This window comes from Phyllobates terribilis, unplaced genomic scaffold (genome assembly GCF_046119375.1).
Source record: "Phyllobates terribilis strain yellow unplaced genomic scaffold, ASM4611937v1 Scaffold_10__3_contigs__length_209671492, whole genome shotgun sequence".
Taxonomy (NCBI): Eukaryota; Metazoa; Chordata; class Amphibia; order Anura; family Dendrobatidae; genus Phyllobates; species Phyllobates terribilis.
The window spans coordinates 179,291,472-179,435,650 of NW_027362770.1; the positions used below are offsets into that span (position 1 = coordinate 179,291,472).

At 47.5% G+C, this 144,179-nt stretch overlaps 1 protein-coding gene across 1 annotated transcript; it reads right to left on the reverse strand.

Annotated features, from left to right (window-relative positions):
* Positions 1 to 20,336: 20,336 nt before the first annotated feature.
* On the reverse strand, positions 20,337 to 77,461 carry LOC141164740 (aldo-keto reductase family 1 member D1-like). Its single transcript, XM_073650252.1, has 9 exons — positions 77,305 to 77,461; positions 33,594 to 33,761; positions 32,869 to 32,985; positions 32,539 to 32,616; positions 32,222 to 32,344; positions 22,740 to 22,849; positions 21,861 to 22,026; positions 21,046 to 21,128; positions 20,337 to 20,590 (listed from the first exon to the last, which is right to left on the reverse strand). Exons 1-9 carry the CDS (start codon positions 77,395 to 77,397, stop codon positions 20,548 to 20,550), a joined length of 981 nt encoding a protein of 326 aa, XP_073506353.1. The 5' UTR covers positions 77,398 to 77,461; the 3' UTR covers positions 20,337 to 20,547.
* Positions 77,462 to 144,179: the final 66,718 nt, after the last annotated feature.

Consider the following 144,179-nt stretch of genomic DNA (forward strand, 5'->3'; position numbering starts at 1 on the left):
CAGGGATAATGCACACAGTGATGTCACAGTACAGGGATAATGCACACAGAAATGTCACAGTACAGGGATAATACACACAGTGATGTCACTGTACAGGGATAATGCACAGAGTAATGTCTCAGTACAGGGATAATACACACAGTGATGTCACAGTACAGGGATAATGCACATAGTGATGTCACAATACAGGGATAATGCACACAATGATGTCACATTACAGGGATAATACACACAGTGATGTCACAGTACAGAGATAATGCACACAGTGATGTCACAGTACAGAGATAATGCACACAGTGATGTCACAGTACAGGGATAATGCACACAGTGATGTCACAGTACAGGGATAATGCACACAGAAATGTCACAGTACAGGGATAATACACACAGTGATGTCACTGTACAGGGATAATGCACAGAGTAATGTCTCAGTACAGGGATAATACACACAGTGATGTCACAGTACAGGGATAATGCACATAGTGATGTCACAATACAGGGATAATGCACACAATGATGTCACATTACAGGGATAATACACACAGTGATGTCACAGTACAGAGATAATGCACACAGTGATGTCACAGTACAGGTATAATGCACACAGTGATGTCACAGTACACGGATAATGCACACAGTGATGTCACAGTACAGGGATAATACAGTGATGTCACAGTACAGAGATAATGCACACAGTGATGTCACAGTACAGGGATAATACACACAGTGATGTCACAGTACAGGGATAATACACACAGTGATGTCACAGTACAGAGATAATGCACACAGTGATGTCACAGTACAGGGATAATGCACACAGTGATGTCGCGGTACAGGGATAATACACACAGTGATGTCGCAGTACAGGGATAATGGACACAGTGATGTCACAGTACAGGGATAATGCACACAGTGATGTCGCAGTACAGGGATAATGCACACAGTGATGTCACAGTACAGGGATAATACACACAGTGATGTCACAGTACAGGGATAATACACACAGTGATGTCACAGTTCAGGGATAATACACACAGTGATGTCACAGTACAGGGATAATGCACACAGTGATGTCACAGTACAGGGATAATACACACAGTGATATCACAGTACAGGGATAATGGACACAGTGATGTCACAGTACAGGGATAATACACACAGTGATGTCGCAGTACAGGGATAATACACACAGTGATGTCACAGTACAGGGATAATACACACAGTGATGTCGCAGTACAGGGATAATACACACAGTGATGTCACAGTACAGGGATAATACACACAGTGATGTCACAGTACAGGGATAATACACACAGTCATGTCGCAGTACAGGGATAATGGACACAGTGATGTCACAGTACAGGGATAATGCAGGCAGTGATGTCACAGTACAGGGATAATGCACACAGTGATGTCACAGTACAGGGATAATGCACACAGTGATGTCACAGTACAGGGATAATGCACACAGTGATGTCACAGTACAGGGATAATACACACAGTGATTTCACAGTACAGAGATAATGCACACAGTGATGTCACAGTACAGGGATAATACACATAGTGATGTCACAGTACAGGGATAATGCACAGTGATGTCACAGTACAGGGATAATGCATGCAGTGATGTCACAGTACATGGATAATGCACACAGTGATGTCACAGTACAGGGATAATGCACACAGTGATGTCACAGTACAGGAATAATACACACAGTGATGTCACAGTACAGGAATAATACACACAGTGATTTCACAGTACAGGGATAATACACACAGTGATGTCACAGTACAGGGATAATGCACACAGTTATGTCGCAGTACAGGGATAATACACACAGTGATGTCACAGTACAGGGATAATACACACAGTGATGTCACAGTACAGGGATATTGGACACAGTGTTTGGTTTATACCTAGTCATGTCCATAAATGAGATATTGACTAATTTGACACCCCTTGATACAGTTCTAGTACCTCCATATTTTCCAGTCATTTTACTAATTATCCCATTATAAAACGCCCTCCTGGTCTTCACCTTCTTACTATTTTTGAATATTCTTTAATTTGCTTTTCTGCAAAGTAGTAAACATTTCACTAATTCTCCGTGTTTGTGCAAGGACGGATCCTTGGACGGATTTCTTGGTGGGATTCCATGTTCTATCTCACAATGTCACACACTCGGCCTCAGGCCATTATACTCATTGTATTTATATGTCACAATATATCCAAAATAAGAATCTAATCTTAGTGTGTGTGTTTTCAATTAGTTTACAGATGCGTATGTGGCTGCCTAATTACTCCTAGGGGGGCTCATGTTCCCCTTCTGGGGCTGTGGAGCAATGATGGTCAAATCTATCGCCAAGTTGAACCGCAGGCTGCTGGGGATGATCCTGAGGAGGAGACCTTTAGGTTTGACATGGCTGAAATGTTCAGACCAGTGGAGGTCAGAGACCCTACCTGTCCGCAAAAATGGATGGTGATTTGGTGCAATTTCAACCATTCAAACCTTTTTCTTTACACTGTGAATGTAATCTTCATTTCTACATTCATTCATTTTCTGATCCCCTGACATGCAATCTGCAGTCTGAGGCAACATTCAGATTTTTCTCTTGTGATAGGGTCTCTTCCTGTAATACAGGCTGGATGTGAGGTCTTGTGCCTCTTCCTGTAATACAGGCTGGATGTGAGGTCTGTGTGTCTTTTCCTGTAATACAGGCCGGATGTGAGGTCTGTGTGTCTTTTCCTGTAATACAGGCCGGATGTGAGGTCTGTGTGTCTCTTCCAGAAATACAGGCTGGATGTGAGGTCTGTGTGTCTCTTCCAGTAATACATTCTGGATGTGAGGTTTGTGTATCTCTTCCAGTAATATAGGCTGGATGTGAGATCTGTGTGTCTCTTTCAGTAATGCAGGCTGGATGTGAGGTCTGTGTATCTTTTCCAGTAGTACAGGCTGGATGTGAGGTCTGTGTGTCTCTTCCAGTAATACAGGCTGGATGTTAGGTCTGTATATATCTCCCAGTAATAGAGAGGATGGATGTGAGGGTTTGTGTGTCCTCCCAGTAATATAGGCTGAATGTGAGGTCTGTGTATCTTTTCCAGTAATACAAGGTGGAAGTGAGGTCTGTGTGTCTCTTCCAGTAATAGTCAAGATGTAAGGTCTGTGTGTCTCTTCCTGTAATACAGGCTGGATGTGAGGTTTGTGTGTTTCTTCCAGTAATACAGGCTGAATGTGAGGTCTGTGCGTCTCTTCCAGTAATATAGGCTGGATGTGAGGTTTGTGTGTCTCTTCCAGTAATACAGGCTGGATGTGAGGTTTGTGTGTCTCTTCCAGTAATACAGGCTGGATGTGAGGTCTGTGTGTCTCTTCCAGTAATATAGGCTGGATGTGAGGTTTGTGTGTCTCTTCCAGTAATACAGGCTGGATGTTAGGTCTGTATATATCTCCCAGTAATAGAGAGGATGGATGTGAGGGTCTGTGTGTCCTCCCAGTAATACAGGCTGGGTGTGAGGTCTGTGTGCCTCTTCCAGAAATACAAGCTGGATGTGAGGTCTGTGTGTCTCTTCCAGAAATACAGGCTGGATGTGAGGTCTGTGTGTCTCTTCCAGAAATACAGGCTGGATGTGAGGTCTGTGTGTCCTCCCAGTAATACAGGCTGGATGTGAGGTCTGTGTGTCTCTTCCAGTAATAGTCAGGATGTAAGGTCTGTGTATCTCTTCCAGTAATATAGGCTGGATGTGAGGTCTGTGTGTCTCTTGCAGTAATACAGGCTGGATGTGAGGTCTGTGTGTCTCTCCCAGTAATATAGGCTGGATGTGAGGTCTGTGTGTCTCTCCCAGTAATATAGGCTGGATGTGAGGTCTGTGTGTCTCTTCCAGTAACATAGGCTGGATGTGAGGTTTGTGTGTCTCTTCCAGTAATACAGGCTGGATGTGAGGTCTGTGTGTCTCCCCCAGTAATATAGGCTGGATGTGAGGTTTGTGTGTCTCCCCCAGTAATATAGGCTGGATGTGAGATTTGGAAGTCTCTTCCAGTAATATAGGCTAGATGTGAGGTCTGTGTGTCTCTCCAGTAATATAGGCTAGATGTGAGGTCTGTGTGTCTCTTCCAGTAATATAGGCTGGATGTGAGGTTTCTGTGTCTCTTCCAGTAATATAGGCTGGATGTGAGGTCTATGTGTCTCTTCCAGTAATATAGGCTGGATGTGAGGTTTCTGTGTCTCTTCCAGTAATATAGGCTGGATGTGAGGTCTGTGTGTCTCTTCCAGTAATATAGGCTGGATGTAAGGTCTGTGTGTCTCCCCCAGTAATATAGGTAGGTTTGGTTCCTGAGCCTGGGCCATCAAGGTATATTGTTTTGCCTAAAACCCTGCACATCCATGTTGTATACTTATGTCATGAAGTGGAAAAGGATTACCTGAAGCCATCACTAGGGGGAGGTTATGAGTTTACTGAAGACAGATTTATTGTTGGGCTCAATAGGAGCTTATCCTACATGTACTGCTGTCCATTGTGCCTAGTGTGTACAACACCCTTCACATCCAGAGGTGAGAGAAAGCAAATCCCATTTGGCAACATGGCAGGTAATAATTTTTTCAATATATAATTTATATAGCATCATTTATTTACTCTTTTTTTTAACACTGAATGGCGGTAGTATTTCTGCACTGTATGTACTGTATTATGGTATTTATGTACTGTATTATGGTATTTATGTACTGTATGTCAGTATTATCTATGTAGTGTATGGTGGTAATATGCACTATTATATTTCCGCACTCTATTGTGGCAATATATTGTATGCACTATAGGTCAGTATTATTTATTGTGGTGGTAATTATATACACTACATCAGTATTTTTTATGTACTGTATGGTAATAATTATGCTGTGTCTCAATATTATTCATGCACTGTATGGTGGTAATAGTTATGTATGTTATCAGTATGGTTTATGTACTGTGGTGGTAATTATGCTCAGTTTATCAGTATTATTCCTGCACTTAGTCGGCATTTATTTATTGTATAGTGATTATATTTATGTCCTGTATGTCAGTATTATGAAGTCATTGTACGGTGGAAATATTTATGCACTTTATGTCAGCATTATATATCGGTAATACACTGCTCAAAAAAATAAAGGTAACAGTGAAATAACCCATCCTAGATCTGAATGAATGAAATCTTCTCATTGAATACTTTGTTCTGTACAAAGCTGAATGTGCTGACAACAAAATCACACAAAAATCATCAATGGAAATCACATTTATTAACCAATGGAGGCCTGGATTTGGAGTCACCCCCAAAATTAAAGTGGAAAAACACACTACAGGCTGATCCAACTTTGATGTAATGTCCTTAAAACAAGTCAAAATGAGGCTCAGTATAGTGTGTGGCCTCCACGTGCCTGTATGACCTCCCTACAACGCCTGGGAATGCTCCTGATGAGGCTGAGTATTGTGTGTGGCCTCCACGTGGCTGTATGACCTCCCAACAATGCCTGGGCATGCTCCTGATGAGGCTCAGTATTGTGTGTGGCCTCCACGTGCCTGTATGGCCTCCCTACAACGCCTGGGCATGCTCCTGATGAGGCTGAGTATTGTGTGTGGCCTCCACGTGCCTGTATGACCTCCCTACAACGCCTGGGCATGCTCCTGATGAGGCTGAGTATTGTGTGTGCCCTCCACGTGCCTGTATGACCTCCCTACAACGCCTGGGCATGCTCCTGATGAGGCTGAGTATTGTGTGTGGCCTCCACGTGCCTGTATGACCTCCCTACAACGCCTGGGCATGCTCCTGATAAGGCTGAGTATTGTGTGTGGCCTCCACGTGCCTGTATGACCTCCCTACAACGCCTGGGCATGCTCCTGATGAGGCTGAGTATTGTGTGTGCCCTCCACGTGCCTGTATGACCTCCCTACAACGCCTGGGCATGCTCCTGATGAGGCTGAGTATTGTGTGTGCCCTCCACGTGCCTGTATGACCTCCCTACAACGCCTGGGCATGCTCCTGATGAGGCTGAGTATTGTGTGTGGCCTCCACGTGCCTGTATGACCTCCCTACAACGCCTGGACATGCTCCTGATGAGGCTCAGTATTGTGTGTGGCCTACACGTGCCTGTATGACCTCCCTACAACGCCTGGGCATGCTCCTGATGAGGATGAGTATTGTGTGTGGCCTCCACGTGCCTGTATGACCTCCCTACAACACCTGGGCATGCTCCTGATGAGGCTGAGTATTGTGTGTGGCCTCCACGTGCCTGTATGACCTCCCTACAATGCCTGGGCATGCTCCTGATAAGGCTCAGTATTGTGTGTGGCCTCCACGTGCCTGTATGACCTCCCTACAACGCCTGGGCATGCTCCTGATGAGGATGAGTATTGTGTGTGGCCTCCACGTGCCTGTATGACCTCCCTACAACGCCTGGGCATGCTCCTGATGAGGATGAGTATTGTGTGTGGCCTCCACGTGCCTGTATGACCTCCCTACAACGCCTGGGCATGCTCATGATGAGGCTGAGTATTGTGTGTGGCCTCCACGTGCCTGTATGACCTCCCTACAACGCCTGGGCATGCTCCTGATGAGGATGAGTATTGTGTGTGGCCTCCACGTGCCTGTATGACCTCCCTACAACGCCTGGGCATGCTCCTGATGAGGCTGAGTATTGTGTGTGGCCTCCACGTGCCTGTATGACCTCCCTACAACGCCTGGGCATGCTCCTGATGAGGCTCAGTATTGTGTGTGGCCTCCACGTGCCTGTATGACCTCCCTACAATGCCTGGGCATGCTCCTGATGAGGATGAGTATTGTGTGTGGCCTCCACGTGCCTGTATGACCTCCCTACAACACCTGGGCATGCTCCTGATGAGGCTCAGTATTGTGTGTGGCATCCACGTGCCTGTATGACCTCCCTACAACGCCTGGGCATGCTCCTGATGAGGCTGAGTATTGTGTGTGGCCTCCACGTGCCTGTATGACCTCCCTACAATGCCTGGGCATGCTCCTGATGAGGCTGAGTATTGTGTGTGGCCTCCACGTGCCTGTATGACCTCCCTACAATGCCTGGGCATGCTCCTGATGAGGCTCAGTATTGTGTGTGGCCTCCACGTGCCTGTATGACCTCCCTACAACGCCTGGACATGCTCCTGATGAGGCTCAGTATTGTGCGTGGCCTCCACGTGCCTGTATGACCTCCCTACAACGCCTGGGCATGCTCCTGATGAGGCTGAGTATTGTGTGTGGCCTCCACGTGGCTGTATGACCTCCCAACAATGCCTGGGCATGCTCCTGATGAGGCTCAGTATTGTGTGTGGCCTCCACGTGCCTGTATGGCCTCCCTACAACGCCTGGGCATGCTCCTGATGAGGCTGAGTATTGTGTGTGGCCTCCACGTGCCTGTATGACCTCCCTACAACGCCTGGGCATGCTCCTGATGAGGCTGAGTATTGTGTGTGCCCTCCACGTGCCTGTATGACCTCCCTACAACGCCTGGGCATGCTCCTGATGAGGCTGAGTATTGTGTGTGGCCTCCACGTGCCTGTATGACCTCCCTACAACGCCTGGGCATGCTCCTGATGAGGCTGAATATTGTGTGTGGCCTCCACGTGCCTGTATGACCTCCCTACAATGCCTGGGCATGCTACTGATGAGGCTGAGTATTGTGTGTGGCCTCCACGTGCCTGTATGACCTCCCTACAACGCCTGGGCATGCTCCTGATGAGGCTCAGTATTGTGTGTGGCCTCCACGTGCCTGTATGACCTCCCTACAACGCCTGGGCATACTCCTGATGAGGCCGAGTATTGTGTGTGGCCTCCACGTGCCTGTATGACCTCCCTACAACGCCTGGGCATACTCCTGATGAGGCTGAGTATTGTGTGTGGCCTCCGCGTGCCTGTATGACCTCCCTACAACGCCTGGGCATGCTCCTGCTGAGTCTCAGTATTGTGTGTGGCCTCCACGTGCCTGTATGACCTCCCTACATCGCCTGGGCATGCTCCTGATGAGGCTGAGTATTGTGTGTGGCCTCCACGTGCCGGTATGACCTCCCTACAATGCCTGGGCATGCTCCTGATGAGGCTGAGTATTGTGTGTGGCCTCCACGTGCCTGTATGACCTCCCTACAACGCCTGGGCATGCTACTGATGAGGCTGAGTATTGTGTGTGGCCTCCACGTGCCTGTATGACCTCCCTACATCGCCTGGGCATGCTCCTGATGAGGTTGCGGATGGTCTCCTGTGGGATCTCCTCCCAGAGATGGACTAAAGCATCCACCAATTCCTGGACAGTCAGTGGTGCAACGTGACGTTGGTGGATGGAGCGAGACATGATGTCCCAGATGTGCTCAATCGGATTCAGGTCTGGGGAACGGGCGGCCAGTCCATAGCTTCAATGCCTTCATCTTGCAGGAACTGCTGACACACTCCAGCCACATGAGGTCTGGCATTGTCCTGCATTAGGAGGAACCCAGGGCCAACTGCTCCAGCATATGGTCTCACAAGGGGTCTGAGGATCTCCTCTCAGGATCTACCAAACCGGTCATGCTGTAGGATGTTGCAGGCAGCAGATCACTCTCCATGGCATCTCCAGACTCTGTCACGTCTGTCACATGTGCTCAGTGTGATCCTGCTTTCATCTGTGAAGAGCACAGGGCGCCAGTGGCGACTTTGCCTATCCTGGTGTTCTGTGGCAAATGCCAAGCGTCCTGCACGGTGTTGGGCTGTGAGCACAACCCCCATCTGTGGACGTCGGGCCCTCATACCACCCTCATGGAGTCGGTTTCTAACCGTTTGTGCAGACACATGCACATTTGTGGCCTGCTGGAGGTCACTTTGCAGGGCTCTGGCTGTGCTCCTCCTGTTCCTCCTTGCACAAAGGCGGAGGTAGCGGTCCTGCTGCTGGGTTGTTGCCCTTCTACGGTCCCCTCCACGTCTCCTGGTAGCGCCTCCAGCCTCTGGACACTACGCTGACAGACACAGCAAACCTTCTTGCCACAGCTCATATTGATGTGCCATTCTGTATGAGCTGCACTACCTGAGCAACTTCTGTGGGTTGTAGAGTCCGTCTCATGCTACCACGAGTGTGAAAGCACAACCAACATTCAAAAGTGACCAAAACATCAGCCAGAAAGCATTGGTACTGAGATGTGGTCTGTGGTCCCCACCTGCAGAACCACTCCTTTATTGAGGGTGTCTTGATAATTGACAATAATTTCCATCTATTGTCTATTCCATTTGCAGAACAGCATGTGAAATTGATTGTCAATCTGTGTTGCTTCCTAAGTGGATAGTTTGATTTCACAGAAGTTTGAGTTACTTGGAGTTATATTCTGTTGTTTAAGTGTTCCCTTTATTTTTTTGAGCAGTGTATTTATGTGCCATAGGTCAGTGTTAGTACACTGTATAGCGATATTATTTAGGTACTCTACAGTAAGTTAATTGTAGCAATACTTTTTATAGCCATTATCTCTTATTTGATAGTGTACCGCCATAAAGCTTGGGGCGCTACCATAGTGCGGCAATCACAATAATAGGATCAGTGCAGCCGGCATTAATACTATGTGCTGCACTATTATACGAGGACCTCTGTTGGTGTTATTTGGACAGTGTATGGCACCATTAATGATACTATAGTTTTACAGTGAACCTCAAACTGGAAAAATATTATAGCACAGACACAGAGGCAAATATTTCACAATGTCCTCACAGGGTTTGTAGAAGAATCATAACTTTCTTGGATGGATTCCACATTACACAACGTTACACACTCAGCTCCAAGTCCTAAAATAAGAGCGTAACCCCTGCAGTGTGCACCGACACCACAATGTGTGTTTTCCATTAGTTGATTGGATTTTCTGGACATGGGTGAGATCCATATGTGGCCTCCTAATTACTCCTGGGGGGGGGAACTCATGTTCTTCTTCTGGACCAGTGTAAGGACGCAGTGCTGGTGAAATCTACTGGAGCGGCCAACTTTAACCGCGGGCCTCTGAGGATGACTGAAATATAAACCCGTCTGCAATCAGCTTGTAACAGAGCTGGAAAAGAAGCGTGCTTGTATTTGGTATCATAATCCCATTATTCTTGACCCAATCAAATCCTTTCTTCATTCTGCCCCTAAACCTTGTCCTCACTGACTAGGGCTTGTGACATCAAGGTCTAGCGCATTGTTTCCCAAACTCCAGTCCTCACGGGCTCCTACAGATTATGTTTCCTTAGTATTGGCACAGCCGACTCAATTATGATCAAGGCATCAGGAATGGCCACACGTTCTCCCACCTTTGTAAGGAAATCCTGAGCTGTTGGAGCCCGTGAGAACTGGAGTTTGGGAAACATTGATCTACAGCAGTGTTCCCTCAACTCCAGTCCTCAAGGCCCACCAACAGGTCCTGTTTTCAGGATTTCCTTATTATTACACAGGTGGTGGAATTTTTGCCTGTGTAGGTAATGCAGTTATCACCTGGGCAATACTAAGGAAATCCTGAAAACATGACCTGTTGGTGGGCCTTGAGGACTGGAGTTAGGGGACACTGGTCTAGAGCATGCATGCCAAACTCTGGCCCCCTGGGTGGTTTTGTTTGGGCCGCGACACCAGAACCACCACCCCTATGTGGGGCCATTATTCTGTATGGAGGACTATGTGGGACCCATTATACTGTATGGAGGACTATGTGGGGCCCATTATACTGTATGGAGGACTATGTGTGGCCCATTATACTGTATGGAGGGCTATGTGGGGACATTATACTGTATGGAGGACTATGTGGGGCCCATTATACTGTATGGAGGGCTATGTGGGGACATTATACTGTATGGAGGACTATGTGTGGCCCATTATACTGTATGGAGGACTATGTGGGGCCATTATTCTGTATGGAGGACTATGTGGGACCATTATGTATGGAGGGCTATGTGGTGCCCATAATATTGTATGGAGGACTATGTGGGGCCCATTATTCTGTATGGAGGACTATGTGGGGCCCATTATACCGTATGTAGGACTATGTGGGGCCCATTATACCGTATGGAGGACTATGTGGGGCCCATTATACTGTATGGAGGACTATGTGGAGCCATTATACTGTATGGAGGACCATATGGGGCCATTATACTGTATGGAGGACCATATGGGGCCATTATACTGTATGGAGGACCATGTGGGGCCATTATACTGTATGGAGGACTATGTGGTGCCATTATACTGTATGGAGGATTATGTGGAGCCATTATACTGTATGGAGGACCATATGGGGCCATTATACTGTATGGAGGACCATGTGGGGCCATTATACTGTATGGAGGATTATGTGGGGCCATTATTCTGTATGGAGGACTATGTGGGGCCATTATTCTGTATGGAGGACTATGTGGGGCCATTATTATGTATGGAGGACTATGTGGTGCCCATAATATTGTATGGAGGACTATGTGGGGCCATTATTCTGTATGGAGGACTATGTGGGACCATTATTATGTATGGAGGACTACGTGGTGCCCATAATATTGTATGGAGGACCATGTGGGGCCATTATTCTGTAGGGAGGACTATGTGGGGCCATTATTCTACATGGAGGACTATGTGGGGCCATTATTCTACATGGAGGACTATGTAGGACCCATTATACTGTATGGAAGACTTTGTGGGGCCCATTATTCTGTATGGAAGACTTTGTGGGGCCCATTATTCTGTATGGAAGACTTTGTGGGGCCCATTATTCTGTATGGAAGACTTTGTGGGGCCATTATTCTGTATGGAGGACTATGTGGGGCCCATTATACTGTATGGAGGACTATGTGAGGCCCATTATTCTGTATGGAGGACGTTGTGGGGCCCATTATTGTGTATGGAGGACTATGTGGGGCCCATTATTGTGTATAATGGTTGGCCCGCGACTTTGTCCAAGTTTTACATTTTGGCCCTCTGTGTGCTTAAGTTTGACATCCCTGGTCTAGAGCATGGTTTTCCAGACTCCAGTCCTCACAAACTCCCAACATGTCACGTTTTCAGGATTTCCTTAGTATTGCACAGGTGACAATTATCATCAAGGCATCAGACATTGCCACAGGTTCTCTTACCTGTGCAATACTTAGGAAATCCTGAAAACTTAATCTCTTGGAGCCCGTGAGAACTGGAGTTTGGGAAACATTGGTCTATTGCAGAGTTTCCCCAAACTCCAGTCCTCACGGCCCCCCAACATGTCATGTTTCCAGGATTTCCTTATGGAAGTATCAACACCGAAACTGTGAATGCCAGGTGGGGAGAGGTGAAAAATTGTTTATTTTTTTTAATCCCTTCCCAATCAAACAAAATTAGTTTCTGGTCTGCCACCATTTTACTAAGTTTGTGTAATGCAAAAAAATCACAAAAAGTTTAAATTTGCACAAATCCAATTTTTTGGGGGGAAATTTGAGGTAAACCTGATTCGTCTCCAATTTGTTAATCTCTCCCTGGAAGATACGGATTCTTCTTCCATTCAGCAGTGAATTAAGAGAAGACAATGAGGAAACATATCAAACTGTTTAGATGCCGTGATCAGTGGTGACTGCAGCCTCTTCGGGATAAACCGCCATCTCTGATCAAGGAGCTCGGCTTTCAATTATCAGTGAAGCGCCTCTTGTAGACGCTGGGGGGGCCCCAATAGAGAGGAGGCACTGAGCAATTGCCCAGTCTGCTTCTCCCCAATAATGGGCCCTGGTAATGAGGACTACAATGGACTGTCAACTATGCATTATGCTACCCCACATCAGAATCACAGTAGTAGAAGGGTTTCCCTGAGAAGGCATCTTCATAGCATTTCCCACATGGTCTTCAGAGCTACAATTATGTGCATAATAATTTCCATATACACAAAGGCACTGGGAGCTGTACATTACATTTTTTTAAACTGGAAATTAATTATCTACTCCGCCTTGGTCAGACCTCATCTGGAATACCGTGTCCAGTTCTGGGCACCACATTTAAAAAAATAAATAAAATAAAGACATTGAAAAACTGGAGCAAGTTCAGAGAAGAGCTACCAGGATGGTGAGCGGACTGTAAACTATGTCCTACGAGGAGCGGTTAGAGGATCTGGGAATGTTTAGCTTGCAAAAAAGAAGACTGAGAGGAGACTTAATAGCTGTGTACAAATATCGGATGGGCTGTCACACTGTAGAGGGATCATCCTTATTCTCATTCCACATGGAAACATGAGAAGCAACGGGATGAAACTGAAAGGGAGAAGATACAGATTAGATATTATAAAAAAACTTTAATAGTGAGGGTGATCAATGAGTGGAACAGGCGGCCACGAGAGGTGGTGAGTTCTCCTTCAATGTAAGTCTTCAAACACAGGCTGGACAGACATCTGTCTGAGATGGCTTAGTGAATCCTGCAATGAGCAGGGGGTTGCACACGAGGACCTTGGAGGTCCCCTCCAACTTTAACAATCTAGCTTGACTAAAGAACACTGATCAGATCTGTGACGATGCATTGATTGCATGGGTATTCAGAATTTTTTGTTAACCAACAGTAGTATGTCACCAGTACCAGAACCTGAGAAGGTAGCCAAGATCTCCAGAAGCCAAGAACTGGTGGGTAAAGTTATTAATGGTCACCACATTTCATGGATACTCCAATAGAAGATGGTGCAATCTGTATGAGGTCATTTCTTCTTCTGGATTCTGTAGCTGTCCTCCTCTGCTGGAGAAAGTGTGGGAACAATCCTTAGATTTCACCCTCCTCCCCAACTAAAAGATGAAGGTACCAGGAGTATTTAGAAGATTCCTGCAGATGGTATGAATTACTATTACCCCAGAAAAGGGAGAAACCTCCCAGGAGAGTCAACAAATCTCCTGGATGCGCGCGTAGGCCTCTCGATACCTTCCAGGAAAGCAGCACTTCTGGCAGGTACAATGATTGTCACCCAGTTTATCAAACTGTGCCCCCCATCGATTAGATACTAGTGTTGAGCATTCCGATACTGAAATATCGGCCGATATTCGCGGTATCGGAATTCCGATACTTTTAGAATATCGTATACCGGAATCGGAAGTTCCCATAATGCAATGAGCCAGTTTCATTTTATTCAGCCAATGAGGATCCTAAGAAGTGTGGGCACATCCTGTTAGGCATGTAGGCATGTTGACTAATGGCATGGCTGTGATTGGCTGCTGAAATTATGTCATGATGCACTATAAAAGCCGCCGCCGCCATTTTGAGCTCACTCTGCTGTGAATTCAGTTAGGGATAGGACGCTGTTGTTCTGAGGGACAGTTTTAGCTACCTATTTGGTCTATTCTGCTTTACCTAAGCTACTTTATAAATCGCTGTGCCTTGCAGTGCTAGTGCACAGTTCTCTGTGCTGTTCACCGCTTTCTGCAAGGTCTGTGTGTGTGAGTGCAGCTCACCCTGTAGTGTGTGCTTCAGCCACGTCTGGTTGTAGTGCACTCAGTGTGTGTCACTGCCTCATACATTGTCCTTTTTTGCCAATTCATAATTTTTCCTGATTTCTCCTATTAGTGTGGTGGTTCCATCCGTATTCAGCTAAATTGGTTCCAAACACACTATATAGGAGTAGATAGAGGAGCCTTTCTGCAGCATTGGGCCCTGCAGCCCCAGCCAGATTAGTATTAGCCTATTTTTTGCAGCCTAATCTATTGCATTGTAGGTTACCTTCCTACATTGTAATAGCTACAAAAAGTTTGTGATACTATCGTTATTACATCTTTAGGCACATCCAGTGTCTTTTTGTGACAAAAAAAACCTAAATAAAGTTCACCAAACACTCCACTTTACAGTTGTGTAGGCCACATTAGCTCATATTAAAGTCTAGTCCACACTTTATAAAATTAGTGTTTCTTATACCTGTTAGCAGCTGTTCAGGAATAAGCACACTAAGCCCTTAGTACTTTTCTGCCTATCTTTATCAGTCTACCAAGATGAAGAAGGCAGGGAGTAAGGCATGTGGTCGTGGGTGTGGAGTTTCTGCAGGGAGAGGACGTGAGGATTCTGTGCCTGCAGGGAGAGGACGTGGGGATTCTGTGCCTGCTGCGGGCACCAGTGACTCAGCATCCCCCAGTTTTACCAGGGAACAGTCCTTTATGCGCAGCTTTGTAGGAGCTAGCCGTACCCCACTGCTGCGGGAGGACCAAATTGAAGCCGTTGTCGGATGGATGGCAGCTAACGCATCGACTTCAATTAGTTCCAGATCCTCTCAGGTCCTGAGCACTGAAGAGCACCCATCTGTCTCTTCACCACCTGCCAAATTGCCCAGGCAGTCAGAGAGCCCTGGACAGGAGCCATCTCTACTTCTGTTCTCTGAATCTCTTGGCTTGGAAAGAGGGGGCCAGCCAAGCAGAATTCGAGAATTTGAAGAAGAGGTAGTATGCAGTGATGCGCAACCGTTTTGTCTCTCTGAATCTGAAGAGGCGGGTGGGCCAGTGCCTATGGTCAGCAGCACACCTCAGTACGCATCTGATGATGAGACTCAGGTGCCACTTTCTGGTGCGTACTGTGCTGTCGAGACTACCCAGGAGAAGCAGTTGTTTGAAGAGGGTGGTGTAGATGATGAGGTCCTTGACCCATCATGGCGTGAGGGACAGGAAGGTGGTGGGAGCAGCTCTGAGGAAGAAATTCCCCGAACGGCCCAAAAAGGAGGGAGAGGGAGGGGGCAGACGTGGTTGCCTGTAGCCTCCACTTCGGCACCCATTAGGAGCATGGCTCTTCCAAAATCCAAAGCGGGCGCTCCCAAGACTTGCAGTGCCTGGTCCTTTTTTGACACAGTTGCAGATGACATTTGCTTTGTCAAATGCAAGCTGTGTAATCAGAAGGTGAAAAGAGGGAAAAGTGTCAGCAACCTCAATACCACAAATATGTGGAAACATAAGCGGACCAAGCACGTGGTGGAGTTACAAAAACACACTGAAGACCTAGGCCAACCTACAGTGCCACCTACCACCTCTTCAGCTCGTGTTGTAGCCTCTTCCTCCAACTCACACACAGCTGGTTCGGCTTCCTCACAGGATCGCCATGGAAGAATCTCTGGCACTGTTGTACAGAGACACAGTGTAATTCCACCCACAGCACCACTTTCCCTGTCATCCTCACACTCCCAGGCCAGTCTACAGCCATCGTTAGCACAGGCATGGGAGAAAAGGCGCCCATACTCGGCAAACCACCCCCGAGCACAGGCTCTGAATGCTGGCATTGCTAAACTACTGGCCCTTGAAATGCTATCATTCAGGCTGGTGGAGACTGACACCTTCCGTAACTTTATGGCATTGGCAGTCCCACAATACAACGTGCCCAGCCGCTTTTATTTCAGCAGGCAAGCCGTCCCTGCCCTGCAACAGCATGTGGAGGGAAAAATTAAACATGCGCTACAAAACGCCGTCAGTAGCAAGGTCCACCTGACCACCGATGCGTGGACCAGTAAGCATGGACAGGGACGATACCTTTCCCTCACTGCCCATTGGGTAAATGTTGTGGAGCCGGGTACAGATCTTGAGAGTGGCGCTGTACGTGTTCTGCCAACTCCAAGGATTGCAGGAATCCAGTCTGTACAGATTGACTCCTCCTCATACTCCAGTTCCTCTGAATTAGCGCTGCAGGAGCCGTCACGGTCTACCTCCACATCGACCCGTGAACGGTTACCTGTTATGGTGACCAATATGAGCACAGCCGTGGCCAAACGTCAACAGGCCGTATTAAAATTAATTTCTTTGGGGAATCGAAGCCACACAGCGCAGGAGCTCTGGAATGCCATCAAGCAGCAGAGCGACGTGTGGTTTGTGCCAGCGAATCTCCAGCCAGGCATGGTAGTGTGTGACAATGGCCGAAATCTGGTGGCAGCTCTGGGCCTAGGCAACCTCACTCACATCCCATGTCTGGCACATGTGCTCAACTTGGTCATGCAGAGTTCTTTGAGGGACTATCCGGATCTTGATGCACTGCTTCACAAGGTCCACATAGAGTGCGCTCACTTGCGGCATTCCAGCAACGCAAGATCACGCATTGCAGCTCTGCAGCGCCGATTACGTCTTCCGGAACATCGCATCATATGTGACCTACCCACCAGGTGGAATTCAACGTTACATATGTTGGAGAGGTTGTGTGAGCAGCAGGCAGCAGTAATGGAGTACCAGCTGCAGCAGGCGCAAAGAAGTCGCAGTGAGCGCCGTTCACACTTCACCACCACTGAGTGGGCCTCTATGAAGGACATTTGCCACGTTTTGCGTGCCTTCGATTATTCCACGCGGATGGCGAGTGCAGATGATGCACTAGTCAGCATGACTATCCCCCTTATCTGCCGGCTTGAAAAAACACTGCAAGCACTAAGGGACGATGTTTTGGAAGAGGAGTCACAAATGCCATCAGCTTCTCTACAGTCTGCGCAACGTGGTTCCTCACAAAGGCCTAGGCAGGGGACACTTTGTGAGGAGGATGAGGAGGAGTCAATGGAGGAGGAAGACATCTGTCCAGAGGAGGGAGGTACACAATGCTCTAGTAGTCAGTATCTAGAGCGAGGGTGGGGTGATGCAGAGCAGGCAGAGATCACGCCTCAAGCAGGGGACAGCGTTTCTTGGCCAGTTGGCATTCTGCAGCACATGGTTGATTTCATGCTGCAGTGCCTGAGAAACGACCGCCGCATCGCCCACATTCTCAACACGGCTGATTATTGGGTGTCCACCCTCCTAGATCCTCGCTACCGGGACAACTTACAAAGCCTCATAACACCGTTGAACCGGGAGCGTAAAATGCGGGAGTACCAAGACGCACTGGTGCATTCCATCATGTTCTCCATTCCAACTGAGAGCAGTGCTGCTAGTGCTTTACAAAGCAGCTCAGTGCGTCGAGGCAGTGGAGGAAGCTCTGCACAAAGAGGGAGCAGAAGCAGCGCCTCAGCACAAGGCAAGACCAGTATGGCCCAAATGTGGCAAAGTTTTGTGTCCCCGCCGCCACAAATGTCTACACCATCACAGACGGCTCCAGTCAGCATGAGGCAACGTTTCCGTCAGATGGTGACAGACTACATGTCTTGCCCTCTCAGTGTACTCCCAGACGGCTCTTCCCCCTTCAAGTTTTGGGTCTGTAAGCTGGATACATGGCCAGAGCTTAGTCAGTATGCACTGGAGGTGCTAGCTTGCCCTGCTGCTAGTGTATTATCGGAACGCGTCTTTAGTGCCGCAGGTGGTGTACTCACAGACCGTCGCATGTGACTATCCTCCGATAACGTTGACCGGCTTACTTTTCTCAAAATGAACAAGGCCTGGATCTCGCATGAATTTGCCAGTCCTCTTCCAGAATAAATAATTGGTTGGCAAGAGTATCCAGGTCTCCTGTTGTGTTCATGTTTCTACCACCTGAACTGTAATCCCTGAGCTCCAACACCGCCAGTTGGCGCTCAGAAGTGCTGTCTGCACAGTCAACACTTGCTGCCATGTTATTGGGGTTCAGTAACGTCAGCTGTTCCCCTGCTGTGCGGACGGCAATTTCTCCTGCTCTGTCCACATTCACACTACTACACATTCTAAAGTTGCTCCAATTAGGCCTCTGGCTCCACTCTATTTTTAGTATTTACCCTGGGTTCCAGCACAGCCAGCTGTTTCCCAGCAGTGTCTTTGGCACGGGTACTCCCTCCTACCCAGCCTGGTTCCAGCTGTTTCCCAGCAGTGTCTTTGGCACGGGTACTCCCTCCTACCCAGCCTGGTTCCAGCACGCCAGCTGTTTCCGGGTAGTGTTGACGTCACTTAGCCTCCAATGCGTTGTCCTGTCGTGTTGCGGTCGGGTTAGCTGACTCTATGGTGCCTGCAGTTTAGGTGACTCCAATGTGGGCTGTGGGATCTGGCAATGAAGGCTGGTTCCATAGTGCCAATAAGACAAGCACCCCCTGTAGGTTTCGGTAACTCAGGCCGGCTCGCGGCCTTGCAACTTTTTTTTTTACATGGGTACCTTCTGCTACTCATCCGGTTTCTAGTACCGCCAGCTGGTTCTCAGCAGTGCCTTTGGCTTAGGTGCCTCCTTCTCGGTATCCAAGTTCCACCAACGTCTGCTGGTCCTTGGTAGTGCTTTCTGGCACAGGTACCTCCTGCTTAGTAACCGAGTTCCAGTACCGTCAGCTGGTCCTCGGTAGTTCCATTGGCTCTTGTACCTTCTGCTACCCATCCGGGTTCCAGTACCATCAGCTGGTTCTCGGCAGTTCCTCAGCCTTCTTTCACCTTCTGCTACATTTCCAAGTTCAAGCTTTTTGAAATGGTTGTTGGTAATCACTCTGGATCTCCCTGACGAGGACCCTGAAGAAGACGACCCTGAAGAAGACGACCCTGAAGAAGACGAGGACCCCGAAGACGAGGACCCTGAAGACCACCCCGAAGAAAACGAGGACCCTGAAGACCACCCCGAAGAAAACGAGGACCCTGAAGACCACCCCGAAGAAAAGGAGGCCCCCGAAGAAGTTGACCAAGAGGACAAAGAACAAGAAGACAACCACCAAGATACAGAAAACCAAGAAGCAGAAGTACAAGAAGCTGCAGAACAAAAAGCGGAAGAACATTAAGCATAAGACTAAAAATCAGAGCAAAAGATATTATCTAAATTATAAGCAGAAGATGACTAAGCAGTGTATGGGGGTGAGTCCGTTCCTCCTCGTGGTGCCCCTGGAAAGGACCTGCAGCTGCAGGCCAAACTGAACGCGGACAAATCCTGTTGTAAATCTTGTGTGACGGGCAGAACAAAAGGTGTAATGTTCAAACTTTTATAGATAACTACAGGAATGCCTGCCACAAATAAGAATATGATGAAGGAGAAGAATAAAAAAAAGAATACGAAGAAGGTGAAGAAGAAGATGAAGAAGGTGAAGAAGAAGTTGATGAAAAAGATTCTGATGCTGAGGATGATGAAGGAGAAAGTGTGGGAGAAGTAAAAAAGAAGGTGAAGAACATGGAAGTAGTGAAACATAAATATCTGACAAAATATAAAAATACTTAACATAGTCAATATTTCTGTAACTCAGAACGTCTTAAAAAAATATTAATTCCTGCTATTCCATTTGATTGGGCTAAACCTCTATGCCTTTATTGTCTCCCCCACCTCCCCCAATACATTCTACATTATTCTTAGTTGTTTTCCTTCATGTAGAATTAACCTACAAGGAAAGAAAGGGTTTATTTTTATTCCGATATTTCTGTCCCATTGACTTGCATTGGTTTCCGTTATCGGAATCGGCGATATCCGATACCCAAAAAGTATCGGTCCGATCCAATCCGATCTGATATTTCCCGATATCGGAAGGTATCGCTCAACACTATTAGATACCCATTGATGGCTGGATATAAATTTAGTGAGAAATCAATAACACAAACTTGTATAAATAAATGTTTATTAAAATTTGGTTACATTATACCACTGTGGACTGGAGGGGAGGAATGACAAGGATTATAGCTGCAGATGTTCCTCTCCGAGGCCGGTACTGGCTAGACAAAGATCTTGGCATTGATCCTCCTTACTGAATTTAAGCAGGGTCATGCTCATTACCAGAAAGCTGACTGGAGGAATAATCCTGTACGTCACACCTCAGTACTCATCATTGAAGGGATATTCGGGATGATCTCTCCACCTAGAGGAGACACAACGTGGTGATGAATCCTCCAACCGTTCTAATATGGCTGCTCATAAAGTCATTTCCTTTTTTTTCCATTTGCATTGCAAAACATAAGGTACCAGTTCATTACCACCTGTCAAAAGTGTCAAGTCTCCTGTCAGAGTTAATACCATCGGCTACATCTCTCTTTAGACAGGCGCCATCCCATGAGCACATGGCGCACTCACCGGGCAACAGCATCAGTTTCAGACTCAACGTGTGGACATATGTGCTCTACACCCAGAAGAGGACACTGATGCTGCCACCCAGATCAAAGCGAGCACTGCACTATTGAGGGGCCGCGCGGCACATGCGCAGAATTTTAGAGCTGAAGAACAAGATGTAGGAGACCAGTGATTCAGTTTGGTTCATGTTTCAGTCTCAGAGTCTCTACCTGAAAGGTGTAAAGGAGCGATCGGTTACACACTCACATTAACAGCTCCACGTAACGAATGTTTTTGTTCAGAGCTTCAATGTCTTTCATTTCCTGGTCAGTCAGTGAGAAGTCAAATATCTGGGAAAAAAAAAAAAAAAAAAATGAAATGAAAAGAACCTCTCAATATTTATCATCAACATATTACATGCACCCAAGTGCATTCATAATGAGTGTGTGTGAAACAAAGTTCCTACTAATTAAAACTTAAAAGAAGTGGAGGAGTTAATGTCACTAATTTTAATGCACTAGGGTAGAATAGGGAATAAACAGCACATAACTATCATTGTGTATACAGATCAGGAAGTACTGACAGTGCTTCCTCCTCCAGACCCTGAGGTCATGTGATCACTGGGTATTGAGAGGGAGCAGGAGGGCAGAGTCCCAGGAAACAAACGGCTCAGCTATGCAGCCAGAAGGCCAAAACTCCACTGTAATTGGGGCTGATATACCAGCCCCAGTTACAAGGGAATCCATAATAATATTATCAGACTTAGCTGCCCCCTAACCATAAGACACAGAAACATTTTTTTTTGTTTTTGCCAAAAAGTGCATGTTATAGTACAATTAAAATATGGTATATTATACAGAGGCACAGTTTCAGCTTTATTTTTGGTATAATTTGTGATGCTCACATACAGGGAGACAGACTCAGTCAGTGCCCTCGTTATAAAGTAAACACTGTAAATAATGCTGCCATACTGTACACATAACTAATGACATACTGCAGAGAACATAACACTGCCATACAGTACACACACGGTGCCACCACTAGGAGGAGCTCACTGCATACTGGTTTATGAAGTTTCTTACCTGAAAGTTCTCTCTGATCCTTTCTGGATTAAAGCTCTTTGGAATGACTACGACCCCTCTCTGAACGTTAAATCGTAATGCAACTTGAGCGGCCGTCTTGCTATACTTCTTGCCGATGCGATTTAAGGTTGGATCTTCCAGAAGAGGCGGAGAGGACACATTCACCCTACAACAATTGTACAATTTCTATCACATACTGGATGGTACTATATAGTCACACAATTATATCATCTGTATAATATAGGACTCCATGAGTCACAACAATAAGAGCAGGATGTTTTGAGTTCTGTATGCGACAGACATTTAAGGAGCCTGGACCTAGCAAAATTAAATACAATTAAATTATAATGTCTTCTTGCCCTTCATCATGCAAAACATTATAAAAAAACCCCTATATAAATTAAATGGCACTGAGGGTAAGCTACTAAAACCACTTAAGATCATCAGGGGGGGTTCAATTTTAACCCCTAACCCAACTAGACTTCCAGATAATGCATCACTGTTAGCCTTCATCACCCCTAGATCACCAGGGATTAAAGACACTGTGCTAACCACTAGACCACCAGGGATTATGGACACGGTGCTAACTGCTAGGTATTCAAGGTGTAGGCGCAAACCACTATACAACCAATAAATACACTGTATGTGATGTAGTACTTATAGAAGGTTGGCAAAGTCCATCTAATTAAGGGAGGAGAACGAAGGGCAATTTTGCTGTCTCCATCACACACTTTTGCTTCTGCGGTTTAGGACTGCAGTCAGGTTTCCAGCAGAGGGTTAGGATGATGTTAGGATCTTTACGACAGTAGTAAGGATCAACTGGCGATGTGGTTTACTGTACGCCAAAATGCAGTGAGGATATAACACACCACCACCTACCAGTCCTCGTCACGACATGTCCCAATTGGACTGTATCCCACAATGACAATTTCGTGCTGTCGGCAAAACTCCAGTAACTTTGGCTGAGTGAAGTAAGGATGGCATTCAACCTGGAACAACACAGATAGTAAGACCCCAAAACCATACCCAAAACCCAACCCCATAAAGTTGCCAATACACTACATTAGAATGAACGCTTGTCCAACAGCCGTTTCTCCCGATTCTTCCATACACAGGAGCGCTCGGTTGAGCGCTCCTATGTTCTCCACGGGAGAGCAGACCCCTATTGGCGGCTTCTCTACTAGAACAAAAGGCATTGAAATTCCAACTGCCGGATCCACTTCTCCAAAATCTTCCGAAAGGAAAGAAGGGGGCTGGAGGCAAGTGCAGCTAGAAGGAAACCCACATGACCGGGATTGGCCAGGAGGGTGCAATTTTAAGACAAAGGGATTAGGACAGGGTATAAGCGTTGAGGGGCGGGAGGGGGTAGGGGGAGTATATTAAGAAAAGTGCGGGAAAGAATAGTCAGTATGGCAAGGGGAGTCATGATAGAAAGTACCGTATATTCCGGCGTATAAGACGACTTTTGAAGACTGAAAAATCTTCTGTCTAGTCTGGGGTCGTCTTATACGCCGGTAATGCTTTTAAACTTTCAGAAATTGACATGCGGGGATACTCTGGGGGTGTTAATAAGCTGCCGTGGCCGTATCCCTGCCATGTCGGAGTTAATATAAGGTGGAGGGAGTTAAAATACGGCGGCGGTAGGTCCAGACAGTCAGCGCTTCTGTGCTGAAACGGACACATCGCTGCGTATTCCCAGCTCCGGACACAGCGCAGGGCTTCTGTGCCGACAGCTTTCACTTGTCACAGAAGCGCTGCGCTGTGTCCGGAGCAGGGAAGTTCGCATCGCTTCTGTGACAATATATGAAAAGCCGGCAATTCAGCAGCGGCATAAGCCGGCACCCGACAATTTAGAATAGAAAGAATAGAGCTTCACACATAGATTAGATAGATAGAAACATGTCAGTCACATATATATGAAGTACAGTGACAGTATTGCTTACTGTACTTGTCATTTAGTGTAAAGGATTTATTAAAACAAATAATAGTGTTTTCATGCACCGTCTCTTTAAAAAAGCCGGCCGGCAATTCAGCAGCGGTACCCGACAATTTATAACAGACAGAATAGAGCTTCACACATAGATTAGATAGATAGAAACATGTCAGTCACATATATATGAAGTACAGTGATAGTGTTGGTTACTGTACTTGTCATTTAGTATTAAAATAAAGGATTTATTATTAAAAAAATTGGCGTGGGGTTCCCCTTAATTTTAGGCTCTAGCGGAGGTTAAGCAGACGGCTGGGGCAGATGTTTGAAGCCTGGGAAGGGGGTAATACCCACGGAGCTTCCCAGGCTACTAATATCAGCCCCTAGCTGAATACATAGCCTTTACTAGCTATTAAAATGGGGGACCCCCCAAAAAAATGACGTGGGGTCCCCCCTAATTTAATAGCTAGCAAAGGCTAGGCAGACAGCTGGGGGCTGATATTAATAGCCCAGGAAGGGAGCCATGAATATTGGCCCCCTCCCAGGCTAGAAACACCAGCCGTCAGCCGCCCCAGAAATGGCGCATCCATAGGATGCGCCAATTCTGGCACTTAGCCTCGCTCTTCCACGCTGCCCTGGTGCGGTGGCAGGGGGTAATAGGGTTGGGGTTGATGTCAGCTTATAATGCCAGCTGACATCAAGCCCAGGTTAGTAATGGAGAGGCGTCTATAAGACACCCCCATTACTAACCCCATAGTCAAAGTTAAAAAAAACACAAACACCCAGAATAAAGTCCTTTAATTGAAATAAAGACACAATTCTTTATTGTTCTAAATTAAACCATACTTACCGTCACGCCCATTCCAGCTGAAGCCAACGATCTCCTGCAATAAAAGAAAAATAATAAAGCAACCTCATCCTTACCTTTCCATGGCTCCCAGGACCGGTCCAGCTCTGCTACATCGAGATGACAGGCTGCACCGCAGCAGAACGCTGCCATCCAGCCTGTCATCCCGCAGACACTGAGAAGCGCAGGCATGCTTGCGCTCTGCAGTGTCTGGCTGTGACGGCATCCAGATGAGCCGACAATGAACTCAGCTCACCTCCTGGACGTCCGTCACTGACAGCGTGGGAAACTTCTACTGCGCATGCGGGGAGCAGGAGAATTTTCCCACGCTGTCAGTGACGTGCATGAGGTGAGCCGAGTTCATTGGACATGATCTCGGCTCATCTGGATGCCGTCACAGTCAGACACTGAGGAGCACAAGCATGCCTGCGCTTCTCAGTGTCTGCCGCATGGCAAGCTGAACGGCAGCGTTCTGCTGCGGTGCAGCCTGTCATGTGAATGTAGCAGAGCTGGACCGGTCCTGGGAACCATGGAGAGGTAAGGATGAGGTTGCTTTATTATTTTACTTTTATTGCAGGAGATCGTTGGCTTCAGCTGGAATGGGCGTGACGGTAAGTATGGTTTAATTTAGAACATTAAAAAATTGTGTCTTTATTTCAATTAAAGGACTTTATTCTGGGTGTTGTGTTTTTTTTAATTACTTTACTAGAAATTCATGGTGGTCATGTCTAATATTGGCGTGACCCCATGAATTTCGGGCTTAGGGCCAGCTGATAATGCCAAGCTGGCCCTAACCCCTTTATTACCCAGTGAGCCACCGCACCAGGGCCCTGGATGAGTTGGGTACAGCGCCAGAAGATGGCGCTTCTATGAACGCGCCATTTTCCGGGGTGGCTGCGGACTGCAATTTGCAGCGGGGGGGGGCCCAGAAAGCTTGGGTCTCCCTGCGCTGCGGATTCCAGCCCCCAGCTGCCTAGTTGTACCTGGCTGGACACAAAAATAGGGCGAAGCCCCACGTCTTTTTTTTTTAATTATTTCATGAAATAATTAAAAAAAAAAGGGCTTCCCTATATTGTTGTGTCCGGCCAGGTACAAATAGGCAGCTGGTGGTTGGGGGCAGCCCGTTCCTGCCTGCTGTACCTGGCTGGACACAAAAATATGGCGAAGCCCACGTCAACATTTTTGGGAAAAATTAATTACAAAATTAATAATAATTTAGGGACTGCATCTTTATTAACCCCTCAATTGTCATTTAGTGTTAAAATAAAGGATTTTTTAAAAAGAAAATTGGCGTGGGATCCACCATCATTATAGTCTCTAGCGGAGGTTAAGCAGACGGCTGGGGCAGATGTTTGAAGTCTGGGAAGGGGGTAATACCCACGGAGCTTCCCAGGCTACTAATATCAGCCCCCAGCTGAATACCTAGCCTTTACTAGCTATTAGAATGGGGGACCCCCCCAAAAAATGACGTGGGGTCCCCCCTATTTTAATATGTTTATGAGTGACAGTTTTCCTGCTATATACCTGCATGTCATAAGAATTTAAATTAAAAAAGGACCATGTTAAATTCAAATCTGTTTTTTTTTTAATTTTTACCGGTGTTTGGTATGCGTTGGAAAAGGGGTAGTCTTATACGGTGAATATATCCTAAACTCTATATTTTAACAGGAAAGTAGGGGGGTCGTCTTATACACCAGGTCGTCTTATACGCCGGAATATACGGTACAGAGGAAAAATACACTAGAAAATTGTAAAAAAAAGAAAAAAAAACAAAAACAAACAAACACTCAACCATTAATTGTTGACGCTGACCGGGCGTAATGGACACCGTTGACTCCTTGATTAACAGGCTGCAGGACGCAGCTCGATCCAGGCTGGATCGCAGCTGGCAGAGTTGCTGGGCAGTGTCTCTGCAGAAGAACAACCGTCAGAGGGTGCAGGAAGGAGAGCGAGGAGAACGCGGCCCCCCAAGAGGCTCTCACCCCAGATGTCCGCGTGCAGCAGGTGCAGGCTGCGGAGCCCCTCAGAGGACCCCGAGTCAGGTGAGCATGGCGGCGGAATCCCCGCCACCACGGCAGGAATCCGCCCAGCCGGCCTGCGGGCGCTGTTGTCGGAGGGTCGCAGTCCGCGACTGAAGCGAGGGCCCCACCGGAAGTGCGGCCTGCTCCGGCGGTGCGCCGCAGTACCAGAGCCCGGGCCGTGCCGGAAGCAGGGCCCGCACTTCAGCCGCGTCACCAGTCTGGGGGCGGGGCTTCACCGGATGTTCGGCCCGCATCACTTCCTGTGCCTGGGTCACATGACCGGGCCGGACAGGAAGTGCCATGTGCACCATCAATGCCGTCCTCCGCAAATATCACCGGCAGCATTGCCCGGCGGCGGGCAGCACACAGAAATGGGGCCAGCAGGAGCAGCAGCACGGCAGGCACACCTGGCGACGTTCCAGTCGGGGTACCTGCTAGAACATCCAGCAGGGGAGGACAGCTCAGCACTTTTACGGGCAGGCAGCAGCAGTTTGAAGACCTGCTGCTTGGCCCTAGTCACCATACTCAGGACAACAGAGCGGCGGGCAGCAGCATGGAGTTGCCTGGCAGACACCCACGTTTCAGTACGGACCGGGCTGGTGAGTCCGGGTCCAGAGATCGGGCAGGGCCATGGACGGCAGGAAGGACCGGCGCAGTGACGGGCAGAGGACGAGCGGCGGATGCATCAGCATGTGCTCAGGTCCCCCCTGGTGACGAGGAGGCCGGGGGCGCGGGCCTTGAGCAGCAGCAAGATTTTGGAAGATCGGAATACGGAGAGGATCGGGGCGTCTCCAGGAGTCAATGGGATTCGGGACGTACGGCTGGCGGAGAGACAGCACCTGCGCAGCTCGGGGAGTATGTGTCTATGTCTGGTTTGTCGCCCGCAGGGTCATTATTGGAGGGAGCAGGGGATAGACAGTTGGCAGGGCCCAGCGGGGAAAACGTTAGGGGGTGGCGTAGGTCGGATGTCGTAGGGCTCAGGGATATTTTGGCTAGCATGTCGCAATTTCTGGCAAGAATGGATGGTGGTTGAGTCAACGAGGCAGGGTTATCTCCGGTGGGGGCTTGGTTACCTAGTCAACCTGTAGTGTCGCAGGTGGGGAGTGACTTGGCAAGGTCGGCGGTGTGTGTTGAGGGGGTACCTTCAGGAGTATCGGTTTCCGTGCAGTCAGAAAAGGGTACAGCAGATGCTGTAAAACTGGATGATGGGGCAAAAGTGGAGGTATACGTGTGCTTTGAGGGACTGTTGGGAGCACACTTGAAGAAAGAGGTTAAAGAAAAAATCTGGCGGGATGAATATGTTGAAGTTTTTTCCCTTCTTCCTATGGAAAAGTTTAATTTGGACAAGGGAAAAAAAGGACGACAGTAGAAAAGAGGAGGATGAGAAGCGCAGGTGGAAGTTGATTCCTCAGACGTTTGTTAATTGGTTGCAAGCTTTTGCAATAATGGCTAGCATCATCGGGGAAAAAGCTCCGGATAATTGCTCGGGTTTATTTTGTTACCTAGATGCTATCGGGGAGGATCATGGTACTTATGGGGGTTAGACATGGTTACGATACGACGAGCAATTTCGGCAGAGGAGGGCAGTCCTCCCGCAGATTAGATGGGATCAGAAGGACATAGGGCTGTGGCTGTAGGTTATGGCTCCGGTGAGGTATGGGCAGTCCTTTCACGGGAGCAGCAGTAGTGGGAACCAATCAGCAGGACACTGGGGAAGTAGTGAAGGGGCACAAAGCTATAAGAAGGAAAAGGGAACTTGTTGGCAATTTAATGATGGCCAATGTAAGTACGGGAACTCCTGTAAATTTAAACATGTGTGCTCCCATTGTAACGGAAGCTCACACGGAGCAGCTAAATGCTTTAAGAAGGGTAGGGGAAAGTTGCCAGTGGGTACCGGCCAAAGGGGTGACTCCGGTGAGGCTTCACGCGATGGAACCCTTTCTAAGTAGGTATCTGGATCAGCTGAAGGCTAAGGTCATTTCAGATGTTTTTTTTGGAGGGTTTTAGAATTCCTCCTGCTGGTCAAGAGGTCCCCTTTTCTGTTAAGAATTTGATGTCGGCTTTCCTTCATCCGGAAGTGGTTAGTGTGAAGTTGGCTAAAGAGGTTGAATTGGGCAGGATGGCTGGACCGTTTCAAGAATTACCTAGCAGCGAGGTTATTATTTCACTGTTGGGGGTTGTGCCCAAGAAAGAGCGGAATAAGTTTGTTTGATTCAGCATTTGTCGTACCCAAAGGGGCTTTCGGTGAATGATGGCATTGCGCAGGAATTGTGTTCGGTTGAGTATACATCATTTGATGCGGTGGTGCAATGATTACGGAGATATGGGCCAGGATCGTTGCTAGCTAAGACTGATATCGAGTCGGCTTTTAGGTTGCTGCCAGTTCACTCAGATAGCATCCCGTTGTTAGGTTGTTTTTGGAAAGGGAAATACTATGTGGATAGGTGTTTGCCAATGGGTTGCGCAATTTTGTGTTCCTTGTTTGAAACGTTTAGTACCTTTTCGGAATGGGTGGTGAGGGACTTGGCATCAGTTCAGTCGGTCATTCATTATTTGGATGACTTTTTGTTTATAGGTTCTCCGCAATCGTGGTTGTGCAGGAATTTGTTAGGTACTATGGTGTGGGTTGCAGAGCATTTTGGCGTATCATTGGCAGAAGAAAAAACGGAAGGACCTTGCACCATTTTAATTTTTTTGGCATATTAATTGATACAGAGAGGATGGAGTGTCGGTTACCTGATGATAAATTGAGTTTGCTCAAGAAAGAAGTGGATAGAGTCAAGAGGTTGCATAAGGTGACGCTGAAGGAGTTACAATCACTGTTAGGTCGCTTGAATTTTGCATGCAGGATTATGCCAATGGGTAGGATATTTTGTCGTAGGTTGTCCAGGGCGACAGTGGGTGTGCGTGCGCCGCATCATTTTATTCGCTTAAATAAGGACCACAAGGAGGATTTGAAGGTTTGGAAGTTGTCTTTGGAAAATTATAACGGCGGGTCGTTAATTCAGCATGAGTTTTTGAGCAGTTTTGATTGTGACATTTTTAAAGATGCTGCGGGAGGTGCTGGTTAAGGGGCGTTGGAGTGTTGGAAGTTTGGCCGAGTGTGTGGGAGGAGAGGGGTCTTACTAGGAACCTGGCGTTTTTGGAATGGTTTCCTATTGTTGTTGCGGTTTCAATTTGGGGGGGATGTTTTGCGAACAGAAGAATACGGTTTCTTTGCAAATACATTGGAGTGGTGTCTGTAATCAACAGCTTGTCGGCCTCGTCTCCTTCGGTGATTAGGCTGCTGAGGGAATTGGTTCTATGTTGTCTTAATTTGAACGCTTGGATTACGGCAGTCCATGTTCCAGGTGTAAAAAGTTCCATCGGGATAGTTTCCGGGCGCTAGCACCAGAGGCAGAGGACGTGGGACAGGAATGCCGTTCGCATCTGTGGCAGCTGGTTATGGAGGAGCGGGACGGTTGATACGGGAGTCCATTACAAGGCAGACCTGGTCATCATACGAGGCATCGTGGAGAGTATGGTAAAGTTGGATACTGCAGTGGGGTTTGGTGGAGAATGACGGCGATCGAGAGATGGTGGTGTTGTGTCTTGTGGGAAGGGCAGCGAAGATTGCGTGGTCTGTTTCAAAAGTTGGTAAATTCGTTGCAGGACTTGCATTTGGTTTCAAATTGCAGGGAAAAAAGATGTTACGAAGTCCTTTTTGGTGAAGCAAGCACTTAGGGGCTTTAGGAGAGGAGGTAACGTGTTAGATAAAAGAAGACCGGTGTCTTTTAGCATCTTGGAACGGTTGGGTTTAGTTTTGGATAAGATTTGTTGTTCAGTTTTTGAAGCTACACTGTTTAGGTTGGCTTTTTCATTGCCGTTTTTTGGTGCGCTGAGATTAGGCGAATTGGTGGCACCGAGCAGGAATAGGATTGGGGGGGTTTGTTTCCAGAGGATGTGAGCTGTTGGGATAGGGGCATTGAATTTTGGATTAAGCGTGGGAAGACAGATCAATTGGGCAGAGGCAAGCGGGTAGTATTGGGTGAGGTCAATGGATCTTTCATGAGCCCAAGGAAATGTTTAACGGCGTACTGGCAGGTTTGGCTTGGGCGAGTAGGTCCCTTATTGTACCATGAAAATGGGGAGTTTTTGTCACGTTTTCAATTCATAGCCGTATTTAAAAAAGGAGTTCGGGAGTTGGGCCTTTGCCCGGAGGTGTACGGCTCACACTCTTTCAGAATTGGCGCGGCGTCACAAGCGAATGGTTTGGGTTTAAGCAAGGACGTGATAACGATCAGAACTCCACCTCCCGATACATTTTATCTGTCTTCTGTCTTATGTACGGCATTAGGTAGGGGGGGGGGTTGGATTTGTTTTATCTTGATAAGTGTTGAATACCTTATGGTTGTTTGTTGCAGGTGGCGTTCCGTTCTTAGCATGGATTCTAGGACACTCTTTCGTCCACTGGGGGGCGCTGCGGGTGGACGTGAGGCCAGACTGTAGGCAAATGGGTTTTTGCAGAGGGCAATTAGTGGTTCGGTGGCTGGGCTTTAGAGGGATGGTATGGCGAAGAGTGCTTCCTGAATTTCAAAAGGCAGCCCGTTTGGACCATACGCCGGATGTTTTGGTGGTACATGCGGGTGGGAATGATTTGGGGGCTCGCCCAGTTAGCAAATTGATTAGGGACATTCGATTTGATTTTTTAAGGTTGTGGACATCCTTTCCTGAGGTGTTGACGGTTTGGTCTGATATTGTGCCAAGGAAAAAATGGAGGGAGGCCAGATCATCGAAGGGGATTATTAGGTGGCGAGTGAAGTTAAATAGAGCCATATCAGCTTTTGTGTCCAGGAACGGGGGAGTGAGCGTTCGACATTTTGAACTGGAGGGGGGGGTTGGAAATTTTTGGGCAAAGGATGGTGTGCATTTGAATGACATTGGGATTGATTTGTGGGCATTGACTATACAGGAGGGGATTGAGAGGGCGTTGGCGGTGTTGGGCCTGAGGTGTACGAGCCTGAGGTGGTCAGGGCTGTTCGTTTGTAGCGGGGGTGTGGGGTTCTTGGAGTTGGCACAGAAGTGTCGGTGGGAAGTATTTGGTAAAATTACAGGCAGTTGGTTAATTGGAGCGGGATCTGGCATTTGGTTTTTGGGCTCTGGACGGGGTTTTACCCTGGGAGCTTTTGGTGCCCTTGAGCTGGTGATGGACGGCTGAGGGTAACATGGGGGTTCGAGTTTTGGTTTAATTTATGCCAGATCTATTTTTAACTCCAAGAACCCTCCCTTCTTATTTATTTTTATAACATTGTTAAATATTTAATGTGGTTTGTTAATAAAATGGCCGCTGTGGCCAAATTTATCCAAAGAGTTACAGGTGTAGTGTTTTTTATTTGGTGGGAAAAGGTGAGTGCTGGAAGATGGGAGGGGTGATTTTAAAGGGTGGAACCCGGGTTGGCCGTACACGGTCAAGAATCAGGAAGCCCCAATATATATTAGAAGGTCAGAAGATAGTCAGGTTAGTCTGACTTTTCTCTAATTTATATAGGGGCTTTCACCTACTCTGAAATGTTGTGAATCTCACCTGGTTGGACGTTGGCTTGTGCTTCAAGCCCGGTTTATTGAGAATCAGTTCTAGCTGTCTACGGTTAAAGTTGGAGACCCCCAAGGATTTTACCAGCCCGGCATCTTTACACTCTTCTAAAGCCTGTGCAAAAAAAATACGATAATCTACAGTTACATTCTAGATAAAAACAGCAACAGAAAAGCCCATCTCTATTATGGTCCTTAAATGCACTAATATCCTGAATGATATGCGAATACTTGCACGCTCCTGTGTGTCCACAGGCTGCTCACCCTCTCGTGCAAGCTCCTGCAGGATACCACAGTATGTTTCCTTACCTCCCAAGTAGCACACAGATCCGTCTTGTGATACAAGTACTTTCCATTTTCATCTTTTGGATAAAACGAGTCACCAGGCTGCATATTAAAAAAAAAAAAAAAAAAAAAGAAGAAAACGGGAGGTAGACACCAGATTTGTTAGCTATTTTTAATTAGACAGTAAGAGTGGGCAACTGAAGATTGAGACCGTTTCTTAAAATTGCATTTAGCAAACAAATGGGAGAAAAAAAAAACTAAATGCCATAAGTGTGTATGGTTAGCATAATCCTTTAAAGAAAAAAAAAAAAAAAAAAAAACAGAATAAAACTACAGATAGTGTTAGATGTTTACCTTGAAAGCCATCGGCAGCTCGACTATATATAAATCCACATATTCCAAACCTAACGTCTTTAGTGTTTTCTCCAAAGTTGGTCGGACAAGTTCTGGAGGATGACAGGTATTCCAAAGCTAAAACATTAATATATGATATTTTTAAAGAAAAAAAAATATATATAAGAGGATTCTATTTTACAGAATGAAATAGAGAACATACATACAGCCCTTCTCACTCCGGGTGAAGAAAAGAATTTGGAAAACTCAAAAGTTTTAGAAGAAAATCATTTGTGTCTATGGACAAAGGCCATGAGGCCGAGCCAAAAATTAATTATCTAGCGGGTCATATAATTCCTGGAAATTAAAGGAGATCCTGAAATGGCCTTCTAGGACATGGAGTCCTTCCAACCAGAAAACCAATGATGGGGCCTCTCTTGCCTTGAGAGAGTGGTCATGGCAGTCAGTCACTCTTTAGCAGAAGACCTTCTAAAAAAAACTCCCCAAAAAAGACAAAACGAGAGCATCTGCCAGGAGAGTTTGATTACTCATCCATTTACTGAAAATTTTCCTTTCTTCGAAACAAGCTATCTTGGCCAAGACTAAATAGACTATTGGACAAAATATGGATTTCACTTTAAAAACTTAACTACTGGGAATTTAACTTTTACAGATTCATCGATGATGTCCAATCAATGGGTTAGAAGGACATCGATGTACAGTTATGTAAGAGTTGGCCCACATACCTTTCCACAGTAGAAGATGTCTTCTCTCTTCACCTTTCCTTCGGCTACTTTTGCTCTGATAGCCTCTCCGACCTCGTGTTCATTGTAATACACAAAGGCACCGTCAATGTGACGATATCCGATGTCTATGGCCAATTTGACAGAATTCAGACAGGTTCCTTTAGGGGTCTGCAAGAATCAAAGAAACTATTTGGGCAAGTGTCCTGCTGTGGTCTAAATTTATATTAAAAACTATGAAAGTCATGTCAGCTCAAGAACTGCTTAAATGTATTTTTAGGGATTGAGCATCAGTCAAAGATCACCATGCATGGTGCTACCATTATTGGACCTTGGAGCAAGAAACATTTATGTGCCAGACTATCAGCTTTGGTGAACAGTTGGAAAACATGTTCTATGACTACATAGTGCTGGGTAGGGTTTTAGATCTCTTTGTTCTTCTCGAGCAGTAAAAACCATGAAAATATATAAAGTACTGAGTTTTCACACAGTGTCAGCAGTTTGGAGATTGGTGGTGGCCCTTGTGTGACCTTGCTCAAATGTTCGATTGCATAGAGCCCGGTCCATAACAGGCATCTCAGGACAGACATTGTAGACACAGAATCAAAGGCCAATCATGTGCCTTCCTTCAGACAAAGCATGGCATTGTCTGATGCCAGATAGTCACTTCATTTCAGTCCTAGCAATATGCTATAGGTGTCTAGCCAGAGACAACCCCTTTGACACCTAATGCTAGTGACAAATCTCTAGTGGTCTTTGAGCCAACGATATGAAGAGGCATTTTCCAATTGGCGAAGCTATTGTGTTCTAGAGAATGATGGTGGCCACGATGGTCTTGGCAATATGTCATTCTTCTAAAGACATCATTTATGTGTCTCCCAGTTGTAATGTTCTCAGGGCCACATAGATCAATGGGTAAACAAATGAACCACCTTATTCTAGCAATTTGTGGATGTCACAATTGGCCTCACAATATGCCCCTAACGAGTACCTGGAAAAAACCTCTATAGTACCCAACATCAGTGCCAAACGTTTCGAATGTGAAAGGGGCCAAACAGGACTATATGGCATATCACTATCACCAATCCAACTTTATAGAGAACTGTGGGGGCCACAATGAGCCTAGCAATTTTCCATAATTCTGAGACCACCACCATCAGTACCCATCCTCTCTAATGAACTTGTGTACAAATGGGCCAACAGGGGAGGAAGTGGCACAACACTGTTGTATTAATGGTCCTACTTTATTCAGTGACAAGCAGATGTCAGAAAGGTCCTAGCAATACAACACCATACCCTCCATGAAGCTAATCTCAAGGTAAAATGCTATAAAAGGTCTACCCTTTAGCACCCAACATCCCGCAGCCATGTTTGTTAAAATCCTTCAAAAACCTTCCGGTAGGTAAAATGAGACCTTTATAGAAGGTGGTGACAGCTATATTGATCACAATGGTTTTAAAATGAGAAATCTGGTGTCAGATGCCCATAAGGTTTGGACTTTTTTTTTGTGTGCAGTGTAGGAATTGCTTCGTTCAGCTTTGAAACCATAACCCTAGTCCTCCAAGAAAACTACATGGCTGCTGTTGTAAAAAGAGTGGACATACCTAACCAACAAAGATTTCTTTTTATCACTGGGTTATTTTAGGGACCACAAGATATTTCACTGACAAGTACAGAAAGTGCTGCAGGGTGTACTGCACCGAGTTTTAGATGAACATCTTGATATTTCTTGATTCATAGTTCAGTGTGAAATCACGTGGAGGAAAGTCACCATGTTCGGTCAGCGTTCTGGTGTAGAGTTCTATAACACAAGGGTTGTACTATATGCCATTCACTGAGCTTTACCTCATTCCTATGGCTACCTTCCTTTGACCCCTTAATGGCCAAAGTGTTTCAGTCCTAAATTACCCGACACTTTCTACCAATTTTGCGTACGTGGTGGGTCAAGTGGACTTTTTTTTCATAAAAATAGAAGAACATTTGCTCTCTTTAAAATGTGCAAATTGATAAAAAAGTATATATTGTAATACACATACTCCTTAATGATAAAAAAAAAATTATGAATAAAGCCAGAGGTTTTGAAATGTTTCTGTCTGGAGTACGAGCTATGAACAGAAATCCCGGCACTTGCATCCTCGGCTGCTATCAGTGAGGTTATTAATGGTCGTCAGAGGGCGGTTCTGCCACTGAAAGCACTTGGGAAAATCATCAAGATCCGCTGCTGGCAGCTCCTGCCTAATCACCGACGAATGACATCCCAGATGTGCTCAAAGGGAGACAAGTCTGGAGACTCCGCATCCATGGGAGCATGTTTAGGCCACGCTGGCTGCTCAAAGTAAAACCATCAACATTGGCCTGGTGCAGTGTTGAAAAGCGACTAGACTAGAGGAACATTTTTAGAGAAGTTAACGCACCACTAAGTCTACCACCAAATCAATGTAATGTCGAGCTAGGTGAAACTAGAGGGGTCCGGCTAACATAGGTTAGGTTGCCTACATAATTCTACACAGACCACCGATGAAATGTTCCCTTGTGAAGGCTTCAATGCATTGCCCACATGCACTCGTCAGATTCGAAGAATAGTACGCAGTGATCCATACTTTACTGCAAGTGAAGCGTCTCTGGACTTGTCTCCCATTTGTCACATCTGGGACGTTAATGGTCCGCAATTGCACAGGAGCTGCCAGCAGTGGATCTTGATAAATTTGCCCAAGTGCATTCAGCTTGGCAGGACAGTCCTCAGATGACCATTAATGACCTCAGTAAATAGCAGCGAAGGCATGCAGGTGTGTGTATGTAAAGGAATGGTGTAAATACTTTTATGTCCAAAAATGACAAAAGTATACTCAGAGTGATACCTTTACTGGCTAAAGGAGTGGAAAAGCTGTAGATATCCTTTCCTTCAAGATTTTATGGTTTCATAATGCATGGCCTGACAGAAGCCTCTCCTCAGTGCAAGACATATGAAAGCCCACATAAAGTTTGCTCAGAAACACATGAAGGACTCCCAGACTATGAGAAATAAGATTATCTGGTCTGATGAGACGAAGATAGAACTTTATGGTTATAATTCTAAGCGATATGTGTGGAGAAAACCAGGCACTGCTCATCACCTGCCCAATACAATCCCAACAGTGAAACATGGTGGTGGCAGAATCATGCTATGGGGGTGTTTTTCAGCTGCAGGGACAGGACGACTGGTTGCAATTGAAGGAAACATGAATGCGGCCAAGTACAGAGATATCCTGGATGAAAACCTCTTCCAGAGTGCTCTGGACCTCAGACTTGGCCGAAGGTTCACCTTCCAACAAGACAATGACCCTAAGCACACAGCTAAAATAAAAAAGGAGTTGCTTCAGAACAACTCTGGGACCATTCTTGACTGGCCCAGCCAGAGCCCTGACCTAAACCCAATTGAGCATCTCGGGAGAGACCTGAAAATGGCTGTCCACCAAAGTTCACCATCCAACCTGACGGAACTGGAGAGGATCTGCAAGGAAGAATGGCAGACGATCCCCAAATCCAGGTGTGAAAAACTTGTTGCATCATTCCAAAGAAGACTCATGGCTGTACTAGCTCAAAATGGTGTCTGTACTCTATACTAAGCAAAGGGTCTGAATACTTATGAGCATGTGATATTTCAGTTTTTCTTTTTTAATAAATTTGCAAAAATTTCTACATTTCTGTTTTTTTTCAGTCAAGATGGGGTGCAGAGTACTTTAATGAGAAAAAAATAAATAAACTTTAGAATTTACCAAATGGCTGTAATGAAACAGTGAAAAATTTAAAAGGGGTCTGAATACTTTCTGTACCCACTGTATTCAAAGAATAAGGACCTACTGTCCTATTGCTCGCAGACCAGGATTAAAATAGGTACTTGTGTACGAAGAAGAGAGGCCATAACCAGATGGCATGTGACGCGCCCCCTGGGCCCGTGCTGTGCAGGGGATACCCGGAGCCGGATCGCTGGGGGTTGTAGTCTCAGTGTGGCGGTGACCCGGTCCGTGCCCAGGGTGGTCAAACCAGTGGCAGTCTATTTGTATTGTAATTGTCCGACTACGCCACCCGTGGATTGCGGTCAGTGGGGACCGCCGCTGCGCTGCAGACCGCTGAGGCTGATGTTATATGCGCAGCCAAAAATGGGATAACTCCCCACGGGAGAAGTATTGCCTCAGGGCAGCTAGAGTAGATGATGGTAGTGATGGTGTGAGCGTCCCAGTACTAATGGTGCGGCGATGAAACACAGACGTGTGGTTGCAGTTTCCAATGCTTTACTCACAGTTCTCATCCAGGTCACTTGTGCACATGAGGGACCGCCTGAGCCGTGAAACGTTCACCAGGCAAGGGGCTCGACCAACTCCTAGGCAATTCCAGAGCGTGGCACAGGGCTCCCTTCTCTTCCCTTCTCTGGCTGTCCCCACCAGTGACCCACCTTTGTCCAGCTTCCTCGGGCCTTCTGTCGGCGAAACCTCTCTCTGGTTTCCCTGACCCTATGCGGTATGCTTTCCTGGTGGATGTAGTGAGGGGTCGCACCAAGATGTGGTCACAACCTCCGGTTTTGGCTGAGGATTAGTCGCCTCCACCAATTTGGGTTCCGGTACCCTGCTCTGCCAACCCTTCACCCGTTATCTCGTTGGTTCTTAGGGTTCCTTCTGTCCTCGTGTCTCTGGGCCTCTCTCTGTGTTTCTGTTCCTCGCTTCCTTTCTTACTGTCCTTTCTGTTCCTTCTCCTTTCTCTCTCTCTCAGGCTCCAGCCTCCTGACCAGGCCTGCCTGCGGAGCAGAGCCCATGCAGAGGCTCTGCTTCCTGTCTTCCCCTCTGACTCAACACTGTTCTAAGATGGTGCCCACCTTATATACCTCCTTCTGACACCCGAGCCAAGGTGACTAGCAACCAATGGGCTCCTATCTATGCCCAGAGACCCACCCCTATCTGCTCCTACACCACTGGGTATTCCACCCCCTCCCCACTCCAGCCAGGGACAGATGCTGTCGTGCCTGTGTAGAACGAGCTAAAAAGCTTGTAACAGAACTTCAACATGACGTTTCAAGGATGGAGCGAGACTGCCATCTACTGGCCAGAGACAGTCAAGCGGAACCAAAATACACAAAGGAATTTGCAGGCAGGGGAGATTCAGAGGCTGGACCCGATCAGGTGACTTCCAGGAAGGAGTTCAGGGAGATGAGAGGCCAGCGCGCCAAACCTGAGGGGTCTTTGGCGCCAAGCAGCAGACGTGCTCCCTGCGTCCTGAGAAACCCCGTGTGACAGGCCAAATCCAGAGGCCTGAGAGGTGCTCCAGCCGGGCACCGGTAAAAGAGCTCCGGATCCCTCACAGTTGTGACTCGAGTGCTGTGCCTGCTGAGGATACTAGGAACCTGATCGCTGTGCTGAGTGAGTTCGCGGAACCCGACGTCGGTCGCCGACAGACGAGGCCTGGACCCCCCTATCCAAGGCTCGAGAGACTGCCCCCAACAGCCAAGCAGAGAGGAGCTGCATACGTGAGCAGGGCCGTCACTTCCACTGCTCACCCACGGTACCGGGGACAATTGGGTTTAAGTACTCAGGTTGGGAGGGGGACGGTTGGGGCTAAAGTAGCACAACGTGATTTAATTGAATTCATCCAGAAAGAGACTCACGGCCTAGCGGGAATAACCGGTGACCCCCGCTAGGGCCAAATTCACGGTTAAAGAACTTGTGTGGTGCTTCTCATGCTTGAGGGCATCACCTTACTTTAAGAGACTGCGCCTTACTTTAAGAGACTGCGCCTTACTTTAAGAGACTGCGCCTTATTTTGAGAAATTTCGTATTTTTCTGATATTTCAAACCACTGTTCATTACCCTTGTTGCTAATCCCTTGTTTCAGTATACCTGTTGTATAAAACTGTTTACAAACATTTCTGACTGTTCTCGCCTTGTGTCTCTGTGCGTTGCATTCCGGCACCTGCATTACATTTGCACTTCTGTCTAGTGGGAGCACCGTTGAGCTGTCCCTTGGAAATGGGGTGTGTGTGGTGCATGCAGCTAAACGAGTCCTGGTCCACACTCCATCCTTACCCGGGAGTGGAATATCACACCTCTGGTTTGAGGTGCAATACCCCTGTAGCAGCCGAGCCCTCGGGGTGCTACACATGCTCTGAAGGAAAAAAGGACTAAGTGGTAGAAGGATTTATCTCAGGCAAGAGGGTTTAAAGCAAATGTTAGAATTGGGCCACCATCTAGTATTAGATAAGAAGTTAGAGTGTAGCCAGACCTCAGGACCAGAGAAGATGGTCAGACTAGGACACTAGAGAGCTGGAGATGCAATGACCCAGTAAGGAGCATATGGCACTCATTCAATGGACTTTGAGAGTAGTCCTAGCCAGTGAGGGCCTCACGAATCAACTAGTTTAGTTTAACTGTGAGGGGCTGGCTAAACACCTCGACCCATACGGTCCTTATCAGGGAAAAAAAAAATAAATAAAGAAAAACAGAGATCCCCATAATGGTTTTCTAGACTTATGCAACATGTAATGGAAGCAATGTACCGCCACGTATAACCGTGAAGTTCCTGCCTCCGGATTGTGCAGAGGAAGTAATCGTAAAGTTTTGTGCCTGCTATCTGATATATATACTTCTTATCAAGACTCTGGTCTCCCTCATATGGTGCTGGCCTACCACCTCAAGCTTCAGTTTGCTGTCTGCAGGAGGCGTATCGCCAAGATAACAGCAGTACACAACCAGCCAAGACCCCCATTTTCCTGTAGCATGGTGGGGTGCAGAGGATGTGCACCTCGGTCATGGCTGCTCCTCCCGTTAATAAAAAAAAAAAAAAAATAGATATTTTTTTTTTATTTTTTTTTTTTTTAGAGTGAAGCGCTCATACTAGAGCCCGAATAACTAAAGTATTGAAAAAGTTCCCATATTTTCATCATTTGCAGATCATTAACATATCTATCCATCCTGTGATTTTCATAATTCAGTGACTTCTTGGTGTTGCAATTTCAACTCAGTTAAGCGGCATGGCAAGGATGATTCTTTGCTTAGAGGGGTATTTTAAAATTAACCTTTGGTTTTCAATTAACTCCAAGCAGCCACAATCATTTAACTATGGCTTTGCAAGATATTTTAGAAAGAATCAGTGCCGTGGCTTCGGGATACTGTTCTTAACCATTTGGAATAAAGTGGTTTCCCCAAGACTGAGTGAAAGCTAAGGTTTACACCTGTATAGCAAAAGCCCTTTACTGTGCAAGTTTTGAAAGCAATCTAGGAAAAAACACTTTATTATCGCAGCCACAATTGATCAATAAAAATTCTTACCCTGTGGCAGTATGTCACTCACACCGCTCTAAATGCATTTATTGCTGTTCTAGTAATGCGATAGTTCCTCTCTATAGTCGTCCAGGTTCTCAACGAGATACGGATGAACTGCTGTTACCCTGGCCTAAGTGTGCCAGCTGCACAGTACATCTCTTCAGGACTTTGAGGAATTCCTTGAACATGAATGAAGCGATGCCAGTTTCCACTAATATGAACATGAAAATAAACGGAGGACCGAGCATATTTTTGTTTCCAACCCCATTATCGGAAGGCCTGGAAATAGTTCAGTTTGTTCCTGGCTTAACAAAACGAACAGAATGTAAGAAAGACTCCTGACTCGCTCATTAATCCAACCAAAAAGTTCAGCCAATGAGTGTCCCCAAAAATTCATGCTGCTCATCTGGAGCTGTAGAAACAATATCATTAGAATAGACAACATAATGTCTACATCACTAAATGACCTATCTGCCACATAGACACATGGTGGTAGAACGACTAGAACTCCAAGGAATATACGTCTAACACACCAAAAAGCACGGAGCCAAAATAGTCAATCAATATAAGTAAATACTTCTTTATTTAGAATATAAATAAAAGGCAATCATATCATTCATAGAACAGACAAGTTAATTGATGGAAAAAAAAGAGGGGGGACTCCGGTAATCAAAATAAGGAATCAGTACATAATTGAAGGGGTGGGGGAGTAGGCCTATAAAAAGTGCCAGTGCAGGGACAGATTTTTTTATAGAACTACAACAGATCCTGGTAGGCGTGAAACGCGCGTTGGGGCTGTTGCTGTGGTATTGTAAAAGGGTGAATATGGGTAAGAGTTGCCTTTGGAGATAGAATCTGTATGCTATTCAGGCTGAGACTCGCCTAATATGGCATTATGCAGGATTCTCTGGTATATAGCTTATAATGATTGGTGGACTATTATCCATGGAGCAACAGTGTACTATACCAGGATCTGTTGTAGTTATATATAAAATCTGTTTCTGCACTGGCACTTTATAGGCCTACCTTACCCTACCCCTAAAATTATGTACCAATTCCCTTATTTTGATTACCCGAGTCCCCACTCTTTTTTCCCCATCAATTAACCTGTTATATGAGTTATAAAATGATTGCCTTTTATTTATATTATGATTGAATAAAGAAGTATTTACTTATTCTGATTGAATATTTTGGCTCGTCTGGAGCTATGTAATGATGGACTGCTCTGCTGCATTCCTACTCCTGAAGACAACAATCGCGCTGTGTATACGGTCATGCGGTTTTACATGTAATGTGAATAGTGATGTACGTCTTACATAATGTGCTATGGTAATGTACAGCATGTAAGTAATGTAAAGTGTTAATGCATAATGTGAGTACAGGATTAGATTAGGGATAAGATAAGTGCTGTTTATTTAGTAAGCGGTTTAGCAATGGTATATGACATAGGATATGAACAAAAAAGGTTTAGTCTATAGGCTAGGACATAGTTAAATAATAGAACTAGCCCAGTTTGTGGGGACTTCCTGATAGAGAAGGAGATAGAGAAGTGCAGTGACAAGTCCAAGTACAGTGGGCTGCTAGGGTCAGCATGTGTCTACTATTCGAGGCAGTGGGACGCTATACTGGAATCCCAAACAGACTCTCCTGTCACGCCTGGAGCTCAAGGTCTGACCTGGGGCTGCTGGGCATATCGGGTCCTTTGGCGTACAAGGGAAGATGGTCAGGGGCTCTTCCAAGACGGAAGGTAATGGATCACGGGTGCACTGCCGAACGGGAAGGGAGATCCCTGGGGCTAACAGAGCCAGTGGGTGAATGAATGTTCAAAGAGGAACGAATGGTGAGGTTGAAGATGTGTTGTACTAATAAAGTAAGGAATATGAAGTGCTGTGCGCTATCCCACGTGTTACCACTCAAACTGACTGGTAAACATTTGCTTGTTGTAATGAACTTAGTGTCCCCTGAATTGTGTGTGTCAGCTCCTGAGGGCGGAAGCCTGGAGACAGCCGAGTCCTGCAGCCTATAAATGCGTGTGATGCTCCCCACACATGACAGCACACTGGGACTGGGGCACAGTTTGTCTGTAGAGTGCAAGAGTATAACTGAATAGCAGCACTGCATATCCTATACAGCATGGGTTTTTTTTGCCTTCCCCCTGGATCAACGCTGCGAAATAGCTGCAGTGCACAAGAAATAGGCTGAACTGGATGGACGCTTGTCTTTTTTCGGCCTTATAAACTATGTAACTATATTGATAGTACAATTAGTATTCATCTCCAAGAAGCATCGGCTCTTCTCCATGGTATGGTTTCCACTTCTCCTCAATACCTTTCTTCTGTCACAGTCGCATAGGTTCTGACTGTAGCTCTATTGCGCACATATACAGGAGGATGATGGCTTTTCCTTTTGGACTTTGAATACCATGTCTGGTAATTGTAGTACTGCTCCTGGCTTTCCTGCCTTGCCTTCAGGATATTATCCCGAGTACATAGCTGACAAATCCCTCAAAGTCTTCAAGAAAGACATTCTAGGCGCAGAATTATGTGAAAGGCTATATGTGATACTGGGATGCTCCATCCACAGACAGAGCATCCACCAACTGCTAGACCAGACATCAAAAGGGCATAGCTTGTAAAACAGACATGACAAAAGTTATAAAATTCTCTTAGATCTTCCTGACTAAGCATGTGGTTTTTTGTTTGTTTTTTAAAAGGAGAGTCCGCCCTGAAAACTACAAAGAATCTTATTTCATAGTAAGGCTATGTGCACTCTTTCAGGTAAATTCCGCAATTCATCTTCCTGGAAAAAGTGCCCCTTAAAATGAGCATAATGCACATGTTCCATCTTATGTTACTTTTAACTGCTTCACGGTTCAGAAACTCTAAAGCGGTTAAAGCAAGTGACCTGCTCATCCTTAGGGCAGAAGGCACACACTCTTTATACTTCATAGAATACAGAAACAGGTGTCAGTGGCAGAGCAACTACAACAATAACGATGGCAAAGCCACTTTGGGAGAAAAAAAACAAGCTTTTCCTGAAGTGGTTTTGCCTGGAAAACTTGGTAGATGTAGCAGCATGTAAAAATCACTGTGTGCACATAACCGTCATCATTTGTGGGCTAATATGTTGAGGAGTTTGAGCATCTTTTAACCTATTCAGGTTTCCAAAAACACCAAAGTGGTTAAAGGAAGTGAGCCAACCATTCAATTTTTTTCCACTAAGAAGATTCTCCATATAGTTTAAGGGGTCCGAGAGGGACGTTTAGACTAGACTAAAATTCGGTCCAACCCGAACTTTCACGGGTCCGCTCATCCTTACGATTGGCACATTCTGATTGCTCTCCTGATATTGCCCTTAGACACCGTTCCTGACCACACTTGCTCCAATAGGGTTTCCACTGCCATCCCAAGACTGTTCTGGGGTATCACAAACTGACAAAAATGTCACGTAGCAAAGTCTATACCACCTTGCAGCGGTGAGGGTAATGAACATGCCATTTAAGACTGTCCTAAATTCTAGCCAAAATCAAACAAATCATTTCGAGAGTCCACATCCAGATACATCTTGCTAACACCTAGTTCACAATATTTTCCTTAAAATATCAGGCCCACTTAACTCACCCAAAAATAAAATGTAAATTATTCCTGAATTCAGCAATTCAAGAACATTGAGTGGGAGAGGAGCATTTACAAATTACTATACTCTACGATCATGTTTGTTGCCCTCAGATTGGCCACATGGAGGAAGGGACTGGCCTTTTAAATAGTCCTGTTTGCATTGTTTCATTATGATAGATAGATAGATATATATATATATCTATCTATATTATAATATATTTATTATATTTCCGTAGTTAGTCTCATACGACAACAGATCGATTGTACATTTCCCCCCAGAGTCATAAATGAATGAAATATTTATGTGGCATATCCCTCTATTGTGTGACAACTCCGAGGCCGAAGTGAGAACGTAAGAACTGAATGGGAGTAGTTGACCGTTCATAACGTGATTCCAGTAAACACTGACACTATTGTTGCGTTCATTACTGCAAATTAACTGAGGAGAAAATCAGATTGACAAGAGTACAAAAGGGGGAAAGGTGAATCCTTAGAAAGCTACGAATTTCGAAGCGAGAAGGACCAAGTGACACATGAATGGTGGTCACTAGGGTACATGTACTATTTTCAGAGGACAATGCCTTACTTACGGATAAGTTGGCTGCGCTCCCAACAGGAAGAAGAAACCAGCTTTATATTTACAGGAGTAGTCTACTACATCTGATTGCCCACCTCCAGCAGGCGTACACGCCCGAAAATGATGCGCAGCAGAGCGCACGTTCACTGTCGGCACCATTATAGTCTATGGCCCTGCTGATACACAAGTCCAAATCCAGTTTTGCAGGGGGTTTGGATGCAAGCCCCGACGTGAGCCACTGAACAGGTGCCTAAACGCAATGTGAAAGCACCCCAAATCACAAGGGTTTCCTACATCATCAAGTAGCGGGTGACAATCATAAGGGGGAAGGGGGTTCCAAGATTATTGATTGTAGCAGTTAAATGGTCCTTTCCTGGTAATAGCTTAGGAAATACAAGTAATAATGTAGGAGCCATCAATCATAGCAGAAGTGTCCTCTCTTGGCGGTGTCTTGGGAAACTTGACATCACCATTTTTGTAGATGTGTACCCATACAGTGTTGTGAAAAAGTGTTTTCCCCCCTTCCTGATTTCTTATTCTTTTGCATGGTTCGTCACACTTAATGTTTCAGATCACAAAACAAATTTAAAATATATTAGACAAAAGATAACACAGGTAAACATAAAATGCAGCTTTTAAAATGAAGGTATTTATTATTAAGGGAAAAAGAATCCAAACCTACAGGGCCCTGTGTGAAAAAAGTGATTGCCCCGTAAACCTAATAACTGTTTAGGCTACCCTTAGCAGCAACAACTGAAATCAAACGTTTGTGATAACTGGCAATGAGTCTTTTACAATGCTATGGAGGAATTCTGTCCCACTTATCTTTGCAAAATTGTTGTAATTCAACAACATTGGAGGGTTTTCGAGAATGAACCGCCTTTTTAATGGTCATGCCACAGCATCTTTAAATTATTAAGCCATTCTGAGGTGGACTTGCTGGGGTGTTTTGGATCATTGTCCTGCTGCATAACCCAAGTGCGCTTTAGCTTGAGGTCACGAGCAGATGGCCGGACCTTCTCCTTCAGGATTTTTTGGTAGACAGCAGAATTCATGGTTCCATTTACCACAGCAAGTCTTCCAGGTCCTGAAGTAGAAAAACAGCCCCAGACCATCACACTACCACCCCATTTTACTGTTGGTATGATGTTCCTCATCTGAAATGCTGTTACTTCTACGCCAGATATAAATCGGACATACACCTTCCAAAAAGTTCAACTTTTGTCTTAGCAGTCCACAGAGTATTCTCCCAAAAGTCTTAGCGATCATCAATACGTTTTCTGGCAAAACTGAGACAAGCCTTTATGTTCTTTTTGCTCAGCAGTGGTTTTCGTCTTGGAACTCTGATGCCTGCCATTTTTGCCCAGTCTCTTTCTTATGGTGGAGTCATGAACACTGACCTTAACTGAGGCAAGCGAGGCCTGCAGTTCTTTGGATGTTGCTGTGGGGTCTTTTGTGACCTCTTGGATGAGTCATCGCTGCGCTCTCGGGGTAATTTTGGTCGGCCGGCCACGCCTGGGAAGTTCACCACTGTTCATGTTTTCGCCATTTGTGGATAATGGCCCTCATTGTGGTTCGTTGGAGTACCAAAGCTTTTGAAATTGCTTTAAAACCTTTTCCAAACTGATAGAAACAAAGTAATTGATATCTCCTCTTAAAATTTCTTTGGATAGCAGCATGATGTCTAGATTTTGAGGACCTTTTAGGCTGTGTGCCCACTATGCGTTTTTTTAAGCATTTCAGCAGCGTAATTTCCGCCGCAGAAACGCTTAAAAAACGCATTTTAATATGTCTGCAATGGTCCCCAACGATAATCCGCATGTGCTGTGCACAAGCTGTGGAAATTTCCGCTGCGGATTATCATGGCGGAAAAATCCGCAGCACGTCCATTAATTTTGCGGAATCGCTGCATTTTAGCCACCATTGACTTGCATTGGACTGCATAACATCCGCATGACTACACGTGCACATGCGGATATTATGGGGTTCAATGCGCGGATGGTACCCAGGTCTGGAGAAGAGGAGACTCTCCTCCAGACCCAGGTACCATACTAGCCGTAGTTAAAAAAGAATTAAAATAAAAAATAAACATACTTACCTTCTGATGGCCCCCCTGTCTGCTCCCAGCAGTGCTGCTGGCTCTTCGGCTGCTCGTGGTGGTGTAAAAGGACCTTCCATGACGTCATTTAGTCATGTGATAGGTCGCGTGACCTGTCACATGACTAAATGACATCATGGAAAGTCCTTTTACACCACCATGAGCTGCCGAAGACACCGGGGGCCATCGGAAGGTGAGCATAATATAAAAAAATAAATTTATTTATATATATATATATATATATATATATATATATATATATATATATATATATATATATATATATATATATATATATATATATATATATATATATATATATATATATATATATATATATATATATATATATATATATATAATTGTCTTATCCTGTCCGTCTGTCTGTCTAGGAAATCCCGCGTCGCTCATTGGTCCGGCCGTGACCAATCAGCACAGCGGTGTTTAAATGTGGAGCCAAAAATCGGTGATTGGTCGCGGCCGATATTTAAATTTGGCGCCCAAATCGGTGATTGGTCGCGGGCAGCGCCTGCGACCAAGCAACGATTTTTAACACAAATGTCCGGACCTTTGTAACACCATGCGGATACTGTGGGGACATCAGCGGCTAGGGTGTGAAGGGAGGACCGGGGAGCGGCGCTGCGGGTCGGGATACTTCTGCTCCGAGCGCCCGCTCAAGTCCCGGGTTCTCGCAGCGGAAGTACCCGCACAGGCAGCGGCGCTTCCCGGTCCTCACTAATACGATTCCGCTCCCCGCTCCTCACCAATACGATTCGCTGATTGGTCGTGCTCTCCGCACGTGACCAATCAGTGATCTTGGCGCTTAAGTTAAACACCGCTCTGCTGATTGGTTGCGGCCACTGCCCGCGACCAATCACCGATTTGGGCGCCACATTTAAATAGCGGCCATGACCAATCACCGATCTTGCCGCCACATTTAAACACTGCTGTGCTAATTGGTCGCGGACGCCAGCCGCGACCAATCAGCGAGATTGGCGCCAAATTTAAGCAACGCTCTGCTGATTGGTCGCGGTCGCCGGCCGAGATCAATCAGCAGTATTGGTGCCAAATTTAAACACTGCTTTGCTGATTGGTCGCGGTGACCGGCCGCGACCAATCACCATTATTGGCGCAAAATTTAAACAGAGCTCTGCTGATTGCGTCCGGTCGGCTGCATACCTATTCTAGAATACCCGATGCATTAGAATCGGGCCACCATCTAGTGTGTGTATGTATGTATGTATATATATATATATATATATATATATATATATATATATATATATATATATATATATATATATATATATATATATATATATATATATATATATATATATATATATATATATATATATATATATATATATATATATTTTTCTTCATAATTTTTATTCTTTTTACTATTTTAGCATCGCAACTTGGTCACACTATATAAATTCACGCCAGTTGCATGGATTTATATAGTGTGACCAAGTTGCCAAGCACTTTTCCAAGTGATGCCAAAATCGCTTGGAAAAGGGCTTGACAGCCCACATGCGAAATCGCATGTTTAAAACGCTTCACTTACGTTTCTACCTGGCACAAAACGCATGTAAAATCCGCATGTGTTTTTTCTAGCAGGGAGATGCAGAAACGCTCCGCAGCATTTCTGCATCGTGGGCACTTAGCCTTAGTCTACTTCACTTTGTTAGGCAGGTCCTATTTAAGTGATTTCTTGATTGAGAACAGGTGTGGCAGTAATCAGGCCTGTGTGTGACTAGGGAAATTGAGCTCAGCTTCCCAAAGATGTGAAATTTTTATATATTTTGTGTTTACTTGTGTTATTTCTCTAATATTTCAATTTGTTTTGTTATCTGAAACATTTAAGTGTGACAAACATGCAAAAGAATAAGAAATCAGGAAGGGGCAAACACTTTCACACCACTGTATCTTATCTTGCTACACCTCCCTTAGTCCTGGCATTTGCTTAAATAGAAGGTAAAAGTGTAAAATAGTTTATTAAAAAATACATTTTATTATATAGAAGATGTTTAATGCATTTTATTAGATTGTTTTCAGCTGCATAAAAAAAAAAATCCAAATTTTCGTAATGTTTTTACTTAGCATTTTTTAACAACTTTTGTAGATTTATATATTTTCATATTGGACATTTTATATCCAAAAGACATTTCTTAAGTGTTTTATGGATGCGGGTTCCTTCTCCTGGACCTGAGCTAAATCTTCAAAATGGGGCCTCGTCTCACATCACTGAAGAGTTACAGGTCTCAAGGATGGGACCTGCATTAATGGAGTTTGCCATGAATGTGGGATGGAAATACCCTTCCTTACAAAAAAAAAAAAATAATATTTAAAGTTGAAATTAGCTGGGTTACTAAAAATAAAATAAATGATTGCTAGAGATTGGTGTTTACTGGCAAGGCCGCATGATATGAGGGTGCGTAGGTAGTAAGTAAATTTGTCTGCACTGTTCAAAGGTGCGACCAGTTAGCGGTTTTCTACTCATCCAGGTGAGACCATGGGGGAAATATCTGATTAGCAAGATTGAGCAAAGGTTCCACTACGACTATAAAAATGATTACACTTTATTTTGTACGTCTGACATATTACTCAGCTCCATACAGAGACTTTATTCATTAACCATAAGTCTTTTTTTGAGGGGGGTGGAGGAGAGCGTTTCAGGGGAGAGCAAGCAAAATAAATAATAATATTCACTCACAGGAGCTGTAGGCCTGTCTTCATTTTGAGCATAATACATACTGTACGTACAGTGGGGAAAATAAGTATTTGATACACTGCCGATTTTGCAAGTTTTCCCACGTACAAAGCATGTAGAGGTCTGCAATTTTTATCGTAGATAGACTTCAACTGAGACAGAACCCAAAAATAAAAACCACATAGGTATTATTGCATGAAATATGTAAAAAATCATATGTATACTCTTTCACATGTAAAACGCCATGGAATAAATGGCACTATAATAAGCAAATCAATATTTAATACAATAGAAAAACAACTTCGTATTGGTACAGAAACCTTTGCAATTACTGAGGTCAGACGTTTCCTGTAGTTGTTGACCAAGTTTTCAAACACTGCAGCAGGGATTTTACCCCACTCCTCCATACAGATCTTTCAGGTTTCGGGGCTGTCACTGGGCAACATTGAATTTCAGCCACCTCCAAAAGATTTTCTATTGGGTTCAGGTCTGGAGACTGGCTAGGCCACATCCGGGACCTTGAAATGCTTCTTACAGAGCCATTCCTTAGTTACACTGGCTATGTGTTTCGGGCCATTGTCATGCTGGAAGACCCAGCCATGACCCATCTTCAATGCTCTTACTGAGGGAATGAGATTGTTGGCCAAAATCTCACGATTCATGACCCCATCCATCCTCCCTTCAAAATGGTGCAGTCGTCCTGCCCCCTTTGCATAAAAGCACCCCAAAGCAGGGCTGTGGAGTGGAGTCGGTGTCCATTTTGGTGGAATCGGAGTCGGTATAAAATTTTTCTGAAGCCAACTCCTAAAATATATAATAAATTGAGTACAGTAGTTCAATGCAGTTTGTCGGGAATATTCTTTTTTCATAAGCGTTTGGGAAAGTTATGAAATGTCCTATAAATGTCTGTCCTATTCCTGATCTAAGGGTCTAGACTTTTAGCCGAGATGAATCTGTGCTACAGTAAATTTATCACTTAAACATGAGCCATGTAGGAGGGAGTCGTGGAGTCGGTGTCATGGAAATTGAGGAGTCGGAGAAATCATCCTTACCCCACGAGGAGAGATCGTGCATGGAGCCCCAGACCGAGGAAGATTGACAGTCATCTTGGGTTTCTTCCATTTTCTGATAATTGTGCCAACAGTTGTTGCCTTCTCAACAAGCTGCTGCCTATTGTACTGTAGCTCATCCCAGCCTTGTGCAGGTCTACAATTTCGTCCCTGGTATTCTTAGACAGTTCTTTGACATTGGACTGAGGATAAGCAGAGGAGAAATCCAGGGAGACATCCAGCAGCTTACACGTAGCTCTCCAGAAGCGCAAAGTGAACTGGACCCCGCGATCAGACACAATGTGGAGGGGTAGGCCATCGAGACGAAAGATGTTATGGATGAAATCCTTAGCCAGCACAGATGTAGACAGAAGACCAGGCAGGGGGAAGAGGGCCATTTTAGAAAAGCGGTCAGCGACCACCCAAATGACAGTACAACCGGCAGAAACAGGGAGATCCGTAATAAAGTCCATAGCAATGAGTTGCCACGGAGCAGAAGGTACGGGAAGAGGAAGGAAACGGCCAGCTGGAAGATGCCTGGGAACCTTGTTACGGGCACAGGAGGAACAAGCCGTGACGAAATCCGCAACATCCTAGCGTGGGGGAAGAAAGCCAGTAATGCCGGGCAATGAGCAGGAAGGACTGGCCAGCTAGTTTGGATGAATGGCCCCAGAGAAGAACCTTCTTACGATCCAGAACCGCTATAAAAGTCTTACCGGGTGGAAGGTGAGACAGGTCAAACGGAGCCACAGTCATTACTTTGGAGGGGGTCGATGATATGCAGAGGCTCCTCCTCTTGGTCGGAAGACCGGAATGAGCGGGATAGAGCGTCGGCATTAATGTTCTTGTCCGCAGGGCGGTAATGTAGAGTAAAGCAGAATCGGGCAAAGAACAGAGACCACCGGGCCTGATGCGGATTGAGTTTTTGGGCGTTTTGTAAATAGGCCAGTTTTTTGTGGTCAGTGTAGATGACCACCGGGTGCAGAACCCCTTCCAGCAGGTAGCGCCACTCCTCCAGCACCAATTTGATGGCAAGCAGCTCACGATCTCCTATGAAGTAGTTGCGCTCGGACGAGAAGAGCTTGGAGAAGCCGCAGGTTACCATTCTCCTAGACAGGGATTTCTGGGTGAGCACCGCTCCGGCGGAGGCTGCATCAACCTCCAGGAAGAACTGCTTTTTGAAATCCGGACGGTGCAGCACAGGGGCAGAGGAGAAAGCTTGTTTTAGGGAGAAGAAGGCCTCCTCAGCTTCGGAAGTCCATTCCTTGGGTTTGCTCCCTTACGGGTGAGAGCGGAGATTGGAGCGGTCCGGGAGGATAAATGAGGGATGAAGAGGCGGTAATAATTTGTGAAGCCCAGGAATCGCTGAATCGCCTTCAACCCCTCCAGTTGGGGATATTTTAAGACGGCAGAAACCTTCTCGGGATCCATCCGAAGACCAGTCTCGGAGATAATATATCCCAGGAACGGAAGGGAAGTCTGCTCAAAGAAACATTTCTCAAATTTTGCGTAGAGGCGATTCTGCTGGAGCCTTAGCAGAACATCCCTCCGGTGTGTGGGCAGATCCAGAGAGAAGACCAAGATATCGTCCAGGTACACCACCACGAAAGAATACAGGAGATCCCGGAAGATGTCGTTAACCAGCTCCTGGAAGACGGCTGTGGCATTACAGAGACCAAAGGGAATCACGCGATATTCATAGTGACCTTCCCGGGTGTTGAATGCAGTCTTCCACTCGTCTCCCTGGCGGCTCCAGACCAAATTGTACGCCCCACGAAGATCAAGCTTGGTGAAGATCTTCGCACCTTTAAGGCGGTCGAACAGCTCCGAGATGAGAGGCAGGGGGTACTTATTCTTGATGGTAATCTGGTTAACACCCCTGTAGTCGATGCACGGACGTAGCGAGCCGTCTTTCTTCTTAACGAAGAAGAATCCAACTCCAGCTGGGGAGGTAGATTTCTGGATGAATCCCCTAGCAAGATTATCTTCTATGTACTTAGGCATGGCCCGGGTCTCAGCCAGCGACAAGGGGTAGATACACCCGCGGGGAGGTGAAGCACCAGGTACCAGGTCGATTGGGCATATGGCCTATGAGGCGGTAGTGTCTCAGCTTCCTTCTTGTCGAAGACGTCTGCATAGGACCAGTAGGGTGCCGGCAGACCAGGTAGATTAGCCGGAGTAAAAGGGGGTCGAGCAGGACGAACCGGAACCAGGCAGGTTCCATGGCAATCCTGCCCCCAACGAAGCACCTCACCATATCGCCAATTCAGGACGGGTTCATGTCTCTGTAACCAGGGTAGACCAAGCAAGAGGGAGTGGGAGACCGGATAGCACATGAAAGGAGATCCTCTCCTAGTGCAGCATTCCCACCTGAAGGGTTAAAGGCTCTGACAAGCAAGATGGTCTCCAGAAGAAGTCTCCCATCCACGGAAGCGACTGCCAATGGTTCAGCCAGAAGTATGGTAGGAATCTGATACCGCTCCACAAGGGCCTGAGAAATGAGATTAGCAGCGGCACCAGAATCCAGGTGGGCGGTCTCAAAGAAGCGGGTCTCACCACTGAAAATAGAAACAGATAGAGTCAAGGATGGAGAGGATTTACTCTAGCCTAGGACGACCTCTCCGAGCGGTCCTAGACACTGGAGTTTCCAGTCTTCACCAGGCAGGAACGGATCAGATGTTCCTTACTGCTACAGTAGAAGCAACTCCCTTCGGCTCGGCGCGTCTCCTGGCGAGACTTAACCATCTTGATTTGGTCAATTTGCATGGGTTCAGGCGAGCGTGCTCGGGGAATTGCTGGTTGGGAGGCAAGCTTTTGGAATACAGGAGGGAGACGCGGAAATCTTCTCTCCAGGGTAGTCTCCTAAGCTTGTTCCAAAAAATGGATGTCAATCCGGGTAGCTAGTGACACCAGGTCGTCCAGGGTGGAAGGGATGTCACGACCGGCTAGCTCATCCTTGATCAGTCAGGAAAGACCCTCCCAGAAGGTGGACACCAGGGCTGCGTTGTTCCAGGCAAGCTCAGATGCGAGGGTACGGAACTGTATGGTATACTGGCCCACGGTGAGACTCCCTTGGTGAAGACGGAGAAGTGAGGAGGCAGTAGAAGTCCTTCGTCCGGGCTCATTGAAGACCTTCCGGAAGGCAGTGAGGAAAGCCGGAAGATCGGACACCAGGGGATCCCCTCTCTCCCACAGAGGGTTTAGACATGCCAATGCCTCCCCGGTGAGGTGAGACATGATGAACGCCACCTTGGCCCGGTCGGAGGGAAACTGATGTGCCAGGAGTTCAAAGTACAGCTTGCAATGGTTCAGAAAACCCCAACATAAGACGAGGTCACCACCAAAACGTGGAGGCGCAGAGAGCCGGGGGCCAGAGCCGGATGCCATGGCACTAGTAGGCTGAGGCACCGCCGGAGCGGGTGCCGCTCGGCTAGAGATGGACACAGATGGGGTGGGCAGCGTGTCCAGGCGGGAGTTGACAGACCGCACGTAGGTCAGGATAGTTTCCTGTTGGGATCTCTGACGAGAAACCTCCTGGTACAGATCAGAGAGCGAAGGAGCCTGGGGGCCACCGGGATGAGCACGGCAGGCTGGCTGACAGGTGGTCCGGGTAGACAAGCAGGCTGATTCGGCTGATAGCCAGAAGGGTGCTCCGGGTAGGCAGGCAGGCGGGCACAACGGGTAACTGGCAGGTGCTTCCAGGTAAGCAGGCTGGCGAGCCCGGCAGGTAACAGGCAGGTGCTTCCAGGTAAGCAGGCGGGCAGAGCCCATAGACAGACTGGCGGACAGGACTGACTAGCAGAGGGACCTGAGGGCTGAAGAAACAGTAAGAATCACAGAGCAACAACCTTGCACGGGGACCTCCATATTGGAGGTGCTTTAAATAGGTAAAGTCCTCCGGCCATTGGCTGGGACTTTTTAGGACGGCACGCGCAGCCCCTTTAAGAGGGAGGGAGCGCGCGCCCTAAGCACAGTGCCCAGGAAGCTGTGTGCACCAGCAGCAGCAGGGAGGCTGGAAGACGCCGGACAAGGAGCGCGGCGGTAAGGGGGGCGGCGTCTCTGCCTGCCAGGGAGCAGAGACGGCGATGCTACATAGTGCAGAGTAGAAGGGCTTCTTAAAGAAAAACTAACAGGTCTGTGAGAGACAGAATTCTTCCAGGTTGGTAGGTGATCAAATACTTATTTCATGCAATAAACTGCAATTTAATTATTTAAAAATTATACATACAATGTGATTTTCTGTTTTTTTATATTTTTAGATTCTGTCTCTCACAGTTGAAGTGTTCTTACAACAAAAATTGGCAGCGTATCAAATAATTATCTATATACATTTTAAAAATTACTTGCCAGTATTTTAATGTTCCTGAAACCCATGACAGCACTTGAGCGAGTGGGATCTCTCTACCCCCCCCAATCACTGGACAGGAAGCCAAGAGCACAAGATAAAAAGGCAACTCCCACTTCCTCTTTCAACATGGTTTCCAAGACGTTAAGTAGAAGTCATCCAAATTATAATCACTTATTTCATTCACTCAAGCCCATACTTGTCAAGACCATTGTGAAGAGAAGATTGAGAACCACCACCAACCATAAATCACAGGGATGGAATAAATAGGGGTGCCGTCATGGGTTTCAGGAAATTCAGATTACCAGTAAGTAATTATCATTTTTCTCCATTATCCATGACCGCTCCAGAGAGACGATGACCAAGGCATCCTCTGATAGGGAGGGAGCACCCCTGTAAGTTCTTACACCTGCAAGAAGATTGTGAATATCCTAGTCCACCTGTTAGTACTTCAGAAAGATTGTGAAAGTTTTAGATATCATTCAAGATAGAGATATCAATTTGGAGCGCCAACAAAAAAGCACCAAGAGTAAATATAATTGCTTACCCGCCCCCAGGATCAGGAAACCTACCAAAAAAAAAAAAAGGGGCAGCACCTCTCTTCCTTCCCACTGTGTTTACAGAGAATAAAAGGTAACCACCGCCTTGTTAAGACATATATGTATACAATAGTTATCAACATTCACTTTATAGTGTTTGCACAAACCAGTGATTTTTTTTTTAAAACAAAGTTTTCAACCACCAAAGTAAAAGAGAACGGAGGGAAGTAGGACGGTGCGGTCATGGTTCTGGAAAATCAAATTACCGGTAAGAAATCATATTTGCCCTTCACCATGTCCGCACCATACAGAGATTAAAATAGATGAAATCCCTAGGGCGGGACCACCTGTCTCTCAAAGGAAAAATCAGACAGCCCAAAATCCAACCTGTAGAGTCTGAAGAAGGTGGTTGGAGACGCCAAGATTGCCGCTTTGCAGATCTGGTCTACCGAGGCATTGGCTCTTTCTGCCCAAGAGGTAGCTATGGCCCCAGTAGAATGTGCTTTTATACCCTGAACGGGGTGCAGATCACGGTCAGAGGCAGAGTAGGCTAACATTATGGCCATTCTAACCAATCGTAGGCTTAGTAGCTGCTCTACCCTTGTTTGCCTCCTGAAAAGAAACAAACCTGGCCGAGGATTTCCTCCACTGACTTGTTACCTCAAGGTATCTAAGGATACACCTTCTCACATCTAGGGAGTGAAATGTTATTTCCCCTTGGGTCTTCGGTTCATCACAAAATGAAGAGAGCACTATTTCCTGACTTCTGTGAAATCTAGAGCTTACTTTTGGGAGGAAAGCTGGCCTCAATATCACCATATCTTGTAAGAGGTTTGTAAGAGGGGAAATTATTGAGAGAGCATGCAACTCACTCACTCGCCTAGCAGAGGTTAGTGCCACCAGTAGTAATGTTTTTTTAGTGTAAGCACTTTAATAGCAGAAGATGAGATGGGTTCAAAGGGAGCCTTTGTAAGGGCATTCAGGACTAAATTAAAGGTCCTAGGGGGCTACCCTAGGACTGGCTATCGGTCTGGACGAAAAATATGCTTTAATAAACCTATACGTCCATGGGTGATCAGCTATTTTATGATCGAATAGCACCCCTAGGGCTGATACCTGCACCTTTAAAAGGAGCTAGTAGACAGACCCCTCTCTAGACCTTTTTGAAGGAATTCTAGCATTTCTGAAATGAGGACTAACTTAACTTTGGGGAGTCGTGACCCGACTGGAAAATTCAAGAAATTTTTTCATATTTAAACAAAACAATGAACAAAAGTTAATTTAAAAAATTGTCTGTCTGACAGTGTACGGAACATACCACATCTCCTGGGCAGGGGAGAAAGCAAAAGACAATACAGACATTACAGCAGGTGCCTAGGAGCTGTGGTATGTTCCGTACATGGTCAGACACAGCCAAATTTTAAAATGATTTTTCGTTCGTGGGAAAACCCCTTTAAGGGAGGTGACTTTTCTGCTCAACAGGAGAGTTGAAATTAAATTTTCTGAGAAATCCCTGGCAGATAATCCCCTCTCAGATTCCAGGCAGTTAGGTGTAATCTGGAAACCTGGAGGATGGGTCACCGGACCTTGGGATAGTAGATCTGGACTGTCAGGTAGGATCCAGGGGTCCAAGACTGACATGACCCTTAGCCAAGTAAACCAGGCCCTTCTCGGCCAGAAGAGTGCAATCAGTATTACTCTGGCTTTTTCCTCGTGTATCTTCTATGGGAATGAAGGAAATGGGCGGGAAGGCATATGCCAGGCGAAACCCCCATTCCTGTAGAAGAGCATCCACCCCGTCTGGTGACTCCCTTGGATTTAGAGAATACAATTCTTCTACCTGACAGTTTTCTCTGGTGGCAAACAAATCTATTTCCGGAAGACCCCAGGTCAAACAAATCTCATCGAAGACTCTTCTGTTTAGAGCCCATTCTCCTTGAGTGAATGGCGACTTAAATAATTGGCAATGATATTTTCTGAACTCCTTAAGTGGCGGCTTGAAAGTGATAGAAGATTTTGCTCTGCCACGGAGAATATTTTCTCTACCTCTAACATTAATGAGTCTGACCTGGTTCCCCCTTGGGGATTTAAATAAGACTGCTGTGCTGTTGTCCAATGGGATTACTAAATCCTTCCCTATACAGTATTTTAAGGTTGCCTGTAACGCTTTCCTGACTGCGGTCAGTTCTTTTAGGTTTGAAGAACCACTTTTTAAATTTGGAATCCCATATGGACCCTGAAACCAACCCCCCTCTAGGTGGGCACCTCAACCTGTCAGGCTTGCGTTCGTAGTGATTAAGACTGCATTTTTTACTGTCCATGGAACCCCCTTCAAAAAAATTTTTGAATCTGCCCATCAATTTAGAGAATTTAGTGCGTTTGCAGACAGCTGAAATTTCTAGCCCAGCTGATCTCCTACTGAGGTCTGTATTTCCAGGATCTCCCACTGTAGTCTTATTGTGTGGAAATGAGCCTAGTGTACTACTGGAATTGTTGCTGTCAGGGATCCTAGCAAGGACATGGCTTCTCTTACCAAGATAAATATTCAAGGAAGACCTGTGATCTTTTGAACCTTCTCTTGTGGGAGGAAGCAACGCTGATGATGAATCTTATCCAGGTTGATGCCCAGAAAAGCTTGAATTTGAATGGGTTTGGGTCTTGACTTTTCTTTATTATCCAACCCAGCCTTGTTAGGATGGATAGAACTTGTTTGACCGCTACAGTACAGGTTTTTTCGGAGTCCCCGACTATTAAAAAAAATCGTCTAGGTATGGCACTATTAATATGTCTCTTTTCCTTATACAAGATGTCATTTCTGCCACTAGTTCGGTAAAAATTCTGGGCACTAGTGACACCCCAAATGGCAGGCACTAATATTGCAGATACAAAAGGTCACCTTGGAACTCTACTGCCACCCTGAGGCACTGTTGGTGGTCTGGGTGGATTGGAATGTGATAATACGCATCCTTTAAGTCTATCACTGCCATGAAACAGAAAAGGTACAAAAGCTTTACTGTCAATCTGAAAGTCTCCATCTTGAATTTTTCTGTTTTTATATATACATTCAAGGCTCTTCGATTTATTACTGTTCTGTAGGAACCATCGTTTTTTGTTTTTTTTTTAAATTAGGAATACATTGCTGTAAAATCCTCTTCCTTTTTCCAGCTCTGGCACCCTGACTAACACGTGTTTGTCTAGGAACTTTATGATTTCCACTTCTAATGCAATCTGCTTTATCTTGCCTACCCGAGTCTCCATCATCCGAAGTGGTGGTGGTGGGGGGAGGGGGGGAGATAAATGTATTTTTAAGCCTCTGGAAAGGGTATCCACTACCATCCATTGGGTAGCAGGCAGCGAGGCCCACTGATGAATAAACTGCTTTAGTCCCCCCACTTGTAAACTGGCGTCATTGGTGTTTGGGCCCCCCCTTTGTAGGTGGCGCCCTTATTAAACCGGAAACCCTTAGAGTGACTTCTGTCTTTTCTCCGGGCTCGACCCCCTCTTCCACTATCTTCTCTCTGGCTTATTCCTCTTCCCCTACTTGTCGACCCTCGAAAGGACTTTTTATATTTTTGAGAGGGACGGTGAAAATTGAGCTTTTTAATCGACCACCTTCTCTAATAGGTCGTCCAGGACTGTCCCGAATAAATAGTCACCTTGGCAGGGAATGCCACAATTGGTCAGCCGATTTTCAATCCAAAATGAAATTCGGCTGACCAATTAAGCCAAAGGGCTCTCCGTGCCGAGTTTGAGAGACCACAGGGCTGGGCCGCAAACCTCACGCTATCTACTGAGGCGTCAGGCAAGTAGTCAGCTGCTTTCTGGATAGTGGGGAGTGCTTCCAGCAGTTGTTCCCTAGGACATTTATTCCTTATCTGGGACTCGAGTTCTTGTAACCACTTTACTAGAAACCTGGCAGTACATGTGGCTGCGATGCTGGGCTTAAAGGAACCACCTGCTGCCTCCCATGTGCCCCTGAGGAATGTGCCTTTTTATCTAAAGGATCTTTTAGAGAACCTATATCCTCAAAAGGAAGGACTACCTCCTTAGAAATTCTGTCAATAGACACGTCGATCTTCGGGGATACTTACATTTAAATGTGTTTGGGACTGACACCTTTTTAACTGTTTTTCCCCATTTTTTTTTTTATTTATTAAGGAAAGTAAGTTTTTGTGGACTGGAAACACTTGATGTTTGTGCTCCTCCAGGTTACTGAACATGGAATCCTGCACAAATCTATGCCCCTTCGGGGTCTCTACCCCCCCCCCCCCCATAGTCGACCTAATGATTTTTAGTTTTGTCGTTTCTTCCACCAGGTAGCAAGGTTGGCCATATTCCCCATCATATGAAGATTAGTGATGAGCGAGCACTAAAATGCTCGGGTGCTCGTTGCTCGGGTCGAGCAAATTGGAATACTCGGTTGTTCGACCCGAGCAACGAGCCCAATGTAAGTCTATGGGAAACTCCAGCATTTTTCAGGCGGCTCCCCCCGGCAGTATGCAGAGGGCCTAAAAATTGCCCAAATCGATGGGAACAGTGCTCAAATGACATGGCAACAGCATGGGGAAGACCCCTAGAAGCATCTCTGACTCCCAGATCACTGCTGTCAACAACGTTGTCAGAGTATTACGCCACTTTTACGGACTCACAATAAAACATACAAAGACAAAACCAAAATGGATTTTCCTTGGAAATATGTTAAGGAACATCCTTTCCAGGGTAAAGGCAAAATAAATAACCAAAAACAAAAATACTCCTCCATAACTTGGGCTATGTTCACACGTAGCGTTTTTGATGAGTTTTTGCACTTTTGAATTGCTTTCAATCAAGACAAATGAATTCACCGGGAAATGTCATTTTAACATTTTACAACCTTATCCGGCCATGTGGTGTGTGACACATCATCAGACACATGCATACAGTGCTGAAAAGACAAGGGAACAGCATGGGGAAGACCTCTGGAAGCATCTCTGACTCCCAGGTCACTGCCTAAAAGTGTGCCCATCATAAGTGTACCTTGGCGCATGCGAAGATGCCTCCCGCCATGCACCTGTCATTGCAGACTTGCAACAATCACCGTCCACATCCTTGTCCCACTGCAGCGTTCAGTTGTCCCTACCCCATTCCTTGGAATGCAAGCGCAAGTATGCAGGCAGCCATCCATCCACCCACCCACCCACAGGCTGCAATACTATACTGCCAAATTTTTGACAGCTGCTTGCACTTGAAATGTGGCCTTTTAGGCTCGTGGAGGCGAAAGCTTTTCACAACCTCATGCCGGTGGCGGCCGGGTGTCCATACTCGGTCCCCAGCCTCCACTATATTTCCCGGTGTCGCCTCCGCCTTCCACAAGCACGGGTCCCACAACATTACCCGTGCCCTTCCCAGTGCACTTACTGGGAAGGACCGCCTAACCACAAACGCGTGGACAGGCGAATGTGGCCAGGGACGGTACGGAGACAGTCCACAACTTTTTTTGCTAAGAGTTGTATTTAGCTAGGTGAAAGGACTGGCATAGAGGGAAACCGTATGTACCCTGCATGTCATTTCTCCCAGGAAGTCCAGTAATTGAGCTTGTTGCAGAAGCAATGGAAGCCCATCCAACATCAACTCGCACTTGTTTGTGGTGCTTTGACACAGACACACACACACACACACACACACACACACACACACACACACACACACCTTTCTTTGCGCATTTAATTTCTTGAATACAGAGTTGGACAATGGCCTGATCTGTAATGCGTTTTGAGAAATAACATGCATAAGCATGGCCGATCCACATTAAAAAAGCAGCCATAGAGTGTCCGGGAACCTTCCCCCACACTTTTCTTAGCCAGGGCTGCTTTTTAGCAGGGTTGGACGGGCCCACCAGAGAACCGGAGACTCCTCCGGCGGGTCCTGGCTTCTCCTTCAGGAGAGTTCATAGTGCTGAGGTGAGGCCATGATGATGATAGAGGCCACCATCTGCTTAGATTTCTGTTGCTTGGAATGCAAGTGCAAGTATCCAGCTAGCCATACACCCACCCACAGGCCACAACACTAAACTGCCAGATTTCTGGGCAGCTCTTTGCACTTGAAATATGGCCTTTTAAGCTCGTGGAGGCGGAAGCTTTTCACAACCTCATGCCGGCGGTGGCCGGGTGTCCACACTCTGTCCCTAGCCACCACTATATTTCCTGGTGTCGCCTCCGCCTTCCACAAGCACGGGTCCCACAGCATTACCGTGCCCTCCCCAGTGCACTTACTGGGAAGGACCGCCTAACTAACCACAAACACGTGGACAGGTGAATGTGGCCAGGGATGGTACAGAGCCAGTCCACAGCTTTTTTTGCTAAGAGTTGTATTTAGCTCGGTGAAAGGACTGGCAGAGGGAAACCGTATCTACCCTGAGTGTCATTTCTCCCAGGAACAGTGTGCAAATTGAAGTGGTCAGTGGGGCGCTAGAAACTGGATAAGGCGCTGGAAAAGGATAAAACAAACCTCTTTATTGAAGTATTAATGCCCACAACGCGTTTCTGCAGCGGTCTGCTGCCTTCATCAGGTGGAGTTAACTCAGGAAGTCCTCTAAAGCTGCTTGTACTTGAAATGTGGCCTGAACATTACTGCTGATCCATTTCTGTGGGAATTTGCCTCCTACCAGCCTGGAATATTTCCAGTAAACTATGGTACGACGCCATGGTATTAGCACTGCCCCCAATACCAGTAGCGAAGCCATCCCCAATTTCCTTCTTAGGAATTTTATTTGGTAGACTGAGTGGCTGCCCAAATACATTTTCTCACAAAGGAGCTGAAGATTAAGTGGCAGTAGGTGCAAGTTTCTGTTAGATATTAGAGGGTGAACGGAGGCACATTGGATCAGTGGTTAGCACTGAAGCCTTGCAGCGCTGGGATCCTGGGTTCAAATCCCAGCAGGGACTTTGTATGTTGTCCCCTTGTTTGCGTGCGTTTCCTCCTCAATAAAAAAAAGCAGCCATAGAGTGTCCGGGAACCTTTCCCCACACTTTTCTTAGCCAGGACTGCTTCTCGGCAGGGTTGGACAGTCCCACCAGAGAATCCTCTGGTGTGCCTTGGCTTCTACCTCAGGAGAGTTCATGATAGCGCTAACTTTGCAGCTGCTATGGGGCTCTTGAGCGGGTGAGAAAGGTTAGCCCTCAGAATCAAATCCTCTGGTGGGCACAATGTTTTTCAATCTGAAACAGCTTCTCAGTGGGAGTTGTATTTCACCACAGCCATATTCTTTAGCTCAGTGAAAGGACTGACAGAGGGAAATCGTATCTACCCCGGCTGTCATTTCTCCGTCACCAGGTTCCACCCATTGTCACACACGACCATGCCTGGCTGTATGTTCAGCGGTGAGAGCCACAGATCAGGCTGCTGTGTTACAGCTTTCAACAACTCTGCAGCGCTGGGCGATTTGTCAGTTAAGCATGTTATCTTCAGCACAGCCTGTTGCTGCTTGGCCAAGGCAGGGCTGCAGTGCTGTCAGCTTGTGACTGATGTGGTCATTTCGGAGATGGAGGAGGAGGTGCAGGAGCTGAACAATGTGATTACATTGAGGTTAAATTGGTGACGCTGTTTTTTTATACTAAAGAAAGATCCTATTGTTTTGTTTCTTTTAAGTTATTTTTTAAGACCAATGCATTCACCGGGAAATGTCATTTTAACATTTTACAACCTTATCTGGCAATGTGGTGTGTGACACATCATCAGACACATCCTGTTTTATTTATGATGGAGGGACTCTGTAGGTCATAAAGCCTATTTTTATAGGGACATCAGACGGCCCTTACTATTCTTAAAAGGCCAGTAGTCGGCCCTAGCTATTGTTAGAGAGCCATCAGCCAGCTATGCTTTGTTGTTCCCATTATTAACAAGTGGGTCTCCTATACTGTTATTGCATATCCAGTGACTGCAAGGGCTGCCACAAATTTGGACGTAACCCAATACCCCTTTGAAGAGACAGAGGAGGGTCTCCGTAAAAAAAAATGTTCCCATTATAAAAGGAGCGGGTCTCCTATAGTGGTAATGCCCATGCTGTGACTGCAAGGGCTGCCAATATTTGGGAAAAACCCCACTAAAAAGACAGAGCAGGGCCACAGTAACGACAAATTCCCATTAGAAAGGAGAGAGTCTCCCAGAGTGTTGGCCTATGCAGTGAATGCAAGGGATGCCAAAAGTTTGGAGGCACTTCAATGCCCCTTGGAAGAGACACGGAGGAGGGCCTCATAAAAAAAAAAATAAAAAAATGTTCCCATTAGAAAGGAGCGGGCCTCCTATACTTGTAATGCCAATGAACTAAGAGCATGGGCTGACAGACATTGGGTATACATGAACATACATAATTTTTTTACCGGCATCATAAACACCCTTTAAAAAAAATTATGTGGGTGTTGCATCACGGACCACGGTCACCCTGGTGATATGGTGGTGGAGGATGAGGAGAAGGAGGACAAGAATCAACAAAATCAGGAAGCGTATACCCATGTGGGAGTGTGAAAAGGTGCATGGGAATACACCTCCCAAGAAAAGAAACTGGATTTGAGTTTATGTTACGCTGCTATCATTCGGTGGTGTTGAGAAGTCTGGCCCAATCCAGCCCTTGTTCATTTTTATAAGAGTCAGCCTGTCAGCATTTTCAGTTGACAGGCGAATGCGCTTATCAGTTATAATTCCACCAGCGGCACTAAAAACCAGCTCTGATAAAACGCTGGCGGCAGGGCAGGCCAGGACCTCCAAGGGATAGAGAGCCAGTTCATTCCACGTATCCAGCTTGGATACCCAATAATTATAAGGCACAGAGGAATCACGGAGGACGTTGGTACGGTCGGCAAGGTACTCCCTCAGCATCTTCCCAAACTTTGCACTCCTTGTGAGAGTACACCGCGCCTCAGGGCCTGTGCGATGGGAGGGGCTGAGAAAACTCTCCCAGAACTTTGACAGTGTTCCCCTCTCTCTGCTGGATTGAAGTTGTGTCTCTCTCGCCTGTACTCCTCTTGGTTGTCCAACGAAGTGTGCCCTCTGCCGCCAGCGTATTCAGATGGGAATTTTTTTTTTTAATAGTTATGCAACAAGGGCCTTCTGGTACTGCCCCATTTTTTGCAGACCTGTCCTTCTCAGGAATAAGATATAAAGTTCTCCTTGTAGTGTGGGTCTAGAAGTGTCACCAACCAGTAATGACTGTCACCCAAAAATTTGAGAACACAAGGGTCATGGGAAAGGCAGCGTAACAAACTCAGCTATGCGTGCCTGACCACTAACAGGCAAGACTTCTGTGTCCTGACCAAGAGGATGGCTAACCATGCTGCTCTCCTCCTCCTCCTCTGTCCTCTGGCCATCCACGCTGAACAGATGGTATAGTGCATGAAACTAGCTCCTGTCCTTCCTCCTCATTGTCACCCAATCCACGTTGGGATGAGATGAGGCTTGGCTGTGTGTAATCACCCTGTATGGTTCCTTGCTCCATCTCATCGTGCTCCGCCTGCAATGCATCCTCTTTGATTGCAAGCAGAGAGCGTTTCAGAAGACAGAGAAGCGGGATGGCGACGCTAATTATGGCATCATCGCCGCTCACCATCTTGGTGGAGTTCTCAAAGTTTTGGAGGATGGTACATATGTCTGACATTCATGTCCACTCCTGAGGTCTTATGTGTGGAGTCGGAACCGAATACCGACGGCCTTGTTGATACTGGTACTCAACAACTGCCCTCGTCTGCTCACAAATCCTTCCCAACATCTGCAGTGAAGAGCTCCAATGCGTGGGGACATCACACACCAGTCTGAGCCGAAAGCTGCAAACACTGCTGAAACACGGCAAGGGCGGCGGAAGCTGTAGCTGACTTTCTAAAATGGGCACACAGGTAGGGTACTTTAACAAGCAGATCCAGCAGCTCCGGGTAGGATTTGAGAAACCGCTGAAATATGAGGTTAAGCACATGGGCCAGGCATGGTACGTGTGTGAGCTCGCCTCGCCTCAGAGCAGCCACCAGGTTCCGGCCATTGTCACACACGACCATGGCTGGCTGTAGGTTCAGCGGTATAAGCCACAGCTCTGCCTGCTCTTTCAGAGCGGTCCACAACTCTTCAGCATTGTGCGGTTTGTCATCTAAGCATATTATCTTCTTAACAGCCTGTTGCCGCTTGGCCGAGGCAGTGCTTCAGTGCTTCCAGATTGTGACTAATGTGGCCATTTCGGAGATGGAGGCTGTAGAGGAGGAGGAGGCTGAGGTGCAGGAGCTGTAGACCATGGGGGCAACCCTGATTGACCTAGGGCACGCAATCCTTGGCGTCGGGAGGACGTGTTCCGTCCCAAGGTCCGACTGGGTCCCAGCTTCCACTATGTTAACCCAGTGAGCCGTCAGCAAGATGTACCATCCCTGCCCATAAGCACTTGTCCACGTGTCCGTGGTTAGGTGGACTTTCCCGGTAACTGCGTTGTTGAGGGCACGGCAAATGTTTTGGGACACGTGCTTGTGTAATGCGGGGACGGCGCACCGGGAGAAATAGTGGCGGCTGGGGACCGAGTACCGACGACCGCCATCATGTTGCAGAATGCTTCCGTCTCCACGAGCCTAAAAGGCAACATTTTGAGCTCAAGGAGTCGTGAAATGTGAGAATTTAGTAGTGTGGCCTGTGGGGCGTTGGCTGCATATTTGCGCTTGCGTTCCAAGGACTGGGGTATGGACAACTGAACGCTGCACTGGGACAAGGACATGGACGTGCTTCTTGATGCTGCTACTTGAGAGTGTGCAACGACAGGTGCAGGGCAGGAGGCATCTTCGCATGCACCATGGACAGGGGATTGGCTTGCATGCACAACAGCAGAAGAAGCAATGGTGCCACCCGCAGACACTGTTCCTGGAACCTGGGGTTCGGCCCACAAAGTCGGGTGCTTTGCTGCCATGTGCCTGACCATGCTGGTGATGGTCAGGCTGGTCGTTTTGCCACCCCTGCTGATGCTGGCCTGGCAGGTGGTGCAAATGGCCTTTTTGGGGTTATCGGCAGAGTCTTTAAATAACAACCAGACTCCGGAAGACCTAACAGGTGTACTGGCAACTTCCTTCGTGTTGGTTGTTACCGGGAATGGTTGCCTGCCTTCTGTCTGCGGCCACCACACTGCTTCTTCCTGCCTGTTGGGGTGCTCTGCCTCCCTCCCCCTGTGTGCTGCTGTCCTCGCTCTGCATGTCCTCCTGCCAGGTTGGGTCAGTTACTATATCATTCACCACCTAGTCTTCCACTTCCACACCCTGGTCCTCCTCCTGACTTTCTGGCAACTGTGTCTCATCATCGTCCACCTCTTGTGACACTTTCCCTCCATCGCCTTCGTGTGACCGTGGCTACTCAAATATTTGGGCATCGCTACACGCGATCTCCTCTTGCCCCGCTTCTAGTGGACCGGGCGTGAGGCCAAAATCTATAAATGGAATAGTGAACAGCTCTTCTGAGTGTCCAAGTGTGGGATCAGTTGTCTCTGGGTAGTCAGCATGATGGGAGGAAGGAGGATCAGGGTGAGGAATATGCGGTCCAGACTCACGGCTACTGAGACTTGACCTTGTGGAAGACAGGGTGGTGGTGGTGGTGGCTGCTAAGTGACTGGAAGCATTATCCGCTATCCAACCAACAACCTTTTGACACTGCTCTGGGTTCAATAGTGGTGTGCTGCGGTCCCCTCGAAATTGGGAAAGGAAGGTCAGGTGAGATGTGGGTGTTTGTTGTGGCACAATTCCGGCTTGCCCACGGCCTTGTCCTCGGCATGCACCATTACCATCACGTGCAGTTCCCTGACCCTTGCCTTGCCCATTTTAAATGGAGGACAGTATCTTCCACGCTCACTACAAATGACTGAGTTTGGAGCGAACTTATATGTGATCCGTGTGATGGAGAAAACAGAGTTTTAAATACCTGGCCTGTAGGTAAGTAGTTTGACCAGCAAACTGCTGTGAATTGCTTCACTGACATACTGAAAGAAATTTTTAATGGAGGCAAGAAATGGCAGTATTTTCTGACAACGTATATGTGATCCGTTAGACGGAGAAAACACGGTTTTACATAGCTAGATTTCTAGCGTTCTAATATGGAAAGGAACTGGCTGTATTCTGCAGAGCCAACAAGCAAATGGCGCAGACAAAATGGTGTTCTCTGGATTGCTTTTTAAGCAAATAATGAGGATTAAGATCCAAAGAAAAGTATTCCTGGTCCCTGAGACCTGGGCCTTTGTATAAAAATATCTAACAGTAGCAGAAGGCAGAATTGGAATGGAGCCTCTTGTGCTATATGCACTGCAGTCTGCTATATACACCACCTGCCTATATACACTGCCTGCCTGATATCTCTGCAGATGGATTAGTCCTCAGAAGGATTGTTTGTTAAGATGGATGTGTGTAATGTACGGTTTTTCTCCCTACACTACCTAATACACGATCAAATCTCTCCCTGACACAGCAGCAGCTCTCCCTACACTGTCTGATAAGGAGTGACTGTGACGAGCATGGCGGTGCCAGGTCTCATATAGACCTGATGACGCTGTGCGGCCAGCCAATCACTGTAATGCCCACAACCAACATGGCTATGGCATTACAGTGCATGGTAGGCAATCCCTGCATGTTCAATGGCTCTCTAAAGAGCGCCAAAGATGCAGGGAGGGGAGCCGAGTTCCCGCCCGAGCAACCCGGAAATACTCGGCAAACGCCAAGCATCTCGAGCAGTGAGATGCTCGGGCGAGCACTGAGCAGTAGCGAGCATGCTCGCTCATCACTAATGAAGATGGTTCTGAGCTATCAGTCAACTAATTCTCCTGATTCTTCCTTTTCCTCCTCTGAGCTAATGTCTGAGGGTGTATGCTGTATGCCTGAGGAGGTGGACGGACCCTGGGTACGTCATATTTCCTTTTTTACAGTGTTTTAACTTCATCTTTGATTAGAGTTTTTATCTCCTGAAACAGAGACAGGGATTCCTCCATTACAGTTTTCTTTATGCAGGCCCAGCAAAGCTTTTCATCATATGACTTTGGTAAAGCGTCTTTGCATAAAGAACATTTATTTTTTTGTCTTGTTCACTTTTTTCCTGGGTCTATCCTAAAATAGATAATGACATCAGTCAGTGTGTGTGTGTGCGCAAGAGAAAACACTCACCCAGTCCTAGGGCCCCGGAACTACCATGCCAGGAGCAGGTTTCGGCTCATCTCCTTCTGCTATGTTTGGATTCTTCATCTACTCCGCAGGGTCTGGACACCAAACTTGGAGCAGTAGCACACTCAGCAATGTTATGCCAAGCGCCCCTCAGCTGCTCAGGGACCCACACTATATAATCAGTATGGGAGGAGCAGGGGTAGCATAGGTGAGGGGAAGAGGGTGGTCTCTTTTTTCCTTGCGGCGACCACCGCAATGCCACGTGAATCGGCGGTCTCCTCTTCCGAATCTGGACGCAAACCGCCCTGCATGCTCCGCCGACGTCATATCCGGCATCACTATGCCCCTGGAAGTGAACCCCCGCACCGCTCATACGTCGTTCTGCAAACCGGCGCCATCTTTCTTATGCGCTCCCGATGCTCCGAGCTCTTCTCAGCACCAACCTCTGACTCCGGAGGTGGCTCACTGACGTCCCGATTCCTCCAAGAAGAGCGCCACCAACTCTTGGAACAGCCCTGCGGCCGCCAGATTTACTGGGTCACGGCACCAGGAGAAATCTCCCAGGTATAGTGTTCCACCGTAGGTATCCTCTTCCAGGAACAGGAAACCACACTGGGGAGGAAGGGAGGTGCCGCCACTTTTATTTTGGTAGGTTTCCTGTTCCTGGGGGCAGATACTCTCTCTCTCTCTCTAGGGTGCTGTCATGGTGAAGGGTAAAATAGGATTTATTTTACTGGTTACACCATCCCCCCCAGAGAGGGTCTATATTTATAGACTTCCATATGGTTAGTTATCTTCCTCAGATTTAATTGGATATTCTGTAATTGTCAAATCACCTAACCAGCAACTGAAATATATAGGAACTGGTACTTAGTCTTAGTGTGCTAATGGAAACAGAAGTCAAGTGATTCAGAAGAGCCTGGTAACCTTAGCAAAGCCTTTAGTAGGGTTCCTAGAGGCCAATGGGCCCTAGCAACTGCTTAAAATATTACACAACACAAAACCCAATATTGTAGACATTTTCCATTAAAGCCATCCCCTCATCCAAGATCTGGGCCTGAGGGAAACCATTCTAGTGTCCATGATCACCTAATGGTTCAAAGCATCTACGCTATCAAGTGTACATTGAGCATCCCAGAAACTAGAAAAATTATTTAGGACATTATAATCAGACTTCAACAATCTTTTTTTAGTGTGTCCCATAGGATGTAACATTAAGTCCTCATAAGAAATTTAAGCTGAAATGGACAACTGTAGTTTGAGATTTCAATCAGAGAATTTCTGGTCCCACATGCTAGATGTCTGAGACATTTAAATATAAAGAAGAGCAACGATCAAACAGTCATTTAGGGATGATAGAGAAAAGAATAAATTCTATAATGGTATTAATTCTGCAACTTACATGGATGCTAATACAATACAACCATGGATATTCTTAGTTAAAAAATCTGTTCTGCATTTAACTGTTTTCATTTTTTTTTGGGGTCGAAAAATAGAGAGACTAAGAAAATCAAGTGATAACCATCACCTCTATGATACACCACCCACGAGAAAGCGACTCAATCAGAAAGATATAGACCTAATATGATATTGGTTAGAGAGCTCAGATGGTCTTAAACCAAGGTATTAGAACCCCGTCATCTCAACCATGTACCTTAAGGACTTATCATCCTGTTCTTGAATAATAATCAGAATGGTCTATCCTCAGTGCGAAGGCATTCGTCTTGAATAGTGAAGATCTTTGTGACATGCAGAAGTAGTGCTGTTGCTTTAAAAGCATTCAGCAACTATTAAAAGACCACAAGCACTTGAGACAGGAAGTGTTGTGCTCCAGAAGTATCCAGCTACTAGAGGGGTTAACACAGTCACAGGAGAAGGGGAGTGTTTTACCAGGGACCCAGGGGGATTGTGGTTTACTGTCCGGCTGGAGCCGAAGAGAAAGGTGGTGTGTGTTCTGTATCTCACAGAAGCGCCCCTGCAAGTGAAAAGGATTCAAGTCAGGAGTGAAGCTAAGCACAGGTCAGGTTGAGTTCCTGAACTAGCAGTGCAAAGTATTGTCAGGCAGAAAGATATGGACTGGAAGAAACGGTGTCACATGGATCATCTCCCTCAGCAACCCCCCCCTCCTCCATCTCACTGTGCTATAAAGAATGCTCTGTATTAATGTGCCTTTGCATTAGAACGGTGCTGTCCTGTACTACTGGGAAGACTGAACTGCTGTGCTGCTAAGGAAACTACTGTTTGTCACTGGAACCTGTTGCTCATAAGACTTAACTTGGACAACTGAACGCTGCACTGGGACAAGGACATGGACGTGCTTCTTGATGCTGCTACTTGAGAGTGTGCAACGACAGGTGCAGGGCAGGAGGCATCTTCGCATGCACCATGGACAGGGGATTGGCTTGCATGCACAACAGCAGAAGAAGCAATGGTGCCACCCGCAGACACTGTTCCTGGAACCTGGGGTTCGGCCCACAAAGTCGGGTGCTTTGCTGCCATGTGCCTGACCATGCTGGTGATGGTCAGGCTGGTCGTTTTGCCACCCCTGCTGATGCGGCTCTGCGGCTTCTTATTAAATGCTACTGTTCTACTGTTTGAGGACTCGTCAAGTGTGTCTGGTCAGCAAGTGAAACAACCTACGTGTCTGTGCCTGAGGGTCAATACCCCAGTGTGCCTGAGAGAATCTGTAGCACATGGTCTATGGTCACCCTGAGCAAGGGTTCCCCCAGGATTCCAAAGAATTCATGCAACCTGTCTCGCCCCTATCTGAACCTAGCGGCGTGCGTGTAACATCTTCCTCCTTCGCCACAGGAGTCTGACAGGTAAGGGGACATTTTAACTCAATCGATTCATCCCCTTATAGCTTTATTGCAGAGTTGCCGTCTTATTCCAAAAGCATGTTGACTGGATATATAACCAGTTCAAATCTACCAGTTTTAGGACTTCAGTCCCAAAATACTTATTGGGTATAATTGCTCCACCAACTTAATTTCCAATGTCCATTTTCTGACTTCAAATAGGAAGTTACACTGGTCTTGGAATATTTTCACCAGAACCGGTTTAACCATGTCTGTTTTGTAACTCCAATGAGGATAGACTGGGATATTGATAGTTTATCAGCCTCATACTGGCGAGTCCCACTCGCATATCCATTGGGATGGAAGACTGGTATATTGCCACACGACTTGGCACAATCAGGTTCTTCTAACCACTCCATACCAGGAGGGTAGATTGTGGCATTGAAAGTTTAACCACTTAGTGTCCACAAGGCCATTTTGTGACTCCAACTAGGAGCCTTAACTGGACTTGCAGTGGTTTTATTCAGATTGGCACAGCCATATCCATTTCACACTTCCAATTAGGAGGGTAAATTGAAATGTAGATGTTTATCAACTTAAATACTTACCAGTCCATCTTTTAACACCAGACCAGGTGGGGGGTGGGAGAGGGGTGGGCAGTTGTCAACTGGACTTACACTGGTTTCATTCTGATGAATGCAGTCATTTACACCTCATATCAAGAGGCCAAACTGGAACATAGATGTAAAAAGGGGTTGTCTGGTCCAAATCGATAAGTCTGCACTCTGTGTGACTGCAGACTTACGAATTCCTCCCCTCTTCCCCAGAGAGCACGCACTACGCGCTATGGTGATTCGCTTGCTTCTGAGCCGGGACCAGAGAGTATGTATGCATTATACATACTCCCCGCCAGACCCCATCCAGTGGGCACGGCCTCACTCCATACACTTGCATAGAGCGAGGCCATGCCCTGACTAGCGATGTGGCTGTCCAGTGGGCGTGGCAGACAAGAGGGCACTGCCTTGCTCCATGCTTTTGGACAGGCTCTGGCCGGCTCAGAAACTGGCAAATCCCCACAGCGCACAATGTATGTGCTGGGGGGGGGGGATTCATAAGTCGGCAATCACACAGAGTGACTGCAGAGTTACCTATTTAGACTGGATAACCCCTTTAAATGCAGACCATCCAGACAACGATTTCCAGCAATGGATTAATTTTCACTTTAATCTAGCTGGTAACAATCAGAATCCTGTGGCCGAGGCACCAAAGACGTAAAAAGACGGAGACGTACACTGAAGAGCATGACATCCTACTGTAGTACTCACTTATCCACTCTGTTGAGCTGTTGTAATCACCCAGCAATTAATTATACACCCCCCCCCCCCTCAATCCCTGCTGCAGTACAAACCATGGCAATAGAGGGTGTAAAAAACTAAAAAAGCTCAGGTTACTTAGGATTGCTGCTATGCATCACAGCAAAAAAAATAAAAATTGGGAGTAGAATCCATCCATATGGTATTTGTGCATAAACAGCCAGAGAATGCCACAGGTGGGATATTCTGTGGCATTACAGATTAGGAGGTGCCAGACTATAGGCTTTCGAAGCCCTGCCGTTGGCCCCATCAGAACAGACTGGACTATCCTCATGTAAAGTCATGTGTGTGATATATGGAGTGCTGTACACATAAAACATCTGCAGGCACACAGCTGGGGGAAAAAGGTGGGGAGGAGGAGTGTTGGCGGCTCAAGAGTCTCGGAGAAATCCAATATAATAGGCGTACAGGGGATACACTGAGTAGTCCATTAATCAACAGGTAGAGCGTATAATTCATGTATTGTGGTTATTATTCGTTGGATAAATTCTAGAGCCATTACACCAGCAATCAGATATTACAGCACTAGAGTGGAATAATCAGAGGTACTGGGCTAGTAGTGGAGTAATAGTAGAAATAGGGATATTACAGTGGTTGCAAAGTTATTATAGGGGTATTATTGATTATAATCTTCTGGTACTGTAATAATCACCAAGCATAGTCCATGAATTTTAACTTCATGATAAAAATTTTAAAGGGGTTTCCATTACAGGACGGTCCTTTGTTAATAGCTTTCCTCCATATCATGTTGTGCTGTGAAGCTATTAAGAAGGTTTTGTCTAGTAGTGCATGAGAGATTTAAAGGGAAACCGTCACCAGGTTTGACCGAAACGAATTAAGCCCACCACCTCTGAGGCCTGATATATAGCATTCTATAATGCATACAAGCCCCTAACTTGACCTGCAAGACAAGAAAAAGGGCTTTTATTATACTCACCTTGGGGGACGGTCTGGTGCCTCACATCTTTCGATGCCGTTCACCTTTTTGCTTCTTCTGGTTGACACATTCCTTCATCATCCACACAGTCTTCACAACATCACGCCCCTGCACAGGCATAGTTCTCTGCCCTGACGAGGGCAGAGCAAAGTACTTCAGTGCGCAGGCGGCGGGAAAGGTCAAAAGAACCACGGCGCATGCGCACTGAAATACTTTGCTCTGACCAGGGCAGAGCAAAGTACACCTGCACAGGAGCACAAAGCCGGGGAGACTGTGTGGATGATGTAGGGACGAGTCATCTGTACGAAACAAGAAGGAGAACGGCACCGGACCAGGACCAGAGACACCCCTCAAACTGGACTGCCCCCCCAAGTGAGTATAAAAGCACTTTTTCTTGTCTTACAGGTCGGGTTGGGGGCATATATATATATAGCATATATATATGCCCCCAACCCGACCTGTAAGACAAGAAAAGCATATATATAGCATTATACTGTAGAATGCTGTATATCAGGCCTGAAAGGTGATGGCCATATCTCATATTGGTCAAACCTGGTGACAAGTTCGCTTTAAGTTGTGTGCAAACGAATACTACTTTTATTAATAAAGTTTACAATAGACTTTCAATAAATATTAGTTTTATAAAAACCAAATAACAGGAAGTTTCTAAAACATTTAGCAAATTGGTGCAGAAATGCTGTCAAATGTCTGCAGAGTCAAAAACGCAAAAAAACACTCCTCGTCGGAATGAAACAATCATAACGGAATAAAATTGTACTATTTATAACATATTATACTGTTTATACTATACCAGGGTATATAATTGGGGTAACAAAGATAATATTGGCATGAATATAATCGCATCAAAGGGTATAACTGTAAGAACAAGAATAAAAGCAATATAATAGCAGTCCACCGCAAGAAAATAGGACTGGCACTACTGTGTCAGGAAGGAAAAGACAAAATCCACAGGTCTCCGCATTAAAAATGCGTGGTGCTCTGCGTATATCACAGAGATACCTCTTTTCATGAAGCATTTTGTGGTATATCCACAGCCCTCACCACATGAATCTCCAGTTTATTGACATAAGGTACATAGAGGATATAATATATGGGAGAGAAGTGTGCAGTAGCAGCTATAATACTCGTATAATATTACTACAGAGCATAATAATAGTAGAAACAAATATAGTGTCAGTATAACTGTAATATGTAATAGTAGGACATATAACATCAGTGGCACCTTGGAGTGTAGACGTAGCAAATACAATAGTAACGGGGTACAACTGTAATAGTAGTAACAGGGATATAACAGTGCAAGAGAATTTAATAGTAAGAAATATAGCATCAGAAAGTATAACTTATAGCAGTAAGAACAACAGTGTAATAGTAATACTAGAGAGTATAATAGTATCAGTAATAATAACATGTATAATAGTACATTTCACATCAGTTTTATCAGGGTGTATTGTAATATTATTATTATTATTAATACCAGGAATATAGTAGAAAGTACCAAGGAGTATAGTGATAAGAACCGTACCAGGAGTATAGCAGTAACAAATATACTTGTTATTCCCCGATACTAATAGCTGAAAGAATATTACAATTTATATCACTATTATGTTCCGGGTACTACTGTGTATAATAGTAGTAACATGATAATAGTAGTAGTAGTACCAAGGAGAACACGGACAAGTACAACAGTAACATCAGTAATATTAGTTATACTCCTTTGTACTACTATACCAGGACTATAAGAAGGAATAATATAGTAGTAGCAACAAATATAATAGTATCTAGGAATATAACAAGTATAACAGTAACTTCAGTAATTTAATAGTAGTACCAGAAATATAATAGTAATACCATAGAGTATAATAGTAGTAACATGAATATAGTAGCAATACGAAAAAGAGCAACAAGTATAACAGTAGAGCCAGCAATATAATAGTAGTACCAGGGAGTATCAGTGTGATAGCAGTATTAGGGAGCATAACCAATAGTTATAGGATAGGACTCCGCAGTAGCACCAGGATTATAAGTAAGGAATATTGTAGTAAAAGGAATATAATAATAGAACTACAGAGTATGGTAGTAGTAACATGGATATAGTAATAGTAGTACTAAGGAGAACAATAGGATTCTAGGAGCTCCAGTAATATAATAGTAGTACCAGGGAGTATCATCTCAGCCCTATACTATGGGGTATAACGGCAGTACAACTCATCTCAGCCCTATAAAATGGGGTATAACGGAAGTACAACTCATCTCAGCCCTATAAAATGGGGTATAACGGCAGTACAACTCATCTCAACACTATAATATGGGGTATAACGGCAGTACAACTCCTCTCAGCACTATAATATGGGGTATAACGGCAGTACAACTCATCTCAGCGCTATAATATGGGGTATAACGGCAGTACAACTCATCTCAGCCCTATAAAATGGGGTATAACGGCAGTACAACTCATCTCAACACTATAATATGGGGTATAACGGCAGTACAACTCCTCTCAGCACTATAATATGGGGTATAACGGCAGTACAACTCATCTCAGCGCTATAATATGGGGTATAACGGCAGTACAACTCCTCTCAGCACTATAATATGGGGTATAACGGCAGTACAACTCATCTCAGCACTATAATATGGGGTATAACGGCAGTACAACTCATCTCAGCGCTATAATATGGGGTATAACGGCAGTACAACTCCTCTCAGCACTATAATATGGGGTATAACGGCAGTACAACTCCTCTCAACACTATAATATGGGGTATAACGGCAGTACAACTCATCTCGGCGCATAACGGCAGTACCAGGGAGCATAACTAATATCAGCACTATAATAAGGCGTATGATATCAGCACTGTAGTAGCAGGGAGGATAGCAGCACTATAATAAGGTGTATGATATCAGCTCTATAATAAGGCGTATGATATCAGCACTGTAGTAGCAGTACCGGCAGTATAGCAGCTCTATAATAAGGCGTATGATATCAGCACTGTAGTAGCAGGGAGGATAGCAGCACTATAATAAGGCGTATATCAGCTCTATAATAAGGCATATGATATCAGCACTGTAGTAGCAGTACCGGGCAGTATAGCAGCTCTATAATAAGGCGTATGATATCAGCAGTATAGTAGCAGTACCGGGCAGTATAGCCCCAGTGATAATAACAGTAATTCCCATGGCATCACAGCTCCATCCCGGGCTCCATCCCGGAGGGTCAGCGCTTACCGTGGCCGGGGAGGAGTAGGTTCCCAGCCCCAGCAGCGGGACGCTGTTGCCGTCGCTCAGGCGGATGCGATGCTGCTCCGCACTTAGCTCCATGCTGAGATCCTGAGCGAGGACTCGCACCGGCAACTCATAAGTGGCGCTGAGCAGGGGGGCGGGAGGAAGGAGGAGAGGACACCGGGAGGAGGAGGGCTACAGCCGGGGGCATAAAGAGAGAGGACACCGGGGAACACTACTAGACCCAACATTGCTCCAACTCGGTCGTAGAATTAGTGGCACATTTATGCAATGAATGATAGTAAAGAAGGCTTCCAATACAGAGCGCAGCACCATATCCACAGGCGTCAGTGACGCGTCTGCACACCTGAGCCCGAACACTGAGGTGAAGTAGCGGGGGCGGAGCCGAACCTTCCAGCCAATGGGAAGCTTGTTACTATCAGACACCGGTGTGGGCTGATGTAGAGAAGCACCTGATTGGTTGTTTTTTTTGGCGGGCTGCACAGGATGTGTGTGAGGTGGTAAGCAGTCCATGAGGTGACCAGACCTGAGCACAAGCAATTAGATGGCAGATGCCCCCCATTAGTGCCCGCCGCCCTGACACACTCCAAGGGCACAAAGAAGGTAATTATTAGTATGAGGGGAAGAAAGTTTTTATTCTTTGGACATAAACGTGTTAATTGCCGGACGAGTCGTAGTTTTGAATGTCATTATTTTACCACATAACATACTGAAAAAAATGGAGAAGGTGAAAAAAAAAAAATACCGTTTTGACTTTGTTTTATTTTTTGGTGTGTAGGTTGTCTTTACGGTGTTCATTGTGTGTTAAAAAAATAACCTCGTGATATGATTCTCCACCAAGAACGGTTATTTATTCTGCTTTGCTTATATAACTCCATCATATTCCGCAGCGCTTTACATACATGATCATCTCTGTCCCCATTGGGGCTCACAATCTACATTCCCTATCAGTATGTCTTTAGCGTGTGGGAGGAAACCGGAGAACCCGGAGGAAACCCATGCAAACACGGAGAGAACATACAAACTCCTTGCAGATGTTGTCCTTGGTGGGATTTGAACCTAGCACCCCAGCGCTACAAAGCAACAGTGCTAACCACTGAGCCACCGTACCGTGCTAACCACTGAGCCACCGTACCGTGCTAACCACTGAGCCATCATGCTGCCTGGTTAAATGTGAGAAGTGCCATGTGTAGTCAGATGAGGAGCAGCGCTACAGCTCCCCCAGACTAGACGTTTTCACAAGGCTCGAGACCATAGGCACTTTGGTGCTCCTTGCCTGAAAATTCTCAAGCGTAGTAATACTCATAAAACTTCTTAAAAGCGCAGAATAAAGTGATGCTTGTACAGGTATCATTGCGACCTCTGCCCAGACAGCATTGCACACCTTAAATGCCACTGTAAGAGATTAACAGTTAAACAGCTGTAATTGGAGTAAACTCTGTTCGCTGAAATTAGTGGCGGTTGCTGGCTGTATCACCCAGCTGGCATATTGCAGGCTCAGCTGTTGAGCCCACTCCATTTACCTAATGTAGAAAGTACTACTACCTCCTACGCCAGGATGGAGGTAATATTTGCCTCCACGTGTTCTCAGTACCACTTTTCTTTAATGAGCAGATACCTTTAACAGCGGTCTATATCCCATGAGAATGGAGGATTGCGTGTATTGGAATAGAACATTCCAGATCCTTCTTTTCCTGACACCTGTTCTCAGGAAATAGTAAGGACATCACCATACACATTGGGTAGTATATATATATATATATATATATATATATATATATAATTGTCTGTCTGTCCAGGAAATCCCACGTCGCTCATTGGTCCGGCAGCGGCCAATCAGCGCCGCGGGATTTCTGAAAAAAGATGGCGGCCGTTAGCTGCTCATCTGCGGGACAGAGCTCAGCGGCGATGCAGCCAGGAGATGACCGGCGCAAGGCGCTCATCTCCCGGCCGGTACCAGCAGAAGGACCTAGACCGCCGGACCCATCTGCGGGACGGAGATGCAGCCGGGAGATGACCGGCGCGAGGCTCTCATCTCCCGGCCGGTAGCAGCGGAAGGACCGCCGGCGCCGCTGACCTCCATGCGGAAGGGAGGACCGGGGAGCGGCGTTGCGGGTGGGGATACTTCTGCTGCGAGCGCCCGCTCATGTCCTGGGTTCTCGCAGCGGAAGTACCCGCACAGGCAGCGCTGCTCCCCGGTCCTCACCAAGACGATTCGATGATTGGTCGCGGTCTTCGGACCCGACCAATCACTCATCTTACCGCAAAAGTTAAACACCGCTGTGCTGATTGGTCGCGGACGCTGCCCGCGACCAATCACCGATTTGGGCGCCACATTTAAATATCGGCCGCGACCAATCAGCACAGCGGTGTTTAAATGTGGAGCCAAGATCGGTGATTGGTCGCTGGCAGCGCCAGCGAACAATAAGCGATTTTTTTAAAACAAACGTCCGGACCTTTGTAACACCATGCGGATACTGTGGGGACATCAGCGGCTAGGGTGTGAAGGGAGGACCGGGGAGCGGCGCTGTGGGGCGGGATACTTCTGCTGCGAGCAGTCGCTCATGTCCCGGCTTCTCACAGCAGAAGTAGCCGCACAGGCAGCGGCGCTCCCCGGTCCTCACTAATACGATTCCGCTCCCCGCTCCTCACCAATACGATTCGCTGATTGGTCGCGCTCTCCGCACGTGACCAATCAGTGATCTTGGCGCTAAAGTTAAACACCGCTCTGCTGATTGGTCGCGGCCGCTCACCGATTTGGGCGCCACATTTAAATAGCGGCCGCGACCAATCAGCGATCTTGCCGCCACATTTAAACACTGCTGTGCTAATTGGTTGCGGACGCCAGACGCGTCTAATCAGCGAGATTGACGCCAAATTTAAACAACGCTCTGCTGATTGGTCACGGCCGACAACCGCGACCAATTTGCGTTTTTTGTGCCAAATTTAAACACCGCTCTGCTGATTGCACCCGGTCGGCCGCATACCTATTCTAGAATACCCGATGCATTAGAATCGACTCATCTGCGGGACGGAGCTCAGCGGCGATGCAGCCGGGAGATGACCGTCGCGAGCCGCTCATCTCCCGACCGCCGGCGACGCTGACCTCCATGTGGCTAGGGTGTCAAGGGAGGACCTGGGAGCGGCGCTGCGGGTCGGGATCCTTCTGCTGCGAGCGCCCGCTCATGTCCCGGGTTCTCGCAGCGGAAGTAGCCGCACAGGCAGCGGCGCTGACATCCATACGGCTAGGGTGTCAAGGGAGGACCGGGGAACGGCGCTGCGGGTCGGGATCCTTCTGCTGCGAACGCCCGCTCATGTCCCGGGTTCTCGCAGCGGAAGTAGCCGCACAGGCAGCGGCGCTCCCCGGTCCTCACCAATACGATTCGATGATTGGTCGCGATCTCTCGCCGCGACCAATCACTGATCTTGGCCCAAAAGTTAAACACCGCTGTGCTGATTGGTCGCAGCCGCTGCCCGCGACCAATCACCGATTTGGTCGCCACATTTAAATAGCGGCTGCGACCAATCACCGATCTTGGCGCCACATTTAAACACTGCTGTGCTGATTGGTCGCAGACGCCAGCCGTGACCAATCAGCGACATTGGCGCAAAATGTAAACACCGCTCTGCTGATTGCGCCCGGTCGTCCGCATACATATTCTAGAATACCCGATGCGTTAGAATCGGGCCACCATCTAGTTAGTTTATATTTGTCTTTGGTGTATGGCCAGCTTAAAGGCAGCCTGTCAGGAAATTCATGCTGCCTGAACTACAGGTAGATGGATAGGTTTTACTCTGAAATACTACATTTCATAGAAGACTTTTAAAAGTGGCTGGGGGTATGCGTCTCAGATCGCTTGTACAAGACAGGTACCCGTGGCTTCTTCCCACCCATCTCCCCTAGACTGACAGATCTTTGTGTGTGTTTATAGGGAGAGACCTGTCAGTCTAGGCCAGTGTTCCCAAACTCCAGTCCTCAGGTCATGTTTGCACAGGTGAGCGAATTCCTGATGCCTGGTCCCTGCTCTCTTTACGCAGTGCAATATGGACAGTGGCAGCTCCCACTCTCTTGATGACTCCGATACCACTGCTGTGTTGCCAGCTCATTACTGCTGACTAGAGCGGGCGCTATCACTCTGTACATCACACAGTGCGCCTGGACCAGCACACCCCTGAAACGAGTGTCACAGATGACGCTTTGTTTCATGGAGGAGGCAGGGGCTGTGGCAGTGACCGCAGTCTCTGCCCCCGCTCTGATGATGCTTCGTTTGAGTATCTAAGGATGCACTGGGGGCTCTCAAACGAATCGTCATCAGACAAAGTAAAAAAGAAATAGACTAGCAGTTAGGTAGTGTCAGGCAAGATGTGGGAAAGACTAAGTGCAACACGAAGGGAAGAGGGGGAGAAAGCCCAAACACTAGGGAAAGGGGCAGCGGAGACCAATATCACCCTGCCTACCCTACAGTCCCTATGTAGGGTCCACACCTATCGCCGAGCGGGATCCTAAACTCTAGATGACCCTAGAGCTTGGCCCTAGATAGGGAGGGGGAGGTGTGAGCACTGGTCAGGCCCCACTACAAAATAAAGACAACAAGGTAGACAAACAAAGGGGATAAACTTAGCTTGAGCAGACACCAGAGGAGTAAGGCCAGCTGTCCTCCAAGGGCACCAGAGAAGAAGCTAGCCAACTGCTAGTGCTCCAGGCCTGTACATAGAAGTATCACCGGTGACTCCCTGGAGCAAACTGAGTGTTTTAAACTCCCAGGCAAGGGCGTGTCAATCAGCAGCAGGAAGGAGGTCACCGCTGGGTCCAAAAGGCAGAAGGATTAAGAAGGTGTCTGTAATGCCAAGCGCAGTTACCTTCTGCAGCCAGATCCAGAGCGACTGCCTATTACACCTGACACACCCGTGACAGGTAGTGTAGTTAGGGAACTTTAAAAGCAAGTATATTAGAATATGGCCTCAAATAGAAAGGGATTTAGATAAAATGTATTTTCGCCTTCAGACCACCCCTTTAAGTATAATAATATATGTTATCAGTGGTTAGCCAGGGCTGCTGATTTAGAGTGAATACACCCTGAACAGAGGCTTCTTTGTGTTCACAGGTCAGACCTATAGGTAGCCCAGATCTATAGGCTAGGTTGTTTTAAAGCCTGAAGTGACCCTGGAGTGGTGTTCTTGGGTGCCTTAAAGAGGCCATTTGGGACAAACATATTAATGGCCTACGGTATCTGAATATCAAATCAGTGGATATGCAACACTACCTTTATATGCTGATATCTGTTCAGGTAGCTGTCAGATCTAAGCAATGTATGGAGAAGATGACAACAGCTTGGTGATTGTTTAGTGGCACCTGCGGAGTGCTGCACTTTATCTTCCATACATATAAGCTGCAGTATTCACATCGGTCACTAAACGATGTACAGAGTTGCTGTGTTCTGCTCCATACATTGCTTACATCTGGACGCTCTCAGAGCAGATAGCAGCTGATTGGTGGAGGTCTGACACCTACCACCCTACCAGTCCATCCATGTTAGTCGTGGCCAACCCCTTTAACTCATTTGGTTGTGGCAACCCCACTGAATGTGACACATTTGTGCAGCATTATCACTCATTCAAACACGTGTAGCAGGGCGGTATCTGTGGGCGAGGTACTCATCTATTGCGCCCCAGCACGTTACATGAAAGTGAAGGCCCTGGTTTGGTGTGTGGATCTGTGCTGTGAGGGCGCTATGCCCATGCAGGCCTCATGTAACCGATGATGCTGGTGTCAACCAAGGTGTGGGAGAGACTTAGTGCAACACAAAGGGAAGAGGGAAAGGGGGGAAGTGGAGACCTCCTAGGTTGATCTAGCGTCACTCTGTCTCCCCTAACCTCCCTGTATTGGCTTTTCGCCAATCGCAGCACGCGTACCTCGCCCTGTCTTTCCCTGGCATTTGGCTCAGGCTAGGGAAGGGAAGAGATTAGCATTCGTCGATCTCCACTAAACACTGTAGACAACAAGGAAGGATAAACAGGGGGAAATTGCTCAGCTTTAGATGACTCCAGACAAATGCGCACACGTCCTCAAGCTCCAGAGAGGACAAAGTACTGCTCTTGCTAAAGGCTTCACCAGTAGTAATGAATATTGCTGGCACCTCCCTCTAAAACACACCAGGTATGTATACACCCAGGCCAGGGAGTTAATTAGCCAGAGGAAGGTAGCCGCTGGGTCCTAGAGACAGCCTCTAACAAGATGTTGTTACAGATCCGGGTGGTGGAACCTCTGTGCTGCGGTGAAAGGAGGGACCAGAGAGGCGTAACTAGTTATCAACTCGCACCGACCAAGGTCGTACAGTGGCTCAATCGACTCCGTGACCAGGGAAGGACCAAGCAGAGGGACCAGGTGCTACTCTGGGAACCGACCTTGTAGGAGAGCAGGTGACTCCCACGGGTCAGAAAGTAGGGACTGACCGGTACAGCAGATGAGCACGGCAGGCAGGCTGATGGGTGATCTGGGCAGACGGACTGGCAGGCACGGCAGGTAACAGGCAGGTGCTTCTAGTTAAGCGGTCTGGCAGGCACGGCAGGTAACAGGCAGGAGCCTCCAGGTAGGCTGGCTGGTAGGCTCGGCAGATAACGGGCAGGAGCCTTCAGGTAGGCTGACTGGTAGGCATGGCAGGTAATGGGCAGGTGCTTCCAGGTAAGCAGGCGGACGGAGCCCATAGACAGACTGGTGGACTGGACTGTAGACAGACTGTCGGGCTGGAGAGAATAGACAAGCAGGTGAGCTGGACTGGTAGTCTGGCTGGCGGGCTGGACTGATAGTCTGGCTGGCGGGCTGGACTGGTAGTCTGGCTGGCGGGCTGGACTGGTAGTCTGGCTAGCAGCGGGACCTGAGGGCTGAAGCAGAGTATAACACACAAAGGTACAACCTTGCACGGGCACCTCCATATTGGAGGAGGTGCCTTTTATAGGGGAAGTCCTCCGGCCATTGTCCGGGGACTTTTTAGGACGGTGCGCGCGGCCACTTTAAGAGGGAGAGCGCGCACGCGCGCCCTAAGCACAGAGCCAGGTAAGCTGCGTGCACTAGCAGCAGCTGCAGAGAGGCCAGAAGACGCTGGAGCAGGACCGCGGCAGTAAGGGGGACGGCGTCTCTGCCGGGCTGGAGGCAGAGACGCCTATGCTACAGTACCCCCCCTTTACGCCCCCTCTTTTTCAGGCCAGCAAGAAATTTAAGGAGAAGCGGGGCGTGGATGTTCTCCCTGGGTTCCCAAGTTCTCTACTCTGGGCCAAACCCCTTCCAATCCACCAGAAAAAAAGGTTTTTCCTCTTACCCTCGTGGTGGCCAGAATGTTCTCTACCTCATAGACGTCCTCAGCGGAGACCGGAGCTGGGGAGGTACATGGATTGTCGGAAAAAGAATTAAGCACAACTGGTTTGAGGAGAGATACGTGGAAGGAGTTGGGAATCCGTAAGGTGGCTGGGAGTTTTTACTTGTAGGCCACTGGGTTAATTTGCTTGAGGACTTCAAATGGGCCGATGAACCTTGGGCCCAACTTATAGGAGGGTATTTTGAGACGAACATGTTTGGAGGAGAGCCAAACCTTGTCTCCCGGAAGGGAATTGAGGTGGATCCAGGCGTCTCTTATCAGCATGCTTCTTCATCCGCTCGGAGGATTGCAGAAGTGCGGATCTAGTGTCCTCCCAAATAGCGGAAAACTCGCTGACCAGAGACTCTGCGGCCGGGTTGTCCACAGAAGTGGAAACTGGAAACGGAATCCGGGGATGTTGACCGTAGACCACAAAGAATGGGGACTTGAAAGAAGATTCTCTCTCATGGTTGTTGTAGGAGAACTCGGCCTAAGGAAGGAGCTCCACCCAATCGGTATGGTGAGCGTTGACGAAGTGTCGGAGGTAGCTGGTAAGGATCTGGTTGATACGCTCCACTTGGCCATTGGACTGCGGATGGTAAGCGGAGGAGAAATCCAGGGTGACATCCAGCAGCTTACACGTAGCTCTCCAGAAGCGCGAAGTGAACTGGACCCCTCGATCAGACACTATGTGGAGGGGTAGGCTCTGGAGACGAAAGATGTGATGGATGAAGTCCTTAGCCAGCACAGATGCAGACGGGAGACCAGGCAGAGGGATGAAGTGAGCCACTTTAGAAAAGCGGTCAGCGACCACCCAAATGATCGTACAACCGGCAGAAACAGGGAGATCCGTAATAAAGTCCATAGCAATGTGTTGCCACGTGGCAGCAGGTACGGAAAGAGGCAGGAGGCTACCGGCTGGAAGATGTCTGGGAACCTTGTTGCGGGCACAGGACGAACAGGCCGTGACGAAGTCTACCACATCCTGGTGCAGGGTAGGGTAAGGGCCACCAGTAATGTTGGGTAATGAGCAGGAAGGTCTTCTTCTGGCCAGCATGGGCGGCTAGTTTGGATGAATGACCCCAGTGAAGAACCTTCTTACGATCCGGAACCACTACAAACGTCTTACCGGGTGGGAGACCAGACAGATCCAAGGGGGCCACATTCATCACTTTGGAGGGATCGATGATATGCATAGGCTCCTCCTCTTGATCGGAAGACAGGAAGGATCGGGACAAGGTGTCTGCTTTAAGGTTCTTGTCCGCCGGACTGTAATGTAGGGTAAAGTTAAAGCGGGCGAAGAACAAAGACCACCGGGCCTGACACGGATTGAGTCTTTGGGCGTTCTGAAGATAAGCCAAGTTTTTGTGGTCAGTATAGATGACCACCAGGTGCAGGGTCCCCTCAACCAGGTAACGCCACTCCTCCAGGGACAATTTGATGGCTAGCAGATCTCGGTCTCCTATGGAGTAGTTGCGCTCAGACGAGGAGAAGAGCTTGGTGAAAAAGCCGCAGGTTACCTTTCTCCCGGATGGAGATTTCTGGGTGAGCACCGCTCCGGCTCCGGAAGAGGAAACATCAACCTCCAGAAAGAATTTTGTTGTTATCCGGACGGTGTAGCACAGTGGCAGAAGAGAAGGCTTGTTTTAACCCCTTAAGCCCCGAGGGTGGTTTGCACGTTAATGACCAGGCCAATTTTTACAATTCTGACCACTGTCACTTTATGGGGTAATTACTCTGGAACGCTTCAACGGATCCCCCTGATTCTGAGATTGTTTTTTCGTGACATATTGTACTTCATGATTGTGGTAAAATTTCTTCGATATCACTTGCGTTTATTTGTGAAAAAGACAGAAATTTGGCAAAAATTTTGAAAATTTTATGCCCTTAAATCAGAGAGATATGTCACACAAAAGAGTTAATAAATAACATTTCCCACATGTCTACTTTACATCAGCACAATTTTGGAACCAAATTTTTTTTTTGTTAGGGAGCTATAAGGCTTAAAAGTTGACCTGCGATTTCTCATTTTTCCAACAAAATTTACAAAACCATTTTTCTAGGGACCACATCACATTTGAAGTCACTTGGAGAGGTCTTTATGACAGAAAATACCCAAAAGTGACACCATTCTAAAAACTGCACCCCTCAAGGTGCTCAAAACCACATTCAAGAACTTTATTAACCCTTCAGGTGCTTCACAGGAATTTTTGGAATGTGGAAGAAAAAAATGAACATTTAACTTTTTTCACAAAAATGTTACTTTAGACCCAATTTTTTTTATTTTCACAGGGGTAACAAGAAAAAATGGACCCCAAAATTTGTTGTGCAATTTCCCCTGGGCACGCAGATACGCAATATGTGGGGAAAAAACACTGTTTGGGCGCACAGCAGGGCTCGGAAGGGAAGGAGCGGCATTTGACTTTTTGATTGTAAAATTTGCTTGAATAATTAGCAGACGCCATGTTGTGTTTGGAGAGCCCCTGTGTGCCCAAACATTGGAGCTCCCCCACAAGTGACCCCATTTTGGAAACTAGACCCCCCAAGGCACCTATCTAGATGCATAGTGAGCACTTGGAACCCCCAGGTGCTTCACAAATTGATTCGTAAAAATGAAAAAGTGAAAAAAAAAACACTTTTTCATTTTTAGGAATCAATTTGTGAAGCACCTGGGGGTTCCAAGTGCTCACTATGCATCTAGATAGGTGCCTTGGGGGGTCTAGTTTCCAAAATGGGGTCACTTGTGGGGGAGCTCCAATGTTTGGGCACACAGGGACTCTCCAAATGCAACATGGTATACGCTAACAAATTGAATGGAAAATCGTCTCAAATTGTTAGCGGACGCCATGTTGCGTTTGGAGAGCCCCTGTGTACCCAAACTTTGGAGCTCCCCCACAAGTGACCCCATTTTGGAAACTAGACCCCCCAAGGCAACTATCTAGATGCATAGTGAGCACTTGGAACCCCCAGGTGCTTCACAAATTGATTCGTAAAAATGAAAAGGTGAAAAAAAAACAACACTTTTTCATTTTTATGAATCAATTTGTGAAGCACCTGGGGGTTCCAAGTGCTCACTATGCATCTAGATAGGTGCCTTGGGGGGTCTAGTTTCCAAAATGGGGTCACTTGTGGGGGAGCTCCAATGTTTGGGCACGCAGGGGCTCTCCAAACGCAACATGGCGTCCGCTAACAATTTGAGCCGATTTTCCATTCAATTTGTTAGCGGATACCATGTCGCGTTTGGAGAGCCTGTGATGTGCCTAAACAGTGGAGCTCCCCCACAAGTGACCCCATTTTGGGAACTATACCCCTCAAGGATTTTATTAAGGTGTATAGTGAACATTTTGAACCCAGAGGTACGGCACAGAATTTGTTTACATTAGGTCATCATATTGAATAAGTTGTCATTAGTCTTGAGCGCAAGTGCTAGCTACTTGAGTTTGCATCGGGTACTCAGGTATGCACCATGTACAGCGTGTGCTCGAGTGACATGCTCGAGTCCCTTCTCCGCATGTTTCACGGTAATTAGACACCCAAAAAAAAACATGCGGGGATCGCTCGTGCATGGCAGGCAATCCCCGTAAAGTTTTTTGGCCGCGAAGCATATGGGGCAGAGACTCGAGCATGTCACTCAAATACCCACGATACTCAATGCATACCAGAGCACCCGATGCAAACTCAAGTAGCGAGCACTTGCGCTCAACACTAGTCGCCATATCGTCCTCTTTTTTTTCTTACTTTTGAAAAAAATCACAACCCCATCACAACCCCAACCCTAACCGTAGCACAACCCTAACCGTAGCACAACCCTAACACCAAACCCTAGCCCAATCCTAACCCAAGAGTTTATTTTTGACGCCGTTCCTTGTGCGGTATAAGTGATTAGACGACTTTATTCTTCGGGTTGGTGTGATTACAGCAATACCAGAATCATATGGGGTTTTTATGACAGCTGTCACACAATAAAAGACGATTTTTTTGTAAAATCTAGTTTTTGTATCGCCATATCTTGAGAGCTATAATTTTTCCAGATTTTGGCAGACAGTCATGTGACGGCTCGTTTTTTGCGGGATGAGTTGACATTGTTATTGGTGCCATTTTCAGGCACGTGACATTTTTTGATCGCTTTCTATTCCGATTTTTGGGAGGCAGAATAAACAAAAACTAACAATTCAGGAATTGTTTTTTTTTTTTTTTATTCTACTCCGCATGTGGTAAAATTGATAAGGTAGCTTTATTCTTCGGGTCAGCGGTACCACATTTATATCGTTTTTCTATGTTTTGCACTTTTACATAATAAAAGCAATTTTATAGAAAAAATTATTTTTTAGCATAGCTTTATTCTGAGAGCTATAACTTTTTTTTTTTTTTTTCGGCTGATGGAGCTGTATGGCGGCTTGTTTTTTGCGGGACGAGATGACTTTTTCAGCGGTACCATTTTTATTTATATTTGTCTTTTTGATCGCGTGTTATTCCATTTTTTGTTTGGCGGTATGGTGATAAAGCATTGTTATTTGCTTCGTTTTTTTTTTTACTGTGTTCACTGAAGGGTTTAACTAGTGGGACAGTTTTATAGGTCAGGTTGTTCCGGACGCGGCGATACCAAATATGTGTACTTTTATTTATTTTATTTTTTTTTATAATAATATTTATTGATGGGTACATTATATTTTTATTTTTGGTGGATTATTTTTTTTTATTTTTTTTTTATTTTTTATTTTTTTTCACTTTCTGAAAGTTTATATACTTTATTACATAGAATACTGATTGAAATAATGGACAGAGTTCACACTAGTGGTCACCACTGATACAAATAGCTAGTATAAATTGGGAAGGGTATGTAGAAAGGGAGAGATGTGTGAATAAAATTTAACTTTTATTAATATAATTAAAAAAAAACTCTTATTATGTAAGCTATTTGTGAATAAATATTCATACATCAAATGATGTATATAGGGCTACTGCTGTATATTTTTAAGCAGTTCTAGCCCACAAGTTACTTATTTCAAATGTGAGGACACTAGAATAAATTATCCACAGCCGATGTCCCTATAATTATTGGCTGGGTGTTATAAATTGTGTGTCCCAAGTGTCCCAACACTCTCTGTCATAAAGTTTAATAATTGTAAATTCCACATGTGGGATGCCGGAAAAATGTGAGGGATAATGGTTAATTCTCCACCAGTGAGCCTTAATGGGTTCTTATATTCTCTGCGCTGTTAGTGAATTATTAACAGTATACAAAGATAAGATATTATACTTGTGCGATCTCACTGCTGTAGATGACATTAAAGAAACAGCTATATAGCTGAACTTGCATCTATGGGCCAAGCACTAATCTAATGTGGGTAATATATGCGGTTAATACCGCTGATCTGTCAAGTCTTACCCATAAAGATAAGAGTGCTCATTTACTCCCACAGCATATACATTCTAGCTGTGTGCGGGTGGTCTGCTTGCAGTCACTGTTATTTGTTGCAGAGATTAAACATGCAGTTAACTGCCAGTGTGTATCATTAGCTTCACGTGGAGATCAAAGCACACTATCTCCCCCACAGTGTTCTTACTCAAGTTACGTGCAGGTAATCTGCACGCTGTCAATGCCGCTTCATATATTAAGCCGGCAGAATAAAAGTAATTTATTGTAGAGATCGTGCAGTTAGCTGCCAGTTTGTATCACTGGCTAGAGCACGTGGAGAGCAAAACACCTCATCTCCCTGACAGCGTTCTCATTCAGATCGCGTGCAGATAACCTGCACGCGGTCACTGCCGCTTTATATATTAAGCCGGCAGAGTAAAGATTGGAGTGAGATAAAGACGGCACCTAACATGACAGAGAGTGGTGTGTGGATCCTGGAGTGTGTCACCACATTTAGAATATAAGAGTGAACGTCCCTGACGCGCGTTTCGCTGTGATTACCGGCTTTTTCTAAGGGCGGGATCAGCCGCCTTCTCAGGATTCTTATACCTCCTGTCAAGATTGACAGGTCTAACAGCCAATCAAAGAGTCCACATGTCTGCATTAGCAGAAAGGTGTAATTAAATGACTCCAAATAAAATTAAAAAAATAACAGAAATTATAAAGATAATGGCTGAATTCCAATTTTATCCCATACTAGTGGGTTGGCTGATGGCATAGCTGAAATGTTATGCATTAGAATAATAATACAATAAAGTATTACTATATATATAGACCCATCATATTGAAGAAATCTTATACACATTAACCATCAGTTGTATTTAAGGGGGATCCTTATTACAAGCCCCTGGTTCTCTTCTCATATTGTCTGTGATAATTCACATAAATTCCTCAGTAAATATAAATAAGACTAATCCCCTCATTCCCCACCTCAAATACAGCATGAGGAGAATTAATGGGATAGTGTAAAAGATGGAAATATAGATATATTTTGTTCTTTATATTTCAACTGATACATCTGGGACAAAATACCCAGATACATCAATATTTTCGGAGGACAAGTAGACATAAATCAATTTGCTGTAAAGCAAGAGAAATTCTTTGGAAATGCACAGCTTACAACCCCAAAACCATAGACATGCCAAAAAGTCACTGAACAAAATATATAGAAACGTCATAGAAAACAACCGAAATTGAAATTTTCGTTCAATCCATGTGGATTAACCGTATTTAAACGGAATATCCACTGGCTTTCCATTTTCAGCAGGAACTGGTCCAAGTCTCCACCCCTAATGTCCAGTCTATGCTGAAAGATTGCCCATCCTTTCAGATCTTTCCATCGTAAATCATGTGCATGTTTGAAATGCTTAGCGATGGGAGTGGGAACGAAATTTTTTTGTCTTTCTCTGCATATTTGTTCATCATTATCAAAATTAATGATACTCCTAATATGCTCTCTGATGCGTGTCCTCAGATCTCTAGTTGTCTTACCTACATATCTGAGTCCACATGTGCACTCCAAACAGTAAATTACTCCAACCAAAGAGCAATTTAAGTGTTAATATATGGTAAAGTTTTTTCCAAAGGCATCCCTAAAGGATTTCATAGGGGTCAGGATTTGACAGGCCCTGCATAATTTGCAGGGGAAGAAACCCGGATCCCTTACATTTACAGCTCTATTATTACGTTTAAAGTGACTCGAGACCAAAAGGTTAGAGATAGATGTGGTTTTCCGATATCCTATTGAGGCCTTTGGTGTGAGATAACGATCAAGATCTCTATCGGATTTTAAAATCCCCCAGTGTTTATTAAAGATGTTAATCATAATTTGCCAATCTTGATGATATTCGGTTATAAATCTCAACGTATCGTCCTGATCTCGAGTCTTCGGGATTAAAAGATCCTTCCTCTCCGTCCTTAAGGCAATGTTATATGCCTTTTTAATTGATTGTTTAGAGTAATTTCTTTCAGAAAGTCTCTTCCTCAATTCCACTGCTCTCAATTTGAACCCTTCAAAGGTGGAACAGTTGCGGCGTAACCGCAAGAATTCCCCCTTAGGAATGGCTTTGATGGTTGATGGTGCATGTGCACTTCTAGCATCCAGGATGCTGTTTGTGGCAATTTCCTTTCTATATAGATCTGTTTGAATCCTGTTATCCAGGTCTCTATATATCATAATATCCAAGAATGGAATATGATCCCTGTGGAAAGAGAGAGTTAACTTCAAGTTGAGTTGATTATCATTAAGGATATTAACAAAATTAATTGGGGTATCTGCTGTGCCCCTCCAAATAATAAGGATGTCATCTATGTAGCGTTTGTATATTACAATCTGATCTACATAGATAGACATATTCTCTGCAAAGACGAACTCTTCTTCCCACCATCCCAGGTATAAATTTGCGAAAGTCGGTGCGACCGCCGCACCCATTGCGGTTCCCCGCATTTGTAGGTAGAAGCGTCCGTCAAAAACAAAATAATTTCTTTTCAGAATAAACCTCAAAAGAGAGAGAATAAAACCTTTTCGTATTGGATCAAGGTCGTGATTTCTAGATAAATAAAAATAGACGGACCTGCATCCACTGTCCTGATGTATACAAGTATATAAACTTTCGACATCGCATGTCACAAGTAATTCTTGCTGATCAAGTTTACTGCCCTCAAGTTCTTGTAGAACTTGCATGGTGTCTCTGGTATAGGAGAGAAGATCGTAAACATATCCTCTCAATTCCTGATCTACCCATTGATTGGCTTTTTTAGTCAGGTTACCTATACCAGAGACAATAGGTCTTCCTGGTGGGTTTCCAAGGTCTTTATGGACCTTGGGTAGCATATAAAATGTTGCTACTCTTGGGTGTTTAACTTTTATTACTTTGTCCCACTCTGGGACTTTCACTTTTTTTTCTCTGATCGCCTGCATGGCACAGGAATGCAGCACCATCCCTGTGCTATGCAGGCTTTCAGCGCTGGACAGGGAGATTGTTTGGAGATGCACTGCGCATGTCCAAACAATCTTCCTGCTGTCTGGTGACCCGGATGTTGTCATGACGACATCGGGTCGTCATGGCAACACCCAGGAAGCCTTTGCAGACAGCGCTGGAAGACGGAAGAGGAGGTGAGTATCTGCGATCACCTCCCCTTGCCCCCGCAATGCTGCGATCGACTTTGATCGCAGCATTGCGGGGGTTAATGTGCTGGGAGCGGTGCAGGACCACTCCCTGCACATAGTATCGGGTGTCAGCTGTGACAATCAGCTGACACCCGGCGGCGATGGCGCCCGCACAGCCTGTGTGCGCGCGCGATCGCCATGACGTACTAATACGGGTCTGGCTCTTAAGTCCCAGGGCACAGACGCGTATTAGTACGTCAAATGTTGTTAAGGGGTTAAAGAGAGGAAGGCCTCCTCCGCTTCAGACGGCCATTCTTTAGGATTTGCTCCCTTTCGGGTGAGCGCAGAGATGGGAGCAGTCCGGGAAGAGAAATGTGGGATGAAGAGACGGTAATAGTTGGCGAAGCCCAGGAATCGCTGAATCGCCTTCAACCCCTCTGGACAGGGCCACTTTAAGACAGCAGAGACCTTCTCGGGGTCCATCCGTAGACCTGTCTTAGAGATAATATAGCCCAGGAACAGAAGAGAGGACTGCTCGAAGAGGCATTTCTCAAATTTTGCATATAGGTGAATCTGCCTGAGCCTAAGCAGGACCTGACGAACATCCCTCCGATGTGAGGGAAGATCCGGAGAGAAGACCAAGATGTCGTCCAGGTACACCACCACGCAAGAATATAAGAGGTCACGGAAGATGTCACTAATTCTTGGAAGACGGCGGAAGCATTACAGAGACCGAAGGGCATCACACGGTATTCATAGTGACCGTCCCGGGTATTGAATGCCGTCTTCCACTCGTCTCCTTGGTGGATCCAGACCAGGTTATACGCCCCTCAAAGATCGAGTTTGGTGAAGATCCTCGCGCCTTTAAGGCGGTCGAACAGCTCAGAGATGCGTGGCAAGGGGTATTTGTTTTTGACAGTGATTTGGTTGAGTCCTCTATAGTCGATACATGGACGTAGTGAACAGTCTTTCTTTTTAACGAAGAAGAAGAATCCGGCTCCAGACAGGGAGGAAGATTTCCGGATGAATCCCCTAGCCAGATTTTCTTCGATGTACTCCGACATGGCCCGGGTCTCGGCCAACGACAATGGATAGATACGCCCACGGGGTGGAGTAGCACCGGGTATCAGGTCGATAGGGCAATCATATGGCCTATGGGGTGGCAGAGTCTCTGCCTCCTTCTTGTCGAAGACATCAGCATAGGGCCAGTAGGGTGCCGGTAGACCGGGTGAATTAGTCTGAGTAGATGGGGGTCGAGCCGGGCGTACCGGAACCAGGCAGGTCTCATGACAATCCTGCCCCCAACGGAGCACCTCACCGGATTGCCAGTTCAGAACGGGTTCATGTTTCTGTAGCCAGGGTAGACCTAGCAAAAGGGGGTCAGAGAGTCCGGAAAGCACATGGAAGGAAATCCCCTCTGAGTGCAGCATTCCCACCTGCAGGGTTACGGGCTCTGTGACGAGCAAGATGGTCACCGGAAGGAGTCTTCCATCCATGGAAGCGACTGCCAATGGTTCGGCCAGAGGTTTGGTAGGAATCTGATACTTATCTACTAGGGACTGGGATATGAGATTCCCAGGGGCTCCGGAATCCAGATGTGCGGTTTCAAAGAAGTGGTTCTCTTCACAGAAAATAGAGATGGATAAAGTCAAGAACGGAGAGGATTTACTTTTGCCTAGGACGACCTCTCCGAGCGGTCCTAGACACTGGAGTTTCCCGGCTTCACTGGGCAGGAACGAATCAGGTGCTCCTTACTGCCACAGTAGAAACAGCTCCCCTCGGCACGGCGTGTCTCTTGGCGAGATTTGACCATCTTGGTCTGGTCGATCTGCATAGGTTCGGGCGAGCGTCCCCGGGGAGTTGCAGGTTGGGAAGCGGGTCTCTGGAAAGCAGGAGCAAGACGAGGAAATCTAGGAAACGGATGTCAATCTGGGTTGCTAGTGACACCAGGTCATCCAGGGTGGTAGGAACTTCCCGGCCAGCTAACTCGTCCTTAATCCGACCGGAAAGGCCCTCCTAGAAGGTGGACACCAGGGCCTCGTTGTCCCAGGCAAGCTCAGAAGCGAGGGTATGGAACCGTATGGCATACTGGGCCACAGTGAGATTCCCTTGGCGGAGACGGAGCAATGAGGACGCAGTAGAGGTCCTTATTCCGGTTTCATCGAAGACCTTCCGGAAGGCAGTGAGGAAGGCCGGAAGATCAGACACCAGGGAATCCCCTCTTTCCCATAGAGAGTTAAGCCATGGCAATGCTTCCCCGGTGAGGTGAGACATGATTAACGCCACCTTTGCCCGGTCGGAGGGAAACTGATGTGGCAGAAGTTCAAAGTGCAGCGTGCACTGGTTCAGAAAGCCCCAACATAGGACGGGGTCACCTTCAAAACGAGGAGGCGCAGAAAGCCGGGGTCCTAGGCTGGATGCTGTGGTATTGGTAGGTAGCGGCGCTACCGGAGCGGATGTCGCCCGACTTGGGGCGGACACAGGTGGAACAGACAGCGTGTCCAGGCGAGTGTTGACAGACCGCAGGTAGGTCAGGATGGTTTCCTGTTGGGATCTCTGACGAGAAACCTCCTGGTACTGGTCAGCAAGCGAGGGGGCCTGGGGGCCACCGGGTTCCATGGCCCGTGCAAACTGTTACGGATCCGGGTGGTGGAACCTTTGTGCTGCGGTGCAAGAAGGGACCAGAGGGGCGTAACTAGGTATCAACTCGGACCGACCAAGGTCGTACGGCGGCTCAATCGACTCCGTGACCAGGGAAGGACCGAGCAGAGGGACCAGGTGCTACTCTGGGGACCGACCTTGTATGAGAGCAGGTGACTCCCACGGGTCAGAAGGCAGGGACTGACCGGTACAGCAGATGAGCACGGCAGGCAGGCTGACGGGTGATCTGGGCAGACGGACTGGCAGGCACGGTAGGTAACAGGCAGGTGCTTCTAGGTAAGCGGGCTGGCAGGCATGGCAGGTAACAGGCAGGAGCCTCCAGGTAGGCTGGCTGGTAGGCTCGGCAGGTAACAGGCAGGAGCCTCCAGGTAAGCAGGCGGACAGAGCCCATAGACAGACTGTCGGGCTGGAGAGAGTAGACAAGCAGGCGGGCTGGACTTGTAGTCTGGCTGGCGGGCTGGACTTGTAGTCTGGCTGGCGGGCTGGACTTGTAGTCTGGCTGGCGGGCTGGACTTGTAGTCTGGCTGGCGGGCTGGACTTGTAGTCTGGCTGGCGGGCTGGACTTGTAGTCTGGCTGGCGGGCTGGACTTGTAGTCTGGCTGGCGGGCTGGACTTGTAGTCTGGCTGGCGGGCTGGACTTGTAGTCTGGCTGGCAGCGGGACCTGAGGGCTGAAGCAGAGTATAACACACAAAGCTACAACCTTGCACGGGCACCTCCATATTGGAGGAGGTGCCTGTTATAGGGGAAGTCCTCCGGCCATTAGCCGGGGACTTTTTTGGACGGCACGCGGCCCCTTTAAGAGGGAGGGAGCGCGCGTGTGCCCTAAGCATAGAGCCAGGGAAGCTGCGTGCATTAGCAGCAGCTGCAGGGAGGCCAGAAGAAGCCTGAGCAGGACCGCGGCGGTAAGGGGAACGGCGTCTCTGCCAGGCAGGAGGCAGAGACTCCGATGCTACAGATGTCTGTAATGCCAAACGTACAGATCTCCTGCAACCAACTGCAGGGCGACTGTCACTTCTGGCACACCCGTGACAGCTGGTTTGCCAGGTCCAGCTGTTTCACAGTTCAATGAGGGAAACCACCAGTCAAAAATCAACTTTTTTTACTGAATGGGAACCCGGTAGGCAATATATAAGAGACAGCTGATACAGTCTTATGAACATTTCCTTTACAACTCGAAGCATTTTCCACACAGTTTCCTTCCTTCTCGATCTTCACTTTTCCTCTTTCCTATATTTGTCCTGTTTCCACTGTTTCTCACTACTTCACCACAGTTCTGCTTAGCAAGAGTCATTTACTCACTCCGCGGTTTCACGTCTCCTTTCCCTTTAGGGAGCCAGTATGGCTGGTACTTATCTTCTGTAATGCTGACACTCTGGAACTCCCACCCGGAACACTTTACTTGTCTCACATACTCAGCCCTGTCTAGTCCTGTTACGTCTTGGAGTAGTAAACTCTGGGGCTTGGCTAGGCATCCTCTCCCAGGAGCAGTCTCCGGCAAATCACTGTCTCTCAGCCATTTCTGCTCTGGATTTCGCTATCCCTTTCCTTTGGTCTCCACTCACTTTGGACAACAAAGAATTTGGCACTGCTCACATTGGACCTTAGGTCCTCATACTATGCACACTGGGCTCTTTCTGACTCACTAAAAGGAAGTCCTCTCTGGGCTTGTTCCAACTCATAACTCTCACTGTCCCTGTCAACTAAAGGTAGGCTCTCCCTAAGCTTTGGCTGCATATCTCCATCCTTTTCTGTTTCCTTTTGGGGAAGCTTTTTGGTTTGTTGGCCCTTCTCACCTGGGAGTGGACTTGCAATACACCAAATGCCAAGCTTCACTTTTTGCACTCGAGTAATGAAAGCATATCCTTGGGCTTAAAGAAGAAGAAAAAAAACGCAAGGTGCCAGAAGGGTCACTAACGAGCCAATATCTTTGCCCCACATGAAGGAATTCTACAGATAGGCTACACATTTATATTGCAATATAAGAGTAATCTTCTACCTCCAGAAATGTGATTACTACGGCAGGAAGAGAAATTCTAAACTGAACTGGACCATTGATGGTTTCTGAGACTGATTGCCAGGGACCTGCTGGTAGTTAATCCTACACAAGTCACTAATACGTAAGTACAGTGGATTCGGAAAGTATTCAGACCCCTTTACATTTTTCACTCTGTTTCATTGCAGCCATTTGGTAAATTCTAAAAAGTTCTTTTTTTTTCTCATTAAAGTACACACTCTGCAACCCATCTTGACTGAAAAAAAAAACCGAAATGTAGAAATTTTTGCAAACTTATTAAAAAAGAAAAACTGAAATATCACATGGTCATAAGTATTCAGACCCTTTGCTCAGCTCAGTATTGAGTAGAAGTACCCTTTTGAGCTAGTACAGCCATGAGTCATCTTGGGAATGATGCAACAAGTTTTTCACACCTGGATTTGGGGATCCTCTGCCATTCTTCCTTGCAGATCCTCTCCAGTTCCATCAGGTTGATGGTGAACGTTGGTGGACAGCCATTTTCAGGTCTCTCCAGAGATGCTCAATTGGGTTTAGGTCAGTGGCTGGGCCAGTCAAGAATGGTCACAGAGTTGTTCTGAAGCAACTCCTTTGTTATTTTAGCTGTGTGCTTAGGGTCATTGTCTTGTTGGAAGGTGAACCTTCGGCCAAGTCTGAGGTCCAGAGCACTCTGGAAGAGGTTTTCATTGAGGATATCTCTGCACTTGGCCGCATTCATGTTTCCTTCAATTGCAACCAGTCGTCCTGTCCCTGCAGCTGAAAAACACCCCCCACAGCATGATGCTGCCACCACCATGTTTCACTATTGGGATTGTATTGGGCAGGAGATGAGCAGTGCCTGATTTTCTCCACACATACCGCTTAGAATTATCACCAAAAAGTTCTATCTTCGTCTCATCAGACCAGAGAATCTTATTTCTCATGGTCAGGGAGTCCTTCATGTGTTTTTGAGCAAACTCTATGCGGGCTTTCATATGTCTTGCACTGAGGAGAGGCTTCCGTCGGGCCACTCTGCCATAAAGGCCCGACTGGTGGAGGGCTGCAGTGATAGTTGACTTTGTGGAACTTTCTCCCATCTCCCTACTGCATCTCTGGAGCTCAGCCACAGTGATCTTTGAGTTCTTCTTTACCTCTCTCACCAAGGTTCTTCTCCCACGATTGCTCAGTTTGGCTGGACGGCCAGGTCTAGGAAGACTTCTGGTGGTCCCAAACTTCTTCCATTTAAGGATTATGGAGGCCACTGTGCTCTTAGGAACCTTGAGTAATGCTGAAATAATTTTGTAACCTAGCCAGATCTGTGCCTTGCCACAATTCTGTCTCTGAGCTCCTTGGGCAGTTCCTTTGAGCTCATGATTCTCCTTTGGTCTGACATGCACTGTGAGCTGTGAGGTCTTATATAGACAGGTGTGTGCCTTTCCAAATCAAGTCCTATCAGTTTAATTAAACACAGCTGGACTCCAGTGAAGGAGTAGAACCTTCTCAATGAGGATCACAAGGAAATGGACAGTATGTGACTTAAATAGGAGTGTCTGAGCAAAGGGTCTGAATACTTATGACCATGTGATATTTCAGTTTTTATTTTTTAATAAATTTGCAAAAATTTCTACATTTCTGTTTTATTCAGTCAAGATGGGGTGCAGAGTGTACTTAAATGAGTGTAACACCACTTCTTACAGTCCTTATCTTTCTGCTTGACCATACTCTTCACTGCTAGTTCAGGAACTCTCACTGACCTGTGCTTAGCTTCATTCATGACTTGAATCCTTTTCACTTGCAGGGGTACTTCTGTGAGATACAGAACACACACACCACCTTTCTCTTCGGCTCCAGCCAGACAGTAAACTACTTCCCCACAATCCCCCTGGGGCTCTGCTAAAACACTCCCCTTCTCCTGTGACTGTGTTAACCCCTTGTTACGGATCTGGGTGGTGGAACCTCTGTGCTGCGGTGCACGGAGGGACCAGAGGGGCGTGACTAAGTATCTACTCGGCCTGACCAAGGTCGCACATTGGCTCAGTCGACTCCGTGAACCAGGGAGGAACCGAGCAGAGGGACCAGGTGCCTCTCTGGGACCGACCTTGCATGAGAGCAGGTGAGTCCCACGGGTCAGAAGGCAGGAACTGACCGGTACAGTGGATGAGCACGGCAGGCAGGCTGACGGGTGGTCCAGGTAGACAAGCAGGCTGATAGCTAGACGGGTGCTCCGGTTAAGCAGGCAGGTGGGCACAACAGGTAACTGGCAGGTGCTTCCAGGTAAGCAGGCGGGCAGACACGGCAAGTAACAGGCAGGTGCTTCCAGGTAAGCAGGCGGGCAGAGCCCATAGACAGACTGGCGGACTGGACTGAAGATCAGACTGGTGGACAGGACTGACTTGCAGAGGACCTGAGGGCTGAAGCAAAGTAAGTATCACAGAGCAAAAACCTTGCACGGGCACCTCCATATTGGAGGAGGTGCCTTTTATAGGGAAAGTCCTCCGGCCATTGGCCGGGGACTTTTTAGGACGGAGCGCTCGCTCCCTAAGCACAGAGCCAGGGAAGCTGCGTGCACCAGTAGCAGCTGCAGGGAGGCCGGAAGACGCCGGAGCAGGACCGCGGCGGTAAGGGGGACGGCATCTCTGCCAGGCAGGGGGCAGAGACGCCGATGCTACAGTACCCCTTTCTTTACACCCCCTCTTTTTCAGGCCAGCAAGAAATTCTTTAAGAAGAAGAGGGGCATGGATGTTTTCCCTGGGTTCCCAAGACCTCCTCTGGGCCAAACCCCTTCCAATCCACCAGAAAAAAGGTTTTTCCTCTTACCCTTTTGGTGGCCAAAATGTTCTCTACCTCATAGACGTCCTCAGCGGAGACTGGAGCTGGAATGGTACCTGGATCGTCAGAAAAAGAATTAAGAACAACTGGTTTGAGGAGAGATACGTGGAAGGAGTTGGGAATCCGTAAGGTGGCCGGGAGTTTTAGCTTGTAAGCCACGGAATTGATTTGCTTGAGAACCTCAAACGGGCTGATGAACCACGGACCCAACTTATACGATGGTATTTTGAGCCGAACATGTTTGGAGGAAAGCCAGACCCTGTCTCCCGGACGGAATAGAGGCGGATCCAAACGTCTCTTATCGGCATGTTCCTTCATCCGTTCAGAGTACTGAAGAAGTGCTTATCTAGTGTGTTCCCAAATAGTAGAAAATTCGCTGACCAGAGACTTCATGGCAGGATTGTCCACAGAAGCGGAGACGGGAAGGTAGACCACAAAGAATGGGGATTTGGAAGAAGACTCACTCTCATGGTTGTTATAGGAGAACTCTGCTCATGATAGGAGCTCAACCAAATCGTTATGATGAGCATTGACGAAATGCCGGAGCAAGCTGGTAATGACCTGGTTGATACTTTCCACTTGACCATTGGACTGAGGATAATAAGCAGAGGAGAAATCCAGGGTGACATCCAGCATCTTACACGTTGCTCTCCAGAAGCGCGAAGTGAACTGGACCCCGCGTGGGCCGTGGAGACGAAAGATGTGAAGGATGAAGTCCTTAGCCAGCACAGATACGGACGGGAGGCCAGGCAGAGGGATGAAGTGGGCCATTTTAGAAAAGCGTTCAGCGACCACCCAAATGACAGTACATCCGGCAGAACAGGGAGATCCGTAATAAAGTCCATAGCAATGTGTTGCTACGGAGCGGAAGGTACCGGTAGAGGCACGAGACGGCCAGCGGGAAGATGTCTGGGAACTTTGTTACGGGCAAAGGAGGAACAAGCCGAGACGAAATCCGCAACATCCTTGCGTAGCGAAGGCCACCAGTATTGCCGGGCGATGAGCAGGAAGGTCTTCCTTTGGCCAGCATGGCCGGCTAGTTTGGACGAATGACCCCAGAGAAGAACCTTCTTACGATCCGGAAAAGCTACAAAAGTCTTACCGGGTGGAAAATGCGACAGGTCAAACGGGGCCACAGTCATTACTCTGGAGGGGTCGATGATATGCAGAGGCTCCTCCTCTTGGTCGGAGGACAGGAAAGAGCGGGATAGAGCGTCAGCTTTAACGTTCTTGTCCGCAGGGCGGTAATGTAGTGAAAATCAGAATCGGGCAAAGAACCGAGACCACCGGGCCTGACGTGTATTGAGTCTCTGGGCGTTTTGTAGATAGGCCAGGTTTTTGTGATCTGTGTAGATGATCACCGGGTGCAGAGCCCCTTCCAGCAGGTAGCGCCACTTCTCCAGCACCAATTTGATGGCAAGCAGCTCACGATCTCCTATGGCGTAGTTGCGCTCGGATGAGGAGAAGAGCTTGGAGAAGAAGCCGCAGGTTACCATTCTCCCGGACGGGGATTTCTGGGTGAGCACCGCTCCGGCTCCGGAGGAGGAAGCATCAACCCCCAGGAAGAACTGCTTGTTGCAATCCGGACGTTGCAGCACAGGGGCGGAAGAGAAAGCTTGTTTTAGGGAGACGAAGGCCTCCTCCGCTTCGGAAGTCCATTCCTTGGGGTTTGCTCCCTTACGAGTGAGCACGGAGATGGGAGCGGTCCGGGAGGAGAAATGAGGGATGAAGAGGCGGTAATAATTTGCGAAGCCCAGGAATCGCTGAATCGCCTACAACCCCTCCGGTTGGGGATATTTTAAGACTGCAGAAACCTTCTCGGGATCCATCCGAAGACCAGTCTCGGAGATAATATATCCCAGGAACGGAAAAGAAGTCTGCTCAAAGAGACATTTTTCAAATTTTGCGTAGAGACGATTCTGCCGGAGCCTTAGCAGAACCTGACGAACATTCCTCCGGTGTGAGGGCAGATCCGGAGAGAAGACCAAGATATCGTCCAGGTACACCACTACGCAAGAATACAAGAGGTCACGGAAAATGTCATTAACTAGCTCCTGGAAGATGGCTGGGGCATTGCAGAGACCAAAGGGCATCACGCGGTATTCATAGTGACCATCCCGGGTGTTGAATGCTGTCTTCCACTCGTCTTCCTGGCGGATCCGAACCAAATTGTACGCCCCACGTAGATCAAGCTTGGTGAAGACCCTCGCACCTTTAAGGCGGTCGAACAGCTCCGAGACGAGAGTCAGGGGGTACTTATTCTTGATGGTAATTTGGTTAAGCCCCCTATAATCGATACACGGCCGTAGCGAGCCGTCTTTCTTTTTAACGAAGAAGAATCCTGCTCCAGCCGGGGAAGTAGATTTCTGAATGAATCCCCTAGCAAGATTCTCCTCGATGTACTCAGACCTGGCCCGGGTCTCGGCCAGCGACAAGGGGTAGATACGCCTGCGGGGAGGTGAAGTACCAGGTCGATGGGGCAATCATACGGCCTATGAGGTGGTAGTGTCTCGGTTTCCTTCTTGTCGAAGACGTCTGCATAGGACCAGTAGGGAGCCGGCAGACCAGGTAGATTAGCCGGAGTAGACGGAGGTAGAGCCAGGCGAGCCGGAACCAGGCAGGTCTCGTGGCAATCCTACCCCCAATTGAACACCTCACCAGATCGCCAATTCAGCACGGGTTCATGTTTCTGTAGCCAGGGTAGACCTAGCAAAAGGGAGTGAGAGAGTCCGGATAGCACATGGAAGGAGATCCTCTCCGAATGCAGCATTCCCACCTGAAGGGTTGCAGGCTCCGTGACAATCAAGATGGTCACCGGAAGGAGTCTCCCATCCACGGAAGCGACTGCCAATGGTTCGGCCAGACGTTTGGTGGGAATCTGATATTGCTCCACAAGGGACTGAGAAATTAGATTCCCAGCGGCTCCGGAATCCAGGTTGGAGGTCTCAAAGAAGTGGGTCACACCACTGGAGATAGAAACGAATAGAGTCAAGGACGGAGAGGATTTACTCTTGTCTAGGACGACCTCTCCGAGCGGTCCTACACACTGGAGTTTCCCGGCTTCACCGGACAGGAACGGATCACATGCTCCTTACTGCCAAAGTAGAAACAGCTCCCCTCGGCTCGGTCTGTTTCTTGGCGAGACTTGACCATCTTGGTCTGGTCAATCTGCATGGGTTCGGGCGAGCGTACCCGGTGAATTGCTGGTTGGGAGGCAGGTTTCTGGAAAACAGGAGCGAGACGGGGAAATCTTCTCTCCCGGGTAGTCTCCTTAACTCGTTTCAAGAAACGGATGTCAATCTGGGTAGCTAGTGACACCAGGTTGTCCAGGGTGGAAGGAATGTCCCGGTCGGCTAGCTCGTCCTTGATCCGTCCGGAAAGACCTTCCCAGAAGGTTGACACCAGGGCCTCATTGTTCCTGGCAAGCTCAGATGCGAGGGTACGGAACTGGATGGCATACTGGCCCACGGTGAGACTCCCTTGGCGGAGACTGAGCAGTGAGGAGGCAGTAGAAGTCCTTCATCCGGGCTCATCGAAGACCTTCTAGAAGGCAGTGAGGAAAGCCGGAAGATCGGACACCAGGGGATCCCCTCTCTCCCATAGAGGGTTTAGCCATGCCAATGCTTCCCCGGTGAGGTGAGACATGATGAACGCCACCTTGGCTCGGTCGGAGGAAAACTGATGAGCCAGGAGTTCAAAATGCAGCTTGCACTGGTTCAGAAAACCCCGACATAAGACGAGGTCACCACCAAAACGTGGCGGCGCAGAGAGCCAGGGTCCAGAGCTGGATGCCATGGCACTAGTAGGCTGAGGCGGCGCCGGAGCAGGTGCCGCTCGGCTTGAGACGGACACAGATGGGGTGGGCAGCGTGTCCAGGCGGGAGTTGACAGACCGCAGGTAGGTCAGGATAGTTTCCTGTTGGGATCTCTGACGAGAAACTTACTGGTACAGGTCAAAGAGCTAAGGAGCCTGGGAGCCACCGGGTTCCATGGTCCGTGCAAACTGTTCGGATCCGGGTGGTGGAACCTCTGTGCTGCGGTGCAAGGAGAGACCAGAGGGGCGTGACTAAGTATCTACTCGGCCCGACCAAGGTCGCACGGCGGCTCAATCGATTCCGTGAACCAGGGAGGAACAGAGCAGAGGGACCAGGTGCCACTCTGCGACCGACCTTGTATGAGAGCAGGTGACTCCCACAGGTCAGAAGGCAGAAACTGACCGGTACAGCGGATGAGCATGGCAGGCAGGCTGACGGGTGGTCTGGGTAGACAAGCAGGCTGATAGCCAGACTGGTGCTCCGGGTAAGCAGACAGGTAACTGGCAGGTGCTTCCTGGTAAGCGGGCTGGCGGGCACGGCAGGTAACAGGCAGGTGCTTCCAGGTAAGCAGGTGGGCACACACGGCAGGTAACAGGCAGGTGCTTCCGGGTAAGCAGGCGGGCACACACGGCAGGTAACAGGCAGGTGCTTCCGGGTAAGCAGGCGGGCACACACGGCAGGTAACAGGCAGGTGCTTCCGGGTAAGCAGGCGGGCAGACACGGCAGGTAACAGGCAGGTGCTTCCGGGTAAGCAGGCGGGCAGACACGGCAGGTAACAGGCAGGTGCTTCCGGGTAAGCAGGCGGACAGAGCCCATAGACAGACTGGAGGACTGGACTGCAGACAGACTGTCGGGCTGGAGAGGGTAGACAAGCAGTCGGGCTGGACTTGTAGTCTGGCTGGCGGGCTGGACTTGTAGTCTGGCTGGCGGGCTGGACTGGTAGTCTGGCTGGCAGCGGGACCTGAGGGCTGAAGCAGAGTATAACACAAAGCTACAACCTTGCACGGGCACCTCCATATTTTCAGGAGGTGCCTTTTATAGGGAAATTCCTCCGGCCATTGGCCGGGGACTTTTTAAGATGTTGCACCTGGCCCCTTTAAGAGGGAGGGAGCGCGCGCGTGCCCTAAGCACAGAGCCAGGGAAGCTGCGTGCACCAGCAGCAGCTGCAGGGATGCCGGAGCAGGACCACGGTGGTAAGGGGGCGGCGTCTCTGCCAGGCAAGGGGCAGAGACGCTGATGCTACACCCCTCTAGTTGCTGGATGCTTCTGGAGCACACTTCCTGTCTCATGTGCTTGTGTTACTTCTAATAGTTGCTTAATGCTTTTAAAGCAACAGCACTACATCTGCATGTCACACTCTTCCCTCCTTTTTGAATGTCTTCCTCGACATTCATCTTAATTGGTCAATCTGACCAATTGTAAGACAGTGCTGAAAGTTGGATAGCTTTATATACAAATTGGCATTTTGAAATTGGTATAACATTCATAAACATTGATAACAACCTAATCGTACAACCTTTTTCTTGTAGGATGCCTGTAAGAAATAAACAATTAACACAATTAAAACAATCAGCATCTCTTCAGCTGGAACTTTTCGTACGTCTTCAACCAGCTTCCTCTATCTATGCTTTAACAGTTTTTTGTTTCTACAAAGTCTTTTAAGAAAAATCAAAGCATGAAAACAAGTCTTTCCAGTAGGCAACATCTTCCATACTGCCTCTCCGTGGTGAATACCACTGAAGTGGGCTTACCTGGTCCGCAGGCAGAGATACCTGTTTCCAGTCGACAGTCCTTGACTCGGTTCACCAAGTGTCTCATACATCAGCATCACGGGCTTCTTCACTTCTCGAGTCGACATCCTCCTGGTGGGTTGTTCCTCAGATACCACGATTTCTTCGGTCACAGGAGTTTCTTCAACCGCACTCATTTCTCGTGCTTCCTCAGATGCTCTTGGAGCTGCCTCTGTAAGTTCATGTAATTCTCCTAAGTCACCTGTTTCCGCACGGTCTGGTAATTCCGCTCATCCTGACGATCAGTCTCTTCAAGGACTGGTGTTCGATCATCAGATCTGAATTGGACTTCATCTGTACTCCTTGGTACGAACTCTGGAGCCTCAGGACTTAGTTCACTCTCCTGAGGATGGTACATCCCTCTCCTTGCCGGTCTGAGAAATACAACGGTGTGTTCTTCTCCATCGGAACTTTCATGGTCACTATCCACCTCCGGAGCTTCAGTCTGTGGTGGTCCCTTAGTCTATCTTGGACGATGTCAGTCTACTTCTGGGAAGTCTTGTTGTGGTGGGAGATAATCACATTGTAGTAGTAAATTTCCAATAGACTAGTCTGGTTTTCTTGTCTCCCGTTTCCAATTGGATTTCATACACTGGGCTGTCATCAGCTTTCCTCCTTGCGACCACATACACTTTGTCTTCCCAGTATGAACGAAGTTTTCCTGGACCGCCTTTCTCACGTACGTTCTTGACTAGCACCCGGCTTTCCGATGCCAATTCTGCTCCATAACATTTTCGATCATAGTACTCCTTACTCTTGCTCTGTCCTTGCGTAACCACTTTGGATGCTATGTTGTATGCCTCTGCCATCCGCTCCTTCCATTTCCGAACGTACTCCGGATACGTTCTGTAAGTCTCTAACACCGGAGTATCGAACATGATGTCGATTGCCAGCCTTGGCGATCGTCCATACAATAGGAAAAAGGGTGAGTAACTCTTTGCATTCCTTTTTGTACAGTTATAAGCATGTACCACTTTTGACAGAGAACTCTTCCAGTCTTTCTTCTCATCAGCTGTTAAAGTGCGCAACATTGACAATAATGTCCAGTTAAAACGTTCCACTTGTCCATTACACTCTGGGTGATAGGGCGTTGTGTGGGATCTCTGAATTATACAATACTTTCCTAGCTTGGCAAAGAGCTGGTTCTCAAATTTTCTTCCTTGGTCATGGTGTAACCTCGTAGGGAACCCAAACCTCAAAGCAAAATCATTGAAGATCCTCTCTGCCGCTGTTCGAACTGATTTATTGGTGGTGGCATATGCTTGAGCAAATCGAGTGAAATGTTCCATCACAACCAAGATGTATTCATAACCACCCTTGCACGTCTCGAGATGTAGAAAGTCTATTGAGACCATCTTAAACGTATACCCAGTTTGGATGTTGCCCATAGGTGCCCGGGTTGATGTGTTGGGACGTTTATCTTTCAGACACCCACACTCCCTGGTCACGTATCTCTCAATATCTCTCTGCATGTACTGACAGAAGAAACGTTCACGGATCAAGTTAGTTGCCCTTTCCACTCCCAGGCGTCCCATGTTTTCATGGAGTTCTTTGAAGACCAACCTACAGAATACTCTGGGTAGTACCAACTGCCGGTTTTGTCCTCCTTTACGATACAGGGTACCGTCTTCACTGAGGTAGAGCTTCGTCCATTCTTTAATTAAAACAGATACTGCTGGTGATTCATTGCCCCTTCTCGTTTACTTGGAATTCGATTTTGGTCCATATAAAGTAGTATTCTACCAATTATCTGATCTTCCTGTTGTGCTCTACGGATTTTCCCTTTTGGTAGTTGTTGAATAGACCGGGGTTGATCTTGTTCTCTCGCTTTTATGGTGGTTTCCACCTTCAATGGACACCACAATGGTGTGTCTTCCTCCTGATTAAGCTTGTACTGCTTGGGTAGTGCTCTCAATTGCTTCCAGACTGACTTCCTCCGAGCATTCTTGCATGAACTCCTCAGGCTCTAGTGGCATTCTTGACAATCCGTCAGCATCCACATAGCATTTTCCTGGCCTGTACTTGATGCTGAAATTGAAGTCAGCTAGTTCAGCGACCCATCTCTGACCCGTTACCTTCAGTTTGGTTGTAGTAAGGACATAGGTCAAAGGGTTGTTGTCAGTGTATACCTCAAACTCTTTGCTGTAGTAGAGATAGCCATTTCAGTGCCAGGAACTCCAATTTTCCGGAATGTAGATGGTAATTCTTCTCGGCATCTGTCAATGTTCTAGAGCCGTATCCGATGACTCTCAATTTTCCATCTTGATGCTGATACAGGGCCGCTCCCAGTCCAACTTGAGAAGCGTCACAGTGAAGAACAAATGGTAAATTGAAATCAGGATATCCCAAGAAGGGTGGTTTTACCAGGTAGTCTACTAGTTGTTAAAATACCTCCTGGTGGTCTGCTGTCCAGAGAATGGGCTGTTGGAACGAAATGGCATTGTTTCTTTTAAGCCCGGTCCTACCCACGTTCTTCTTTTTCTCCGTGGATGTTGTCTGTTACAACCCTCCTGTTAGTTTTTTCTATCTTGTGTTTTGCGGTCACGTGACCATCTGCCTATATATTCCAGCTCCGCCCTTCTGGCTTTGCTGGACTTCAGTGTTGTTTGACTGTTTTGCTAGCCTGGTGCTTTGATGCCTATCTCTGTCAGTTTGCTTGGTCCTCTGGGACCTCTAGTACTTTTTGTCAGTTTGTCTTGTGTTCTACAACAATTTCTGTTTAGAAGGTGTCCCATTTTTGTCCCAGTCCTTAGTTCTTTTAGGGACCCCTCCCTTAATTCTATAGGTCTTCTTTCAGACTAGCCGAGGACGAAGGCGGGTCTGTTCGCTAGGAACAAGCAGCCCGCTGCATCGTAGGGATTCAGCTTAGGGGAAAGCTGTCCCTACAGTAAGACTATCTTTCCTTAGTTCTTGTTGCAGATCATAACATTGTCGTCTCTGTCGTCCGCCCAAGAGGAGGTGTAGTGGGGCGGCAATCCTGGAGAAGTTCCGAACGGAAGTACGATAGTAGGAGAGGAATCCTAGTATCTACCTCAACTCCACAACGGTAGAGGGCCGCTTGTCTTTTAATGCCAGTACCTGAGTGATTTCTGCTGGGTCCATGGTATATCCATCTCCGGACACAATTTTCCCTAGAAATCGGACTTGCCTTTTGAACAGTTCTCACTTCTTTGGGGTCAACTTAACTCCGTGTTGTTTATCGTTGTAATACGGTCCTCACGTGTTCAACATGCTCCCAGAAGGTTTTGCTGTGTACCACATTGTCATCCAAGTACGGCTGGCAGATATCGTCCCTCAATCCTTCTAAACATGTCTCCATGCTTCTCTGGAATTCTGCTGGAGCTGAACTGAGCCCAAACTGTATATGGATCCACTCATATAACCCCCACGATGTGACGAATGCTGTCAAGGGTCTACTGGACTCTTCGACAAACCCTTGGTGGTATGCCTTACCCTGATCGAGGATAGAGAACCAGGTACTTCCTGATAGGCTATCCAGCATATCTTGGATCTTTGGTATTGGGTGTCGATCAGGTATTGACTTTCAGTTTAGTTCCCGGTAATCACTGCCGAGTCTCAACGTACCGTCCTTCTTTCTAACACAAACAATAGGACAGGAATAAGACTACTTCGACTTTTGGACCCAACCTCTGTTAACTAGGTCTTGTAAATACTCTTTCACTTCACGGTGTAATGGTTTCGGCATAGACATGTAACTTCTGGTTCCTTGGGTCGTGTCTTTCAAATTGATTTTCAACTGCAACGATGGGATATAGCCTATATCAGAGTCATCTTTGGAGAATGCATGACACTCTTCTCTCAGCATCTGTTTTGCTACCGCTCGATCTTCAGCACACAAGTGTTCCAGGGGTACTGGAGGATCCCAGAACTCCGAGGTGGGTCATGCAATTTCTTCTCCTGGGCAACTTCTGTTCCTTGGTGGGGAGACTGAATTCACTGTAGACCTCTGGGCGGGTCTCACACTGGCTGGATATACCATTTTAACAGTTTCAATGTGACCTAACACAGTCTTTGGATCTAGTCTAATTTCGTGTTTTGTGGTATTCATCACCGGTACTGTCACTCGAGCCAACCCACCAGTAGGAATCGTAAGCACAGTCTCACCTTGAACTAGGCCTTCCGGAAGTTCTGAGGAGCCTTTTGGCACGAACAGTCTTTTCTGGACTTTTCTTCTCGGTTCTACCCGGACACTACACCTCATTCTCACCATTTGTTTTGCAGGGATGATGGTTGGGCACCAGCCTACCTTGACTTCTTTTAGGTCCACTGTATTCTGTGCTTTCTTTACAGTATGAATCACATTTTCCACCACGGCGTTGGGTATGGCAAGTGATGTGGCAATTGCATCCACCACCAATGTCCCTGACTTGTGTTTCGTGATGACTTCACTGATTATATCATAACCCAGGATAGGATCCTCTGCCATGTTCTGATCACTGGTCACGAGAAAAGGTACCAAGAGCTCAATGGTGTTGCTGTTCTTCATGGCCCTCAGTTGGAAAGTCACTTCCACCCAGTCTATGAAAGGGATTTCAGTCTGGTTGACAGCTTTGCCGTGGAGTTCCACTGGTCCCAAGAGTTCTTTTAGTGACCGAAGGCAGGTGTGTGGCAGGTAGCGCCTTCTCCATTCTTCATTTAAAACGCTCGCTTGGGCTCCTGTGTCCCACAATGCTTTTACCAGGAGTCCATCTAGCTGGCACTGTATAAAGCACCTTTCACCGATTAGGCTATCTTTACTGACCGAGGAATCCTCCTCCCAGGAGTACATCGTTTGACCTCCGCACTGGGTATTAAATAACTGATGCCCCGGTCTCTCTTGCAGCTGCTGTAGACGTGAACACACTTGGGGATAGTACTGACGCAGCCGTTTTACCTCATGCGTCGTTCTGGGGTTTTGTGAGATTTGGATTTGCTTCTGGGCCTTCTCAGTGTTGCGGTTACCATTCGCCCCACACTGGTAACATCCTGTCTTTTAACCCAAATGACCGTGACCATTTGCATTCCTTGGCATAATGTCTTTCCTCACCACATCTTAGACCGTGGACACACACCGTACTCTGATTTGATGAACGACACGCTTCACAAGCCGGGCATCTTCTGTTTTGGAACCCACTACTAGGTCTGAGGGATACAAGTTCTGGCCTGGAACGAATCAACTTTTTCACCTCAATCAACTTGGCTTGCAGTTCTCCTATTACTACCTCCCAGTCAGCAGTGGCGGTTCTCTTTTGTTGGTGATTTTAAGGTTCCCTCTCGGAGGCGGCACTGGAACGTCTCTGTGATGCTGTGATGATCTTCAGACTGGCCACTGGGGGTCTCCAACTTCAGCTGACTCATTTTGGTGATTTTTAAGAGCAGAGCCTTTCTTTAACTTCTGTTCGCTCTCTGATTCCAAACTAGCTGCCTCATTCATTTTTTAATTAGGACTTCATCCAGAATGCCAGGATCTTCTAGGTATTGTTTCAGCTGCAACTTGATGTCTTTGCTGATTAACCCCGTTCCCAATGATCTCAAGAACTTCTTCTGGACTAGTTCAGCATCAAACTTCTTCTGCTTCTACATCTCTGGATGCAAACCACAGTCTATCCTTCAGTTCATTTGCTCTGAACAAGAAACTTTGGGGTGATTCATTATTTTTCTGTGAGAGGTTAATGAGTTGGTGGAACAATTCTGAAGTACTCTCTTCTTTATAGTGCCTTTTTAAAATCCTCTTCGGCTGTTGCAAGGTCGACTCTTCATTTCTAGCATACTACGGAGGTTCAGTACTGGGCTGATCGCTTTCACCACTCCCTCAACGATCTCATCTTTCTGTAAGCCTGCATTGATCTGGTGCAACAAGTTCATATAAGACAGTCTCTTTCTGTTCACACTCTCCAATCTGTCCCAGGATCTTGAATTCTTTCCTTGTGGTGATTTGTGGTGTTAAAGAGGACTGTCTCCTTGATTTATCTAACCCAAGCAGGTTAAAGGTCCTGTCTGAGTCTATCACCCGTTCAGAGGTTTTGGTCAATTCCTGCAGGGCTGTTAGGGTGGATGGAGATTCCTGCTTTTGGTAATTTGTACCGCCCCTTAATCCTCCAACTTCAACCTGGTTAGAAACGGTGTTAGTTCCTGGAGGAATGTCCTCATGACATCTTCAGCTTCTTTCTCCCCCAGCTCTTCCATTTTTGCAATAATGGCAGCTAACAGTTGCCTGCGGTTGTGTGCTTTAGAAATCTGTTCTTCTGACATCTTTATATGTTCTGCTACTGTTCTCAATTCTTCACAGGTTAACTGAAGAAGCAGCTCACTAATTCTGTCCATTTGTATTTCCACATCCATTGCTGCTAGTGAGTTTTCTTTAGGACTGGTCCCCTTTAACTGGTGTAGCAGAGTTGAATTGAGGTGCTGTGCTGCTGTGTTTTTCCAGACACTTTTCCTCTTCTCCCTCTACACCAGGGGTCTCAAACACGCGGCCCGCGGGCCGCATGCGGCCCCTGAGGCTGCTTTATGCGGCCCGCAGGCACAGACCCCTTGACGATCCCGACCTGGTCCAGGAGGAGCCGCCGACAGCAGCGCTGAATTGCCACACAGAGACCGTCTCCCAGCACTGCATTTCCAATGCCAGCCGCTGGCCAATCAGAGGCTATGGCTCTGTGCCCCGTCCAGGTCCCCATCTTGTGGCTCTGTGCCCCATCCAGGTCCCCATCTTGTGGCTCTGTGCCCCATCCAGGTCCCCATCTTGTGGCTATGTGCCCCATCCAGGTCCCCATCCTGTGGCAACGTGCCCCATCCTGGCGCCCATCTTGTACTAATGTGCCCCATCCAGGTCCCCATCCTGTGGCAACGTGCCCCATCCTGGCGCCCATCTTGTACTAATGTGCCCCATCCAGGTCCCCATCCTGTGGCAATGTGCCCCATCCAGGTCCCCATCTTGTGGCTCTGTGCCCCATCCAGGTCCCCATCTTGTGGCTCTGTGCCCCATCCAGGTCCCCATCTTGTGGCTCTGTGCCCCATCCAGGTCCCCATCTTGTGGCTCTGTGCCCCATCCAGGTCCCCATCTTGTGGCAACGTGCCCCATCCAGGTCCCCATCCTGTGGCAACGTGCCCCATCCTGGCGCCCATCTTGTACTAATGTGCCCCATCCAGGTCCCCATCTTGGGGCTCTGTGCCCCATCCAGGTCCCCATCCTGTGGCAATGTTCCCCATCCAGGTCCCCATCTTGTGGCTATGTGCCCCATCCAGGTCCCCATGGGGACCTGGATGGGGCACATAGCCACAAGATGGGGACCTGGATGGGGCACAGAGCCACAAGATGGGGACCTGGATGGGGCACAGAGCCACAAGATGGGGACCTGGATGGGGCACAGAGCCACAAGATGGGGACCTGGATGGGGCACAGAGCCACAAGATTGGGACCTGGATGGGGCACAGAGCCACAAGATTGGGACCTGGATGGGGCACAGAGCCACAAGATGGGGACCTGGATGGGGCACAGAGCCACAAGATGGGGACCTGGATGGGGCACAGAGCCACAAGATGGGGACCTGGATGGGGCACAGAGCCACAAGATGGGGCACAGAGCCACAAGATGGGGCACAGAGCCACAAGATGGGGCACAGAGCCACAAGATGGGGACCTGGATGGGGAACATTGCCACAGGATGGGGACCTGGATGGTGCACAGAGCCACAAGATGGGGACCTGGATGGGGCACAGAGCCACAAGATGGGGACCTGGATGGTGCACAGAGCCACAAGATGGGGACCTGGATGGGGCACAGAGCCACAAGATGGGGCACAGAGCCACAAGATGGGGCACAGAGCCACAAGATGGGGCACAGAGCCACAAGATGGGGCACAGAGCCACAAGATGGGGACCTGGATGGGGAACATTGCCACAGGATGGGGACCTGGATGGGGCACATTAGTACAAGATGGGGACTTGGATGGGGAACATTACTACAAGATGTTTTCCATTATTACTATATGATGCTAATTGTAAGACAATATTACTGTATGTGGCCAATTGGGGGAAATAAAATTGTAAAAAAAATAAAATAAAGCATGAAAAAATATTGGGCACTAAAAATGCTGTTTTATATGTAAACTAAAGTAAACACAAAAAAGTGCACGTTTATTATCACCACATCCATAACGACCCAAGCCATAAAAAAATAAACACGGCAAAAATGTTCAAAAGGTGTATACAAAAAAAATGGTATCACTAAAAATGTCACATTGAACAAAGAATGCGGCCCCCCAAATTCAAATTTTTTCCATGTGCGGCCCATATACCCAGCCGAGTTTGAGACCCCTGCTCTACACGCTAATTCTCGTTCAGGATTCCCCATACGGGCCACCAATGTTAAACTCACGCCGCTAGGTTCAGATAGGAGCGAGACATGTTACATGAATTGTTTAGAATCCTGGGGGAACCGTTACTCAGGGCGACCATAGACCATGTGCTGCAGCTTCTCTCAGGCACACAGGGGTATTGACCCTCAGGCACAGACACGTAGGTTGTTTCACTTGCTGGCCAGACACACTTGACAAGAGTCCTCATAAACCGTAGAACAGTAGCATTTAATAAGAAGCTGCACAGCCAGTGCTAGTTAAGTCTTATGAGCAACAGGCTCCAGTGACAAACAATACAGTTTCCTTAGCAGCACAGCAGTTCACAGTCTTCCCAGTAGTACAGGACAGCACACTTCTAATGCAAAGGCACATTAATGAACACGGCAATCTTTACAGCACATGAGATGGAGGAGGGGGGAGGGTTTGCTGAGGGAGATGATCCCTGTGACACCACTTCTTACAGTTCTTATCTTTCTGCTTGACAATACTCTGCACTGCTAGTTCATGAACTCAACTTGACCTGTGCTTAGCTTCATTCCTGACTTGAATCCGTTTCACTTGCAGGGGCACTGCTGTGAGATACAGAACACACACACCACCTTTCTCTTCGGCTCCAGCCAGACAGTAAACAACTTCCCCACGATCCCCCTGAGTCTCTGCTAAAACACTCCTCTGTTAACCCCCTCTAATTGCTGGATGCTTCTGGAGCACAACCCTTCCTGTCTCATGTGCTTGTGTTACTTCTAATAGTTGCTGAATGCTTTTAAAGCAACAGCACTACTTCTGCATGTCGCATACATATATTATAGGAGGCCAAGAGTGCGGTCTATACATCATGTATGGGGCCTATATGATGTATAGATCGCACTCTCTACCTCCTATATGAAATAAAGATTACACTCTTGGCCTCTTATAACATATACAGTATGTATAGGCTCTTTCACATGTCCGTGTTTCCAGTACATGTGACAGTTTTTGCACGTACTGGAGACCCTGTCACACGTAGATACATACAAGTTAAAAGGTCTGTGCACATGTCAGCTTGTGTCCGTGGGCAAAGCATGGTCACATGTCCATTTTTTACCCGCAGCACAGGCCTCAAAACGTCCTGCACACGTCCTGCACACTGATGACACATGGATAACATCAATATCACACGTACCGGCGCCTGGGAATCAGTGGTATAGTTAGCGCTGTTCCCAAGCCAGGTGCTGAAGGCATCATTCATTATTGTCCCCTGCTTGCTCTGCGACCAGTGATAGCAAGGGACAATGTTGAGAGTAGTTCAGTGAGCTCAGCGCAGGTCAGGGGCCTGCTCGCTGCAGCGAGTCATTCTCTCTGGCTCCTCGGTGTGTGCAGTCAGATGGATTACAGCGTGGGACACTTGGGACAGGTGAATATAATGATTTTTGTACTTTATTCTTATTTTTACAGGTTTTGGAGACATCGCGAGGTGAATACTACTCTCAACATTGCCCCTGATTGGGACCATGATGAGTGATTCCTTCAGCAAACCAGCACTTGGGAACAGAGCGAACTACGCCGCTGGTTCCCAGGCACCGATGTGATCCTGATGCGGCACGCAGTTGCCACACATATGCCACACAGGTACACTCGGACACTGATATCTCTGGTACTGTTTTTTCCAGGGCTATTAAGTGCATGGAGGCTGTGTACACAGATGCTACGAGGGTCTATACATGCTACGATATACATTATATAGTGTACAGATGATTAGATGGTATGGTGCTATACATTATATAGTATATGCACTTCTCCACTCTATATATTCATGAGCACTGTGTGTGTGTGTGTGTGCGTGTGCGTATACAGTTATATGAAAAAGTTTGGGCACCCCTATTAATCTTAAGCTTAATGTTTTATATAAATTGGTGTTTTTGTAACAGCTATTTCAGTTTGATATATGTAATAACTGTTGGACACAGTAATGTTTCTGACTTGAAATGAGGTTTATTGTACTAACAGAAAATGTGCAATTTGCATTAAAAAAAAGATTTGACAGGTGCATAAGTATGGGCACCTCACCAGAAAAGTGACATTAATATTTAGTAGATCCTCCTTTTGCAAAAATAACAGCCTCTAGTCGCTTCCTGTAGCTATTAATGATTTCCTGGATCCTGGATGAAGGTATTTTTGACCATTCCTCTTTACAAAACAATTCCAGTTCAGTAAAGTTTGATGGTCACCGAGCATGGACAGCCCTCTTCAAATGATCCCACAGATGTTCAATGATATTCAGGTCTGGGGACTGGGATGGCCATTCCAGAACATTGTAAATTGTTCCTCTGCATGAATGCCTGAGTAGATTTGGAGCGGTGTTTTGGATCATTGTCTTGCTGAAAGATCCATCCCCTGCGTAACTTCAACTTTATCACTGATTCTTGAACATAATTGTCAAGAATCTGCTGATACTGAGTGGAATCCATGCGTCCCTCAACTTTAACAAGATTCTCGGTGCCGGCATTGGCCACACAGCCCCAAAGCATGATGGAACCTCCACCACATTTTTCTGTGGGTAGCAAGTGTTTTTCTTGGAATGCTGTATTTTTTTTGCCGCCATGCATAACGCCTTTTTGTATGACCAAACAACTCAATCTTGGTTTCATCAGTCCACAGGACCTTCTTCCAAAAAGAAATTGGCTTCTCCAAATGTGCTTTTGCATACCTCAGCCGACTCCGTTTGTGGCGTGCTTGCAGAAACGGCTTCTTTCGCATCACTCTCCCATACAGCTTCTCCTTGTGCAAAGTGCGTTGTATAGTTGACCGATGCACAGTGACACCATCTGCAGCTCTGGAGGTGGTCTGAGGATTGTCCTCGACTGATCTCACCATTCTTCTTCTCTGCCTTTCTGATGTTTTTCTTGGCCTGCCACTTCTGGCCTTAACAAGAACTGTCCCTGTGTTCTTCTATTTCCTTACTATGTTCCTCACAGTGGAAACTGACAGGTTAAATCTCCAGGTTAAATTGGGCATTCACACTGAAGGCATCAAAACTATGAATTAACACATGTGGAATTATATACTTAACAAAAAAGTGTGAAACAACTGAAAATACATCTTATATTCTAGGTTCTTCAAAGTAGCCACCTTTTGCTTTGATGACTGCTTTGCACACTCTTGGCATTCTCTTGATGAGCTTCAAGAGGTAGTCACCGGAAATGGTCTTCCAACAATCTTGAAGGAGTTCCCAGGAATGCTTAGCACTTGTTGGCCCTTTTGCCTTCACTCTGCGGTCCAGCTCACCCCAAACCATCTCGATTGGGTTGAGGTCTGGTGACTGTGGAGGTCAGGTCATCTGGCGTAGCACCTCATCACTCTCCTCCTTGGTCAAATAGCCCTTACACAGCCTGGAGGTGTGTTTGGGGTCAATGTCCTGTTGAAAAATAAATGATGGTCCAACTAAACGCAAACCGGATGGAATAGCATGTCGCTGCAAGATGCTATGGTAGCCATGCTGGTTCAGTATGCCTTCACTTTTGAATAAATCCCCAACAGTGTCACCAGCAAAGCACCCCCACACCATCACACCTCCTCCTCCATGCTTCACGGTGGGAACCAGGCATGTAGAGTCCATCCGTTCACCTTTTCTGCGTCGCACAAAGACACGGTGGTTGGAACCAAAGATCTCAAATTTGGACTCATCAGACCAAAGCACAGATTTCCACTGGTCTAATGTCCATTCCTTGTGTTCTTTAGCCCAAGCAAGTCTCTTCTGCTTGTTGCCTGTCCTTAGCAGTGGTTTCCTAGCAGCTATTTTACCATGAAGGCCTGCTGCACAAAGTCTCCTCTTAACAGTTGTTGTAGAGATGTGTCTGCTGCTAGAACTCTGTGTGGCATTGACCTGGTCTCTAATCTGAGCTGCTGTTAACCTGCAATTTCTGAGGCTGGTGACTCGGATAAACTTATCCTCAGAAGCAGAGGTGACTCTTGGTCTTCCTTTCCTGGGGCGGTCCTCATGTGAGCCAGTTTCTTTGTAGCGCTTGATGGTTTTTGCAACTGCACTTGGGGACACTTTCAAAGTTTGCCCAATTTTTCGGACTGACTGACCTTCATTTCTTAAAGTAATGATGGTCACTCGTTTTTCTTTACTTAGAATTTGTATTATGGCAAGAAAAAAGCAGCTAACAGTCTATTCAGTAGGACTATCAGCTGTGTATCCACCTGACTTCTGCACAACACAATCAGCGATATGGGTGGAAAATTAAAACACCGCTCTGCTGATTGGTCGCGGTCGCGAATAATCAGCGATTTTATCGCCAAATTTAAACACGCTCTCCAGTCCTCACTAACACGGTTCGCTGATTGGTCGCGGCCGCCACCCGCGACCAATCACCGATATTGCTGCCAAATTTAAACACCGCTTTGCTGATTGGTTGCGGTTGCCGGCCGCGACCAATCAGCGATTTTGGCGGCAAATTTAAACAACACTCTGCTGATTGCATATTGTAATGCAGCGCCTTGCTTGGCATTCCTTTAATGGTTCAGTGTGTGTTTTGACTGACCATGTACCTCCTCCTCAGCTGACTGGTCACATGACTGTGACATCACACAGGTCCTTCTGCACACAGAAGGTCTGAACACTTGACTGTGACATCAGCTCAGGTCCTGTGTGTGTGTGTGTGTGTGTGTGTGTGTGTGTGTGTGTGTGTGTGTGTGTGTGTGTGTGTGTGTGTGTGTGTGTGTATTGGAGGATATAAAAACCCTGGTAATTTGAGACAGGTGTGAGAGGCGTGAGGCCTGTTCCAGTGTGTGTGGGACAACGTTCGTTGTGAGGCCTAGTGAGGCCGAGTGAAGCCTGGCAGCCTGAAAGGTCGAGACTGGATCCTGTGAGTGGATGCTAGTGGCCTTGGAAGGCAGCGGCTTGGTGAAGAGTCCTGAAAGGCGCAGGCTGGATGTTGACGGTATAAGCATACCAGTAACCTTAGAGGGGGCGACCGCTAGAGACCCCCATCTGGGAAGCCGCAAAGACACAGTGGTGGCAAACCAAATGGACTGTAACAGCTAAACCTGGCAAAGGTAAAACACTTCGTTATATGGACATTTATATGGACACTAGATGGTGGCCTGATTCTAACGCATCGGGTATTCTAGAATATGTATGCGGCCGACCGGGCACAATTAGCAGAGCGGTGTTCAAATTTGGCGCCAAAATCGCTGATTGGTCGCGGTTGCCGAACGCGACCAATCAGCAGAGCGGTGTTTAAATTTGGCGGTAAGATCAGTGATTGGTCGTGGTCTTTGGACCCGACCAATCATCGAATCGTCTTGGTGAGGACCGGGGAGCGGTCCCCGGTCCTCCCTTCCGCATGGAAGTCAGCGACGCTGGCGGTCCTTCCGCTGCTGCCGGCCGGGAGATGAGCGCCTCGCGCCGCTCATCTCCCGGCTGCATCTCCGTCCCGCAGATGGGTCCGGCGGTCGAGGTCCTTCTGCTGGTACCGGCCAGGAGATGAGCGCCTCGCGGCTCTCATCTCCTGGCTGCATTACCGCTGAGCTCTGTCCCGCAGATGAGCCGCCAACGGCCGCCATCTTTTTTCAGAAATCCCGCGGCGCTGATTGGCCGCTGCCGGACCAATGAGCGACGCGGGATTAGACAGACAGACAGAATAAGACGATTATATATACTAGATGGTGGCCCGATTCGAACGCATCGGGTATTCTAGAATAGGTATGTGGCCGACGGGGCGCAATTAGCAGAGCGGTGTTTAAATTTGGCGCCCAAATCGCTGATTGGCCGCTGCTGGACCAATGAGCGACGCGGGATTTCCTGGACTGACGGTGCATGTATGCTTTAATTGACCCGGTGCAGCGAGTATCCCCCAGTATGATGACTAGCGCTGCCTTACAATATATATATCTATATATATATAATAGTCTTATCCCGTCTGTCTTTCTGTCTGTCCTGGAAATCCGGCGTCGCTCATTGGTCCGGCAGCGGCCAATCAGCGCCGCGAGATTTCTGAAAAAAAGATGGCGGCTGTTAGCGGCTCATCTGCGGGACTGAGCTCAGCGGCAATGCAGCCGGGAGATGACCCGCGCGAGGCGCTCATCTCCCGACCGCCGGCGACGCTGATCTCTATGCGGCTAGGGTGTCAAGGGAGGACCGGGGAGCGGCGCTGCGGGTGGGGATACTTCTGCTGCGAGCAGTCGCTCATGTCCCGGCTTCTCGCAGCGGAAGTAGCCGTACAGGCAGCGGCGCTCCCCGGTCCTCACCAATACGATTCGCTGATTGGTCGGGTGCGGAGACAGCGACCAATCAGTGATCTTGCCGCAAAAGTTAAACACCGCTGTGCTGATTGGTCGCGGGCAGCGGCCGCGACCAATCACCGATCTTGGCGGCACATTTAAACACTGCTGTGCTGATTGGTCGCGTCTGTGACCAGTCAGCAGAGCGTTGTTTAAATTTGGCGCCAAGCTCGCTGATTGGTCGCGTCTGGCGTCCGTGACCAATCAGCGAGATTGGCGCCTAATTTAAACAGCGCTATGATCTCCTGACAGCAAGTGTGAACGGAGGACCGAGGAGCATCTCCCAGCTGCTCGCAGCGGAAGTACACGCACAGGCAGCGCCGCTCCCCGGTCCACACTAATACGACGCGGATTGGTTGCGGCCGCCAATCATCGATATGGGCGTCAAATTTAAACCCCGATCTGCTGATTGTTCGCGGTGGCTGGCCGCGACCAATCAGCGATTTTGGTGCCAAATTGAAACACCGCTCTGCTGATTGGTCGCGTCTGGTGTCCGCGACCAATCAGTAGAGCGAGGTTTAAATTTGGCGCCAATCTCGCTGATTGGTCGCGTCTGGCGTCCGCCACCAATCTGTAGTATTGGCGCCAAATTTAAACCCCGCTCTGCTGATTGGTCACGGCCGGCGGTAGCGACTAATCTGCAATATAGGCGACAAATTTTAACACCGCTTTGCTGATTGGTCGAGGCCAGCAACCGTGACCAATCAGCGATTTTGGCGCCAAATTTAAACACCGCTCTGCTGATTGCGCCCAGTCGGACGCATACATATTCTAGAATACCCGATGCGTTCGAATCGGGCCACCATCTAGTAATATATATATATATATATATATATATATATATATATATATATATATATATATATATATATATATATATATATATATATATATATATATATATATATATATATATATATATATAAACGGTAGATGTGTCCTTCTGTCCGAAGCCTCTATAGACTGTGCAATGCGCCTGCGCAGTCTGGCCAGAGATAGGAGAGGACATCAGCTGTAACAGCTGAGAGGGAGGAGGACGAGGATGAAGGACTGTGGTGCCAAAGATCGCGATATGCGTAAGTGCTGACCACATACCGTGATCTCCGGCGCCATTAGGACACGTACCTCGATATTTCCGGCAAGTCTGGAGGATTAGTGTGCAAATTTGTCTTCAACAAAATGGTGCCAAAGATCGCGCTATGTGCAGGCGCGAACTCCAGCTCCACACTCCTCCTCCAGACTCGCCGGAGATCGAGGACGCGCTGCAAGGGAGAGGGGAAAAGGTGAGTTGGAGTGTTGTTTTTTTTTTTTTGTGCATAGCAGGATGGGGTGCACATAACAGGATGGGGGCGCACAAAAGAGGATAGGGCAGCACATAACAGGATGGGGTCAGCAGATAGCAGGATAGGAGACCATATACCAATAAAAATGCTCACATTTACATACCAGAATTTTTCCTTTTTTGGCCTTGTTTCAGAGAATATGAATAATAACAAAAAAACTTTTTCTCCACTCATGGTTATTGGTTGGGTGAAGCCATTTATTGTCAAACTACTGTGTTTTCTCTTTTTAAATCTTAATGACAACCAAAATGACAACACACTGCACATTATATTGGAAAACCTGTTTAAATGGTTATCTCCTATCCTACGGATAAGGAATAACTTTCCAATCGCTAGGGATCTGACCGCTGGGACCACCACGGTCCTGAGAACCATGTAAATACACTGTGTTCAGAATTATTAGGAAAATGCGTATTTTGATCACATGATACTTTTTATACATGTTGGCTCTCAAGCCTATGCAGCTTGGAGTAGGACAACTACCAATGAAGTAAATCTGGTGATGTGCATCTCTGTAATGAGGAGGGGTGTTGACTAATGACATCAACACCCTATATAAGGTGTGCTTAATTATTAGGCAACTTCCTTTCCTTTGGCAAAATGGGTCAGAAGAGAGATTTGACGGGCTCTGAAAAGTCCAAAATTGTGAGATGTCTTGCAGAGGGAGGCAGCAGTCTTGAAATTTCCAAACTTTTGAAGCGTGATCACCGAACAATCAAGCGTTTCATGGAAAATAGCCAACAAGGTCGCAAGAAGCGTGTTGGCCAAAAAAGGCACAAAATAACATGAATTGAGGAAAATCAAGCGTGAAGCTGCCAAGATGCCATTCGCCACCAGTTTTGCCATATTTTAGAGCTGCAACGTTACTGGAGTATCAAAAAGCACAAGGTGTGCAATACTCGGGGACATGGCCAAGGTAAGGAAGGCTGAAAAACGACCACCTTTGAACAAGAAACATAAGATAAAACTTCAAGAATGGTTCAAGAAATATCTTAAGACTGATTTCTCAAAGGTTTTATGGACTGATGAAATGAGAGTGACTCGTGATGGGCCAGAGGCTGGATAAGTAAAGGACAGAGAGCTCCACTCCGACTCAGAAGCCAGCAAGGTGGAGGTGGGGTACTGGTATGAGCTGGTATCATCAAAGATGAACTTGTGGGACCTTTTCGGGTTGAGGATGGAGTGAAGCTCAACTCCCAGACCTACTCCCAGTTTCTGGAAGACAACTTCATCAAGCAGTGATACAGGAAGAAGTCAGTATCGTTCAAGAAAAACATGATTTTCATGCAGGACAATGCGCCATCACATGCATCCAACTACTCCACAGCGTGGCTGGCCAGTAAAGGTCTAAAAGAAGAAAAAATAATGACATGGCCCCCCTTGTTCACCTGATCTGAACCCCATAGAGAACCTGTGGTCCATCATAAAATGTGAGATCTACAGGTAGGGAAAACAGTACACCTCTGGGAACAGTGTCTGGGAGGCTGTGGTGGCTGCTGCACGCAATGTTGATCGAAAACAGATCAAGCAACTGACAGAATCTATGGATGGAAGGCTGTTGAGTGTCATCATAAAGAAAGGTGGCTATATTCATCACTAATTATTTTGGTTTTTGTTTTTGAATGTCAGAAATGTTTTTATTCCTAAATTTTGTGCACTGATATTGGTTTACCTGGTCAAAATAAGCAAGTGAGATGGGATTATATTTGTTTTTTATTAAGTTGCCTAATAATTCGGGACAGTAATAGTTACCTGCACAAACAGATATCCTCCTAAGATAGCCAAATCTAAAAAAAAAACACTCCAACTTCCAAAAATATTTAAGCTTGGATATTTGGGTTGATTGAGAACATAGTTGTTGATCAATAATAAAAATAATCCTCTAAAATACAACTTGCCTAATAATTCAGAACACAGTGTAGAGCTGTGGTTGTTCATACGCATTGCATGCATGACAAAGTAAAGCAAAATTCACTGATCATGGGGAGTGGTAAAGTATGTGGACTTTGTGTGGCACTGTGGCAGAGCTGCTTTTTTGTCTCTCATTCAATCTCTACAGCCTGGTATTTACTGATAAAATAAAATGTTTAATAAAATAATTTGAAATTTGAGTGGTTTCCCCTCTGAAATTTACCACTCCCAGCATACCCTGTCAGATTTAAATCTTCAGGGCCTGCCGGAAGTTGTAGTTTTGTTACTGCAGTGATGATGCGGGGACAGGTATTGTATCCGAACCCGCAGCATCAAGTTGTTCACACTTTAAGGCTACTTTCACACTTGCGTTGTGGAATCCGGTAGGCTCTTCTGTCTTGTGAGAGCCAGATGGATTTCACAGGATCCGGCACTTTCCTGATACAGCCAGATGCTCCCATTGACTATAATGGGAGGCCAGTCGTGAGCCAGCAAAACAGGTGGCCGGCGATCACAGCATGCTGAGGTTTGATGTCCGGCCATTTTGCCTGATCGCTATTACCTGTACACTATACACAAAGTTCCTGTGTATAATGTCCCTGGTGATCACTGTATTACCTGTACACTTACACTATACATTGTATACTATATACAGAGCTCTGGTGTATAATGTCACTGGTGGTAATAACAGTGTTGTTAATATTGTGGTTTGTATTCATGATATTGTAGTATTTGGTCACTATGTGGTGGTATTATGTGATCAGGTCATGATGTGGTGGTATTTGTTCCTTGTATGTGGTATTCCTTGTAGATTGTAAGCTTGCGAGCGGGGACCTCACTCCTAATTTAACTGTTTAAACTGTCTTACTTTGTATTGAATTTATTGTCTGTACATGTCCCCGCTTAATTGTAAAGTACTGCAGAATATGTTGGCGCTATATAAATAAATTTTTTTATTATTATTCGGTCACTATGTGGTAGTAATATGTGGTCTGGTCATTGTGTGGCGGTATTTCTCCCTTGTATGTGGTATTATTGGTCTTGGTATAGTGGATTGTATTGTGTATGGCGGTCATTTGTTCTCTCTGATATTAATTAGGAGAAGATTACTTATTTCCATTACTGATTAAATACTTGGAACAAGATACACTTATAGGGGCTCTCCGTTGAAAACAAGTAATCACCTCTCCACAGGATAAGTGATAACTTATTGATTGGTGGGGGTCTGCCGATCGGTGCTGGGACCCGCATCGATCGGCAGAATGTGGAGCTTTTATCCCCATTGGACTGAAACGGCATGTGCGACTTGACCACTGATCCATTCATTGCCTCAGTGGCTACGAGCACTTTTCTTTTTTTTCTGGAAGCCCCAAAGCGAATGAATGAGGCTGCGGTTAGACATCCCAACTGCTGCTGCATTTTAAAATGGGGATAAAGTGCCCTGTCAGGGTAAAAACTTTCCCATTCTTCCGATCAGTGCAGATTCCAAAGGTCGGACCTAAACGATTAATTAGTTATCACCTATCCTGTGGAACCCATGGATCAGTAATAACTTGTTTTAACCAAAGTAGCCCTTTAATGCAGACTGCTGTAATTGTACATCCCAGTTATAGTGGCGCACAGTGGATGTGCAGGAGCCGCCTGTGTTTACAGTCAATGCTCCACTGTAACCTGTTAGCCGTAATCCATGTATTTTCATATAGCTGTAGGGTGGGCCCCTGGCATCAATACCTCCTGTGGGCCCTAGACACCCCAGTCCAACCCTGCTCTACAGTCTTCACTTCTGTGGACTTCAAACTTAGCCAAGCATCCTGGGCACCTCTTGCGCTTACAAGGCCACGCATTTTATGATGTGTGACTAGGCCTCATGCGATTATATGACGTTTCGGGACTTAGTAAGTGCGAGGGGTGCTCTGAATGCCAGGCTGAAGATACTGGCCTCATAATTCAAGACTGCTCTTATCCGGGTGTCACAAAGGAGTAGAGTGGACCTCAACCCATGAATGAATGTTTTTGCTCAACTTTAAGTCTGACTAAACCGGATGGGCAGTGACTGAAAGGAAGAGAGAGGTCACCTCGGCAGGAGTCAAATCGCGCTGTTCCACATGTCGGCTTTCATTATTAATTGGATAATTTACTAGTGTTGAGCGAACGTGCTCGGATAACGTGTTATTCGAGCATGCTTGGGTGTTATCAGAGTAGCTTCGGTGTGCTTGGATAATATGTTTGAGTCCCTGCGGCTGCAGAGATTGACAGCGGCATTTAACTAGTTAACAGCTGCGGGTGCATCACGATTCCACCCGCGACTGTTGCGGGCACATGTCGGCTGTATAAAGCTGCTGACATGTGCCCGGTTCAGTGCGGATTCAGCGCCGGAGCCCACGCTGAACAGGGGGTACCGACTTGGTGCATACTATTACGTGCCATGTCGGAAAGGGGTTAAAAATCCATCTATTTCAGTAACAGAAATGTGTGGACCATCACGTTTTGACTGTGGGTATGTGGCAAAGTCACACAAAGATTAACCCTGTTGTCATTTAATGTGGTTAATACTCAGCATCTCTTAACACAATAAGAGCCTTGTCACTGTGTAAGGGGGTGGTTAAGAGGATGCATCCAGTCAACATCCTACAGCACTTGCAAGTAAATACTGCCATCTGCTGGTTGGACTAGACAGGCAGGAACTGAAGGACTGAGAGTGTGTTCCCTCAAGGGAACAGTTTGAAGGGGATGCTAGGTCACGTAACAGCTGTGGCGCAGTTGCTAAATATAAAAAGCCAGGACAGTGAAGCAGGGGTGCGTTGGCGCCGAGATGTGAACAGTGAAGCTGGTTCGTGGCTGCCACTGCAGTATAGGTACCTGAGAGTGAGCTGATCCCAGAGCAGACCAGACCAGACTTCGCAGGTCAAGCACCGAAGAACGAACCCCAAAGCCCAAGAACCGAAGACCGGACTTCGTAGGCTAAGCACCGAACACCAAAGCCCAAGTATGAAGACTAGACTTTGCAGGTCAAGCACCGAAGACCAAACGCTGATTATCGAATAGAGAAGAACACGTGTCCTCATTAAGCAAAGTTCCAAGTGAACTGGGCCGTTGCTTCCTGTGCACATGTACGATGCAAATGGAGAGGAATTCTTAACTTGAATTGAAAGTGTGATTTAGCGGATTGTATCATATTCCCTATAGACCCTGTATGTTGATATTATGGATAATCTATGTGTCTATTGAATTATTCCTATAAGTAGGAAAGTGCTGAACATTTGGGGTGACACTGACGTTTCCCTGACATAGACACCAGGAATAAGCTAACGTTAGGTAATACCTATTAAGTGGTGTCTTAAGTAGTTGAACGCTAAAATATTGCCTGTATACTTTTTTATGTTGCTGACTGATATGTACTGTTCCCGCTTTAGCTATTATCACTGCCAACACTTTAAAGGGGCTATCTGGTCCTGACCGATAAGTCTGCAGTCACTCTGTGTGACTGCAGACTTATGAATCCCCCGCAGCGCACGCACTGTGCGCTGCCGAGATTTGCCGGTTTCTGAGTCGAGACAGGAAGCTATGTATGCGTTATACATACTCCCAGCCAGTGGACACAGCCTTGCTGTCAATAGGCTTGAGGGCACGACCTCGCCCCATCCATACTAGACAGCCACGCTAGACAGGGCACGGCTTCGCTCAATACAAGTGTATGGAAGCGAGACCACATCCACTGGCCGGGAGTATGTATAATGCATACATACCCTCCGGACCAACTCAGAATCCGGCGAATTCCTGCAGCGCACAGTGTGTGCACTGGGGGGGGGGGGCTTCATAACTCTGCAGTCATAGAGTGACTGCAGACTTATCGGTTTGGAACGGACAACCTTGGTAAAATAAATACCCGTTGTGAGTCATCACTGAGTCACCTTTACTGCGCCGTTGTATTCTCTGACCTTGTTCACATCTGATTTCTGAAACAAATATTTTTCACACCTAACTGGAAATCTTTACAGAACTTTTTAATTGTGAAAATGCCATTTGCATGCCTTGAATTTGGATTTCACAATGGGTGTGTGTGTGTGTGTGTGTGTGTGTGTGTGTGTATACAAGGCCTTAGATTTCTTGTTTCATATTTTATCTCAGTATATATTGTCTGACACTGGTGTCCTTCCACAGCATTAAGTATCTGTCAGACGGCCTATGTAATCCCAGCACGTGACCTGTAAGAACTCTACATTGTCCAACTCGCCTGCAGGCAGTACCTGTGCCCTAATCAGGACAAGCTGTACAGTATCGTATCTACAGCCATTTTTCAGATGTTAAAAAATGTGGAGAAGCTACAAGGAGCGCTTTAACCTTAAACCCACCCTCTGTTCCTTAATAAACTCCTAAATACTCAAAGGGAACCTGTCACCTCCAGAAACACTATATAGCTACAGATATAATGGTAATCTTCAGGTGAATACTGTTTAACTCTTACCAGGCTGGTTTACTGTAGTTGAGACTACAGGGAATTTTTTTTTCCTCCCTGCAGCCACTTAGTTTCAGTCATCGGGGTGGTGCAGGGAGCTGATAGTCATTGCTCTCTATATAGTGAGTGCGTGGTAAACACCTGTTTGTGGGCACAGCAAGCTGTCAATCAATGTGTAGGGGCGTGTTTACAGAAGATAGCACTAAAGGTCCCCATGCACATTAGATACCATTTTGGTTAATGGCTACCTTTCCCGACTCCCCCACACATAGGAAAGCTGTGCTCCTATGCCAAACTACTGTAGCCGTAGCTTATCTCCAGGAAGAACAAAAGGATCAGCAGGCCAAATCGTTCTTTCCCTTGACGCAACCTGTCAGTGGAGAGTTCGGAGGCCCCCCCCCCCCCCATACACTCTACACCAGGGGTCCCCAACCTATGGCTCGGGAGCCACATCTGACTCATGGCCTGTGATGTCTAATAAACCGTTATAAAGAACATGTCTCCAGTTGGTGCCTTTTGCTAGTGGCCCACCACAGATGTGGATATACTGGCATTGTGGGTGGAGAGTGAAATTAAGTATGGCAATCTGGATATAGAATGATGCTGCTAGTCAGAGGAAGTAATGGGGTAAGGTGGGAATCCCAGTACAGTGCGTAAGAATACTGCCTCAGTGTGAATTCTGTGGGGAAGTTTTGGCTGCCATTATACCAATAATGGGGAGTTTATGTTGTCACTACTGAGTGGGGGTGGGGGTGGGGGAGGTGGATGCCACTACTCAGTGGTGGTCTCTGAATGTGGCTCGCGACCCTCTCTGAGATGAATGTGGCTCTCAAGGTAAGAAAGGTTGGGGGACCACTTCTCCAGACTGACGGGAGGTTAGGCCAAGTCTGATATGTATGGGGGACCTTAAACACACTAATGAAATCAACACAGAGGTGATAATAAAATATTACTGAAGGAATGTTGAAGACTTGGACTGAGAAATGGTGTATACATTTAAGGTTATGCTTCTCGGTTGAGGAAACAAAATGTAGATTAAAACACTGGGTAAAACAACTACTGAAAAACACATTTGTTTATTGGTGGGCTGTAAACTAAGCTTTATTGTCCAGTGCCAGGTAGCTGCTGCTAAGGCTGGAATCACACCAGCGTATGGCATCCGATGCAGAGCTAATGACCCTCTGTTCCGGCTCTGCTACGAGCGGGAGCTGAGTGTCTGCACTGTGTTGCGATTCTCTCGCATGAGAGGATCGCAGCACAGCTGCGGAAGAGACTAAAAGGAATTTCTCCATCTCCTCCATGGCCTGACTCTGCGTATATCGGACTGCACTGGCATGACATCCGAGTGCAGTCCGATGTTTCATAGACTTGTATGGGTGCGAGTGAATCGAGTCTCTCTGCAAGTCGCAGCATGCCGCGATTGTTCTCATGCCGATTAGGCATGAGAAAATAATCGCTGATTTCAGCTGCCCCCTAGAATAACACTGGGTCGAGTGCTATGCAATGTTTTATTGCATAGCACTCATCCGTGTTATACAGTACTGTGACGCCGACCTAAGGCATATTATATCATGTACTGGTTGCAGATGACAAGAACATAGTTTTGCGTCTTTCCAAGTCACTGATCAGGCCGTCAGTGACTTGTGTACAATCTTGAGAAAGGCAACAGCGCCGAAACGCGCGTAGGGGAAGCACGTATCGTGCGGGTTCTCAGCCTCCCACCTAGGTAATTATGTTTAACCGCTGACTATATGAGACAATAAGGATATGAGATGTTCACCTTGAGATATGGCTATTTATAATATATATTGATTTTCCTCGGGGTGTCCCTCTTCATACATTTGCTGTAGTCTCTTAATACTTGATAATGGAGAGGAAAGTAGTGGTGAGACATGACACCTGCATCTTATGTGTTACCTGCTTGTTTTTATTCATGCTTTTATAAATTGTATGACAATTTGGTACCCATTTGTCTTCCTGACATTCTGCTCTATTTTTCTGTATGCAAATAAATGTTTGAATAAAGTTTATATACGTTTTTCATATCATGGCCATGTGATAGTTGTTTCTTGCTTCGGCACTCTCCTATTTATAATCTTGGACTAGAGTATATAAGACCTAGCTGAACTAGAGGAGGTGCAGAGGAAGGAGACCAGGTTTGTTAAGGGAAGGTGGACTACAATACCAGGACAGGCTACCAAACTTGGGGTTATTCAGTTTAGAAAGCTAAGTCAGGGTACTTGGACAGTATAGAGGTGTTTGTAATTATCTGTTTACACCTTGACCTGCAGAATGTCAAGGGACATCCTCTACTTAACAAGGGTTTATCATCATCACAGATACTGATTCCTTTCTGTAAGAGTAGTGAGACTATGGAGCTCTCGACCACAAAATTTGTGAGAGTCAATTCATTGAACAAGTTCCAAAAAAAAAATACAGGATATGTGTACGAGATTGTGGAGCTCGGAAGTTGTGAGTTGGGGTTGGAAAGGAATTTTGGAATTTTTCCATGTAATATGGGTCAGTTGGCATCTGTCTCGTATGCATTTTTGCCTTCCTCTAGATCAATATCTATTAAACTCCTTTTTCTCTACAGAATTTACAAAAGAAAGTCCCATGGCAGATGACATGAACAGGGATACCATAAATTCTTCATTAAATGTCACCTGTTTAACCCAGCAAGAATGACAGTGCCGCTTCAAAATCACTAAAGTAAACAAATTCCTGGGCCCGGATGACATACACCCCCGCGTACTGCAAGAATTAAGTATCGTGATAGACAGGCCACTGTATCTGATATTCAAAGATCCCATAATAACAGGGTCTGTACCACAGGAGTGGTGCATAGCAAATGTGGTGAAAATATTCAAAAATGAGACAAAATCTGATCCTGGAAATTATAGGCTGGAAAGTTTAACCTCTACTGCGGGGAAAATCTTTGAGGGTTTCCTAAGAGATGCTATCCTGTAGTATCTCAATAAGTTTATTCTTATGACCCAACATCAACATGGATTTATGAAGGATCAGTCTTGGCAAACTAATCTGATCAGCTTCTTTGAGGAGGTAAGTTCCAGACTGGACCAGGGTAATGCCATGGAAGTTGTCTATCTGGACTTTTTGGTGTTTGATACAGTGTCACATAAAAGGTTGGTGCATAATATAAGAGAAATGGGACTAGGGTAAAATATGTGTAAATGGGTTGACAAGTGGTTCAGTGATGAGAAACAAAGGCTGGTTATTAATGGCACACACAAATTAGGTCACAATTAACAGTGAGGTACCACAGGGATCAGTATTGGGCCCTCTTAAAGTATTTTTTGATAACTGTGGAGAGACAAGGGTCAGTTGGTGCTCTCGTCCGCTAATTTGGCTGTCTTTAGAAAGACCACATGGACCAGGGCTCATCCGACTGAGCGCCCGTTCTCCTTCTCTGTGGGCCGAATACTACTCAGACAACACAGCGTGAGGGTAACACAATGGGGTGATACTTTATTGGATCACTAACAGTCAATAACATATAGTACAGTCCCAGCAAGTACTCGCTGGCTCACCGGGAATTAGAACATCTGTGACTTCGGGGCTTTCAGGGCCAACTGCTCCAACCGGTAGCACCCCGCTTTTGGCATGCACCCACATGGAGGCGGTAGCGGGATACTAACAATGCATTGAGGTATGTGGAGAGGTGACCTGATTGTCCCAACCTGGATTCTCCAAACGTCTCCGTGGCTTCAGTGATGGGCAGTGGAGCAAAATTGTATTCTGGTTGGAGCCATAATGCCCTGGCTGCTGTCCTGTAGAGTCTGGAGAAAGAGAGAGGTCCCTTTTTAAACCCACAGCTGTTATTCAGGGCATTATCCACAGTTTTGAGAGAAGGTGGGAGAAGGTAATCCCTCATTGTTCGAGTGTTCAATTTACCTGCATATTTTGTCCTACAAGGTTTGTAGAATAACAATCTGCAAGTGTTGATACAATAGGCAGTCAGCAGGCATTCAACAAATTAACAAACATTGATTGTTCAATTAACCTGCATCATTGTCCTCCAAGGATAATAGAATAATAAACCGCAGATGCTGATACAATAGGTCATCAGCAGCCTTTCAACAAGTCAACCTACAGCAAAAGTCAACGTACAGGCTCATATAAACGATGGCTCATGTCCTGACCTGCGGAATAATATGTGTGGCATAATTAAGAGTATAAGTGATATCGACACAAAGAGTAGAATTTCAATATTTTCAGATATTATTAAACTCTGCAAGGTAATAAATACAGAGGAGGATAGTTTAATATTACAGAGGGATTTAGATAAGCTGGAGCTTGGGCTGAAAAATTACAATCAAAATTTAATGTAGCTAAATATAAGGTCATGGAGTTGTACAGAATAAATAAAATGTATAATGATGTACTAAATGGTAAAACACTGGGTAACACTGTCACTGAAAAAGACTTGGGTGGACAGCAAACTCAACTTTAGTGACCAGTGGCAGGCAGCTGCTGCAAAAGGCAAATAAAATAATAGGATGCATTAAAAGCGGCAGAGATGCTCATGACAAACATAGTTTTGCCTCTATACAAGTCATTATTGGACTCCGATGTATGAGAAGGACATTGCTGAACTTGAACGGATAAGAGCGACCAAGGTGTTGAGGGAATGGGTAGACTACAGAATACTGGTTATCAAACTTGAGGTTGTTCAGTTTGGAAAAACGGAGGTTTAGGGGCGATCTTATTACAGTGTACAAATATATGAGGGGACAGTGCCGAGATCTGTACAATGATATTTTTATATATAGGCCTACAATGGGGACAAAGGAACCTCCTCTTCGTCTAGAGCAGGGGTCTCAAACTCGGCTGGGTATAGGGGCCGCACACGGAAAAAAATTTAATTTGGGGGGCCTCATTCTTTGCAGGACAAAGTGACATTTTTAGTGATACCATTTTTTTTTCTATACACCTTTCGAACATTTTTGCTGTTTTATTTTTTATAGCTTGGGTCGTTATGGATGTGGCGATAATAAAACATGCACTTTTTTGTTTACTTTAGTTTAGATATAAAGCAGCATTTTTAGTGGCAAAATATTTTTTCATGCTTTATTTTGAAGTTTTTCTGCCAAAATCTTGGAGGACTGTGCCCCCCAGCCTGGTCCCCCATCTTGGAGGACTGTGCCCCCCAGCCTGGTCCCCCATCTTGGAGGACTGTGCCCCCCAGCCTGGTCCCCCATCTTGGAGGACTGTGCCCCCCAGCCTGGTCCCCCATCTTGGAGGACTGTGCCCCCCAGCCTGGTCCCCCATCTTGGAGGACTGTGCCCCCCAGCCTGGTCCCCCATCTTGGAGGACTGTGCCCCCCAGCCTGGTCCCCCATCTTGGAGGACTGTGCCCCCCAGCCTGGTCCCCCATCTTGGAGGACTGTGCCCCCCAGCCTGGTCCCCCATCTTGGAGGACTGTGCCCCCCAGCCTGGTCCCCCATCTTGGAGGACTGTGCCCCCCAGCCTGGTCCCCCATCTTGGAGGACTGTGCCCCCCAGCCTGGTCCCCCATCTTGGAGGACTGTGCCCCCCAGCCTGGTCCCCCATCTTGGAGGACTGTGCCCCCCAGCCTGGTCCCCCATCTTGGAGGACTGTGCCCCCCAGCCTGGTCCCCCATCTTGGAGGACTGTGCCCCCCAGCCTGGTCCCCCATCTTGGAGGACTGTGCCCCCCAGCCTGGTCCCCCATCTTGGAGGACTGTGCCCCCCAGCCTGGTCCCCCATCTTGGAGGACTGTGCCCCCCAGCCTGGTCCCCCATCTTGGAGGACTGTGCCCCCCAGCCTGGTCCCCCATCTTGGAGGACTGTGCCCCCCAGCCTGGTCCCCCATCTTGGAGGACTGTGCCCCCCAGCCTGGTCCCCCATCTTGGAGGACTGTGCCCCCCAGCCTGGTCCCCCATCTTGGAGGACTGGGCCCCCCAGCCTGGTCCCCCATCTTGGAGGACTGGGCCCCCCAGCCTGGTCCCCCATCTTGGAGGACTGGGCCCCCCAGCCTGGTCCCCCATCTTGGAGGACTGGGCCCCCCAGCCTGGTCCCCCATCTTGGAGGACTGGGCCCCCCAGCCTGGTCCCCCATCTTGGAGGACTGGGCCCCCCAGCCTGGTCCCCCATCTTGGAGGACTGGGCCCCCCAGCCTGGTCCCCCATCTTGGAGGACTGGGCCCCCCAGCCTGGTCCCCCATCTTGGAGGACTGGGCCCCCCAGCCTGGTCCCCCATCTTGGAGGACTGGGCCCCCCAGCCTGGTCCCCCATCTTGGAGGACTGGGCCCCCCAGCCTGGTCCCCCATCTTGGAGGACTGGGCCCCCCAGCCTGGTCCCCCATCTTGGAGGACTGGGCCCCCCAGCCTGGTCCCCCATCTTGGAGGACTGGGCCCCCCAGCCTGGTCCCCCATCTTGGAGGACTGGGCCCCCCAGCCTGGTCCCCCATCTTGGAGGACTGGGCCCCCCAGCCTGGTCCCCCATCTTGGAGGACTGGGCCCCCCAGCCTGGTCCCCCATCTTGGAGGACTGGGCCCCCCAGCCTGGTCCCCCATCTTGGAGGACTGGGCCCCCCAGCCTGGTCCCCCATCTTGGAGGACTGGGCCCCCCAGCCTGGTCCCCCATCTTGGAGGACTGGGCCCCCCAGCCTGGTCCCCCATCTTGGAGGACTGGGCCCCCCAGCCTGGTCCCCCATCTTGGAGGACTGGGCCCCCCAGCCTGGTCCCCCATCTTGGAGGACTGGGCCCCCCAGCCTGGTCCCCCATCTTGGAGGACTGGGCCCCCCAGCCTGGTCCCCCATCTTGGAGGACTGGGCCCCCCAGCCTGGTCCCCCATCTTGGAGGACTGGGCCCCCCAGCCTGGTCCCCCATCTTGGAGGACTGGGCCCCCCAGCCTGGTCCCCCATCTTGGAGGACTGGGCCCCCCAGCCTGGTCCCCCATCTTGGAGGACTGGGCCCCCCAGCCTGGTCCCCCATCTTGGAGGACTGGGCCCCCCAGCCTGGTCCCCCATCTTGGAGGACTGGGCCCCCCAGCCTGGTCCCCCATCTTGGAGGACTGGGCCCCCCAGCCTGGTCCCCCATCTTGGAGGACTGGGCCCCCCAGCCTGGTCCCCCATCTTGGAGGACTGGGCCCCCCAGCCTGGTCCCCCATCTTGGAGGACTGGGCCCCCCAGCCTGGTCCCCCATCTTGGAGGACTGGGCCCCCCAGCCTGGTCCCCCATCTTGGAGGACTGGGCCCCCCAGCCTGGTCCCCCATCTTGGAGGACTGGGCCCCCCAGCCTGGTCCCCCATCTTGGAGGACTGGGCCCCCCAGCCTGGTCCCCCATCTTGGAGGACTGGGCCCCCCAGCCTGGTCCCCCATCTTGGAGGACTGGGCCCCCCAGCCTGGTCCCCCATCTTGGAGGACTGGGCCCCCCAGCCTGGTCCCCCATCTTGGAGGACTGGGCCCCCCAGCCTGGTCCCCCATCTTGGAGGACTGGGCCCCCCAGCCTGGTCCCCCATCTTGGAGGACTGGGCCCCCCAGCCTGGTCCCCCATCTTGGAGGACTGGGCCCCCCAGCCTGGTCCCCCATCTTGGAGGACTGGGCCCCCCAGCCTGGTCCCCCATCTTGGAGGACTGGGCCCCCCAGCCTGGTCCCCCATCTTGGAGGACTGGGCCCCCCAGCCTGGTCCCCCATCTTGGAGGACTGGGCCCCCCAGCCTGGTCCCCCATCTTGGAGGACTGGGCCCCCCAGCCTGGTCCCCCATCTTGGAGGACTGGGCCCCCCAGCCTGGTCCCCCATCTTGGAGGACTGGGCCCCCCAGCCTGGTCCCCCATCTTGGAGGACTGGGCCCCCCAGCCTGGTCCCCCATCTTGGAGGACTGGGCCCCCCAGCCTGGTCCCCCATCTTGGAGGACTGGGCCCCCCAGCCTGGTCCCCCATCTTGGAGGACTGGGCCCCCCAGCCTGGTCCCCCATCTTGGAGGACTGGGCCCCCCAGCCTGGTCCCCCATCTTGGAGGACTGGGCCCCCCAGCCTGGTCCCCCATCTTGGAGGACTGGGCCCCCCAGCCTGGTCCCCCATCTTGGAGGACTGGGCCCCCCAGCCTGGTCCCCCATCTTGGAGGACTGGGCCCCCCAGCCTGGTCCCCCATCTTGGAGGACTGGGCCCCCCAGCCTGGTCCCCCATCTTGGAGGACTGGGCCCCCCAGCCTGGTCCCCCATCTTGGAGGACTGGGCCCCCCAGCCTGGTCCCCCATCTTGGAGGACTGGGCCCCCCAGCCTGGTCCCCCATCTTGGAGGACTGGGCCCCCCAGCCTGGTCCCCCATCTTGGAGGACTGGGCCCCCCAGCCTGGTCCCCCATCTTGGAGGACTGGGCCCCCCAGCCTGGTCCCCCATCTTGGAGGACTGGGCCCCCCAGCCTGGTCCCCCATCTTGGAGGACTGGGCCCCCCAGCCTGGTCCCCCATCTTGGAGGACTGGGCCCCCCAGCCTGGTCCCCCATCTTGGAGGACTGGGCCCCCCAGCCTGGTCCCCCATCTTGGAGGACTGGGCCCCCCAGCCTGGTCCCCCATCTTGGAGGACTGGGCCCCCCAGCCTGGTCCCCCATCTTGGAGGACTGGGCCCCCCAGCCTGGTCCCCCATCTTGGAGGACTGGGCCCCCCAGCCTGGTCCCCCATCTTGGAGGACTGGCCCCCCAGCCTGGTCCCCCATCTTGGAGGACTGTCCCCAGCCTGGTCCCCCATCTTGGAGGACTGGCCCCCCAGCCTGGTCCCCCATCTTGGAGGACTGGCCCCCCAGCCTGGTCCCCCATCTTGGAGGACTGGCCCCCCAGCCTGGTCCCCCATCTTGGAGGACTGGCCCCAGCCTGGTCCCCCATCTTGGAGGACTGTCCCTTGTGCCGTTCTACACATGCAAGACAAAAAAAGATTCTTCTCACCTGTCCTCCGTTCCCCTGGCGTCCTTTCTGCACCTGTGGCCCGCAGGCACCATAGACCCCGATCGCGGCCCGGTCCAGGAGCTGCCGGCAGCTGCGCTTCAGTTCAGTGTATTGCCGCGCAGAGACCGGCTCTCTGCACAGCAGTACCAGTGCCAGCATCTGACATCTGTGCGTCAGTGATGTCATACGCTGCTGCGCTGGGACGTAGATGTCAGCTGCTGGCCTCTGTTAGGCCGGCTGCTGGCACTGGTATTGCTGTGCAGAGAGCCGGTCTCTGTGCGGCAATACACTGAACTGAAGCGCAGCTGCCGTCAGCTTTTGGACCGGGCCGCGATCGGGGTCTATGGTGCCTGTGGGCCGCATGAAGCAGCCTGAAGGGCTGCATGCGGCCCGCGGGCCGCGTGTTTGAGACCCCTGGTCTAGAGGAAAAGAGATTTAATCATAATCACAGATCCAGATTCTTTACTGTAAGAGCAGTGAGGCTATGGAACTCTCTGCCACATGATGTGGGAATGGTCAATTCACTACAAAGGTACAAGGAGGGCCTGGACGCCTTTCTAAAGAAACTAGATGGTGGCCCGATTCTAAAGAATTATTAGAAGGTTATTCTATTATTACAGGTTATGGGCACTATATTCTGTGATGGGACATTGGTCCAGGGAATTGGTCTGATTGCCATATGTGGATTTGGGAAGGTATTTTTCTTCTAATACGGGGCCGTTAGCATCATTCTCATGGGGTTTTTGCCTTCCTCTGGATCACCAGTTTTGTCTATAGGTTGAAGTTGATGGACTTATGTCTACCTTCAACCTAAAAAAATGAAGCTATGAAACACGACAGGGTTAAAGGTTGGACTTGATGGACCTGTGTTTGGCCACATCTGGTGCTGCAGATCTGTCATATTCACTGCAGGTAACACTTCTTTTTTTCTTTTTTAGATCAAATATGACCTGCTTGGTTGTAAAACTACAATTCCCATCTCTACTATAAAGAGAAGCTTGTACTTGGGAGTTATGTTTTGGTCATATCACCTATTGTACATAGAAAATATGTAGATGGAAAATATCATGTGATTCTGATAGGTCCTGACTGAGAAGCGCAGAATTGTTATGAAATGTGGTCACAACCCCAGATGTAGACACAAAATGTTATTTTCATCCTTGAGAATTAGAAATCTCATATTGACACTGAATAATATATTCCTGTCGCTCCTGGGAAAATATCACACTCTGCAAACTTGCATAATCTACAGGGAGGTCAGCAGACTCTATCAGCAGATGGTTCTTAAAGGGCCCTTTCAACCGGAAATCACAAGTAAGGGTCTGTTTACACCAGAGGTTGCAAACACGCGGCCCCTGATTCTGCATCATTTTTCCCGCAGGCACCGGAGCTCCCCGGTCCCAAGGTCGCCGATGCCAGCGTGACGTTTCAGCTAAAACTGCTTCCTTGGCCGCACATTCCACTGAAATGTATGGCGGTGCAGAGATCAACTCTCTGCACCACAATACCAGTACCAGACACCAGCTAATCAGAGGTCAGCAGCTGATGCCGGCGTGGGCAGCATATGAAGCAGGGGCAAACATAGGAATCATGGGGCCCCATAGCAGAAGCTCTAATTTGCCCCCCCCCCCCCCCCAAAAAAAAAGAAAATGTAAATAATAGTTGGGGTCACCAAAGATCAGATCTCACAACTTTCCATCCTTTACATAGTAATTTTCCTCCTGCTGAAGTCCTAGATCTCTTTCATTGCCCCATAAAGTGTGATGCCAATAAAAGGGCCCCCCAATCACAGTATGATACCCCCATGGTGAATTCCTCCACATACGCAGTATAATGACCCTACTATACCCCACCTCAACTCACAGGGCAAAGTATGCTGACCCCAACACAGTATGATCCCCCAACTGTGAGCCCCTAGAGCTAATGAGGATGGTACATAATAAGGGAGGGTGTTATACATAATAAAAGAGGAAACTATATAACCAAGGATGGAGCTATATATAATAAGTGAGTACACTATATACTAAGGGACTATGCTATACATAATAAGGCTGCATTCCTCCATCTGTGTGCAGTGTCGGTGTGCTGCCCTGTTTTACCGACGTATTGAGCATGTCCTATTCTAATCCTCAAAATCGGATCAGAACAGGACATTCTCTGACCCTCTTAGATCTCATTCTCAGATCCGTGATTTTCATGGATGTGTGAATGGATCTATAAAACTGTACGAGTCCGTAGACTATCCTATAAAAAAAATCTGGCAGCCCACAGACATTTTACACAAATGTGAGAATGCAGCCTAAGGGATTTTACAGATAACATTATCACTCCAAGTCACACAGCGCAGATACAGAATAATACTTACATCCAGGCACTTACCGCTGACGTCTCATCTGATCAGAGTTGGTTTCTGCTGCTTCTTCTCCATCTGGTCAGACCTTCATGTCGACATCTCCCAGTCACGACTCATCTTGTCACGATGATCTCCAGCCTAGAAAATAACAAGGTCACATATTGTATGCATACATGTGTCTCCCCCACTCTGCGTCCTCGAATACAGATATGTACCCCCCCATTAATATACTATTAGCCACTTAGTAATCAAAATATAAAGTGATAAGCAGCACTGTGCCCCCCATTAACTATAAGCTCCACCAGCCAATAATATAAATTATTCAGTCTCTGTGACTCTCCGCAATTAACTGTAAGGCTATGTGCACACAGAAAACATACAAGGCTTCACAGTACAAGCAAAGTGAAACCCCCATGATTGCTCTCTCCCAGCACCCCCATCATTACTCTCTCCCACCACCTCCATCATTGCTCTCTCTCAGCACCCCCATCATTGCTCTGTCCCAGCACCCCCGTCATTGCTCTGTCCCAGCACCCCCGTCATTGCTCTGTCCCAGCACCCCCGTCATTGCTCTGTCCCAGCACCCCCGTCATTGCTCTGTCCCAGCACCCCCGTCATTGCTCTCTCCCAGCACCCCCATCATTGCTCTCTCTCAGCACCCCCATCATTGCACTGTCCCAGCACCCCCATCATTACTCTGTCCCAGCACCCACGTCATTACTCTGTCCCAGCACCCCCATCATTGCTCTCTACCAGCACCCCCATCATTGCTCTCTCCCAGCCCCCCCATCATTGCTCTCTCCCAGCCCCCCCATCATTGCTCTCTCCCAGCACCTCCATCATTGCTCTCTCCCAGCACCCCCATCATTGCTCTGCCCAGCCCCATTATTGCTCGTCCCAGCCCCATCATTGCTCTTACCAGCCCCATCATTGCTCTCCCCAGCCCCATTGCTCTTCCCAGACCCATCAACCCCATCATTGCTCTCCCAAGCCCCATCATTGCTCTCCCCAGCACCATCATTGCTCTCCCCAGCCCCATCACCCCCATTATTGCTCTCCCCAGCCCCATCAGCCCCATCATTGCTCTCCCCGGCCCCATCATTCCTCTCCCCGGCCCCAGCAGCCCCATCATTCCTCTCCCCGGCCCCATCATTCCTCTCCCCGGCCCCATCAGCCCCATCATTCCTCTCCCCGGCCCCATCAGCCCCATCATTCCTCTCCCCGGCCCCATCAGCCCCATCATTCCTCTCCCCGGCCCCATCAGCCCCATCATTCCTCTCCCCGGCCCCATCAGCCCCATTATTCCTCTCCCCGGCCCCATCATTCCTCTTCCCAGCCCCATCAAAGCCATTATTCCTCTCCCCAGCCCCATTATTGCTCACCCCAGCCCCACCATCCCATCATTGCTCTGCCCCACCATCCCATTATTCCTCTCCCCAACCCCATCAACCCCATCATTCCTCTTCCCAGCCCCATCATTCCTCTTCCCAGCCCCATTATTGCTCTTCCCAGCCCCATCATTCCTCTCCCCAGCCTCATCATTCCTCTCCCCAGCCCCAACATTCCTCTCCCCAGCCCCATCAACCCCATCATTGCTCTCCCAAGCCCCATCAGCCCCATCACCCCCATTATTGCTCTCCCCAGCCCCATCAGCCCCATTATTGCTCTTCACAGCCCCATCACTCCTCTCCCTAGCCCCATCAGCCCCATTATTGCTCTTCCCAGCTTCCCAGCCCCATCATTCCTCTCCCCAGCCCCATTATTGCTCTCCCCCCACCTCCCCTCCCCAGCGTTTCAGTAAAAAAAAAAAAACAACAACTTGCCTCAGCTCGCTCCCATGCAACATCCTCCTGGTTGCCGGCAGCTTTCTTCCTGACCCAGGCACGTCTGGGTCAGGGAGGAAGCAGAGGACGAACCCTCCAGCTCCACTGCTATTCTCCTCCTGACAGCAGCAGAGCTCCAGGGATCGCTCCCTGACCGCCACGTGCAGGGAGCAGCTGCACCTTGCGGGCACCGGCGGCGATATGTCCACCCCTGGACTGCTATGGGCCCCCCCCCCCCCACTCACGGGCCCCATAGGCGTGTGGTCTGCCGCCATTGGCTGTACGCCACTGATATGAAGTCATTGCTGTACATTGCCCCGGTTGTGCCGGGGAAGAGGTCGCTGTTCGCCAAGGGAGCGAGGTCAGGTGAGAAGGATCTTTTTTTTTTTTTTTCATGTCTATGTGAGGAGTGACCGCATTGGGAGCATATTTTAGTAATACTACAGGTGACCTACTTTTCTCCATCTCTGATAATCCATCCAGAAGTCATCACAAGGTTAATCTCCAAGTTCAATGACACCGAATGACTTGACTACATTTTACTTTGGTTGACATTTCAAGTATTGTTGTACCGGATTGGAAAAATTTAAATGAAAAACCAGACGGGCTCGACTGCAGCTCATGTATTAGTCTAAAAAAATCTGTAAAACTCCGCCTCCGACACCGATAACAGCTGATCGGCAGGGGTACAGGGTGTCGGACCCTGGCCGATCAGACATTGATGACCTATCCTAAGGATAGGCCATCAGTGTAAAAGTGGTGGACAAGCTCTTTCAGGTGAGGGCTTGTACCTTTAGAAACACCCCCATAAATCCAGTAGATAAACAGAAACTTTTAATGACTAGACAAGATAAATAAAAATAAAACATATAAAATAAAAAATAAAAGTGCATAGTGAACTTCATACATAATGTAAATGACCACTTTAAAGATCAGCATTGAACATATAAAATAATTAAATCCCAGTGCAAACATAAATGGTAAAACTATTGGTTCATACAAGAATCTCAACAATAATGTGCCACATAGAGATAAATGCCTAGAAAAGCTATGATTAAATAATAAGCAGCCGGTGTTAATATTATCAATAATACCATATTGGTATTAATAGACAGCGACAAAACAAATAAAGGTAATAAAGGGTAATATAAAACCAATGCATCCATGGAAGTTGGTAGTCCTCCACTTCATTCTCCAATGGGCATTTCGCCAACGCTTCCTCAGGGGGTGATGAGGTGGGAGAAGAGGCAGATATAAAACAGTGAGCCAATTCGAGGTTATGGGGCCCAAAAGTAAAAAATAAAAACCTACAGCACCTTACCTACATGGCGCATGCGACCCAAGCACCAAGATCTGCAGGACGGGTTCGGACGACGTGGCCGAGGACACCACAGAGCAGCAACCAATGACACCGCCCCACCCAGTCGGGCACACAAGGCGTGACAGTGATTCACTTGCATTCGATTTATGCCAGTGCCTCCTTAATTTTACCCCCACATAAGCCTAAATGTATGACGTCAATATCTCTTGCTCTGAGTTCCTGCCATTGATGAGGATGAAAAGGTCGAAAATGATGTGCAATAATTTGTTTTAATTCAAAGATAGTATCATGGTCATGCAGATTTATTGCTATAATGTTTTTGGAGATCTGTGTTCTCCAGAGGTGAGCTCTACATATAGTAAGCCACAGGGGCAAGGATGTCAGAAAAACGACTGCAGTAGATCGACAATTTATGTAGTATACAATCTCGTATTCCTTCTCTCCAGGAGAATCCAAACATTTCTCAGTTTTGATCATAAATCTGTACGTGGAGCTGTAAAGTCTCATTCAGGACCATGAGAGCCAAACATATATTTGGAAGGTGAAGTATAGTGCCTGTGGACAAGAACAGCACGTAGCGCCTGTGCACATCTAGTGTGATATTGTTTGGGAGCTAAATTGTTTAAGATCTTTATCTTGCAGTAAAATTGGCCAATGCTTCTGAAATATTTGTTGCATCTCAACCCAATGACTATGGAACCCAGCAACTAGACGAGCGTGTTCTTGTTTAGATTCTTGTTTTCTTCTTACCTTTTGGGTACAGAAGGTAATCACGTTGATGTTGTTTTGCAGCTTGATAGCCCTGATCGATATTACGAGACTGGTATCCTCTTTGTAAAAATTTCCTCTGCAAGTCTATTACCTATTGCTCAAATTCTGCTGGCTGACCACATATCCTACGGGCTCTGATGAATTGTCCCTTTGGCATAATTCTGATAACATGCTTGGGTTTATATGATTGGGCATGTATGATGAAATTCACACTGGTAAGTTTTAAGGGAAAAAACATGTTATTTGGCGCATACCAGAGACATCCTTCTGAATGTCAAGAAAGTCAATACGACTACTGCACATTTTCCACTTAAGGTTTATATTCAGATCATTATTATTGGTTGTATGATTCGTAGACCTTGCCAGATAAAAAGAATATCATCAA

Coding starts and splice junctions, on each gene's coding strand:
- LOC141164740 (XM_073650252.1), bottom strand. CDS start 77,397: ATGGAGCTAAGTGCGGAGCAGCATCGCATCCGCCTGAGCGACGGCAAC. Junction 33,762..77,304: donor CCTACTCCTCCCCGGCCACG/GTAAGCGCTGAC, acceptor TGATTCTTGCAG/ACCCCTAAAGGAACCTGTCT. Junction 32,345..32,538: donor ATCTGTGTGCTACTTGGGAG/GTAAGGAAACAT, acceptor TTTTTTGCACAG/GCTTTAGAAGAGTGTAAAGA.